Source organism: Mesoplodon mirus (genome assembly GCF_964341445.2).
Source record: "Mesoplodon mirus genome assembly, chromosome: 2".
NCBI lineage: Eukaryota > Metazoa > Chordata > Mammalia > Artiodactyla > Ziphiidae > Mesoplodon > Mesoplodon mirus.
The window spans coordinates 163,358,981-163,503,159 of record NC_138977.1 but is presented as its reverse complement, the minus strand read 5'-3'; positions in this window follow the sequence as shown (position 1 = coordinate 163,503,159).

The window sequence follows — 144,179 nt, the reverse complement described above, 5'->3', positions numbered from 1 at the left end:
GGTATGGGGTCTGACGGCAATGTCGGGGAATGACAAAGTGTTACTGGAGGGACTGTCTCTCAACCATCATGCTTCACTCTCAGTGTAGAAGCTGTTTCCAGAAATGGCTGCTGTCAATTTGTCGTGCTGTTAATTGATGTCAAAGCTGCGTCTGTTGGGTCTGGCGCTCAAGTGTTAAAGTGAAATTTCCAAACAAGTCCAGACACCCGGAAGCTGTCCTGCATTTACAAGGTGATTGAAAACAGATATTTTTAGGGAAAAAGAAAAGGATTACATTTTTGGCAGTACTTCATGTAGAGGCCAGTTTGACAGGTCTATGTGTAACTCATCTGGGGTAGGTTAGCAGGGTGAGGACGGGATTGGAGGGGAGACAGAGAATTGGTTAAGAGGGCTGCCAGCTAAGCTCCAGCAGTGACAGCTTCTCCTTGCATTTTCCCAGACTCTGAGTATCTGTTAACCACTTCAGGGCTTTTTTTTTTTTTTTCCACCAAAGAGTAGGATTCTAGAACTGGATGATACTGTCCTTTGTTTAGATTTGAGGAAACTGAGGCCTGAAGTGGAAAGATTACTCCTCTGATGTAAGAGGCAGACTTCAGATTATAACACAACTCAATGAACTGTGAGAATTGTTTGTAGAATTCAGGTTTTTATTTCCTTCTAATCATTTTTTTTTACTTTCTTTTTTGCTATCAATTAGTGTGTATTAAAAACAAAATTCAAACAAACTGGAGATTGGCAACTGCTGGTTTCATCGGGGAAGGAAAGGAAGAATGCTTATAGGACAAGATTCATGGCCCATTATTTCTTTTCCTCATTCCTGTGCAAATACTTTCATCTGAAATCCAAACACACAAATACACTTCTCTCTCCACTAGTAATTTGAAATATCAGTATAGCATATAAAATACTTTTTTACCAGAAGATACTTTTAATTCCCTTCTTACCCATAATGTAGAATTTAACTGAACATTATTTTTATCAATTAATGCTATAAGTAAATTCACTTGATATATGTTTATGTTTGTGCCATTCATGATAAGGGTGCAAATGCAAACTTATAACATACATGACAATGTAAACTATATTTTATACCTTGCAAAAATACTTGTGTGGTATACACAAATTACTAACTTACTCTATATATAAAGAAACAGATTTAGAGCTAGTGATACAGTTAGGGTGAATAGTTAAAAATGATTTTTTCGTGCCCCAGTCCAGGAGGATCCCACATGCCGTGGAGCGGCTAGGCCCATGAGCCATGGCCACTGAGCCTGTGCGTCTGGAGCCTGTGCTCCACAACGGGAGAGGCCACAAGAGTGAGAGGCCCGCGTACCACAAAAAAAAAAAAAAAATTATTTTAAGCATGCATTTCCCAAAATGACCAAATCTGCATATGGCAAACCAAAAATGCAAGTACCTTTAGAAGGGCTGAAACGTTTATCTCCAAAATAAAGTATGGCTTTGAATGGGAACATTACTTGGAAGAGATATCTAACTATCTATAATCATAGTGTTAATGGGATGTTAAACTTCTACAAGAAGATCAAAACACCCTCCTCCCTCCTGAGGACATTACTATTCCAAGTCATCAGAGAATAAAGTTCCAGTTTGGTTAGCAAATCTATGAAATATGTTAGGACCACTTTTGGTGACTGTGTGTTTTTTTCCTCCTTGAATTGTCTCTCTTGGTCTATGGTGTTTTGGAGATTTCTCAATATTTCATTGATGCCCCATGGAACTGGTGAACCAAGTCAAGCCCAAAGTTGCCTACTACATGGGGCACCCTGAAGGGGCAGCCCAGGTGAAAGAGTTTAGACCATTTGTGCACTGAGTAAGGAGCATTGTCCTTCACTCTGTCTTCAGAACACTGACATCTATACTCACAGTCAGAAGTAAAAATAAGCCAAGAAGAAGCTACTCTACCTGAATTAAGACATATCACTTAGATCTGTGGCCAAATTAGGGTTTTAACATTTTACTTGCAAAGTCTTAAAGATCCATGACTCTCAACTATGGTGTCACATTAATGCCACCTAGGAGAGTTTTCTTAAAACCTTAATGCTCAGGAACCCCAAAGATTCTGCTATTTGATTGGAAGTTAGCTGAGGTCTTAGGCTAGATGGAATCCACATTGAGACTCAGTGTGGATTAACCTAGAACAGAATGGCAGAAATCAAAATAAAGTCTAGTCATATTATAAAGTTTATTATAATATAATTTATACATTAATCTAGAGTGACACCTCCACAGTCTTCTTTGGGGACTTGCGGTACTGAAAGCTAATTTGGGGATTCAGAGATTGAAGGACCAGGATGCCATCTTTTCATCAGAGACAAGGTTAACATCAAACAATTTATAATGATCTCAGTTAGGAGGAGATATTCTTATCTCCTCTCCACACTCTTCCACAGGCCAAACCTCTTGAAACATTGGTGACATGGCTTCTGCCCTTCCTCCTGCTTCCTTAACCATGTCACAAAGTTGTGACTTATAGGATTAGCACAATTGGAAGAAAGAACTGCTGCTCCTCTGTAGTATAAGTCTTTCTTAGCCTCTTATGGATCGTTCTACTCATAGAACAAAGTGGTTATGCTTTATCTCTGGTTCCACGTCAAAAGTATACTAGTGTCAAGGTCAAGTTACATCTTTAAAAACATGTATGGATGTCTGCATCACACTGGCCTCAGCTAGGAGGTAGCAAATTCCCTTGGAGCAGCTGAGCAGGATATGGTCTGTTAGTCATTCTCTCCCTAAGGCAGAGCATCTTGGTTGTTTAGACCCTGCCACTAAAAATTTCAACCAGAGACTAGAAATGCAGATTCTTCTGGACCCACCCCAGGACCAGTGAATCAGAATGTTCATTTTCACAGAGTTCTCATGTGATACACATGCACATTAAAGTTTCTGAGAAGCACTCATGCAGGCCAGTGTATCTTTCTCCATCCTGACTGTATGATAAAATCGTATAAGTAAACTGAAGCTCAGGTTCCATCCAAGACCAATTAAACCAGAATCTGTTGGGTGGGACCTGATCATTAGTATTTTCAGAAACTCCTTACATGAATGTGAAGCAAGGATTGAATGGTTCTATGTTAAAGTCCAGGAGCAAAATATTTAAAAGTCTATTTTAGACACAGATCTAAGTTACAAATCCAAATTCGTATATACCAGCAATAAAATCAATATTTTGATTTTTATCTTAATGATTTCACTCTGTATATTTTAATTACTTCAGGACACATAGGAATGAAAACGAGTACTTTATTTTGTTCCTTTTAAATGTCAACAAACCATTAGGTTATATCTGAAATGTCATGTTGTATTACAGAAAAATCATAAGCCTGGACTCAGAGTCCAGTGTGGTGGACACACACTGAAATAAAAATATTCTTTAGTTCTTCTACCTGATAATAAGGGTCAATTAGAGTTATAAATAGGAAGAAACTAGAATTCTGTTGCCCCTCCCATAATTATTCCTCCAGGACTTCTGGAGCTTCTTCCACACTCACTGTTCCTTTCTTCATACCCTTGTCATGGTGTCCAAGAGTAGTCATTTACATCTTATCTAACCTCGAATAGAATATTTCTCTGTGTGGGGGTTAGATAGAGGAGTACCATCAAATGGATAGGCATTTTGAAACTTTAATTCTTTCTGGGTTGAGTAAGGAAATACACAATGGTGATAGATTTAGAATCATCAGTGAACAAGGGGGTAGAGCACAGGTTATAAAATCTTCCCAACCACTTCTAAAGTGCCTTAGACAACAGTCACCTATCCTCATGCAGAATAAAGACCACAATCTGACAGCCTCTAGGAAAAAACTGACCTGCATATATATTTTAAACATTTGTTTTAAATTAACTTCTGAAAGTTAGAAATTGTGATCGCATATAAATTTTGGACTTCTGACTTCTCATAGAAAATGGAAAGAACTGGAAATATATTTTCCTTTACAAAGCCTTAGTAGTTAGGAGACCTTAAGCAAGTCATACAGCTATTGGAAATCTCAGTGTCCCTGTTTATAAAATAGGGATAAAAGTATTTGCTTATTTCACATAGTTATTGTGAAAATTAAGTGGAACAATATATGAAACTTTCCATGCACATTTTCTGAATTATAGTAGGATCTCAAAAAATGAAGTTTTATATCAACATTATTATTATTCAATTATTTACAAAAATATATTGGTAAAAAATACAATAATTTTGATGTTAAATGCCAAGATTATCTCATCACTTATTGATAAGAACTGCACGTAATAGTTCTTAGATTTTATCTATTCTGGTCTAGTCTGAGTTACCTGTTTCTTTTAATTTTAGTTATCACTTTTTTGGGGGGGTGGTACGAGGGCCTCTCACTGTTGTGGCCTCTCCCGTTGTGGAGCACAGGCTCTGGACGTGTAGGCTCAGCGGCCATGACTCACGGGCTCAGCTGCTCCACGGCACATGGGATCTTCCTGGACCGGGGCACAAACCCGTGTCCCCTGCGTCGGCAGGCGGACTCTCAACCACTGTGCCACCAGTGAAGCCCCAGTTATCACTTTTTAACATGAACTTTTGATCGATTTTGTTCTCTTCAAAGTTGTACAGACTCAATTTGGATTATTCTGATATCAATGTGCTCTGAACAGTATACTTTCTATAGTGGTGGATGTGGAAAAACATATATTCCTTTTGAGCTTTAGACAAACTAAGTACTTTTTGAAGACACTACACACCACCACAATGGACATCACTAGTTCAACTAGTTCAAATTACCTAGTTGAATATGGGTAGCCTTGGTTAAAAAAAAGTGCTTTTTTTACAACTTTCTACCTGAGCTGGAAATTTTTTTTAACTGTTTTAAGCCCACTGTATGCAGTTTAGGACACATTGGTATGTATGACTACTTTTAATATGATGTTTAGGACATGACCAAAGAACAGTTTGGGATCTTAGAAACAAAAATACATTGATGGTCATCTTGTGTCTGACTCTGGGCTGGACAATGGGGTAGAGAGGACAAAAAATGTTTAAAAGCTTAATTTACTGCCTGAAAATCCCATCCCAGCTGTGTTTCTCTTGAGTGAGATCTTGACTTTTCTGACTAATTAAAATTGAGACAGCAATTTGACATATTCAGCTGCTAAAACTTCTTGGAGGAATAAATACTATCGACTGAGAGAAGTCAGCCATGATGTCTAAGCTTGTTTACATCAGACAGTGACTTAAATGAAACATAGCTGCAGGATTTAAAACACAGTAATGCTTAGCCTTTTCCAACATTTTCACATCTTTTATCCAATAAAATCCTTAAATCAACTCCCTAAGAAGTTAATTAGTTAACATAAATTAGGTTATGCTCTGCTAACCAACAACCTCCAAAAGTCAGTGGCTTAATGAAATACATAACTTCTTGAGGACACAACTTCTTACTCATTGAAATTCCAGGTGACTCATTGACTCAGACTCTTTCTGTATTATAACTCTATTATCTCAGCATGTGGACTCTATTCTGGACATAAAGAAGAGAGTCAGAACAACTTTTTCCATTAGAAATAGAATGCTACTGCAGATGAAAGGTGCTTTGTATGAAGCTTGGTAACATCCTTTTGTTGATCAGAGTTTAAGGAACTGGGTTATGTACTCAGATCCCACTTAACAACAGTGGGATTTGAGCACAATTTGGGTGTCATTTGCTCCAGTATTCTCTTTAGTAAATGGGAACAGCTATATTGCTTTGCATTCAATGAGATAATGCATTGAAAGCTCTTCGAACATTATATAATGCAACACAAAAATGCATTATTATTAGGTTACCAAGATATCCTCTATTAAGATAAGGTTGTTGTGATGGTCATTTTTATGTGTCAACATGGCTAGGCTATAGTCCCCAGTTATTCAATCAAACACTTATCTAGGTGTGCTGTGAAGACATTTTGTAGATGTGATTAAAATCTATAATCAGTAAACATTAAGTAAATATTATTCTTGATATTCTGTGTGCCTGATTCAATCAGTTGAAAGGCCTTAATAAGAAATTCCACCTATGGACTATAGTTTCAGCTAACACTAGATAATTCCCTAATGGCTTGCCCTATGGATTTCAGACTTGAACTGCCCCCAAACACAGAGGATTTGATTCTTTTTTGTTAAAATGGCTGATGACACAATGGTCTAACTAATTTGATTCTTATCTTTAAGGAGTTTCTAATGTAAGATGGTAACATAATGTCACCAAAACAACTACAAGATAAAGACAGCAATAATAAATGACACAAAAATGAGGAGTAGGGGAAAGGAATGTGACATTTTTGAATATTTATTATGTTCCACGAACTAGACTAAGGTTTTAGTGTCTTTATAGTTGATCCCATTTAACACACAGCCATCTCATGATCTGTGCAATTGACAATTTTGAGGAGGAAATCGAAGGCCAGAAACTTGATAGCATTTTCCCACATTTCACAAGAGAACAGGAACCAAGACTTAAATTCAAGTCTTTGTGACTCCAAAGAACATTTTTAACTGTATGTGGTAAAGATTCAGAGAACAGATGAGGAAAGGGGAAAGGAGAATAAGATGCTCATCAGATATTTGGGAAATTGGCTGCCTTCCACTTAAACTGGCATTCATTTGTCCATATCATTTCCCATATATAGGAAGACTCTCCATTCTCTCTGCCTACCTGAAACCTTCCAAAAAACCAACACAAGGAGCAAAAGTTTCATAAAAATTTTATGACCTTATAACTTAAATTTCATCTGTCAATTTTTTTTTTCTTCAGACTCCTGAGTCTCTTACATTCTGCATTATTTTTTCATGTGACCATTGTTAGAGATCTGGCACATCTGTGTATAGAAGAACCTTAGTAAATATGAACAAACTGAATGAAGCTTTATATTTTTAGCTTATGTTCTGAGCTCTGTGATTCTAGCCCTGACTCTGCTACTATGTCTCTCTGGGCAAGTGACAATATATACATAGGTCTTAAATTTTCATCTGTGAAGTAGGTGGTTTAATGGTCTTTAAAGCACTTTGCAAGTCTAATGTTCACTCATTATTTCAAGAAATATCTCTCTGTATCTCTCTGTTGGTCTTCTGGACCAATACTAATGATGTTGAATTTAAGATATAATATGAAAGATATTAATTGGAATTATATATGTAATTAATATGTTAGTGTTTATATTTAACAGTGTATTGCCTGGCATGTGGTAAGCTTTAATTAAAAAAAAATCCTTTCTTTCTCCCACCCTCCCTCCCTCCTTCTCTTTTTTTACACTATTCTGCAGCCACTGTCAATGTAAATTTGATCTGGCAGATCAGCCATTGTCCTAAATCCAGAGATGATGTGTTACCTGTCTAAAAGGCAACAGATGAGACTCTTTGCCAAGACCCTGTACTCTATATCACTGTTTCATCCTTCATCATCTCCTGGAGACAGATTAACAATCCTCAATGGTTTCACAGCATGAAAGCATTGCTATTATTTACATTTACTTTCTTCCCACCTGCTCCTGAAAAAAGGAAATGGTTTGTAGTCAAACAGAAGGATAACAAAAATTTGCATGTTCTATCAATCTTTCTGTCTCCTGAGATGGTGAGATTTGCAAGGACAGAAAGCAGTAGTAGAAGGAATACTAGATAAGAAGATAGAAGACTGGTTTCTAGGTTAAAGGACAAGTGCTTCATGAGTGGAAAATGCTATCTACACATCAGACATCCTTATTATTCTAGGTGGCTTGATTTTGTTTGTTTGTGTTTTTATTTGCCATAACTAGTGTAAATGTTTGAGATTGCCATTTCACCCCTAAGTTTACTCTCTTGAAAAATGATGGGTTTTAATTAAATACTATCACCAATCTGATATCCAGCCTAAAGATATCTGTTTGCTACAAAAAATATTACCTCTTAATTATGGACAACTTATTGTGTCCAGTACTAATAGATAATAGACATTACCTTTTGGCATTTGAGAGAAGAGAAAGTCCAACCAATTGGAAATAATTGTGATAAATAAGGTACTTAAAAGGTTTTTTTTTTGGTTGTTATTATTCCATGTTTGAACCTCATTTTGATGTCATGACTCAATCCTCTGTCTTTAATCTTTATATCGTTGCTTATTTCCCCAGGCAGAACCTATCCATGGTTCCAATGTGGCTATCATGCTTCCAGTCATCACATCCAAAAACAAAAACTGGACAGCATAGTCCCATCTGCATCCTCTCAAATGGGTCACTATTTTCAAGAGATAAAATATTTCTCAAAAGTGTTCTCAGCAACATTTCTCTTGTGTTTTTGCATGCCAAAGTCGTGTGACACTAGTCAATGACTTTGGTGGGGAAATATCAAGATTGTTCTAACCCAGTCAGGATTCACACATGATCGATATGGCTAGCAGACCAAACTCTCCTGAAGCCAAACCTTTCTGATATTTGAACACTGGGACTAGGTATAAGGAAAGGAGGTGTGCAGAGAAGGCAGTCAATGGTGTCAGCAGTACTGTCTCATGCCCACTTGTCTCCCAGTCCATCCTCCTACCCATCTTCTCCAGGTCATTGCCAGTCCATTGCTAAAAGCAAAGTTTTAATAGAGTCACAACACATCTGCTTGAACTATCCAAACATAGTTTTGAAAAAGAATAAATCGGCAGAGCAAATTCAACATATATGTGAACAGAGGCACACATCCAATGCATATAGATGTGTATAGATGCATGTATAAATTAAACATGTATAAACAATTTACTTATTCATTATAAATATTGAAATCATATACTTTTACATACTGGATGTGGTAAATGAACATCTCATATTATAGAAGAAATACTTTGAAAAGAACTGTTGAAATTATATAAATCTATTTACTTGTGTGAGGGTATATATATTTGTTTAATTGTGTATTAGAGTAAATATCTGTAATGTATATTAGAATATACACATGAACAAACACATGCATGTGTGTGTGGTTTTTGAGAGACAGAAAAAAATACTCTTTTATTTGCCATCAGCTTTAGTTAGCTTTTGTAGTGGGACAAGTTTTCTGCTTGCTCCTCATTGCAATTTCCAAACTATTTATTCTACTAGCTACATAAAAAAGCTTCTTTTAAGTATGTGTCATTAAATTTTATCACCCACTACTCCCTTCTTTATTGCTGTCATCAACTACTCACCAGTTAGTAACACTTGTACATTGATGTCTTTACCATCTGGCTTACAGTCTTTTTCTTTATCACTAACTCCTGTTAACATCATTGATGGTCTTCACGGCTACTGTGATGATAATATCCAATAGCTTGGACTGCCATGTTCATGACATTCCAGCTCCAATGACCTTGTCATTCCCTGCTCCCATTTCTGCTTCCCACTCCCATAGACTTACTCTAGATCTTGTCCCATCCATGACTGCTCAACATCTAAGATATCTATTTTAAGTGTCCCAATCTGTAACAACTTTTTTTTTCTGAGTAAGACCCACTCCTTCTAAATAAGCCTATTTTCTCCTCTCTCAGAAAATGATTTCACATATTTGCCTCTCTCCTAAAAATGTCAGCATTCTGTGCCTACATGCAAGTGTAACCAATGACGCTATCTAATATTGCATGAAACCAGACATTTAAGTATGATTTTATCTTCCCATCACTAAGATTCTGGCCTGCTTCATCTATACTTATATTCTCATTCTTCTATCCTGTTCAAATATATGGACTTTCCCTTCTCTCTAATGCCAACCATTCTACTCTCCTCTAGTCAATTTATTCACAGATAAAATGATCCATTATGTTCTTTCTATTCTGTATTATTTTCTATAATTTCCTTAAAAAATAAATTTTCATATTCCTCCACTATCCATTTATTGAATTGTCTCCCCTTGCTCAGCACTTCAGGTGGTCTGAGTCACTTGCCAGGTAGAGTAAGCCAGACCCTCATTCTTGAATCCCTGAGTCTTTGGGTGATTTACCTTGCCAGGCTATGTGTGTAACAATTGCCTATCCACTATTCTCTAAGCACGGAAGCACCTACTGATGCCACAGGTCCAGGGAGTGGGCTAGACTAGGTGAATCCAATTCACATTCCTTGCATTTCCATTCTGCAAAATACTGTGATTAATTTCTGCTTCTTCTATAAAATTTCCCCTCTACTGAGCCTTCACTGATGGTTCAGCACATGGGTTATTACTCTACATACTTAATTCTATATTTTATTCAATCATTCATTGTTGCTTTATAGGTGTGATTCCTGTCTCTTCCTCTGAATGGCAAGGAATTTTGTCTTTTTAAGCCCTAGATATTATCTTCACTGACCAAATATAAGCACTTGTATATGACTTCCATTTATAAAGTGAATTTTCAAGCAAAAATGTTATTAGTCTCCTATTAAGCCAACTGTCTTTGTCAGCAGCACTTGGATAAATGGTTCCAGTTGCATTGTTCAGTTTTTCTGTCATCTGTTAACTTGTGAATTTTTGAAATCTTTCTTTCTCCCCAGAGTACTTACAGGTCTCACTAGAACTCTTCTCCAGCTGGTGACACCCAGACAGTGGTTTATTTAAACATCTAATCACTGCTAGGGAGGTGGCAAAATTTTTACATTTCTAAAAGTTTCACCCTAGTGTTTTGCCACAGAGCTTTGTATTCTCATTATTATATACTTCCAGTTAAAAATTAAACCTAGGAGGTCCCTTCCACATAGCAAGAGTTCTGGGAGGGAATTCCATTGAGACTATCATGATAACAACAAAGGCAAGTTTCATATAAACTTTAAACCTTTTTTTCTATTTTAATGATGATGGTTGTATTTTCTTGCTTTTGGTATGCATGCAGGAGACACTTTTGTGATACTATTTATACATGCACTCTGAACTCTGGTAGAGCTGAGCTCAATCCTGGCTCTTCCATTTACTGGCTAACAGGACAGTTGGCCTCTCTGAGCATCATTTTTCTAATCTGAAAAGCTTAAAAGAAACCATAAACAAAACAAAAACACAACCTACAGAGTGGGGGAAAATATTTGCATACAATGCAAACGACAAGAGATTAATCTCCAAAATATACAAACAGCACATACAGCTCGATATCAAAAAAAAAAAAACAATCAAAAAATGGGCAGAAAGCCTAAATAGACATTTCTCCAAAGAAGACATACAGATGACCAAAAGACACATGAAAAGATGCTCAACATCATTAATTATTAGAGAAATGCAAATCAGAAGTACAATGAGGTATCATCTCATCAATCAGAATGGCCATCATCAACATGTCTACAGATAATAAATGCTGGAGAGGGTGTGGAGAAAAGGGAACTCTCCCACACTGTTGGTGGGAATGTAAATGGGTACAGCCACTATAGAGAACAATATGGAGGTTCCTTAAAACACTAAAATTAGAGCCACCATATGATCCCGCAACCCCACTCCTGGGCATATATCTGGAGAAAACCATAACTCAAAAAGATACATGCACTCCAATGTTCATTGTAGCACTATTTACAATAGCCAAGACATGGAAGCAACCTAAATGTCCATTGATAGATGAAAGGATAAAGAAGATGAATAGAATGTTATTCAGCCATAAAAAGGAATGAAGTAATACCATTTGCAGGAACATGGATGGACCTAGAGATAATCATACTAAGTGAAGTAAGTCAGACAGGGAAAGGCAAATATCATATGATATCACTTGTATATGGAATCTAAAAAAAATGATACAAATGAAATTATTTACAAAACAGAAACAGACTCACAGACATAGAAAACAAACATGGTTACTAAAGGGGAAAGGCTGAGGGAGGGATAAGTTAGGAGTTTGGGAGTGACATATCCATACTACTATATATAAAATAAACAACAAGGATCTACTGTATAGCACAGGGAACTATACTCAGTATTTTGAAATAACCTTTATGGGAAATTAATCTGAAAAAGAATATATATATATATATTATATATATGTATATATATAATATATATATATATATTATATACATATATATAATATATATATATGTGTGTATTATAACTGAATCACTTTGCTGTACACCTGAAACTAACACAACATGGTAAAGCAACTATACTTCACTAAAAATTAACAATATTAATATAATCTCACAGGATTGCCACATGTATTCAGTCAAATAACGCATGTGAAGTGCTCAGTACAGACTTAGAATAAAAACTGAATTAATACTGGCTGTTTTTATTATTGCCATTATCATTTAGAAAATCTACACTAAGAAAATCTCACTATACCTATTAAAATGTCTATACCCAAATATTATTTATCACTGTGTTAGTTATAAAATTACATAGTAAATAACAATACAAATGAGCAACATTAGAATGAATCATATATATGATGAGACACATTTCAGTATAAAAATGATGCTCATAGGGCTTCCCTAGTGGCGCAGTGGTTGAGAGTCCACCTGTCGGTGCAGGGGACATGGGTTCGTGCCCCGGTCCGGGAAGATCCCACATGCCACGGAGCAGCTGGGCCCGTCAGCCATGGCCGCTGAGCCTGTGCGTCTGGAGCCTGTGCTCTGCAACGGGAGAGGCCACAACAGTGAGAAGCCCACGTACTGCAAAAAAAAAAATTAAAAATAAATAAATAAATAAAAATGATGCTCATAAATACTTTGAAATAGAATTTAAATGTAGTTTTGCTTCAAAGTTAATTGAAACAGAAAATAAGATTTAATATGTAATATGAAGTTAGTGACATATAATTAAATTATCCACACATATAAACATGGCTGATACAAGTCATGATGATGTTTAGGGTAAAGACATATGGCCTGAAGGTTTTGTTGGCAGTGCTGGCAGAAGAGAAGCACCAGAGAGTGGCTTACCTGGACATTTTCATATCAGCACGATAGTGTAACATATTGAGAAGAAAGGAGAGAGGTAATGGAGCATAAAGATGGCAGCCTCAGCCTAATTTGGAAACTATGGATTCTACTTCCTTAACTCATTAAGGCAACTAGAGCAAACCAGTTTCCTTCAATGGATCTATTTCCACGTCTGTAACAAAAGACCACACTAAATTAAGGTAAAGAAATAAAAACGATAGGAACTAACATTTTCTGAGAACCTACTAAGTTCCATGCAAGTTTCATATTTTGCCTTTAATTCTCACAAAAGCCCATGCAAAATAGCTATTTTTATTCCTTTTTTATAAGACAAGAGACAGACTCAGAAAAAATAGGAATATTTCTAGGTTTGCACAGATAGTATTCTGCAGAGCTGGGATTTGCACATGATTTTATCAGGTCCTAAAAATCAAGTCTCTTCTTTTAGACCTTGGGACTTAATATGAGACTCTCAGCATGGGGAAGCAGGAACGAAGAGGTTATATTACTCAGCTAAAGGATATAGGTAAAGGGAACCAGCAAGTAAGCCAAGAAGGTATTACAGAACAACATGCTTTCTTACATAGCTTGTTTTTTCCTGTTTTCCCTTTGTGTTTCTCCTTGCTTCATTCTAACTTGCCCCTTAGGCCTGAGTCAACTTCCTCAAGCAAAAGTGTGAGCTCACTACCTTGCTCTAAAATGTCTCCACTACTAAGAGGATAGTGTAGGCTCCTCAGAATAGTGTTCAGTATCCTCTTGCTCTGGTCTGACTTCATACCCGTCCCAGCATTATCTCCCATGATACTTATATCAACCATCCACTCTAGTCTGGCTGGTCCTCCAACATTCCCCATTTGCACACTATGACCTATGACTGTATTTTCCCTTTCATAAGGCTTTTAATGTGGCATCTCCCCCATCTACCTCCCTGGGAACACATGCCCTTCTGTAAGCTTGAAAGGCTTAGGCTCTAATCAAAAGTTCTTGTTCTTCTCTGTTGAAAAAGGTACTGAGATCACTTTAAGACTGATGTGGCCATATCTGGGGGAGATAGAGAATCTTCAACTTAAAGTGGCTTGTAAGTTTGAATGCCAGAAAAGCTGTTGGAAGCATCACAGAAACACAGCAGGATGGAAAATGTGAGGATGAATTTTATGTTGCTGTTGAATACCTCAAATTGCAGTTGTTAGTTACAGCATATTGCTTATAATGGTGATACGTGAAAATATACAATTGCTGTTAATTAATTTCATAAATCTAGTAATTTATATGTAGGCTTTTTACTCTATAAACTATATTAGTGCATTTGTATTTATATAGTTTTATAGCTTATATACATGAATAATGATTTTAATTTTAACTTTATTTTAGTACTATGAAAACTCTTTTTCTCTAGGGAATATAATGAGTGATTATTTATATTTGAAGAGCTCTTTATATTTTAAAACATTTTCAGGTTTGTATGTTATTTGATTCTTGAAGCAGTGATTAAAATACTTAAGAAACTGAGGGTTAGAGAGGTTAAGTAATTTATCTCGAGATACAGAGCATCCAAGAAGACTCCAGATCAGGATACATGATGAACAGTTCTATTCCCTTCTCCATACATCATATTTCTTTTCATAAAACAAGTAGATGATTTAAAGTTCAAAGCTTTGGGTATTTTTCTATCCATTTCTAGAAGGTGGAAGGTGGGGAGTGGAGCACCTGTTCTTGCTGACTGAATTTTGAACTTATTTTTTATTCCAAATTATATAAAAAGGAGAGAATCCTTCACTGATTGCCTTTCCTCTGGTGAAAGTCCCTTCTGTGTTTAGCAGACATTTTTTTTTATAACTATGCCATTTAAAAAAATATATTTATTTATATATATATATTTATTTATTTTTTGGCTGTATTGGGTCTTTGTTGCTGCATGCAGGCTTTCTCTAGTTGTGGAGAGTGGGGGCTACTCTTCGTTGCAGTGCACAGTCTTCTCAATGTGGTGGCTTCTCTTTGTTGTGGAGTACAGGCTCTAATCTAAGCTTGTGGGCTTCAGTAGTTGTAGTACACAGCCTCAGTAGTTTTGGCGCATGTGTTTAGTTGCTCCACAGCATGTGGCATCTTCCCAGACCAGGGCTCGAACCCACATCCCCTGCATTGGCAGGCAGATTCTTAACCACTGTGCCACCAAGGAAGCCCTGCCATTTTGTTTTGATTTTCCTTTTAGTTATATTTGCATTCCTAAAAGCCAAATTCATCAGCAACTGCCAATAAAGTCACCATCATCATCACTCACAATATTAGTTTCACCAAGTGTAAAATATAAAGGATGGTTTGGCTGAGACATATTCATCGTATTTCTTTGGAAAATCATGAAACTTCCTCCGAGATATACTATTTGTCATAACTGTATTTTTAGCCAAGAATAGTGAATAACTGATAAAATGAAATATGGTAAGACATAATTGGCAAATGGAGAGCGTTTTGAAGTCACTCAAAGTAGCTTGGATTTCATTTCTGGTTATGGTTTATTTAACACTAGCTGCATGCTCAGAGTCATGCACAAAAGATTGATGGTATTTTACAGCAATTCCTAAGTGTAATATTATGTCTTAAAGAATTATGCCACTCTCTTTAAGGGTGCTGAGAAAGATGTCAGGAGGCATCAATAACAGTTCAAGTATTACTAACCATCTGCCTTTCATAAATCAAGTGGACAGAGGGTTTCCCCATACAACCCCTAAAGGAATTACATGATCCTGAAAGACATTTATTAAAGTATTTGTATAAGAATATAGTTTGTTATTGAAAGGTAATGAATTTTGGAGTAAGGTCCCAAATTCTAGATGTCCCAAGAAGAAGAATGAAATAAAAATAATACAAGGATCTACTCAGGGGATAATTTCCATAAGCTTGGTGTTGACATCACTGTTTCAGTTAGAGTTTCCTGAAGAATCATTTTTGTTCCTGCTAAGCGAGTCATAAATGTTCTGTCTACTGAGTGTTTTTCTAAATAGTCCTCCTGTGTCCTAAAAACATTTTTTAAGGCTCTCTCAGTACATATATTACCTCCAGGAAAGAATTTATTCATTGAGAATCTTCAGATCTTAGAAACTTGAAAAGAAATTGATGTTTGTAATAAGTGCCTTCTACACACTTTTCTCATTTCTCTCTTGCTTGTTTTCTTTCTGTTCTTTATATTCTCTTCAGGCAGTTGGATATTTTGAAGTTAGTATAGGTTTAAAGTCAGAAAATTTGACTGGAGTTTCAGATCTGGTATCTATTAGCTTTGAAGTGATGGACAAGTTACTTAGCATCCTGGTGCTTCAGTTTTTTCATCTATAAAATGGAAATAATATTTTCTAAGAGCAATGCCTAGGAAATGATGCAGAACAGATCCTCATTAAGAGTAACTTATTATTATCAAGTTTTTAATCTTCTAAATGAGAAACTCCTTTTTAAAATTGGAAAGAAATATACAAATTTGCATTTACTTAATTGTTCTGCATCTGATAAAAAAGGTAAAGTGATCTGAAATGCTTTGGTAAAATGGTTTTAATTATCTTTTCAGGGGAGACACTTTGTTTTATCATATTGGAGTCAGAGGATTTGGGTTAGAGTCCTGATGAAGAATGATTCTATCTGTGAGCAAACTATTTGGCACATTTGAGCTGCTGTTTCTATCTTTGAAAATTATAATAACTCTCATATATGTAGGTCACTGTGAAATTCCGTATAAGGTAGTGTATGCAATTGTATAGCTCTTAAAAATCGAAAAGGCTTACATTAATGTCAGTTGTTGATATCAATTATCACAATTAGTTGTTGATATCACAATTATGTTAATATCATATGAGAAACAAATGGATTGTCATCTCTCCCTCTTTTATCTGTTTCTGGAAAAAAAAAGTGAAGACATCATGCTTTTCTCCCATACCCTGAATTCAAAATGGTGCCTCCCCATAATGAGTTGCATTCAAAGCCTCAAAGCTATTGCTTAGAGGAAGAAAAGTCATCATACAGGAGTCACAAGTCTTTGACAGTCTGTCCATTAGCTGCTCTGACGAATACAGTTAAGAATTCATGGATCTTTCCTTTGAGTACTGAAGAGTTTACTGGGAAAAATAAGTCTAAACGTGTACACACAAGCACACACACACAACTTATAGCTACATGTTAGAGGAGCTCAGAGGAGGAGAAAACATCACTATATGGTAGAAAAAGTTTATGAATGAGGTGACATTTGAACTGTGTGCTAAATATCAACTGGGCTGTGTCATGTGGGAAATGAAGGAGAGACAAGCATCATTCGTAAGAAAACTATGATAAAAGTGTTAAAAGGAGGTGCTTGGGAGGAGAAGGGGAAATATACAGGATAAAGAGAAACTTTGTTTTGATTAGAATCTTGTATACTGATGGGAAATGGAGTAGGCCTAATAATCGGCCGGCCTAAGGAGTTGGACTTCATCCAGAAGATATGGTAGAGCTAACATAAATTTTAAAGCCAAGGTAAATGTTATCAGAACAGTGCTTTAAAAAGATGTCCTATTTTAGTCCAAGTTCTAGCATAAATTTTGGAGCTGTTGCTCATGTATGAATGTCTTTTTCTTACCTTAATCAGGCAGCACAAAGACCCTCCCACTCCTTTTCTTCCCCAGCATTCATCTACACACAAGATTCCTCTCCTTTCCCAGTTCCCACAAACCTTCCCACCCCTGTTCTTCAGCTTCTTTCTATCCCATTCACTAAGATGTCATTAGCCATCTCACAACATTTACAGATCTACTCAGTGCTCTGCAATGTCTTTTTGGTTCCTCTAGAGAGATTCCACTGCTTCCTCACTTCTGTTTGCCTGACTCTCTCCCTGAAGCTCCACTGTAGTCAGTGCCGTAATGTAGATGTACTGGTTTGTTTGCATGGTGGTTTCCCCAAATAAACATGAGCCTCTCGATGAAATGGCTCAATTTTTCCCTCCTTTTTTGTAAGTCCACTTGAATTCCCTTTATTACTAACAGACACAGTCTTTTAGTTATGAGGTATAAGACTGCTAACACTGAATTCCAGAAAGTGTAATTTGAAATTAGTATTTAGGTGCTCTATCACCTTAATGTCTAATGCATTCATACTATGGTAACTTTTAAATAGTCCTATGCTTTGTTTGTTTAATGTTATGTTCATTCATTTATTAAATATCTATTTATTGAGAGGAAGTCAGATTATGTGAAAAGTAGTTTGAAGTGAATATCAATAGAACTAAATTCTGGCCCTAGTTCTTCCTCCAAGTGGATTTATGACCTTAGACAATCATTTAAAATGTATAGGCCTGAGTTTCCTAGCTATGAACTGAGCCATTGGTTGCATGCTCCCTACCATTTCTTTCAGCTCTAGCTGATTGGTTTCAGCTCTAGCATGCTATAATGTGCATTGTGCAATGCAAATGAAGTGTTCTTGTGACCATTAGAAGAAAGAAAAACTGTTGAAGATTGGAGGAACCTAATAATTCCACCTTCCTACCCACCAGATTACAGACCAGCTGATGCACAGGAGCTGGGTAAACATTAAAATATATGATCCACTTGATTTCTAATAGATCACAATTAGAGGCCTGACCTTGAAGTCAGAAAAGGGATTCTTGTCACCTTTTCCATGAGTTGAGCCCTGGTATAGATGGATATTCAAGAGGATGGTAGGAAGCTTAAACACCACAGCAGAAGTAGATGGGGAAATATTCTCAGCTTGTGGGTAGGTCTCTTTAAAGAAAGACAAAGGGCAGAAACATACATTACCTTTAACTTTCATCAGTAATCAACAAACATCAGTAACCAACAAATATCCAGCTTCCACACATGCCAGCAACTCCTTCCACGCTTCAGGGAGTAGTGAGTGATGGGTAGCAAGAAGAGAGGAAAAATCTGTCCCAGCATTTCCTGGAGAGGTGGAAGGATTGAAGGGACTTTTTTATCTCTAGACAGAGAAGAACACCTCCCACCAACATCATCACCATCACCAACACACACACACATACACACACACAAACACACACATACACACAGTCCGTTCAACAGAATGCATGTGATAAGGTTGGTTTTAACAGAAATTATCAGAAGTTTGTTGTTCTTTAGGTCCTAGAATCAAAAGATGCCATTGAGATATGGGAGTTGCAGATATGCATTTGCCATTTGGAGCATTTATCTTTCTAGTTTCATATCCACCTTATAAAATATTTATTATTAAAAATTCTAGCAGGTTCAAAATATATTCATTACTTCAGTTTTGAAACATACATTTTCTGGTAGAAATTTTTACTGAACTTGATTAAAAGGCAGAAAAATAAGGTATTACAATAATAAGTCCTTCAATGCTCCTTCCCTGTCTCTAAACAAATAAATAAATGAAAAGAACAGGGGTATAGCCTCTCTTTATTCCTCCGGACACCATCTTTATGCATTTTTTCATGTGCTGCTCCTCTGACCTATAATGTTTTTCCTTAACTTGCCTGCCTATAAGTCCTCAAAGCTAAAGTAACCTTCTCAACCTCCTTACTTATTAAGAAACCCCAAGTTTCTCACAGGTTCAACTAGGATGTCTCCCCTCCCCTCTAAAATTATAGTCTCTCTCTCCCTATCCCTCTCCATTGTTGTGTCTCCTGTAATTCTCTGTTTAAGGACTTATCGTGTTGCATTCTAATTTTGGTTCATTTGTCTCTCAAGTCACTAGTCTGCACTTTGCTTAAGATCAGAGATATATACATAAGAGGTTTCCAATAAATCTTTGTCCAATGAGTAAATAATTGATGAATCTTTGTCCAATGAATAAATGATAGATGTTTTAAATATATCTGGGAAAACATATATCTGGAGAAAAACATGGCCCAAAAGGATACATGCACCCCAATATTCATTGCAGCACTGTTTATAATAGCCAAGACATGGCAGCAACCTAAATATCTATCAACAGAAGAATGGATAAATTAGGTGTGGTACATATATACAATGGAGTATTACTCAGCCATTAAAAAGAATGAAATAATGCCATTTTCAGCAACATGAATGGGCCTAGAGATAGTCATACTGAGTGAATTATGTCAGACAGAGAAAGAGAAATATCATATATCACTTATATGTGGAATCTAAAAAGAAGTGATACAAATGAACTTATTTACAAAACAGAAACAGACTCACAGATTTAGAGAATGAAGTTATGGTTACCAGGGGAGAAGTGTTGGGGAAAGAGGTAGTTAGGGAGTTTGGGATTGACATGTGTGCACTACTATATTTAAAATGGGTAACCAACAAGTACCTACTGTATAGCACAGGGAACTCTGCTCAATGTTATGTAGCAGCCTGGGTGGGAGGGGAGTTTGGGGAAGAGTGGATACCTGTGTATGTATGGCTAGGTTGCTTTGCTGTACACCTGACACTATTACAACATTGTTAATCGACTATACCCCAATATAAAATAAAAAGTTAAAAAAAAGATTGCTGCCAAATTTGGGGAGGCTTCTATTACATTTATTTCATCATAAATTCCAGGGCATTTCAAGGTGTCTTGTGTAATGACTAGTCTTTAAAAATCTTTAAATTGACTACATTCATTAACTAGCTTGTCATCTGTGTCTGCATCATGGTGGCATATTATGAATTATGTTATCATTACAATGTCAATATTTCATGAAAAACAGCCAGAAATTAAAAATATTTTCCCAATGTGTTCTCATAAAAAAAAAAAAAGGAAGTTTAAGAATGCAATTAACTCGTTTGGTTTTATGGACAATTTTCTAAACCCAAACGTATTAAGGTTGGAATTCTTGAGAAGAAAGAAACTGAGAAAGGGAAATGAATTCAAGTGGTTTATTTGTCTTATGATGCCAGAAATCATGGGAGGTGTAGAAAGTAAGATAGGAAAGGGAAGAAAGTCAATAAAAGTAGTGCTAATTAACTGCTTACCATTTTGCGTCACTGGGTCTCAATCTTGCTAGAGACCTCTGGAAAACTGCAAACAGCAAACTTCAGGACTCTCTCACCCAACAAGCAAGGCTGCTGATTTTTTTTTTAACATCCTTACTGGAGGATAATCACTTTTCAATCGTGTGTTATTTTCTGCTGTATAACAAAGTGAATCAAATATACATATACATATACATATACATATACATATATCCCCATATCCCCTCCCTCTTGTGTCTCCCTCCCACTCTCCCTATCCCACCCCTCTAGGTGGTCACAGAACACTGAGCTGATCTCCCTGTGCAATGCAACTATTTCCCACCAACTATCTATTTTACATCTGGTAGTGTATATATGTCCATGCCACTCTCTCACTTCATCCCAGCTTACCCTTCTCCCTCCCCGTGTCCTCAAGTCCATTCTCTATGTCTGCATCTTTATTCCTATCCTGCCCCTAGGTTCTTCAGAACCATTTTTTTTTTTAAGATTCCATATATATGTGTTGGTGGTGATGTTTTTAAGAACACAACTTCTGTTAATAATTAGTTCAATGCTGCTTCTACGTTGCTAATTCATTGGTACTTTCAGTCTGTTCCTGTTGAAGCCAAGTCTATTCCAGTGGCCAGATCAAGCCCTTGGGAAAAATTTCCAGGTACTCGTAATAGGAAGTCACCAAGTCAGTAATACACAGGAACATTGAGTGCAAAAGGAATGAGTATAATATCTGGACAATATCTTCAGGGATGGCCAACCCATATTCAGAAAATATACCAGTTCTTGTAAGGACAAGTTGCTGACCCTGTTCAGATGATAGAGTTCTTATGTAATTTGTCTCTAAGTGGCTGGTTTGTCTTCTTATTATATATTACCATAGCAAGAGTTCAGTTTCTAACTTTAATGTTAGATTTGACATCAGCGTGATAATCATAATAGACTTGATAATGGAAACTGATAATGTTTCACCCATGAATAACCGCCATTCCTACCATCATGGATGCTCACTATGGGCATATTGTGCAAATGCTGGGATGAACAATAAAAGAGTCTGGCCACCCTCAACTGGATGAGTTTATCCTGTTTATCTAGTTGTTCAGGGTTTCTGCTGAGATGGATACTCTTTCTGGTGGACAATGACCTGAGACAAAATGATCTACACCTTTTGGATCCATAGATCTAGTTCCAAACATCTTCCTGATGATTTTCTTATTTCATTATCCTCAGTGTCCAGTCTTTTCCAGGCTAAGTCATTTACCACTGCTCAGGCATCTCAGTGTGCATTCTAACCTGTGACAATTTTCCCACAAAATTGGTGAACATTTGCACTGCTAAAGACCTGCCCGCTAAGGAGGAATATCCACCATCACTATATTTCATGGATATCCATGGTTGGGATTGTACTGCAAAAATTGTCATAACAACATATGGTGTAGACCCATTTATGAACCAATTTCAGGTTATTCTTCTAAATGTCAGCTAGTCCCAGGGAACACCCAATAGGGTCACATATATGGGCTGAGTAGAAGATTGGTCATGAGAGTCTAGTGAGGTAAGGATATAGGCCACCCATTTGTACAAATTATTTGTACTCTCCTGCTCTGCTCTTGCCCAATTCCCACAGTACCACTTCCATAATATGATAAATTAATACTGTGATCTCCTGAAAATAATTAGCTTATAATGGACTCTCTGTATGGAATAAAGGATACTTTATATGAGCTGACATATGTGCATACCCATTGCATACTCACTATGCATGTCTCATGGTCTATTACAGATTTTCTACTAAAGTCCAGTGGCAGGTCAAAATTTGCTGTTCAAAAATGAATAGTGCTCTCATATATATATAAAAAAAAGCATGCCTTCAGAAGCTTGACAGAGCTGTCAACATGTTGTAGACCACCAAGGGTAACACATAAATACCTTTGCCTTCTCAAATGCACCCATTTAAACCACTTCCTGAGCTTACTGCAGAAGGCCCTATTGTTCTACTACACTTAAAACTGGCATCTTAATGAGTCATCTAAGAAATGATTCAGAGCTATATTGCTAAAATGGTACATGGTATCTTCAAAACTCAAAATGACCATCCAAGCACTGTCTCAGTTTCCTAGTGGTAGGAAATACAAGGTAAAATATCCTGATGTCTCAGTATTACCCAAGCTCTCAGACCTCTAAAAACTTCACAGATGTTAACTAAAATTTTTTGGGGTTTAATATTCTTCTGATACATAAGTGCCTTTGCAGCATTTCCAGAGTGCTTGCTATTTCATGATCTCCAGGTCAAATTAACATGATGGTATCAGTGTAGTGAAGAGGTATAAAAACTTCGACCTCCAAGCCAAATGCAGCCTGTCACCTGCTTTCATTTATAAAGTTTTATTGGAACTCTATCACACATTAATTTACATATTGTCTATCACTGCTCAGTGGCAGAGTTTAGGAGTTGTGGCAAAGACTACATGGTCTTCAAAGCCTAAAATATTTCTTACTTGCCTTTTTACAGTAAAAGTTTCCTGAACTCTGGTATAGTAGAATATTGTCATACATACAATGTGTCCAGATGGTCAAGGTCCCCTCGACATAAATTGAGACAGAGAGCAGGAGATTAACATAACCCTGAGACAAGACTGTAAAAGTATACTGCTTCTCTTGAGAGGCATGGACATATATACACTACCAAATGTAAGGTAGATAGATAGTGGGAAGCAGCCACAGAGCACAGGGAGATCAGCTCGGTGCTTTGTGACTGCCTGGAGGGGTGGGATGGGGAGGGTGGGAGGGAGGGAGATGCATGAGGGAAGGGATGTGGGAACAGATGCATATGTATGACTGATTCACTTTGTTATAAAGCAGAAACTAATAAAAAAATAAAATTAAAAAAATAAAATAAAAAATAAAGATGTTTTGAGTGCAACATCAAAAAAAAAAAAAGCATACTGCTGTCTTTCCAAGTGAATGTTAATGACATCTGATCCCCCTTCCTGATAAGTGTTGAAAAATATAGTTTTCCCAGATCAATAGCTATATACAAAGGGCAAGTCAGGAATGGTGATTTCTTCTAGAAAAGACACAACTCCAACACAGAAACTATTATTAGGTCTGCCACTTTGTTATATTTATGAAAGATTATCATCCTCTGTCAAAATACACCTTTTTTTTAACTCATACATACCATATCAGTGAATTAAGCAGGGGTGTAATGAGGCCCACTACCGCTATGTCCTTTAAGATTTTGAAGGTGGCATCAGCTGTACTACTTTATCTAGGATGCACTACTACTTTTGATTTCCTATAAATGAGGGATGCAGACAATTTTACAAGCTTCTACTTGGCTCTTTATAGCATAATAACTCTTCATCCACAGGTGAGGGAACACAACGATGGTTCTGCCATCTGCTAAATATATCCATGTGGATTATGCTCTATGAGGATGGGGAAATGACCCAGTCATTATGTAGTCAGAAACTGAGATGGGGCATATTTGGGTCAAGAGTCTAATTATTATGTGCCTTTTGTACATCCACACTGTGAAAGGGGGCTATCCTCAATCATATTTTACCAGTAGTAATTCAGATTCTGTATTCAATGGCCTTATCAACATTCAGATATCTTTTTTCTCAATAAAAACTTACTTTTATAGGCTGCTGTATGATGTTTTGGGAAGAAATAGCTATAGTATATTATTATTGTAGCATTAAAGGGTCCTTTCTTAAATAGATATGATCTTTCATTCAGTAGACTCTGGAGTTCAATAACTGGTTTGGGTTTGGAAACTGGTTAAGGGAGAGTGATTTTTCATTAGGGTAGTTGACATCAGGTTTCTTCATGACTGTTTTTTAATCTTTTTGTTTGTTTGTTTAATTATATAAATAAAATTTTAGTCTCATTGGCTGTTCTTTGAAATGCCATCACCAAGATCCCTGGTTGCCTTTCTGGAATTGCCCTCTTATTACCTCTAATAATTTGTATTCATTTTACCTCTAATAATTATGAGCCTCAGCTATTATGAAATCCTTTCATTCCTATCTGTTAAAGTCATTGTGGCATCTCTCCTTCATTTATATGTAGACCAATATTGTTTCTATGCAGGGACCAAATTCAAAAGTATACTAGCATCCTTTCATGGGTAGTAAATCCTAAATCACTGAAGAGTGTCCTCATATCAATAAACTCTCTTCCATCAGTCATGTATTGCACTGGACCCTCCAGATCTATCTTATGCATGTTCTACTGGTCCCTGATTGTGTGTACTACCATATGTCCTTTCATCTTTGGACCATGCTGACACTAAATATTGACTGAGAGCAAGGAAGAGAGGAGCAGATCTTAGAAGGGCAATATCCTGTTGGTTAGCATTAATCTTGGTTAGCATTAATCAAGGGTTCAAGCCCTTGCATTGACTTTGTGCAATGAGAGGTCATTCTTTTTTTAATAGAAGGCTACTCTTCAGCCTAGAAGATTTAAGGAAATCTTGAGACTCAAACACATCTGCCCAATATTCCCATCCTGGATTTCAGAGTTCTATTCTTGTCTTATTACAGGCAAAACTTTACTGTAGAAGACTTGCTAGAGCTATCAGTTCAGGTTTTATCCTAACTCTGAAACCCTTATACTCAAGTCCCAGGCCATTTAGCAAAGTCTATCCTCCAGGTGAAATGAATCATCTTTTTAAACATGTCCATTGAGTCTTACTTTCTTTTTCAATGTTCCCTGGTTTAATAGTTGCCTAAACTGAGACTAGTATTTTTTTCTTTCAGAGCTCTAGGACATTTGTTAACAACCAGAATTCTTAAATTTTCCTTTGTACCATAACCTTGTACATAATCTCACACCTGTATATATATATATATATATATGCCATCACAATCCACCATGGTTGACACTTCTATAAAACTGACTTATCATCCATTATGTTCTCATGTTGCCATTTGGTCATTTAGCAGCCTGCTCCCAGATCCATGTTCCTACTGTCTATAATTCTACTTTGGCTCCAATTATCATAGCTTATGTTTCCTTTGAAGTAGATCCTGATAAAAGTTTTTAAGTGCAATAGTCTGTTTTGAAAGGGGTCACAGGTTGCACCAGTAGGAAATGGGAAACTGAAGCAGAAAAGAGAAGGATCTCAATACAGTGTATGCTAATGAACAGTTATGGGGTCAACTGGGGCTCATTCCTACTGAAGGCCTCTGGGACCCTGCATGAAAAAGCTTCAGAGTTAGACACATGCTACCTGGCAAATATTGAGCAGAATGTAAAGAAAACAGGAAATATAATGTCAAATACTTCAGGGAGCATTCTGGAACTTAGAGTTAAATAAGGATAACTGAAATGTGAATCCATGAATAAAGGATTAAAATACCCACAAATGCTGTTACAGATATAAGATCTAAGGAAAAAATACATTTAAAATCCACTTTTAGATATCAAATAGTGCATGACATTTTAAAAAACCACCCCAAAATCATATAAAAATCCTTATGATAAAAAAAATGTTTCCTACTTTACACTTGCCCACTACTAATCTTACTGTCTAGGATCATCTGCTATTAATAATTTATGTATGTAGTCCTTATGGGAGTTATTACATAACTGTACATTGTCTTTAGAAATATTTTTTTAACATCTTTTTTGGAGTAGAGTTGCTTTACAATGTTGTGTTAGTTTCTACTGTATAACAAAGTGAATCAGCTATATGTAAACATATATCCCCATATACCCTCCCTCTTGTGTCTCCCTCCCACCCTCCCTATCCCACCCCTCTAGATATTCACAAAGCACAAAACTGATCTCCCTGTGCTATGCAGCTGCTTCCCAGAAGCTATATATTTTACATTTGGTTGTGTATATATGTCAATGCTACTCTCTCACTTCGTCCCAGCTTACCATTCGTCCTCCACATGTCCTCAAGTCCATGCTCTACGTCTGCATCTTTATTCCTGTCCTGCCCCTAGGTTCATCAGAATCTTTTTTTCTTTTTCTTTTTTTTTTTTAGATTCCATACATATGTATGAGCATGCAGTAATTGTTTTTCTCTTTTTCTTTTTTTTTTTTAGATTCCATACATATGTGTGAGCATGCAGTGTTTGTTTTTCTCTTTCTGACTTACTTCACTCTGTATGACAGACTCTAGGTCCATCCACCTCACTACAAATAAGTCAATTTCATTTCTTTTAACGGCTGAGTAATATTCCATTGTATATATGTGCCACATCTTCTTTATCCATTCATCTGTCGATGGACACTTAGGTTGCTTCCATGTCCTGGCTATTGTAAATAGTACTGCAATGAACATTATGGTACATGACTCTTTTTGAATTATGATTTTCTCAGGGTATAAGTCGAGTAGTGGTATTCCTGGATCATATGGTAGTGTTTTTTAGTTTTTTAAGGAACCACCATATTGTTTTCTATAGTGGCTGTATCACTCTACATTCCCACCAACAGTGCAAGAGAGTTCCCTTTCTCTACACCCTCTCAAACATTTATTGTTTGTGGATTTTTGATGATGGCCATTCTGACCTGTGTGAGGTAATACCTCATTGTAGTTTTGATTTGCATCTCTCTAATGATTATTGATGTTGAATATCCTTTAATGTGTTTGTTGGCAATCTGTATGTCTTCTTTGGAAAAATGTCTAGGTCTTCTGTCCATTTTTGGATTGGGTTGTTTGTTTTTTGATATTGAGCTGCAAGAGCTGCTTGTATATTTTGGAGATAATCCTTTGTCAGTTGTTTCATTTGCAAATATTTTCTCCCGTTCTGAGGGTTGTCTTTTCATCTTGTTTATGGTTTACTTTGCTGTGAAAAAGCTTTTATGTTTAATTAGGTCTCATTTGTTTATTTTTGTTTTTATTTCTATTTCTCTAGGAGGTGGGTCAAAAATGATCTTGCTATGATTTATGTCATAGCGTGTTCTGCTTATGTTTTCCTCTAAGGGTTTTATAGGGTCTGGCCTTACATGTGGTCTTTAATCCATTTTGAATTCATTTTTGTTCATGGCGTTAGGGAGTGTTCTAATTTCATTCTTTTACATGTAGCTGTCCAGTTTTCCCAGCACCACTTTTTGAAGGTGCAGTCTTTTCTACATTGCTTATTCTTGCCTCCTTTATCAAAGATAAGGTGACCATATATGTGTGGGTTTTTCTCTGAGCTTTCTATCCTGTTCCATTGATCTAAATGTCTGTTTTTGTGCCAGTACCATGCTGTCTTAATTACTGTAGTTTTGTAGTATAGTCTGAAGTCAGGGAGTCTGATTCCCCCAGCTCCATTTTTCTTTCTCAAGATTGCTTTGGCTATTCAGGACCCTTTATATTTCCATACAAATTGTGAAATTTTGTGTTCTAGTTCTGTAAAAAATGTCACTGGTATTTGATAGGGATTGCATTGAATCTGTAGATTGCTTTGGGTAGTATAATCATTTTCACAATGTTGTTTCTTCTAATCCAAGAACATGGTATATATTTCCATCTGTTTATATTGTCTTTAATTTCTTTCATCAGTGTCATAGTTTTCTGCATACCATTCGTTTGCCTCTTTAGGTAGGTTTATTCCTAGGTATTTTATTATTTTTGTTGCAATGTTAAATGGGAGTGTTTCCTTAATTCCTCTTTCAGATTTTTCATCACTAGTGTATAGGAATGCAAGAGATTTCTGTGCATTAATTTTGTATCCTGTTACTTGACCAAATTGATTGATTAGCTCTAGTAGTTTTCTGGTAGCATCTGCGGATTTCCTAAGTATTTTAATATGTCATCTGCAATCAGTGACAGATTTACTTATTCTTTTCTGATGTGGATTACTTTTATTTATTTATTTTTCTTGGATTAACATGGCTACAACTTACAAAACTATGTGGAATAATAGTGGCAAAAGTGGGCAACCTTGTCTTGTTCATGATCATAGAGGAAATGGTTTCAGTTTTTCACCATTGAGAACAATGTTGTCTGTGGATTTGTCATATATGGCCTTTATTATGTTGAGGTAGGTTACCTCTATGCCTACTTTCTGTAGAGTTTTTATCAAAAATTGGTGTTGAATATTGTCAAAAGCGTTTTCTGCATCTAATGAGATTACCATAGGGTTTTATCCTTCAATTTGTTAATATGGTGTATCACATTGATTGATTTGCATACATTGAAGAATCCTTGAATTCCTGGGATAAACCCCACTTGATCATAGTGTATGATCCTTTTAATGTGCTGTTGGATTCTGTTTGCCAGTATTTTTTTGAGGATTTTTGCATCTATGTTAATCAGTGATATTGGCCTGTAGTTTTCTAATTTTGTGACTTCTTTGTCTGGTGTTGGTATCAGGGTGATGGTGGCCTCTTAGAATGAGTTTGGGAGTGTTCCCCACTCTGCTATATTTTGGAGGAATTTGCAAAGGATAGGTGTTAGTGCTTCTCTATATGTTTTATAGAATTTCCTTGTGAAGCCATCTGGTCCTGGGCTGTTGTTTGTTGGAAGATTTTTAATCACAGTTTCAATTTCAGTACCTGTGATTTGTCTGTTTATATTTTCTATTTCTTCATGGTTCAGCCTCAGAAGGTTGTGCTTTTCTAAGAGTTTGTCCATTTCTTCCGGGTTGTCCATTTTATTGGCATATAGTTGCTTGTAGTAATCTCTCATGATCCTTTGTATTTATGCAGTGTCAGTTGTTACTTCTCCTTTCTCATTTCTAATTCTGTTGATTTGTGTCTTCTCCCTTTTTTTCATGATGAGTCTGGCTAATGGTTTATCAATTTTGTTTATCTTCTCAAAGGACCAACTTTTATTTTTATTGATTTTTGCTATTTTTCCTTTCATTTATTTTTCATTTATTTCTGATCTGAACTTTATGATTTCTTTCCTTCGGCTAACTTTTTGGGTTCTTTTGTTCTTCTTTCTCTAATTTCTTTAGGTGTAAGGTTAGTTTGTTTATTTGAGATGTTTCTTGTTTCTTGAGGTAGGATAGTATTTCTATAAACGTCCCTCTTAGAACTTCTTTTGCTGCATCCCATAGGTTTTGGGTCATCTTGTTTTCATTGTCATTTGTTTCTAGGTATTTTTTGTTCCTCTTTGATTTCTTCAGTGATTTCTTGTTTTTTTAGTGGTGTATTGTTTAGCCTCCATGTGTTTGTATATTTTAATTTTTTTCCTGTAATTGATATGTAGTCTCATAGCATTGTGGTTGGAAAATATAATTGATACAATTTCAATTTTCTTAAGTTTATCGAGGCTTGATTTGTGACTGAAGACATGATTTTTCCTGGAGAATATTCCATGAACACTTGAGAAGAAACTGTATTCTGTTGCTTTTGTATGGAATGTCCTATAAATATCAATTAAGTCCATCTTGTTTAATGTTTTATTTAAAGCTTGTATTTCCTTATTTATTTTTTCATTTGGAATGATCTATCCATTGGTGAAAATGAGGTGTTAAAGTCCCTTACTCTTATTGTGTTACTGTTACTTCACTGATTAAAATTAACCTTAAAAAAACTGAGCACCATGTTCATGCTATGTCTTTCCTAATTGCTGAGACTAGAATAGGGAATGAAGCACAAATTTTATGGTCTCGAAAGAGAAAGTTTTGTAAATATCAAGTATGATAAGTGGAGCAGAGTTTTAGAGAGGAAAAGTCCAATGGAACCCAGAGTTGGAGTCCTCATATCAGTCCTGGTAGACCAGGAGCTTTTCTGTGGTAGAGGTGTTTTGTGTTTGTTTGTTTGTTTTTTAAATATAAAGGAGAAGTGGAGTTTTTGAGGAGAATTATAGTGTCTTATGTTAAAAGAAAGAATATTTTACATAGAGATTTTTAATTTTGTCCTAGTGGTAAGATAGAGCATAATAAGTTCAAAAACATTACAAATAGTTTGTTTTATCTGGAGCAGGGACTGTCAAACATTTTCTATTAAGGGCCAGATAGTAAATATTTTAGGTTTTGTGAACTATCAATCTCTGTTACAACTACCAGAGTCATAGCAATGAGATAGGCATAGACAATATTCAGACAAATTGGCATGGTTAAGCCCTAATACAACTTTATTCACAAAGCAGTCAGTGGGCAGTATTATTCAGGGGTTGAAAACCCCCGTTCTAGACTGTAGAGGGCAAGGGGGGTTTGAGAAACTTGGGACCACTGAAACTATCAGGGGTCAAACTATGAATCATTCTGAATGGGAATGTTTTATTTCCTCCTTTGTCATTAATGAGTGTTCATTGAAGGCTACAAACAAGGTAAAAGATCATCAGATCTGTAATTTTATCTTCCTTTTTCTATTTACACAGTCTTGTAGATTAAGAAGGTGAAAAGGGGGCAGATAAACCAATTAGGCAGGCACTAAAGTAACTAAAGCAAGTAAGAATGAGCTGAACTAAGCAACAACAGTGAGGACTGAGAGATGAGGTTATTTAGAAGATGTTTAAGAAGTGACTGAGTATGAGTAGAAAGGAAGGCAATGAGAAAGATGAAAATCAAAATGATGCCAGGATTCTGGCTTGGGAAACCAGATGGTGTGAGATCATTCACTAAGAGCAGAGACATGGAGAGAGGCTGAGTTTGAAGGTGAAGATAACAAGTTTGGTTTTGAATATGTTGAGCTAGGAGTGCCCATGTTTCATTCAAATGGGAATCCCTAGTGTGTAAGTTTGTCAGATAAAATACAGGTCACCTAGGTAAATCTGAATTTTAAATAAACAATAAATAATTTTAATATAAATATGCACAAAATATTGGAACAATCTAAACCAATTACTATTTTTTTTAATCTGAAATTTCATTTAACTGGGTATCCTGGATTTTTATTTGCTAAATCTGGTAAACCCAAGAGTATAGTTGATGTAGTTTGTAATTAGGAGAGAGAGACATGGATATGAAATATAAATTTTGTAATGACCTACATATAGCTTGTAATATAAGCTCTGTTGATAACCAGCTTTCTGACCCTAGCCAAGTTAACTTCACCTCACATTTATATAATGTGGAGACTCTGTTAACTGATTTTCTTTAATCTTTTCTGTTTTAAGATAATATTTAACTATGAATACACTTTCTTGAATATATTTACTTATGATTTTTGTACCGTTATCTACTATGAACAAAATTTATTGTAATTTCACAGAGTTTGTTGCCATATTGAATTTTTAGGGAGGAACAAATTGTCCTTTGCACCAAAAGTGTCTCTCGCTTTTTTCATGCTTTTATAAAAATTAATAGCCAGCCATCCTGATATAGAAATGTTTATTTCTGTAGTACCACTTTCTCTTATTCATTCACTTTGGTCACAGCATGCTATATTTGGATCATAAATTTTTATTTATACTCAAGTCATGCTGAGGAGATATTGATCCACTTGGACATATTTGATACATTACAGTTCTGAATGCTACAGGTGCCTACCAAACAGCAAAATTATTTCTCCCTATTTTTATTCTCAAGGGAACTTCATATTTGAGAAACAATCACATATGGTTCATATATAGGTTTTAGGCTCCATTCTAAAAAGCTGGTTTACAGAAGGTAAGAAACTTCTCCATACACCATCCTAATGATGTTAAGGTCCATGACCTTCATGATTTTAAGAATGATCATAAAATAAATTTAATTATATTTTTATAATTTAATAATACTGATATCTATAACCAACTATATTGTAAAGTATTCAATATTGTTATCACAATCACTACAGATAGTGAAACAGAAGCTCAGGATGACTAAATGATTTCCCAAAGGTACTTCCCCCATGAATGAAGGAACTAACTGAATACAGGGTTTCCAGTCTCAAATCTTATTCTCTCCCCATTGTACTATTCTGTCCTTCTGATTTCATAGGCTTTCTTTACAAATAGTGAGTCATTTTCAAGGAAATTATACAAGGTTGTGATATAAAGAACATTAGGGAAATCTTAAACAGATTTAAAAAGAGAAGGCTCAAGTTTTCCATTCTACCAGTGGAGCTATATCTCGTGCACTTCAACTTATTAAGAGTCTCTCAAGTGTTCTTATCACAAAAACAAAACAAAACAATAACAACAACAAAGGGACAAATGGTCAAGCTGAAAGTTGTTGTATATGACTATTACCTTGATTGTGGTGATGGTATCACTGGTGTATATACATGCCCAAACTTATCAGATTGGACATGCTAAATATGTGCAGTTCTTTGTGTATTAATTAAAATTCAATACAGTTGTTATACAATAAAATAGACATAAAATAAAGAGAAAGGACAATTTTTTAGCTCTTAAGGAGTTAGAAATGGAAGACTTATAAGTTCAGGAGTTAGTATGATCTGAAGACATAAGTTTAGGAATGGATACAAAAAATATTGAATAGTATTTATAGTTAACTATCTTCTATAACACTGTGTCCTCTTACATTATTGATGAATCAGTATGCATCCAGAAGTGGGCAATCATGCTTTTAAGAGCTTTAGAAACTAGCTATAGAAACAACACTTGAAGAAGTTTTAGACATTTAAATTGGAGAAGATGATATTGGTAAGGCTGAATGACATATAGAGAGTGATTCATTCTTTGACATCCTAAAGACAGCACTAGGATCACAGATTAAAGGAAAGTAAAAGGATGAGAAAGCAGAGAGAAGGAAGAGGAGGAACAGAAGGGAAAATTCATATCTAGTAAGCACCTCCTGTGCACTAAGGAGTTTAATCATGTAATCACCATGCTTCTAGTAATTTACTCAGTGGTTCTGCGTTGAGAATTTGATAGGCATTCTACTTCATTCAGTATGAATTTACCTTCTAATCAATGTTGCATTAAAAAGTTCAAGAAACTGTGACTGTCCCAAAGAGTCAAAGACCCCAGTATAGACACCAAGCTACCAAATATATTTTTTGTTTCCCTATTTTACTAAACACTTTATATTTTGATGTCTGAAGATGAAGGATGAGGTAAACATTTGTTAGGTTTTACTGTCCAGCTTCTTTTTCCTTTTCTTCTGATACCAGTCTCTCCAATTTTCCTTGGTAATCCTTCTTTCCCTCAGTTGCAGCCTATGTGGGTTGGGTGGTTCAGATTTCTTGTTGTTGCATGAGTGACTGTAACTTTAAGCAATGGATTCCATTTGCACATCTCTATGCCTATGTCATCACATGGGTCATAAGAATGGTTTTTGTGTCTAGTTTTGGGCAATGAGTGTCAAATTGAGGGCATCTTTCCTTCTTCCTTCCTTCCCTCTATTTTTTTTCTTTCTTTCCTTCCTTCCTTCCTTTCTTCCTTCCTTTATTTTTCCTCTCCTCCTTCTCTTTTTTTATTATTTTTTTAATATATGGTTGGATAATTGGGGAAGAGGAAGGATAAGGGTACAAACTTGCAACTAGTAGATAAAGAAGTCCTAGAGATCTAATGCACAGTATAGTGGTTATAGACAACAGAACTTCATTATAAACATCAAACTTGCTAAAAGACTAAAACATAGTTATTCCCACCACACAAGAAACCTTGCTTACTGGATTCAGTGCTATGAAGACATGAGCCTAGAACTGCTAGAGATCTCATATGGTAGAGCTATGAGACAGAATTATGTAATTATACCAAACAATTATCTTAAAGAAAATCAGACCTTGAAGAGAGAAAAATATGATGTCAATGATTCAACTTCCTTTAAACTCTTAGATGAAAAAAGGGGGAAGACAGGCCCACCCTTGAATTTTATAGACAGCTAAAAACTTATTTTAAATGATGTTGGTTTGGGGATGCTTTCCATCATTTATAATTAATCGACATAAGGGAATGTCCTCTACTTTGACACTCTTCAAATATGTCATCCATTGTGTCACACCTTTTGTTTCCCAAACTCTGGAACCCAGCAACTCTAATATGTAAGTCATTGCAACTCTCTTCCATGCGCGGTTATAAATATATCTGCAGGCTCAGTTTTTTCAGATTCTACATATAAGTGATATCATACAGTACTCATCATTCTCTGACTTACCTCACTTAGCGTAATATCTTCAAGGTCTATCCATATTGTTACATGTGGCAGAATTTCCTCCTTTCTCATGGCTGAATTATAATCCAAATTTTTATCCATTCATCCCTTGATGGATATTTAGATTGTTTCCATATCTTATCTATTATGAATAACAATGAAGTTATTATTATTATTAACAGGAGTGCAGATATCTCTTCCATATCCTCTTTTCATTCCTTTGGATATATACCCAGAAATAGAATTGCTGGATCACACTGTAGTTCTAAAAACAGAGAGTAAATTGGTGGTTCCCAGAGGCTGGTAGGTAGGGGAAGAAGAAAGAGATGACAAAATCCAAACCCTCTCAAAGCTTAATGTTGAGGATCCCTGCCAGTGATTTTCTTTTATGTAGCAAAATTATTAGACAAAGGTAGAGAAGGAGAGACTTTTAGCAAATGCAAAAGCTCTAAAGCAGGAGAGAGCATAATGTCTAGGAGCAGCAGAAAGATGGTAAATGTGGCTATAATGCAGGTAGAAAGGAGGTTCTTATATGAAAAGTGACCAAAGAAAAGAATAAGGGCTGGGCTTGTTTATCATGGAATGAACTTTGTTCTTTATCTTAAATGAAATGACAAGTTGTATGGGCTGGATTGTGTCTGCTCAAAATTTATACGTTGAAGTTTCAACCCCTAGTACCTCAGAGTATAACTGTATTTGGAGATAAGGTCTTTAAAAAGGTGATAAAGTAAAATGAGCCCATTAGGATGGGGCTCTAATCCAATATGATCAGAGTCCTTATAAGAAGAGGAAGACACACCAGAAATGCCTTTGAATAAGAAGAGACAGAAACAGCAGAGGATGGCCATATGAGGACCAAGCAGGGGGAAGATATTTGTTTATAAGCCAAGGAGAGAGACCTGGAACAGATTCTTCTCTCATAGACCCCAGAGGAAACCAACTCTTCCTACACCTTGATCTTGGTCTTCCAGCCTCCACTACTGGGTGAAAATAAATTTCTGCTTGTTAAGCCAAATCTCTCTCTCTCCCTCCCTTTCTCTCTCATCTATTTCTGTAGGTAACAATCAGTGTAGACAGAACGCTGGTGCAAATCTGAGTTTTTTCTACTTACTTAGTGTGAGTTTTGCTACTTTGTTAGTGTGATATTTGTTTATATTGCTCCAGAAATGTCCTTCTATAAGCAGGAGTACAACATAATGCACAATGACTGACATGTAAGGCATGTAAGGAATATTCAACTTATCACTCATTGGATTAATTAATTAATTAATACCTTGACATTTAAAAATTAATCTACAGTGTTCTCTAATTATTGTATTAATTTTATTCATAGTAATATGTAACGATACTTGGCCCCCACTCCAAATGGCTGAGAAATACACCAGTGAAATGACCAGTCAAAAAAGAAAAAATAATTAGGGTAAGAGCATTAAATTAGCAATATTCTCAGAAATTATCTACACATCCTCAGGATTCCCATATATTCCGATTTTCCTGGAGACATTCTGATTTAAACTTACTATCCAGAAGTAATTATAAATAAACCCCTTTTTACTTTCAAGGGTGTCTGACTTTGCAAAATAAATTAGATGAGACACTAGACCTATTGCCTATTAAAGAAGAAATAAAGCCCTTCCCTAGTATTGTCACATGATGAGGGGCTCAGGAAATCATTATATGTCTCAATCCATTCTTGAACTCACACCCTAGAAAGTACACATCCTTATAATCCTCCCTCTCCTACCCATTATTCCACAGAGCCGTAAAAGCAAACACAGACTGATCATATTTTTACTTTTCCTTCTCTCTAAATAGAATTCCTGTGAATATTTGAAGACCACTATATATTCCCATTCAGTCTTTTAATTTTTGCACAAGATGTTCCTAATTACATTATTTTTGTCATAATTTGTCATTTCCAGATTTCTAATTATACTGAGCACACACCCCTGGATGAACCCTATATCACCAATTATACCTCAGAATCTCACGGTATCTTTTCTCTCTTTCATTATACATTTCACATTTTGTTTTTTCTTGTTTAATTTCTTTCTTCCTTTGTTTCTCTCCCATTCATGAACAAGGGTCAGCCAACTCCCTGTTTCTGCTCTTTCAGTCTGTCTTGTTCTTGAACTTTACCACTGCTATCATTTCATTTCTCTTGTCCTATCTCTCTGTCCCTTCCTCTGCTTACATTTTCAATCACTGTTTCTATCTTCTGATTCTTCTCTTTTCTCTTCCTCTTTCTCCTATATCACCAACTGGGTATCACTAAGCATGAGTCTGTTATTAATACAGTACCACACTTCTCCTTTGTCACTGAATTACTTCCAGTTGTGAGCAATATGAGTAGCAAGGTCAGGCTGTCAAAAACTGGAGTCCAAACTGTCAAATCTAAGGGTAATGGGACCTGTTTTTATCCATATTCTGCTTCCATTTCCCTGCAGATCACCTTGTGTTTTAAAGTCCTGTGTAGTAATATTACAGATTTTCTTGTTATCATCACACCTAGCACACAGCAGAGCTGATCCCTGAAAAAAAATGAGTAATGAGATTTTGGTGAGATTCAAGGTGTGAAATTAACCCAAATAGAAAAGGTTTCCATTCTGAAGAAGCTGGGAGGAATAATGAGAATTAAGTTGCAAAGACAGGATTTACCTGCCACATAGATGGTCATTGTTTCGAAGCTGAGTGGATAAATCTAGAGTTGGAGATATCAAAACACAGTAGTTTATGCACTTAAGGGATCCCTCATTAAATTTGTGGTTATTTTGAATAGACGTGTTGACTTTCTCATTAAAACATACAATTTAGAAGTATGTATGAACTTCCACAGGGGTGTGTTTACTAGATTTTATAAGAAGTATTTTATTTTGACATTGAATTAAAAGCAGCATTTATTTAAAAGAAATAGGTAGCACAGGCATTAATAAGGTATGGAAGCAGCATTTCTTTTCAGATATTAAGCAGATCTGAGTATGGAATTCAGTCTTACTACAGTGGACTAATTTGACTAAGACATAGAATTCTTGTTTAAAATACCAGTTCTTGGGTGCTGCCAATCCACTTCCTTTCCTTTTCTATTTATTTATCCTCCCCTTCCTCATCCTTTTCATTTCCATTTTTTAACATCTTTATTAGAGAATAATTCCTTTAAAATTTTGTGTTAGTTTCTGCTGTATAACAAAATGAAACAGCTATATGTATACATATATCTCCATATCCCTTCTCTCTTGTGCCTCCCTCCAACCCTACCCATCCCACCCCTCTAGATGTTCACAAAGCACCGAGCTGATCTCCCTGTGCTATGCAGCTGTTTCCCACTAGCTATCTATTTACATTTGGTGCTGTATATAAGTCAATGATACTCTCTCACTTTGCTCCACTTTCCCCTCCCCCTTCCCCATGTCTCAAGTCCATTCTCTAGGTCTGCATCTTTATTCCTGGCTTACCCTTAGGTTCATCAGAACCATTTTTTTTTTTTAGATTCCATATATATATATATTAGCATACAGTATTTTTTTCTCACTTACTTCACTCTGTATGATAGACTCTAGGTCCATCCACCTCATTGCAAATAACTCAATTTCATTTCTTTTTATGGCTGAGTGATATTGCATTGAATAAATGTGCCAAATCTTCCTTATCCTTACATCTGTTGATGGACACTTAAGTTCCTTCTGTGTCATGGCTATTGTAAATAGTCCTGCAATGAACCCTGTGGTACATGACTCTTTCAGAATTATGGATGTCTCAGGGTATATGCCCTGTAGTGGCATTGCTGGGTCCTATGGTAGTTCTACTTTTAGTTTTAAAGGAACCTCCATACTGTTCTCCACAGTGACTGCATCAATTTATCTTCTCACCGACAGTACAAGAGGGTTCCCTTTTCTCCACACACTCCCCAGCATTTATTGTTTGCAGATTTTTGGATGATGGTCATTCTGACCAGTGTGAGGTGATACCTCATTGTAGTTTTGATTTGCATTTCTCTAATGATTAGGGATGTTGAGCATCCTTTCATGTTTGTTGGCAATCTGTATGTCTCCTTTAGAGAAATGTCTATTTAGATCTTCTGCCCAATTTTGGATTGGGTTGTTTGTTGTTTGATATTGAGCAGCATGAGCTGCTTGTATATTTTGGAGATTAATCCTTTGTCAGTTGCTTCATTTGCAAATATTTTCTCCCATTCTGAGGGTAGTCTTTTTGTCTTGTTTATGGTTTCCTTTGCTGTTGAAAACATTTTAAGTTGCATTAGGTCCCATTTGTTTATTCTTTATTTTTATTTCCCTTTCTCTGGGAGTGAGGTCAAAAAGGAACTTGCTGATGTTTATGTCATAGAGGGTTCTGCCTATGCTTTCCTTTAAGAGTTTTATAGTGTCTGGCCTTACATTTAGGTATTTAATCCATTTTATGTTTACTATTGTGTATAGTGTTAGGAAGTGTTCTAATTTACTCTTTTAGATGTAGCTGTACAGTTTTCCTAGCACCACTTGTTGAAGAGGCTGTCTTTTCTGCATTGCTTATTCTTGCCTGCTTTATCAAAGATAAGGTGCCGATATGTGTGTGGGTTGTCCTCTGGACTTTCTATCCTGTTCCATTGATCTATTTTTCTGTTTTTGTGCCAATATCATACTGTCTTGATTAGTGTAGCTTTGTAGTTTACTCTGAGGTCAGGGAGCCTAATTCCTCCAGCTCTGTTTTCCTTTCTCAAGACTGCTTTGGCTATTCAGGGTCTTTTGTGTTTCCATACAAATTGTGAGATTTTTTGTTCCAGTTTTGTGAAAAATGCCATCGGTAGTTTGATAGGGATTGCATTGAATCTGTAGATTGCTTTCTGTAGTGTAGTCATTTTCAAAATGTTGATTCTTCCAATCCAAGAACATGGTATATCTCTCCATCTGTTTGTATCATATTTAATTTATTTCATCAGTGTCATATTGTTTTCTGCATACAGGTCTTTTGTATCCTTAGGCAGGATTATTCCTAGCTTTTTATTCTCTTTTTTGCAGTGGTAAATGGGAATGTTTCCTTAATTTCTCTTTCACATTTTTTTATTATTAGTGTATGGGAATGTAAGGGATTTCTGTGCATTGATTTTTTATCCAACAGCTTTACCAAATTCATTGATTAGCTCTAGTAGTTTTCTGGTAGCATCTTTAGGATTCTCTATGTATAGTATCATGTCATCTGCAAACAGTGACAGGTTTATTTCTTCTTTTCCGATTTTGATTCATTTTATTTCATTTTCTTCTTGGATTGCTGTGGCTAAAACTTCCTAAACTATGTTGAAAATACTTCTGAGAGTGGCAACTTTGTCTTGTTCCTGATCTTAGAGGAAATAGTTTCAAGTTTTCACCACTGAGAATGATGTTTGCTCTGAGTTTGTCATATATGGCCTGTATTATGTTGAAGTAGTTTCCCTCTATGCCTACTTTCTAGAGAGTTTTTGTCAAAATGGGTGTTGAATTTTGTCAAAAGCTTTTTCTGCATGTATTGAGATTATGGTATGGTTTTTATCCTTCAATTTGTTAATATGGTGCATCACATTGATTGATTTGCACACACTGAAAATCTTGCATTCCTGGGATAAACTCCAACTGATCATGGTGTATGATCCTTTTAGTGTGCTGTTGGATTCTGTTTGCCAGTATTTTGTTGACAATTTCTGCATCTATGTTAATCAGTGTTCACCTGTAGTTTTCATTTTTTTGACGTCTTTGTCTGGTTTTGGTATCAGAGTGATGGTGGCCTCATAGAATGAGTTTAGCAGTGTTCCCTACTCTGTTATATTTTGGAAGAGTTTGAGAAGGAGAGGTTTTACCTCTTCTCTATATGGTTGGTAGAAGCCATCTGGTCCTGGGCTTTTGTTTGCTGGAAGATTTTTAATCCCAGTTTCAATTTCAGTGCTCATGATTGGAATGTTAATATTTTCTATTTCTTCCTGGTTCAGTCTTGGAAAGTTGTGCTTTTCTAAGAATTTTTCCATGTCTTCCAGGTTGTCCATTTTATTGGCATATAGTTGCTTGTAGTAATCTCTCATGATCCTTTGTATTTCTGCGGTGTCAGTTGTTACTTCTTTTTCATTTCTAATTCTGTTGATTTGAGTCTTCTCCCTTTTTTTCGTGATGAGTCTGGCTAATGGTTTATCAATTTTGTTTATCTTCTCAAGGAACCAGTTTTTGGATTTATTGATCTTTGCTATTGTTTCTTTCATTTCTTTTTCAGTTATTACTGCTCTGAACTTTATGACTTCTTTCCTTCTGCTAACTTTGAGTGTTTTTTGTTCTTCTTTCTCTAATTGCTTTAGGTGTAAGTTTAGGTTGTTTATTTGATATGTTTCTTGTTTCTTGAGGTAGGATTGTATTGCTATGAACTTCCCTCTTAGAATTGTTTTGCTGCATCCTATAGGTTTAGGACCACTGTGTTTTCATTGTCATTTGTTTCTAGGTATTTTTTGATTTCCGCTTTGATTTCTTCAGTGATCTGTTGTTTATTTAGAAGCATATTGTTTAGCCTCCTTCTGTTTGTACTTTTTACAGTGTTTTTTTTTCCTGTAATTGATATCTAGTCTCATAGCATTGTGGTCAGAAAAGATACTTTATACAATTTCAGTTTTTGTAAATTTGTCAAGGCTTGATTTGTGACACAAGATATGATCTATCCTGGAGAATGTTCCATGAACATATGAGAAGAAAGCATATTCTGTTGTTTTTGAATGGAATGTCCTATAAATATCAATTAAGTCCATCTGCTCTAAAGTGTCATTTAAAGCTTGTGTTTCCTTATTTATTTTCATTTTGTATGATATGTCCATTGGTGAAAGTGGGGTGTTAAAGTCCCCTAATATTATTGTGTTGCGGTCAATTTCTCCTTTTATGGCTGTTAACATTTGCCTTCTGTATTGAGGTGCTCCTATGTTGGATGCATAAATATTTACAATTGTTATATCTTCTTCTTGGATTGATCTCTTGTTCATTATGTAGTGTGCTTCTTTGTCTCTTGTAATAGTCTTTATTTTGAAGTGTATTTTGTCTGTTATGAGTATTGCTACTCCAGCTTTCTTTTGATTTCCATTTGCATGGAATATCTTTTCCATCCCTTGATTTTCACTCTGTCTGTGTCCTTAGGTCTGAAGTGCATCTCTTGTAGACAGCATATATATGGGCCTTGTTTTTGTATCCATTCAGCCAGTCTATGTCTTTTGGTTGGAGCATTTAATTGATTTACATTTAAGGTAATTATCAATTACCATTTACAATTAAGGTAAATGTATGCTCCTATTACCATTTTCTTAATTATTTTTGGTTTTTTATTATAGGTATTTTCCTTCTCTTGTGTTTGCTGCCTAGGGAAGTTCCTTTAGCATTTGTTGTAAAGCTGGTTTGGTGGTGCACAATTCTCTTAACTTTTGTTTGTCCGTAAAGGTTTTAATTTCTTCATCGAATCTAAACAAGATCCTTGCTGGGTAGAGTAATCTTCATTGTAGGTTTTCCCCTTTCTCACTTTAAATATATCCTCATACTCCCTTCTGGCTTGCAGAGTTTCTGCTGAAAGATCAGCTGTTAACCTTATGGGGATTCCCTTGTATGTTATTTGTTGCTTTTCCCTTACTGCATTTAATATTTTTTCTTTGTATTTAATTTTTGATAGTTTGATTAATGTGTGTCTTGGTGTGTTTCTCCTTGGATTTATCCTGTATGGGACTCTCTGCCCTTCCTGGACTTGTTTGACTATTTCTTTTCCCATCGTAAGGAAGTTTTCAACTATAATCTCTTCAAATATTTTCTCAGACCCTTTATTTTCCTCTTCTACTGGGATACCTATAATTTGAATTTTGGTGCATTTAATGTTGCCCCAGGGGTCTCTGAGACTGTCCTCTATTCTTTTCATTTTTTTTTTCTTTATTCTGCTCTGCAATCGTTATTTCCACTCTTTTATCTTCCTGGTCTCTTTTCCATTCTTCTGCCTCAGTTATTCTGCTATTGTTTCCTTCTAGAGAATTTTTAATTTCTTTTATTGTGGTGTTCATCATTGTTTGTTTGCTCTTTAGTTATTTTAGGTCTTTATTAAATGCTTCTTGTATTTTCTCCATCCTGTTTCCAAGATTTTGTATCTTCTTTACTCTCATGACTCTGAACTCTTTTTTTTCAGGTAGACTGCCTATTTCTTCTTCATTTGTTTGGTCTTGTGGGTTTTTACCTTGTTCCTTCATCTGCTGCATATTCTCCGTTTTCTCATTTTGTTTAATTCCCTGTGTTTGGAGTCTCCTTTTCACAGGCTGCAGGTTCATAGTTCCCATTGTTTTTGGTGTCTGCCCCCAGTGGGTGAGGTTGATTCATTGGCTTTTGTAGGCTTACTGGTGGAGGGGACTTGTGCCTTTGTTGTGGTGGGTGGGGCTGTATCTTTTCTCTCTGGTGGACAGGGCTGCATCTGGTGGTGTGCTTTAGGGTGTCTATGAACTTAGTATGATTTTAGGTAGGCTCTCTGCTAATGGGTGGTGTGTTTCTTTCTTACTAGTTGTTTGTCAAGGGGTGTCAAGCACTTGGAGCTTGCTGGCCGTTGGGTAGATCTGGGTCTTAGAACTGAGATGGAGATCTTTGGGAGAGCTCTCACCAATTGATATTACATGTGACTGGGAAGTCTCTGGTGGTCCAATGTCCTGAACTTGTCTCTCCCACTTCAGAGGCTCAGGCTTGACACCAAGCCTGCACACCAAGACCCTCTCAGCCCCACAGCTCAGTACAAATGTGATAAAAGAGAATGAAAAAAATAAATTTTAAAAATAAATTATTAAAATAAAAAAAATTATAATAAAAATATTTAAAAAGCATTTTTAATAAAAAAAAGAAGAGAGCAACCGAACCAATAAACAGATCCACCAATGATAACTAGCACTAAAAACTATACTCAGATAAATTTAAAAATCAGAAAGAAATCAGTTGCAGACAGCAAACCTCAAGTCTACATTTGCTCCTAAATTCCACCACCTCAATTCTGGGATGATTAGTTGTCTGTTCAGGTAATCCACAGATGCAGGGTACATCAAGTTGATTTGGGGGATTTAATCCACTGTTCCTGAGCCTTCATGGAGAAATTTCCCTTTTTTTTTCCTTTGTTCACACAGCCCCTGGTGTTCAGCTTTGTTTTTTCCCCACCTCTGCATGAAGTTTGCCCTCAGGCATCTGTTCCTCACCCAGACAGAAGGGGCTTAAAGCAGCATATGTTTAAGGGGCTCTTGCTCATTCATTCCAGGAGAGGGAGGGGTACAGTAGTTATAAATGGAATGTGGGGCAAGCTGAAGTGGCAGAAGCTGGTGTGATGTTGCAACAGCCTGAGGCACATTTGTGCCTGGATCGTGGGACCCTGGCAGTGGTGGGCTGCACAGGTTCCTGAGGCAGTGGGGTTGTGGATAATGACCTGTGCTTGCACACAGTGCTCTTGGTGGCTGCAGCAGCAACATTAGCATTTCATGCTTGTCTCTGGTGTCCGAGCTGATAGCCATGGCTCACCCCTGTCTCTGGAGCTCATTTAGGTGGTGCTCTGACTTCTTTAGGCAGACAGGGAAGGAATCCCCTATTCTCACACACGTCAAAACAATGGTCTTTAGCCTCTTAGGCAGGTCCAGATATTTTCCTGTATCCCCTCCCTGTTAGCTGTGGTGCACTAGCCCCCTTCAGGCTGTGTTCACACAGCCAACCCCAGTCCTCTCCCTGGTATCTGACCTCCAAAGCCTGAACCTCAGCTCCCAGCCTCTACCCACCCCAGTGGGTAACAGACAAGCATCTCAGTCTGGTGAGTGCTGATTAGCACCAGTCCGTTGTGTGGAAATCTCTCCACTTTGCCCTCTGCACCCCTGTTGCTGCATTCTCCTCCATGGCCCCAAAGCTTCCCATCCACCCACCCCCTGTCTCCATCAGTGAAGGGGCTTCCTAGTGTGTGGAAACTTTTCCTCCTTCACAGCTCCCTGCCAGAGGTGCAAGTCCCATCCCTATTCTTTTGTCTCTGTTTTTTTTTTTTTTTCTTTTGCCCTATCCAAGTATGTGGGGATTTTCTTGCCTTTTGGAAAGTCTGAGGTCTTCTGCCAGTGTTCAGTATGTGTTCTGTAGGAGTTGTTCCACATGTAGATGTATATTTGATGTATTTGTGGAGAGGAAGCTGATCTCCACATCTCCTCCACCATCTTGAAGGTCCCCCTCTATGAAGAAGTATTACCTGTTTAGTGTTCCATATGTTACTGGCATTCTGCTAGGCATTTTCACACATTTTTTAAACTTTCAATCTTAAGATAATTTCAGTCTTATGAAAGAGTTGTGAAAACAGTACAAAAAATTCCCATACACCACTGGTTGTCAACTGGCAGAGACTTTATGCCTTCGTCTCTGAGGATGTTTGGTAATGTCTGGATAAATTTTTGGTTACCACAACTAAGACAGTGTTGCTACTGACATCTAGTGGGTAGAGGCCACGGATGCTGCTAAACATCCTAGGATGCACAGGGCAGCACGCCATAATGAAGTGTTATTCATCCCCAAATATCAACAGTTCTGAGCTTGGAAAACCCTACCATTTGTCTTTCATCCACATTCCTCAAATGCTAACTTCTTATATAGTCACAGTACACAGACTATATATTATAATTATGTGTATATATATATATATATATATATATATATATATATATATATATATATAAATTATATATAATATATTTTCTTCATGACCTGACACTTTTGAAAACCGTTGGCCAGACATTTGATGAAATTTATCTTGATTTTGTAGAATATATTTTTAAAATTAAGGTTATGCATTTTTGATAGAAATACTACAGAAAGGATGTGTCCATCTTAGTGAATCATTGAAAGAGGCAGACAATGTTGGTTTTTCCATTAGTGAGGATGTTAACTTTTATCACTTGACTAAGATGGTGTCTTCAGGTTTCTTCACTGTAATGCTACTATTTTTCCCTTTGTAATTAAGCACCCTGTGAAAGTTACTTTTAGATTATGTAAATATACCATATTTCATCATACATTTATCCATTCTTTGTAGTAGTCCTTAAAAATTCTTGACTGAAAAACAAAAGTTGGTTACTTTAGAGTTTGAACAATGCTGTTTTCCGTTTCCACCAATTAAAAAATATATATGTTTATCAGTTGGAATTCTCTTATAAAAAAGAGCTTTCTGTCATCTTCTATGTATTTGTTTATTCAATTATTCATTGATTTCAACATAGACCCAAAACATTCTATTATTTTTCCTAAGGTTATGTTTGCTTCTTCTCCTTTTTCTTCTTCTCCTCCTCCTCCTTCTTCTTCTTCTCATCATCATCATCATCGTTATTATTATCATTATTGTTATTACTGTTATTTTGCTCAATGTGTACCGTATTTGGCCATTGAGAAACATTTTAATTTGCTTTTTATGCATTCTTGAAATGCCTTCACCAAGTTTTGAGGACTTCCTTCCTTTATGGTACTATGAGACATTACAGGCTAATCTCGTACTTTCTCTGCCCTGACCCTGGAATCAGCCATTTCTCCAAGGAGTTCTAGTTTTTCATTTGAGAATGGTATTTAGAAACCAAGCTTTAGCAGTGTATGTGCTCAATGGTATTAGGTATCATTGCTTCTAGTTTCTTTCAGTACAAAGAATTAAGATATGCATACACACATTTATATTTCTAAATCTACTATCTATCTATCTATCTATTTATCTACCTATCTATCTATCATCTATCTTAAAACAGACATTTACTACACATACCTCCAATTTCAACACAACACCAAAAGATTCTACCCTTTCCTCTTTCCTTATTTGTAATTTTCTTCTAGACAGTGAGAAAGGTGGCTTTTATTATTTGCAATATATTTACTTATTAGCTCCATCATCAAATACAAATAACATAGTTTTAGCAATTCTAATACATATCACTATGAACACACACCTACTAATCAACATAAAGTATTTGTGTATAGTTTTCTTGATCTTTAGTCTTTGAGTATATAATAAAAAAGTTCCAAAGTTACCTTAATTATTTCCCTTTTCTCATTTAGTATTTTATGCTATTTATTTGTAATACAATTATGTCTATTTGCTTCCTATGACATTTTATTTTGGGCTTCCTCCACATTATTGCTAATTTTAGACATGTTTAATTATAAAAATATTAAAAGTTAGAATTATACCAAAAAAAAAAAAAACTGTATTCAGAGAAGTGTCACTCTCCACACCCTACCCTTCTACTCCAGTTCCATCCTTCCATCCATCTCATTCTGTTTTCATTCACCTCTGTAGGTAAGCAATCTTTGTGATTTCTGATTTATTCTTCTAGTGTTTCTTTTCACACAAATGTGCAGATACATGTATATTTTTATGCTCACTTTTTACATAAATGAGAACATAATATAGCTATACTTTTGCTCTAGACACATTGTTTTACTTAATTCTTGAAAGAATTCTTTTAAATGTTAGAAGTAAAGTTATTTGAGAGATCATAAAAATGATTTATGAAGAAATTCTTATAATTGTTTTTGGACAATCTCTTACCTCTAATAGGTCCACAGTCTCTGTTAAATTTAATTTAATGTTAAAGTTGTATTTTACCAAGATGTTCATTGAAATTACTTATCTACTTTCTAAAAATCTTTATAGTGTTTCTTACACACAAAATACAGACTTATTGGCTTGACATAAAAGACTCTATAAGTTCTGACTCATTTTATGGCCTCATTGCTTTCCACTCTAATTCATAATCTCAGTCCTCAAATATTCCTTGCAGACAGCCTAAACTAAAGTCACAGTGAACAACAATATAAAACAGTTTTCCAAACACATCAATTTCTTTCATGCCTAGTGAATTTTCACAGGCTTGTTCTTCACTGATTAGTGAGGGATCTGATTGGAAAAATCCTCTGAGCATTTAACACAGGTAAATGTCACCTCTTGTGTAACAAATGCACTCTTTCCCAAAGAACAAATGAGGTTTATTCTTCTTGATCCTATAATTGCAACTTTTACATATTTTTGTCATTTTGTATTTTAATTTTCTGCTTTTCTCTCTTATGAGTAATCATCTTTAAAGCAGAGTCCAAGTCATAGTCCTCTTATGAATATCTAAGAGATTAAATAGTATCTGGTATTTTTAGGTGGCCAGTGAATTATATATTGAATTCAATACAAATCAAAATAAGCACATTTTAGTGATAAAAGTCAATAATGGAGATTCTTAAATTTAGATGTGAAGTAACTTTTTATAAAACTGTCTATTTTCTATAAAAAAAAAGCTGTAGAAATTCATTCTTACTATAAAACTCATTCTATGTTTTAATTACCAAGAAAACTTAGGGTTTTATTTGTTTTCCAGCACAGATTTATTTTATAATATTAATTTAATTACATTTTTCTTTCAAATGGATGGCATTATTCTTTTAAGATTCTACTTTCAGATGATCTAGTGACAATTGTTTTTTTTTTATTTCTAAGCAGTATACATTCTGTTTCTTTCAGGTAGCAACTCCCAATAAACACTTGATAAGTACACATTTCTCTTACTAGTCTTTTTACTTTTTTATGGAATTGAAACCTTCCCCATGTGCAGGGTTTATATGTAACCCAAGTATATCCAATAAGATGATATCATACTCCTTCTTCCTATGATTGATTCAAGAATAAACATGTGATCCATCTAGAATAGATAAGAACCAATTCTGTGTAATGCTTTTGTTGAAATGCTAAGAAGGTAAAATTCACTCATGGTGAGGGGATTGCAGTGAAGACTGACTGTAAACCTTGCACTTCTCGCAGACATGTTTTCCCCATGAGAATGGAAACTTCATGGAGGAATGCAAAGCCAAGGATGGAAGAAGCAAGACAAAACCCTCATGTTATTAGTTGAGCACATGAAGCCAGCTCTACTACTGTACTTTTCAGTTATGAAGTCCCCATCTAGATGGAAAAAACAGAGAAAGGTGTTGATAAAGGCAAAAAGAGAAATCCAAGCAGCAAGATGCCTAGAGCAGGGGTTGTTTCTGTTTTTGTTTTTGTTTTTGTTTTTGTTTTTGTTTGTAAAGGGTCAGATAGTAAATATTTAAGTCTTTGTGAGTAATATGATCTGTGTAAACTACTCAGTTCTGTAGTTTTGGGAAAATAGCCATAGATAATACATAAATGTGTGAAGTGTGTTCCAGTAAAATTTTATTTATGGACATTAAAATTTGAATGCGAATAATGTCATATTATTTTCATGTGTTTCTAAATGTTATTCTTGTTTTGATCCTATCTAGACCCTTAAAAATTACAAAAATATTTTTAGTTCATAAGCCATCTAATTACTGGCAGCACTAATTATTTGGTCCGTGGGCCACATCTTGCCAAATCCTGTTCTAGAGTAGCATGAACCCTTACATGGGACATCAGGAGAGATAACATTTACAATTTCCTAGACCAGGTTTATGATTTTTGGAACTTCCTTTCAGGTAAGGATACTGGACAACTAGAACAGATATGATGATATGGATATGTAATATTAATCATAGTGTTTGTGTATTCATATGGAGAATCTATAGCACAAAGAAAAAGGATATCAACATGACTCAGTAATAACTAAATGGTTAAAGGGTTAAATTAAAAGAAAATTTTACATGTAAATGAGCCCCATGATAGATTAATCTCATTAGTGGCTCAACTTCTTCACTTTTGTCTATAGTCATACTCTTTGCCATATGGTTTTACCAACAGACAACTCCCAGACATGTGAACAGCTGAGCTAAGATCAGAGACATTACCTGTCTGACCATCCAGATGCTTGAGCAAATAAGCACTTATTTTTTGTTATGCTACAGATGTGTTGAGGCTTTTTCTTATGCAGCATTATTATTTCAAATGTCAGTTGTTAGGAAACCTTATGTAATGGAAAACAAAACTGGACTGGAATAAAAATGTCCCAAGTTTGTGAAACAATGTCCTTTCTTGTGGCCACAGAAGAGAGATGAGCCAAGAATATTGTGGGTATTTCACTACATCAAGTGAGGTTTTAGGTAAAGGCTGAACTGCACATGTACTGCCCTGATGTCTTAGTATGAAAATGCCACTTTATAGTAAAAATTTTTAAGAGAAAAAGAAATGCATGAAAATAAAATAAATAATAATTAGAGGAGGAACACCAAGTGATCTCAAGGGCTCCACATTGGACGAAGGCATCAAAAAATGTTTGTGTCACAGAGAAGAATGAAGTCTTAAGGAACATAATTTGAGCTTAGAATAAAATGGTAAAAGTGAGTCTAAATATCCCGGCATAGATTGATTGTACCTTCTATTGACTGTGATTAAAGTCCATGTCAGTAGTAAGTAACACAACTGCGAAGCTCATGGTTTTGCCTGTGCAACTTGATGGCAAAAAGTGATCTGGAAATATCCTGGGATTGAATCACTGCAAAAGTTTAATCTCTCAGTTATCTGTGCAAGAGATGATCAGAAGAAACTAGCAGCTACCTGCTTAGATTTTTCCCCTGACCCAGTAGTAAAATCTTCTGGGATTGTGAGGAGGATATGGGAGTAGAACAGTAATAATAGTAGTAATGATAATAACATCCACATTTATTTAATTCTTCATGTTCCTGGCACAGTGAGTGCTAAGAAATGTAACTGCATCATATCAGTACACCATCATAACACATTAAGTATTGTCGTTCTTATTAGTTTATAGGTAATGAAACTGAACTTTATGAGGTCAAGTCATTTACCTAAGCTCACACAGCTAGTAAGTGAATGGGGAAGAGCCTTTAATAAAGTTTGAGTTTGAGATTTATTACTGGCAGAGAAGAGGAAATGATTAACAATTTTAAGTGATCAGAGAATCTGTACAAGAAAGATGCTTGTTCTGGGTCTTTAAGAATGTATGGTCTTTATATAACGTATAACATATATCTATACGTTAGTCTTTCACCATTAATTATGATGTTACTGTAGATTTTTCATAGATGTTCTTTATCAAGTCAGAAATGTTTTTTCTAGTATTTCTAGTATTTTGAGTGTTTTCATAAAAAAATAATTTGGATATTGTCAAGTATTTTTTTCAGGACTATTGAGATGATCATGTCCTTTATGAAATGTTGTATTACATGAACTGATTTTAGAGTGTTAAAGCAACCTTGCATTTCTGGGATAAATCTCATTTGGCTATAATATACAATTTGTTTTATATGTTTATGGATTTGGGTTACCTAATATAACGCTGAGAATTGTCCACCAATATTAATACATAATATTGTGTTGTAGTTATATTTTTTTGTTGTGTCTTTATCTGGTTTTGATTAATCACTGTCCCCAATAAACTTACTCAAATATCTTCAGAGGTCAAGCAGCTAACAAACAAATCTAAAAAAAATTACACTTAAAAATTGTAGGGAGTAGTGTAAACCAAAGGAGACCTCAGAGGGCAAACCTTCCCTAAAGGCATTTCAATTCAAATAAAAATTACAAAACTAACTAAATGCAAAGAGAGCAGTACAAATTAAACAACAATATAGATGAAACAACAAAACACATAAAACATTGTTTTTGCCTTTGGGGGCCCAGAGTCAAATTGCAGGTCAATAGTGTTTACAATTCTTGACTTGCTATATGGTATTTATGTGTATTTATGTGATGGTACTGAGGTGAGGAACGTATTTGAGGTGTTACTGGTAAGTATAGGAGTTCCCCCTAACCACAGTTTCACTTTCTGTGGTTTTACTTACTTGCAGTCAGCTGCTGTCAGAAGATATTACTCGGAAAATTCCAGAAATAAGCAATTCATAAGTTTTAAACAGCAGGCTGTTCTGAGTAGCGTGATGAAATCTAGCACTGCCCTGCTCTGTCCCACCTGGGATCCCAGCCAATGACATCATTGACTCCTGACATATATTGAAGAGGATCAAGCATAGTATGAAATGTCCTGATTTATGTTTTGAAGAAGTTTTGGAAATACATAGTAGTGATGGCTGCGTAACATCATGAATGCAATCAAAGACACTGAATTGTACACTTAAAAATGATTAAAATTGGAAATTTTATGCTATATATGTTTTACTAAAATTTTTAAAATATAGAAAAAAAACAATCTTTGTAGTTATAATGGAGAAACAAATTTGAAAGAGGAGGAAAATAATCAAGGAATGCATTTAAGATGGAGAAGGGTTCTCATTAAATCCTCACAAGCACTTCAATGTGTTAGGAATTGTTTCCATATGTAGAAACTGAGACTCAGAGACATTCTGAGACAAAAGTTGAAAGATACTCTAAATCAGAGCGGGAAGAGAAGTTTTCTTTCTTAGCACTAAACTAAGAAATGCATTTGTTCCCAAACTCATGTCCCTCTACTTCCTCATTGTTCAATTTTGATGTTTAAGTAATCTTTGCTTTTCATTTTGAAGCCTTAGATATAAATTGTCTTTTTTCAACTATGCATGAAAATTCCCATCACCAGAAATATTAACAGTGCTTTTATTGTAACACTGCAATTATGCCATATATAGCAGCAATTACAGTACATGCATTAAAAGAGACATCATATTGTCTGAAATTTTTGGAAGAAAAGACAATTAAGATATTTTCCAATTTAGGTAGTAGTTATTCCACTATTTATCAAATTGACTATTAAATGGATATTTTGATTTCTTAGATTAAAAAAACACTGCAGGGGATGAATACTAAAGGAGGATTTTCAAAAAAAATGTAAATTAAGAAAAAGGTCTAATTTGTGGGATTCATATCAGTTTCATTATTCTTTTTGCAAACTCTTTCTGGTAAGTAAAAAGAAATCTTTGATACTTAATTCCTTATAATAGAAGATCTGTAAAGATAAGTATAATCAGAGGAAAAGTGTATCAGAAATGAAGTACCTTTGACAATGCTCTAATCACATTAGGCAATTGAATGCATTTGTCCAGAGATAATGAATTCCAATGACTAAGACTTAGCCATTTTGATATTATAAAAGAAGTCCACAAACTCCCAGATCAGTTAAAATGGAATTGTCTTGAATTTACAATAATAATTTCTAAAATTGGACCATAAAAGTAGAAGCAAGGCAATGCAGTATTAGAATAATTTTGATGAGCTTATATCTTTATAGTGTGAAAATATGTCTGGTATATATCTCTGAATGTCCTGTAGAAGTTTTAACACTTGCATAGATCAAAATAATAATCAGTCTTATGAAATTATTTTATTTCATGTAGAAAACTACCTTTGCTAGTTTAATTTTGGAATGTTCTTTCAACACATCTTTCTGTTCATGGTCATCTATGTGTAATTCACTCCACAAACATTTATTGTGAGTGTAGCCAATAGTATGTGTTGTGCTTCAGAAAGATGAATAAGACATTTTAGCATAGTGAGGAAAGGGCATAATAAATTTGAAGTTCTAAAACCTTGGTTGTACTAATTCTATGACCTTAGAAATGTCTTATACTTTTATTCAATATAAATTTCTTAATCTGTGAAAATGGACAAGTTGTCTCACGTGGCTATTATGAGAATTAAGTAGGATAATCCACAAAAAATGCTTATCACACAGATCCTGTATCATGATATATGTGCTCTATAAGGTATCCCATTTCCTCTGTCTTGGCTGCAATAAGTTCACACTAGTGAAAATAATTGAAATTTTTAAAAATTGGTAAGCTTTCTGATATGGACCACATTTCATGTATATTGCATGCATTGATCATTTACTAATCTATCCAACAAAGATTTATTGAAACTTTTCTATATGATAGACCTATACAAATGCATATGTGATACTGAGAAAATAGCACCAAACAAGAAAACATCCTCAATTTCATGGAGCTCACATTCTAGTGTGAAAGACAATGACTTAATGAACTGATAAATAATATTAGCACACATTTTTATGGTTCTTGCCACTTGCCGGGGACTGATCTAGACATTTAATGCACACTTACTCATTTAATCCTATAAACTACGTTTTGAAGAAGACACTCTTATTTTCATTCCCAATTTACATTTGAGGAAATTGAGTCAGAAATGTATTAAATAAGTTACAGAATCAGTATGTGGCAGAGCTGGGATCAAATCTAGGCAGATTGTTTTTCAAACACTGTCTTTTACTGTTGTTTCTTTAGACACATAGGAATTTAGCTTGAGTGTTTAGCTGCACAGAGAGGTAGGAAAGGAGACAGCTGCTCATTCATGGCAAGCAATTGGATGCTATTCAAAGTATAATGGGAGGCTCTTAGAAGGTTTTAATCAAGAGAGTGATGAAAACAGTTTAGGTTGTATAAATTCAATCTAATGGTTATGTAGGAGGAAAGATTCAGGGAGAACTATGAAAAAGAGTTACAATTTGGTTTTAGAAGTTCTCCTGGAAAAACAATGAGAGCTTGGACATATTAATGATGTTGGAGAGAGTGAGAATGTGTTGATGTGAGATCCATATGGATGTTTAGCCTATAGATCTTGCTAATGGGTTCAAGGTAAAGGGAAGAGAGCCGCCAAGAATGAATGCTGCGTTTTTGTCTTGAGCAACTGCAGAGGTGTTGCTGTGATTTGTGGTAGAAAAGTGAGTGGAGTGGTATAGGGAACAAGAGTTTTGTTTTGGATTTGGTAAGTTTGACATATATACCTAAAATCCTCTTAGATACACAAATCTGGAGCTTAGTGAAAAGTTCATGGTAGTGATAGAAATTGGAATCTAACATTATAGAGCGGTCTTTAAGTATATAAGATCAAGTAAATTCTTATAGTGAGAAAGTATGAGAAAATGTAGATAGAAAAAAAGAAAATTTAGGAGCAAACTTGCTCAGTGTCACATGTAATGGGGATATGATCTACATTTTAGACTATGCTTTTAAATATATATATATATATATATATATATATATATATATATATATATATATATATATATATATATATCCTTCATATAAACTCCACAAATAGTACTAGTATTAGTACTTTAATCAGGGCATATACAAAGCATTTGCAGATGTTAAAGAGGGAATTAACACTAATTTCTTTCCCTAAACTAATACAAAAGGCGTAATATTTTCCTTGGAACTGATAAATACTAACGAGTTCCTCAGAGTGACAGAAATGGCAGGGAGAAGTGGCAAGCATTCTAGACAGAGAAATCAGTAGAAATATAATGAGCAAAGCCACCATGGGAAGAAGTGTTTTGAATTAAGGAATGTGTGTGTGTGCGTGCACACACACACGCACATCTTCTCCCTGGGGAATGCTCATTAACTGCAGTATGTAAAGCATAGGAGCAGAAAGGCAGTTACTTGAAAAGACATGAAAGAAAAATGAAATCAGATTTTATATTTTTATTTTTTATCACACATATGAGTTTGCACTTTAATCTGTTGGCACAATAGGGAAACTGAAGGCTTAACAACCAGAGTAGCATTTTAGAGTTATCTGTGAGGAACACAATTTTAACTCCTAGAGTAAATAAGTTATTTTTGTTAGTTCAGCATCTTTACTTTGAGGGAAAGCCTTGCTCCACAGTTAAATGTTTCTGATGGAACTATTGATCATCACACCTACCCTTACTTTGTCCTGAAGGATGAATAATGGATTCAGATTGAGATGTTTATAGTACACCAACCCACTTGGCCCTCTGATCACATGGGCAGCAATTCATGTTCTTTTCTTATCTATTACATAGCTAGGAACATGATGAAGCTCTCTTTTCACTGGAGCTCTAAGTTGGGACTACAAGAAGATAAAACTACCGTGGTTGGATCCCAAGTTGTCTGAAAGAAGCCTGCAGAGACAGAATTCTTAGGCATAATTCTGGATCTAGTCATTCCTGGGACATTTTTCTCACCTAGACATCACAGGTAAATGAATGGGTAAATCCCTTTTATCCTTGAGTATATTTGGATCCTGTCTACTAGACTGCAGTGGGAAAACCTGGGAACATTAGCTGGTTATGTAAATAATCCTGGTAAGAAGCCAGGAAGCTATAATTATGGTAATAAAAATAATAATGCCAAAGGGACAAATTTAAGGCATTTTGGGGGTAACTAGTGCTCTATTTAACATAAAGACTATGAGGAAGTTTAGAAAAATGGAAACATCTTGTTTAAAAACAATGTTTTTTTGACCATTCATATGTGACCATGCCACACCTCTGGGAAGACAGAGAAGGTGAAGACAGATGAGGAAAGGGTTTGTTTAAAAGTTTAAAAGTGAGTATTTCTGGGTCCTTGTAGAATTTGAAGTATATGTAGAGGAAGGTATGGGTGTAAGCCATAAAAAGGCAGAAACAATGACTTTGGAGCTCAAAACAATGTCTGAGCTGGAGTGTAGATTTGGGAAACATTAACATAGTCATAATATGTGAGCCATGAGAGTTAACAAAAGTTTTAGAGAGAGAAAAGAGGAATAGTGCAGGGAAAGAGTAAACACTATTGCATGTTCTTTGAAAATGGCGTTTAGATTTACTCTTTGGTGTCCCCCTGACACCAAAGATTATGTATAAATGAATGACTGTGCGAGGCACAGTGCTAAGTATGGTGTCTCTGCAGTTCCCTTTAATCATCCTAACATGCTCTGACATGTGTTTCCATTTCTATCTTCATTTTATTAGGAAAATGATAAGCTCACTTGCAGTTTTAATTTGCTAAAATTATAGAGTTTAATGATTCTGTATCAATTTCTGTAGGTGTGCACATGTGTGTGTATGTTTAATTAAAATAATCAAAAAGATGCTTATACCAAAAAATTTTAAATATGTTTCTACATCTCTTTTAAAATTATGCAATTATCTTAAGGTTATTTTGTTTATACAGAATCAACTGCATAAAGAAAGACCTGTGGAAGCATGTTGGCTGCCCTGATGTCAAGTCAAAATCCATCAGGCAATGACCAGCATTAATATTTACTATATAGCCATCATGATTTTACTGGCTGGGCCAGTTTTTATTTGGTGCTGTTAGAGTGGAGTCAAATTCACTTTTCAAACACTATTCAAAACATTAGCCAAAACAATTTTTGTTAAAAATATGAAGATTTAGTAGATGTACAGAGATAATTAATTTTAAATTTTTTAATACCATCAGTGACTATAAATATTTAAGTTATTGTGAAAGAAATGGATTCAATAAAAAAAAACTGCATTTGGCAGTAAATAAATGTTGGGGAGTTCTAGTTTATTGTTCTTATATGCTTCTGTTTAGATATTTTTATATGTACTAGAGAATACAACCATCCATGATTTAAAAATAAGTCAATAAATGAACCCCAGCATCATCTAATTTATTCTGAAATATTACTTTAATGTACTCTGTTTAAGGTGTAAGCGTTAAAAAATATCCTATTTTATTTATTTTTCTAGTCTAGGAAGGCTCACTTTAGGATCAACTAATCATATTAATTAAGTGATACAACGTAACAAAGCAAATGCACTTGAAGCTGTAAATAACCAAGTAGATAATGATTAACTATTTAATGATAGTTAAGTATTTTGCAAATATATGATGCAATTTAAAAGTGAAGCCAAAATGATATGCTAAGAAAGAGGGGGAAATGAATGTTTGCTTTTTCTCTATTGGGCATATCATACTCTATTGGGAAAGCAGGCATTAACTCACTTATCCTTCTAAGACTCTTTTCAGAAAACATCATCAGGAATTAAAGATTCATTATTTTATTTCACTCCTTATTAATATCAGTAGAGGCAAAGTGTGCTGTGGGCTTAGGTTTGACTCAGGAGAGAAAAGGACTTATTGTCAAGGATTTGACTCCCATTGGCTGTGTTACCTTAACTAATTTGTTGCATTTTCATGGCCTCCAGTTTCTTCAAGTATAAATTTGGCATATTAAGCCTTTATTCCCCCTTTCCCTAATATTTTAAATGCAGAAACCAAAAAAAGATACGCCTGGTCATCATTTATACATGCCTAAAGCTTTCACATTTTTACTCTTTGTGCATTTAGAGGAAGCTACACAGAAATTTCTAGGAGGGAGTCTGGCTGGTCCCTGGGGCAAGGGCTCATCAAATGACCACTTCCTAGAGCAAATCCACATTCTGAAAATGTGATCTCCTGCTTTGCAGGTCTAAACATTTGCTACTCTGGTGTTGTATATTCCGTCAGGAAATACTCATGTTCAGAAGAGATTGATGAATAAACAGACATGAAAAAACTTTAATCTATAAAAAATGTTGGCCTTTCAGAGATAGCTATTATCTAGGATTCTCCACTGTGGTATGTCCTAGAAGCCACAAAAATAATCAGAGGGTAGCTTATTGATTACAGAATTAGTGATGGTCTCCAGGGATAGTTCATCCTGATGAACTGTTGCAACCACACCCCTCTCAGGTTGCAGGAGGCTTGGGTCTAGCCAATTTGATGTAAAACAATGTACTAAAGACATGTATGCACATTCCTGTTCTCTGCCTCTGGCTTTTATAATCTCTAAGCTTTCTTCTTTCATTCAGATCATTTCCTCAGAAAATGCCTTTCTGTTATCGTGTTAGTCAGGCTTATTAAAATCATGTGTTCTCCAAAGTCATCTCTGCTTCAGCAATCTTGTGAATTAATTCTACATGGATGATTCACATTATCATTAATTTAGGAAGTAAAAGCTAATTTTAGTTCAAATTATGGAGACATACCACTTTTAAGCAAATAAGCATTCATAACAAAAATGTGTTTACTATTTTTATTATTCCTCCAATCATTTACTCTACTTACTCTAGTCCACGTTAGGTATTATACGGAATTTTCTTCTTTAGTTTGTAGAGATTTTAAACTGAAGCTTAGAGAATTGAATACTTTTATCAAGGTTAGACAGCTAGTAAACCAGGAAGCTGTCAAAGATGAAATTTGAGTACAGGTTGAACAGAGTCCAAAATTTTAGCCATTATGGTATTCTAGAAAATAAAATCTCAATATCATTTGGTAATATATCTGAGAGTCCTTTATGGGTTGATATGTAAAATGGTCATTTCATATGTCCATGACAAAAATAATACCATATCATCTGGGTTGATGTGCAATCACACACATAGTATATTATTTGCTCCAAATGCCTTTATCAAAAGGTGTGCTTGATTCTTTTGTTTCTTTGTTTAAATGATTTGTTGACTATTTGGAGGAACAGTACAGTTAGCGGGCAGAGTAGAGTTTTGGAGTAAGATAAACTTGTCACATGGCCCTATCACTTACTCGCTGTATGAACTTTGTTAAATTACGTAACCCACTTCAACATCGCTAAAATGGAAAGTTTACTATTCTAACACATATGACTTCACTGTTAGGCCCTAGAGTCCAAAAAAAGATAAAAAATAAAGTAAAATAAAAGTTGTAGCTTTCATGGAGAGAATACTTTAATGAAGACAATATGTAATAATTAAATAAAATTGTATTGTTGCAAGAAACAAGAACAAGTAGTGCTGTGCTGGTAAACTGGCTCTATGGACAGAAAAATACAACTTATAATGTCTGTTGTACCCTGTGGTATATATACTCCTACCATGGCTAATTTCAAACTACCAAGTTGCCCACAAATTTCCTGAATGTTTTGTAATCTGTCCTTATGATCCAGTAGAAGCAGATTCCTACCCACACTGAGGGTCTGGTAAGGAGGGTTTTCCTACCAAGACACTTCTATAAACATCTCATGTAAATTGCCTAGTATAGTTTTTGTTTTTTTGTTTTATTTTTTAACAGCACAAATTTCTGTAAACACCAGTGCCTTTTTATTCCACGGGTCTTCTTAAGATAGCATCTGCCTCTGTTTAATAAATTTAAGATCTATGTGAGGGTTAAAGGCTGGAAATTTTTTCTATCTATCTGTATTGAGAGTGTTTTACAGACCTTGGTTTAAATGACACGATAAAGCATTTGTATTTGTGCTTGAGTCAGAATATATAAGAAATAGAAGGCAAAAGGATTTTTAAAAGTGCCAGGAGCAAAAAATAATATACATGCTGTGATCAGTAGATGGGATAAAATGGTCATCTACAGGGCATTAATTTTCTCTAAACATTCATGGTCCTCTCTGGAGAGTAAATAAAATCAACATTTTTCCAACCCTTTGTGTTGAAACTTTCATTTGTCTTTTGCCATCCTAACTTTGTTTTTCCATTCCTCTTTTCTAGTATCCTTTTCAAATTCATTATAATGTCATTCTTACTCCATATTTTCCCTGGCTTTCCATCAAACTCTTGTTTTTCATTTTTTTCTCCTTTATCTTAAATCATTACTATTCCTTTTTTCTTCATTTTCTTTCTTCTATTAATTTAATTGCAGAATGTAATTCTCTAGCTTCTGCTTTAACTTTAATTTGGAGGCAGTATCTGAGCTTGATGAATGCTGACAACTGTGTATGTCCATGTAACAACCACCTCAATTAAGGTAAAGACATATTTATCACCCCAAGAAAGTTCCCTCACATTCCTTTTCAGGTGACCCTGTGTCCCAAGGCAATTATGGTCCTGATGTCTATCTCCATAAATAGGTTTAACCTACTCTTGAATTACATACAAATGTAATCATGTAGGGCTTCCCTGGTGGCTCAGTGGTTGAGAGTCTGCCTGCCGATGCAGGGGACACGGGTTCATGCCCCAGTCCGGGAAGATCCCACATGCCGTGGAGCGGCTAGGCCTGTGAGCCATGGCCGCTGAGCCTGCGTGTCCAGAGCCTGTGTTCTGCAATGGGAGAGGCCACAACAGTGAGAGGCCCATGTACCGCAAGAAAAAAAAAATGTAATCATGTAGTATATATTCCATTTTATTCTATAATTGCTAAGTAAGACATCATTATATGAATATATTATAACTTATGCATTCTCTTGTTGATATACATTTGCATTGTTTTCAGTTTGGACCACTTATGCATAATGCTTCCATGAACATCCTTGTTTAAGTCTTTTTGGTAGGGGCATAAATAGCTTGGGATGAAAATGATGGATTAGAGACCAGATGTCATAAGAAACTACCAAACCATTTTCCAAAATGGTTATGTCATCTTAACTCTTATCAGCAATGTATGTTCCAGTTACTCTGTATCCTTATCACATTTACTGTTTTTTGTATTTTTAATTTTAGCCCTTCCAGTGGATACCCAGTGATATGTTATTGCAGTTTTAAATTGCAATTCCCTGAAGGCTGTACAAGCTGTAGAGGTACAACCTGTGCCAAGTCTGTCACAGCCCACTCCTTGTGCTGTGTGTATCCACTACAGCTTTATAAACATTTGGGGAGAAGTTCCTTCAGTGTTTCCTGTTGGCCTTGCTTTCTGAGAAGAGACTTAGACTCGGAAGGTTGGCCGGACACATTATAGCCCTTTACATTTTCTTCAATTGATTTTGGCCTTCAAATGATATTCATCAACTTATTCCACTGCCATTATAAATTCTGCTTGCCTTAAGTTCTCTACTTTGATAATTCCAGTGATTATTCAGTAGTGTCATACAAACTGTCATTCCTGAAGGTGACTAAGTACTTCATTATAATACTTGTCTCAGTCCAGGCTTACTGCACATGTCCATTCACAGATGATAGCCCCTATTCTTACCTTTTGGACCCTGAGCATAAGGAATCCAAAGTATACATTGGAAGCTGTAGCTTCTAGTTGAATGGAATACTTGATTTTCCTCTCTCCACCCTTTTTAAAGTCCAACTCCAGGTAAACATGTAATAGAATTCTGTCCACTGCAGGCATGTACTTAATGAACTGACCCATCTTGGACTTCTTCTCCTTTATCAGTTCTCCTATGTAACCCTGTACAGCTGTGAGTAAAGAGAAGGATGCTGGTAAAACCATGTTGGGTAGTAGGGGTGCCTATTGAACATGACAGCATGTTGATGAAGCTTGCTTGTGTCCTCTGGCCATTTTTGAGCTCCATCCTTATATACCATTTCCATCCTATTATTGATAGCTGCTGAGCCACATCACATTTTGACCTGGTGAGTGTGATAGGACAAAACTGATGTGAAGTTCTGAATGCATAATCACTTCGTATTCTATAATCATATTTTCCATCTCTACCAGGACCCACTAGCATGCCAGGGACTGTTTATCAAAAGGTATGCCTTTCTTCAAAGCATAGAGCATAGTTTTGCTCCAGATATGTAGGAATCTCCATTGTGATTCTCCCACAGAGACTTACCATAAATTCCACAGTATATCTTACTTTTGTCTAACTTAGCTCCCTAATGCAATGTTTTTGAGATTCTTCTATGTTGTTGCATGTATCAAGAGTTGTTCCTATCTATTGATGAATAATATTTAATTGTATGAATAAACAAAAATTTGTTTATCTATTTTTCTATAGATGAACAATTGTGTTGTTTTTAATTTGTGACTGTTATAAATAAGGCAGCTGTAAAATACTCTTGTATAAATATATTTTTTGATCTTAGGTTTTATTTTCTTTTGTGTAAATACCTAATGTGATATTTCTGATCATAGGACAAACCTTTGGAAAATTTTCTAAGAAATTGTCAAATAGATTCCCAGAGTGGTTGTAACATTTTAACTCTGACCAGCAATGCATTAGTATACCAGGTTTTTTTACCTCCTTATTAACATTTGCTATTATTGATCTTTTTAAATTTCAGCCATTCAGATGAGTATGTAGAGTTCTTTTATAGTAGCTTTAAATTGATATTGATATTTAAAACCTTCACATGTGTTACTCTTTTGAGAAGTGCCTGTTTCAAATATTTTGCCTTTTCTCCCATCAGTTTATTGTAGTCATAAAGTATAGTTGAGGATGGGCCCCCAGACACCAAATTTGGTTTGGATTTTCAGACCAATGGTGCTACACATGCACTAGGAGGGTATGAAAAGATTTATGACAAAAGGAGGCTCTCTAGCAAGGTCATGGCAGGGTCCAAAATGGCTTGAGAGGGCAAGACAGGGAGGCCAGCTTGGGGTTTTTGTGGTGGTGGGAGGGTAAGACTGAAGTGATGGCTTCCTTGCACAATATTAACTACCTCCAAGTACCAAGGCAGCAGTACTTGGGCTTTCTCATCAGCATGTCTATTTGCGGAGTAGCAGCCAAGGAAGAGAGTGGAAGAGGGTTTAAAACTTTCAGCAGTCAAACATCAAAAACGTGGTCAGACATTTTGTTAAAATTAGTTATATTTTTAATGATGATTTTAGGGAAGATATATGTAATGTGAACATTTTCCAAGTCTGGTTTGTCTATTATTTTTAAATTTCAAAAAAAAAAGAAATTTATAATTTTGATGAAGTTTAACACAACATTATTTTTGTTACTTTTACATTTAGTGCTCTTTGTGATCTGCCCCCAAATCCTTGCCCATTGCAATATCATAAAGATATTTTCCTACCTTTTCTTCTAGAAGATTTTGACTATGGTTTTAGGTCAGGCTAATAATCCATTTTGAATTATTATTTTCTGAATCATATTGGGTAGGATTTGAGTTTTCTGTTATTGTTTTTCCATGCAGATATGCTCTTGTTCAGAAGTAAAATAAATAAATAAATAACCAAAGAAAAGTGAATAAAAGAAAGTAAGAGTGATTGCATAAACACCTTGGACTATAATTTGGATCTTACTTTTGTCCTCATTAAGAGGATGTAGCCCTCTCAATTTTTAAGGTTTAAAATCTGGAGCCAGTCATTTAGCCTTGACAAATATGGTAAATATGGGGGCAAAATCTTGCCCATAGGACTCCAGATTTTTCCATACTCTTGCAGTGTTACTTCAGCCATGATTACTAGAATGGTGCCTCAGTTTTCTGATTCATACTTAGATTCCTGAATGGCACAGTTGTCCTTCTCTGAGGCTATACCCTCTACATTAGGATTCTGCCAAAATTTTATCTGAATTGCAAAGCAGAAGCCTATAAGCAACATTCGATTTTCAGATTCATGTTAATTGGCTCAGCCAGGTTTTAGAATTTTATTTAGTTCCAACATTTAAATATCTGAAATTGATATAAATTTAAATAAATATCCCCAAAATATCTTGAAAAATGTCTGAGATTTTGCAATATTGGCCCACTTCCCACAAAGGCACAATTGGCTGAGGCTGAGTTCTAGCTGACCCCATCACAAAGGGGATGCATGTTTCTTCCACGGCATCACTGTCCTTACCACTCCCTTTGCATCAACTTCCTTGCATCACTCATCTGCCCTATCTGCCTAGTCTATGTGGCATTAATTTATTGATCCTTCCTTCAAGAGCATACCTGGCTTCTGGCTTTCACACACACAGACCACCTGGAACCATACTACTGCCACTCTCTGAATTTGAGTACTATTTGCAGTATGCACATGTCTGCTGCTCTATCCCACCTAGTGGATTGGGAATTACTTTGATAAAATATGATCTTCAATATGCCAGGTTCACTGCACCAACTAAGCTTCCTGACACCCTTTAAGTTGCTCATTGTGTTTCTCATCCAGGTCATCAACTCCTCTGAAATCTTTTCTTGTCCTTGATAACCCTCTTTTATTAACACCCTCACTGGCTAGTGTAAAGTCTCACTACATTCTGAGGGTCTTCCTCTAATCTCTTCTTAACCACACTATCAGGAGTTTACTCTGCTGTCTACTTTACAGAAAAAATGTCTCACTGATACACAGACAAATTTATAAAGGTGAGCCAGGCTTTGCAATTACCACTTCACTCATTCCAAGTTTTATTAAATTATTTGACTGGCAGACAGGTAATCCCTTACTCTGATTATCTCCCCAAACTATACCCCTTTTAAAATCTGGACCCTCAAAATGGCAGATGCTCAAATGCAGAGAAATCATTCATTTGTCAAAGGTATTGGGATAGCTGTTCTTCCCTGTTAATATCCTAAATATAGACTGGAAGTTTCAACAAATATTAACCAGTATAAATAAAGTACTATTTAAGGGGCTTCCCTGGTGGCGCAGTGGTTGAGAGTCCGCCTGTCGATGCAGGGGACATGGGTTCGTGCCCCGGTCTGGGAGTATCCCACATGCTGCAGAGCGGCTGGGCCCGTGAGCCATGGCCGCTGAGCCTTCATGCCTGGAGCCTGTGCTCTGCAACGGGAGAGGCCACAACAGTGAGAGGCCCGCATACCGCAAAAAAAAAAAAAAAGTACTATTTAAGCCAAATTTATATTGATATCTTATCCAACCCTCAAAAAAGCTCACATTAATACTTTCTGACATCTTTCCTAACACTTATTTTAGTAAATTACATTTTCTCTAGCTTCCCAATTAATGATGAACTCAGATATCACAGAGTAGGTCCTCAGTAAATACTTGTCCAGTAAGTTAATGACTGTCAACAGTATTACCATGTAATCATGCTATATTCAATATCAAGGAGGCTGAATCAATAACCACTTGAAGATTCTGTGTCTTTTCTTCAGATCTGACACATCTATTTCCCAGTTCCTGGAAGTATTGGCTGCCAATAACACAGATGCATTTCTGACAACTCCTATCACATATTCCACCACCTCAAAGTTCCTGGACAAATACAGTTGCTGATCGACCTCTTACGTGTGTAGTTGAGGTGCTGGGTTGGAGATGGTTTATCATTCATGAAGCTAGAACATACGCCCTAAATCAATAATTATATGTTTCTTTTATAGGAAGAATATGTGATCTGCTCAGTAACTAAAAGTGGAAGTAGGAGTGACCTCACTCACCATCACTCACTATCACCTAATCAGATAAGGTACACTCCCCATAATACCAGATTTAGGCTCTGTGGGTTTTAGAGATCTTGGTTCTTATAGGTGAAATGTTTACACCTGGTAACACTGTAGAAACTCCATTGAACTTTAAGCTATGGCCATCACTTGATTACTTCAGACTTCTCATGCCAAGAGACTAATATGCAAGGAAAGGTATCATTATACTACCAGGGCTAATGGACCCCAATTATGAAGATGTTGACTTTCTCCTACATCATGAGAAAGGAAAGAATATGTTTGGCACTCAAGTAATAAATTGGAGTGTCTGGTGGTGTTCTCATGTTCAGTTTTAATGATAAATGAACAAATATATCAGCCAAGCTATGAGACAGGCGTGATAGCCAAGAATTCATACCCCTCAAGGATGAAGGTCTGGGTTGCCCCACCGGGCAAGTCACCTAGAGCAACAGAGGTTCTCACTGAGTTGGCAGAATATGTGGCAGAGGAAATAAAGGGTGGCATATCAGTTACAGCCTTGAGATCAACATCAGCATCAAGAGCTGTGGTTTGTCCTGCTATCCCTACTCTTATAATTTACCAGGAAAGAATAGCAATCAAAATCCTGGAGAAGCTATTTACATACGAGGTGAATTTACCATAAGAAGCAAATGAATAGGAGTGCTACAATGCCTATGTATGCTTAGTTTCTAGAAAAACAAACAAACTTTTTTTGGGGGGGGAGTATGCGGGCCTCTCACTGCTGTGGCCTCTCCTGTTGCGCAGCACAGGCTCCGGACGCGCAGGCTCAGCAGCCATGGCTCACGGGCCCAGCCTCTCCGTGGCATGTGGGATCCTCCCGGACCGGGGCACGAACCCATGTCCCCTGCATCGGCAGGCAGACTCTCAACCACTGCGCCACCAGGGAAGCCCAAAGAAACATTTTTGAGGGGTTGGGGACTAAGGGCTGAAATCATCGTGGTAATATCTGAGTTTTGTTTAATATTGTGTAGAAAGCAAAGGAGCAACATAATAATCCTCTTACAGATCTACAGGTTTCTTGGTGTCCTGAAGTTCCAAATTGAACTCTTATTGAAAAATAACTAAATAATGAGTCTTGCCTAGCCTACAAAATGAGCATGAATCTTGGCATTTGCCAAAAGAGCTCTTCCTTAATTTCCTCATCAATAAAATGATAAACTGGATTTAGAAAATTTCTAAGAATCTTACCAGTGCTAGATTTCTTTAATTCTAATAAAATCACCAAGAGCTGGAAGTTGCTCTAAAATGTGAAGAAAAAAAGTAGATTATGCATGTCTCTGTATGCCTCATCAAAACCCTTAAGACCTGCAATTATTGCAGGTAGGTTATTTTCTATATTCTTACCACCTTCCCTTCAGCCACTGTCATTTGTAAATCAGTCACTGTCTACTTTTCTCAAATGTAATTTTGGATAAATTAAAGTCATAAACAATCAATCCTATATTATGAGTGAAGAATGTCAACACATTTTCTCCCTCTGGATCCCTAACATCTGTGAAACGGAGTGTGATGAATTTTGCCATCAAAATAACAGATAGTTGGCAATGAATGGCATTACTATCATGTCATTTAAAGAAGAAATGGTCCATTTTTTAAAATTGGAAGAAGATAATGGTGACCCCTTGGTGCTCACCACATGGGTATCATTTTCTGTTCAAACTGCCATTTATTTCAAACCTTTGCTCCCAAAGTAAGTCAGGAACATGAGAAAAGTTAAAATTGAGCATAATCCCCCACATAGTAGGAATACACTGGATTGGGTAGGGAGAAATCTGACTTCAGATGTCTCTCCTTCTCTGGTAGAATCTACCCAGGTACTGTGGAAATATCATCCAATAGAAAGTTGGTCATCCCAACCCTGCCGAGACAAAGTCTCCAAACTTAGGTTTTCCCTCCTTATAACACCAATTGTTGTCTGCAGTTTTTCGGTCTCTGAATATCTTTGACCTCACATGTTTGGCTTCATCTACACTAGCACAATGTACTTGGTGGCAGAATTGCCATTTCTACTTCCAACCATGACCTTCTCAGGCATGTTTTTAAGCTCCAATACCTCTGGGCCATTGCCACCCCCTAAATATTATTACTTCCTTGCTCAGTCTCCACCTCCAGTTATTTTGAAGGTTGTACCTCAGGACTATACCCTTAGCTGCACTATCTAGATGGAGTTATGTATGAAGCACACTGTCATTTCCTTCAATTTGTTGAAGACCTTGACTGCTCTCTCCATAATCTTTCTCCCCACCACTATTCTTATGATAATTCAGGCTTGTCAATATACAAATAGGTAACTCATACATCACCAGGCTCCTCAATTTCTTTACCTCTTCCAAAAACCTTTTTCTTCATGCTTCTTCAGCCTCCTACTTCTACCATCTCACATGGATCCATCTCATATCTGGATCTTACACCATGAATAAGGGCACTACTCTAGCACCATAATTTACAGCTCCCACTCTACCATCCCACTTCACCTGTATCAGAATGCCCATCATAGCAATTTTTCACCTCTTCAAATACATACACTCTAATCCTTTCTTTTCTGTGAATCAATTCCTCCTCTTTTCACTTCCCTCTGTAACCAGTATATATTCTATTGTAATTAGCCCTTTACAAATATCCTCTATTTCTTTCCCCTCTCCTTCTTTTATAAATTAAAGGAGCTAACTTTCCTCATCCGAGACTTCTTTCCAGATCAAACTTTACTATTCTTTAGATTACCTTTAGATGGCACATTTTTAAGGCTTTTTGCTAAGTATGATCATGGATACATTTTTTAACCTATATGAGCTTGAGTTCCTTGCATTGATATACTGACATTCATACTATTCTTTGATATTTCAATGAAAATTAAAGAAATTAAGTGAGAAAGAAATGGCATGCAAATAGACACGTTAGTTCCTGACAAATTTTAAGTATAAAAAGTGTTAGGGTAATTAAAGTATTAGGTTTCTATGTTTGTGTGACTGTGTTTCCAGACTTTGTTTTTCTTTCCTTTTGTTTTGACTTCTCATTATTTTTCTTTGGCTCTGAAATAATGTCTTGAGTCATATTGCAGAGTGTGATGTTTAATTATGTTTGTCAACTTGGCTAGGCTATGGTGCCCAGTTTTTTGGTCAAGCAACAGTCTAAATGTTGCTATGAAGACTTTTTTTAATGAGTCTAACATTTAATTCAATAGACTGAGTAAAGCAGATTATCCTTCAAAATTTGGAAAGGCCTCTTCCAATCAGGCCTTAAAAAAAAAAAGACTGAGACTTCCTAAAGAAGAATTTCTGTCTCAGTAAGACTGAAACATAGACACCCTGCTTGAGCTTTTAATCTTCTGGCCTGCTCTATGAATTGGGGTTTACCCACCACACAATTAAATGAGTCAATATCTTAAAATCTCTCTCTCTCTTTCTACCTCTATCCTAATTTCTATCTTTACATTCTATGTTCTGTGGAGAACCTGGATTAATTCACAAAGGCAAAAATTACAACAAGACCTGAAGTCAGTGAGAGCTGAGCCTGTCTTGTCTGGTTACTAGCCCTGGTATAAGAAGCATAGCCTATTCCAAGTTTGTTCTGATGGGGGAGCAGAGGTTTCTGTTAATCCCAGAATGGCAGTGAGACAGAATACATTATGTGAACTGAACTACGAAAATCTTCGAAACAACATGGATAAGAAAAAAAAAAAAAAAAGAATGGACTAACAAAGAAGTAAGTACTAAGATGAATAATTCAGCAAAAAAATAAGAAGAGATATGATGATTACAAAATATTATAGTAGTGGAGATGTCTAGAATTATTAACAAAAATATCTCTGGACAGGTGAGACTTGATGTGACCATATTTATATATTCCATCTGGACAGGTGAGACTTGATGTGACCATATTTGTATATTCCATCAGGCTTTCAATCAGCCTTTATTTAAGACCACACCAAACTTTCCAAAAGTCTAATTAGTTTCAAAGTTAACGACAGTGCCATAAATTATATTTTGCAATTAATTGTCACATCTAGTCTATTGGTTTCCTATAATAGCTCATTAAAAGTTTCATTGCACTACTTGATCTGTTAATTTCAGGGTCAAGTTTATATGTATATTTTATAAGAAAAATTTTATTTCTGTTGCAGCAAGAAAATAATAAAAATTTAATTAAAGTCTCAGGAGGTTTTAGATAACTTTTAGACATGATATTATACTATTTTAAGCAATAACAAGGCAAATGATTTCAGGTTCTAAATTTAGGGAACTGCAAAGACAAGTAATAGCATACACACACACACACACACACACACAAAGTAGAAGAAGATAATTTTCTCAGAGGGAAAGCTGAGCAGTATTTAAAATGAAGAAGCATTCTCAACTGTCCTTGAATTAAGATATTTTTCTACAGGCGATACAGCCAGGTTTGGAAATAAATGTTGTTTATAGGAAATAGCAAAACAAAATGTTAAAGTATTAAATATACATAAATACTGAAGAATTTTACTTCTGAATGTATTTACATGTTATCGTATTGTAACTGAACATTTATACTGAAATTTTTCCTCTCAAACTTCATTAACAAAAATTGCTGCTCTGCCTATTTTATAGAACTGTGGTGAGGATAAAATGAGATTATAGAAGTGAAGTCATTATGTAAGTTGTAAATTTTGGTTGATGGCAGTGAAACAAAAGAGGGAAAAGAAAATATTGACATGTAAATAGATCTCAATAAACTTTTTTTTTTTTTTTTTTTTTTGTGGTACACAGGCCTCTCACTGTTGTGGCCTCTCCCATTGCGGAGCACAGGCTCCGGATGCACAGGATTCGTCCGTGCAGGCTCAGCGGCCATGGCCCATGGGCCCAGCCGCTCCGCGGCATGTGACACCTTCCCGGACCGGGGCATGAAGCTGTGTCCCCTTCATCGGCAGGCGGACTCTCAACCACTGCGCCACGAGGGAGGCCCCAAAAAAACAGTTTAAAGAAGACACTAGCTGTAAATTTACAGGATAAAAGTGGCAAAATGCACTTGAACACATCCAGTGTGGGAGAGTATACATGGAACGTGTTACTCATATTCACTGCTGACCAGTCTAAATTCGTACATCCAGTCTAGAGTACACATGATAACAGCAAGTCTTTTACCTTGATCCAGCAACTCTAACTCTTAGTACCTACATATGGATACAGTTACATCTCTGCAGAAGATGTCATATGCAAAGGTATTCATTTTGGTATGTTGAAACATAAAAACCGGAAACAGTGTATGATTCTGTCATTGGAGAAAGAACTAAATAAACTGTCTTCTACCAAGAGTATATATGTATGGAATAAAGCAACACTTAAAATGATGAGGTAGGTCTACATACACAGACATGAATAAATCTCTAAAAATTCTTTCTAGAAAAAAAAAATGATAAAGGTGCCCAGTGATAAATACAGACCATATAATTTATATAAAAATTATAATAACAATACTGCCTCAATCAGTTCTGGCTGCTGTAACAAATTATCATAAACCAGATGGCTTAAACAACAAATACTTATTTCTCACACTTCTGGACGCTGGAAGTCCAAGATTAAGATTTGCATCTGATTCATCCTGGTTCATAGACGGCAGTCTTCTCATGGTGTCCTCACATGGCAGAAGGGGCAAGAGAGCCCTTTGGGGTCTCTTTTATACAGGCACTAATCCTATTAGGTCAGGAGGGCCCCACTCTCAGGACCTAATCACCTCCTAATGCTATCACGTTGGGGAGTTAAGATTTCAACATATGAATTTTAAGGGGAGAGAATAAACATTTAGTCCATAACAAATACCATGTACTTCGGGTGTGTGTGTGTGAATGTGTGTTTGTCTGCAATAACAATGTACAGCGATTACTAACAGTGGTTATCTCTAGGTTTAGGGGTTGCATTTTGTATGTGCATCCTTGTGCCTGTGAAGGAAGTCAAGATCAAGGTGATTGTGTCAAGTTGGGTCCTTTGGAAGTAGACTCTGAAACTGAATTTGGGTTCCAAAGTGTATAGGAAGCCTCAACTAACACAGCAAGGTGCTCTGTAGTGAGGTCCGCACCACTGAATGGTCCTGTGTTGGGCCATATGCCTGGGGTCATGCTTAGTCACTGGACATAGGTGATAGAAAGTGTGGGACCTCAGCTGAAGCAGCTCTTAATACAGAATTTAGCCTTAATGTTTTTTGTTTGTTTGTTTCTTTGTTTGTTTTGTGGTACACGGGCCTCTCAGTGTTGCAACCTCTCCCGTTGTGAAGCACAGGCTCCAGACGCACAGGCTCAGCAGCCATGGCTCACGGGTCTAGCCGCTCCGCAGCATGTGGGATCTTCCCGGACCGGGGCACAAACCCGTATCCCCTGCCTCGGCAGGCAGACTCTCAATCACTGCACCACCAGGGAAGCCCTAATGTTTGTATTTTTTAAAGGGGAATATTTTCGTGTGCTTAAAGCAGTAAGCAAATACAATAACATTTTCAAAACCAACATATGCAGAATGATATGTATGTGTACATGTATAACCTTATAAAAATTGCAAGCCATTTTGATAGCAATAGCTATCTTTTTATTGTATACTTTAGTGCTTTTAAAACAATATTCAACATATATGCATTAATATTATTAACAGGAAAACAATGTTTTCTGGATTCCTTCTCTGATTCTATGAAAAACATCTGGACAAAGTGAGCAGTAATCTTAGATGAGTATAAGGGGTACAGTGTGGAGGTCCTGGTGAACGGGAAGCCTCTGACAAATTTCAATCTGGAGAGGCCTTAGCAAGCAGGTGGTCAATACAAAGTGAGTGTGTGGCAGCCACCAAGCCTCAGAATGGTACTTAGGGACAGAACTCAATATTGAAAGGGAAAACATGTATCTAATTAGAGCCAGCGATTTCCTAGCCCCATGGTCACTGTGATAAAGTGAAGTAGACAAAGAGTTTGGTCCTAGGAACAAAGCAGAAGGAAAAGCTGATGCTCACCTAACTGTAGTGAGGCTCAGTGCTTTATTCCATTGTCCTCTCATCCTTCACTCTGTGTCACCCAAAGGACAAACTTGTAAAGTTAAAGATCAGATAGACTCTAGCATAACAGATTAAAAGAAAACATTTCTACATGGAAGAAAAAAAATATTTTTATATTTTAGGAGGCCCACATTTTCATTGACCTTATCTTTAAATGGCTCAGTCTACTCTTTCCTTTTGACCTAGACCTTCAAAACCCTGGTAACTGAAATCTGTGCAAAACAGTGCTGAGACAAGTTAAGACTGCCTGTACTCAATTCTTGAATTGGAATATAGTATTTTAAGATGTATTTTTCAAAATTGATTCATAGATTCTATGAAATCCCTATCAAAACTAAATCAGTCTCTTTTGAAGGAATAGACAAGCTAATTCTCAAATTTACATGGAAGTGCAAAGGGCTGAGCATAGCCAAAACAATCTCAACAAAGAAGAAAAAATGTTGGTGGACATTTACTTCCTGATTTTAACACTTACTATGAAATCTTACTAAGACCATGTGGTATCACCTTAAGGACAACTAATAGATCAATGAAGTAACACAGGGAGTTTTGGTCAACCCATACATATGCAGTCCACTGATTTTGACCAAGCTACCAAGTTATTTCAATGAGAAAGAGAAAACTATTGTTAAGTAATAGTTTTTAAATCTGCTTCTAGAAACACTGGTTTGAGAGTAACCCTTGATTCCCTTGTTGGGTTTTTGTAACTTTGGATACCAGTTGAGCTTTTGTCAATGCTCATCATACTGGTTTTAGTGTCTCTTGTGGTCTCCATCTAGAAATATGTGGGTCCCATGGAATTTCAATAATGAAGTTTTCTTCCTGGGTACCAGTAAGGGAAGATAACTGGAAAGACAAGTCTAGGTGGATTCTTTAAACTGTCAGAATTGCCTTAGGGATTCTGGGTGGGCTAGGAACCTCAGAACCTTGCCCCCAGGCAAGGAGACTTAGTACATTATAGGACTGTACAGATCTGGAAGTGGCACTTGCAACCTCAGGAGTTCCCTGGGTAAAATTTGAAACTGGCCCCATACACAGGAGAAACTGAAGAAAGAGGCAGACAACTCCAGTCTGGTCGGTGGCAATTTTAACAAAGAAGGGAACTTACATACGAGGCTTGTCTTAGGTGGCAGCAAGATGAGGAGGTCTCCACATGGCCCGAGAGAATCATAAAATTTATATAGAGGCCTTAAGTGGTTTCAATCACATATTCAATCCTGGTAGTCTCACCAAAACCTTACTCATCCCTCTTCCAAGATTGCATCCTTGAAAAGTCTCTGGCAATGGGAACTGTGAGCGGGATGTACATTCCAAGGATGAGGAGGGGATGGGGATCCTTTTATTGCCCAAGTCCAGCTTTTGGGTGACAGCCATCACATCCCCTCAATGACCTCCTCCAAAAAGCGGGTGCATTGTTTATTCTTTCTTAGACACAATACAGAAATCTGTATTTATAGATAATGATACAACAGACTTCACAGAGTTTTTGAAAGGCTTAAATACAAATCACATCTTTAAAATGCTAGAGGGTTGATTGGCATGTAACATGGTTGATACATTATAACACTGCCTTTTACCCTCTGTCCTCCCAGCTGTACACAAAAGAAAATAACAGAATGTTGAGGGGAATTCGTGCCATTCAGTTCTATTCCAGAAATATTCTTGGTAAACATGTGCATGTATTGTTTTCTTTGTAAAAGATACCTTTCTTTGGCTTTAAATTGTACTTGATAATTTTCATGTATCATCTGTTATGCAATCTACACCCACTCCCTTCCCTCCCACAAAAATAGATAAATGAAGAGGCAAATGCTAAAAACTACTTTGGTAAAAGCTAGGAAAGGCTATTAAATGACATATTATATAGGAGTATGACCCAGGGACTTTCATAAAATAATTTAGCATCCAGAACTTCCTGATGATGAGTGGTATAATAAAACCCCTGAAACTACCATGTTGACTTTAGGAAAGGCTAGAGAATAAAAAGAGAAAACATTCACATTTGTTTTCAGAACCTTTCACCTTGACTGTTTTTCCTTTCAAAATGAGCTTGGGCTTGATTTAGAAATGAACCACAAAGTCAGGTTAAGAAGAACATAATTTTGAATGCCATGTTATGGATTGTGCCAGCAACAGCACTTTTGTGGGCAAAGAACTTTTAGGTGCATAACTATAAAAAGATAAGCCCTGGTGCTAATCTAATGTCCTCCCCTCCTTGACAGATGCACTTTCATGAACCAAAGGTATTTACCTTCCTTTATTCTTTTTTTTTTTTTTTTTTTTTTTGCAGTACACGGGCCTCTCACTGTTGTGGCCTCTCCCGTTGCGGAGCACAGGCTCCGGACGTGCAGGCTCAGCGGCCATGGCTCACGGGCCCAGCCACTCCACGGCATGTGGGATCTTCCCAGACCAGGGCACGAACCCGTGTCCCCTGCATCGGCAGGTGGACTCTTAACTACTGTGCCACCAGGAAAGCCCTACCTTCCTTTATTCTTTAAGCACAGGAACAACAGAATAAAAATTCATGTCAAGTAACTCTCACTCTCAACCCATTTGGATAGGCTGTGGTTTGATGGAAGAGGTCAGCTGCTTTGTTTGAAGGTAACCCTGACCTTCTAGAAGGAATGGACATTGCTACACACACAGCACTAAGCACAAGTCATAGGTTAATGCAGGTTAAATTCTTTTCAATTATTGAGTACCAATTTTATTGCAGGTATTTTTTTCTTCATAGCTACTGCTTAGAGGTAAGTAATATAATCTGGAGTTTACAGATGAAGAAACAAACCCATAAAAGATAATTACCCAACACACTGCTGGCTTTCAGGTGACCTTATATGATTGTGTTTCTACATCTACTTATCTTTGAGGCTGGCTTGTAGTTGTGTATTCGTGATCTCTTTACTAACTTTTGATATCAGGGATATCCTAATTTAGAAAAATGAATTGGAAAATGACTTTTTGTGCTCTAAAACAATTTACATAGCATGAACCTACACATATCTCATTATATATTTCTAGAAATTGTGTAACATCTAACTTATTTAACTACCTATAGTCAAAACCTTTTTGAGAAGAACTGTTTGAATATCGATAACTGATTATTTTTTTCCAAAACTTTGTCCTCTTCAGGGTTTTCACTACATGTTTATGAAGAAATTTATATTTTCCCTTAAAGTTATCAGTATGCCACTGGTATATTTTTAAATCCAATAGCAGAAACAGTAGTGCTTTTCTTTTTTTCTTTTTTCTTTTTGGTGTTTTCATAAATATATCCCTAAGAAATGCTGGGAAAGTGAATCACCTACTGATGGTTAGTTTTTCATGATTTGCTTTCCTTTATGTGAGCTCGAGTTAGGGATACAGGTAATGACCCAATAAGTATGTTATAAGTAAGAGACAAAAGGAGAATGATATTGTTATTTCATATTGACAGGAAAATCAAAACCAAAACATCCAGGACAAAATAATAAGGAGTTGTAGACTTTCTTTTACAACTCTATAACCAAAAGTGTACATTATGTTCTTAACAAGGATGTTTAAAGAGACAATTTCAAAATCAGGTGAATAGAATAGTGGATGGAGTTAATTGTCATGGAGATATTTGTGTTACCCCAACAGTCATGTGGAATCATCATCTCAAATGTTATTGCTATGATGAACCAAGGTGATATGACAGAGAAAAGAGCCAGGTCCTACTTCAGAAGGCTTAAGAGAAGGTTTTTCAGAGGAGGTGAGATTAACATGAAGAAAAAAAGATGAGAGTCAACTATGTGAGGTCCAAAGGAAGAGCATTTCAAGCATATGAAACAACACACACAAGTCATTAGGTGACTCTCTTTCATTAGGTGAAAGAGAGTTTGACACATCCTAGGACTCTGCCCAGGTGTCCCAAGCTTTGGGAATGATGGAGACAGCAAGATGAGATGAAGCTGGTGTGATGGGCATAGTCAAAACTACAAAGACTTTATTTAGCAAGCTAAGTAATTTGTATTTTAACTTCGGTACAGTGAGAGATCACACATGATAAAGAAAGAACATGTAAACAGGAGAAATCGACATCATTTCTAAATGCTGATGTGGACCTTCAGGGGCCGCAACTAAAAAAAAAAAAAGCGTGTTCCAACTGGAGTCTACACTTTTGAAATCCATCTTGTAACGTAAAGTAGAACACTATGCACTGTCCGTTTTGAAAGCAGCTGACTTTCTCCTTAGCTGTTCAACACATTCCTTTTTAGGAGTTGAATTTAACATAATGGCAGAATATGCTTTGGGATTTGTATGAGAATGTCATGAATAGACATGGTTTGTAGAGTGAGATGACAACTTATTGTTTTTTAGCGTTGATCAGAAATAACACTATGTTTATGTGATTTTTGCACTGCTGAAAAGTTTAAATGTAAGTCATCCTTTAATTCTTAAATTCTACCCTGGAGAGGTGGAGTTCATTAATACTTGAGAAGTAGAGTTGAAGCAATAGAAAAAAAATACATAGAAATTTCTTATACACTCTGTCTACTGTCATCTTCCCAAGCTTACAATATTTGTTTGGCCTTAAAAAAATGAAATGGTGTGATAAAAGCAAACTGTTGTTTAGATTTTCAGTGGCCTTTTGGATTGAAAATTTTGTATTTTGTATTGATAAGAGGGGAATTGTTAATCTTAGATGTCTTTAAACAACTTGGTATGCAAGTTAAATACACTAATAGGAAAATAGATATTTTATCAATGATTACAAGAAATAATGCTAGCTCCAAAAGTGTTCCATTATAATCTGTATTTACCTACTTGAAAGCATCTCATTAGAGTGAGTTGTCATTTCCCACTCTATATGAGTTTTCTCTTGCCGCTGTAACAAAGTACCACACATTTAGTGGCTTAAAACAACAAAAATTTATTATTTTATGATTCTGGAAGTCAGAATTCTGAAATCAGTTTTACCTGTATAAAGGTAAAGTGTCGCCAAGGCTGGATTCTCAGGGGAGGACCTGTTTACATGCCTTTTTAACCTTCTAGTGGCTGCAAGCATGCCTTGGCTTGTGGTTCTTTCCTCCATCTTCAAAATCATCACTTTCATCTCTGCTTCCATCATCACCTTACCTTCTTTTCTGATGCTGACTCTTCCTCTGTCCCTCTTTTAAAGACAGTTATGATTTTATCACATCAACTCAGATCACCCAGGATGATCTCCTCATCTACAAAGTCCCTTTCCATATAAGGTAACATTCCCAGGTTCCAATGATTAGGACATGGACATATTTGGGGTGTGGGGACAATTATCCAGTCTACCTACCATACCCTGTAAGTCAAATTCATTCTTAGTTTTATATTCTAGTTCACATAGCCAGTTGTCTATGAACCTCCCCCATTTGCTCATTTCCAGAATTTTTAGTGATCTTTCCTTCAAACAAGCCTGAGAACACCAAAATCATAGAACTTAACATGACACAATTTTCTTTCTCTCCATGAAATATTTGCGATCACCTAGGTCTTATTAGGATACTTACCTCAATTCCTGAAAAAAAGTAAATACTGAATACACATGACCAATGGCTGAGATAAAATGAAGCAATGTCTTCCTTAGTCTTCTGTTTGTGTGTTACTTCAAAAGACCCATGTTCCCAGAGTTTGTTGAGAGTATAAGCAGGCATTTTGTAATCTTTAAAATTATAAAATTACTATATATTTTTTTTCATAAAAAGCAGGCCACACATCTAAATGACCTAGATTTCCTCAAGAACTTTCAAGCAGTCCATGATAACTTAAGAAAGGGTCAGCTACCATCTGGAGGCTGGATAAAAGACTGAGCTGGTGCCACAGTGTTGATTGTGTTTGATAAGGACAGTGAGACAGTGAGGGAAATAAAAGTGTGTATTTGGCCTCTTCTTTTATCTCTGACACTTTGTAAAGCTGCCCTCATTCAAATTTAGTGACCTTGAGATTTTGAGTAGAAAAAAATACACTTTATTATTTTAATCTATTTGATAAACACTTACTATTGCTTTAATAAAATCACAGTGTAGGTGTCCCTATTTTTTTTCTCATACTTTCCAGAATGTCTCATGTACTTCTCCCAACTTTCCCAGTCCAACAATATTCATCTCCATTATTTCCTCATTTATTTCCTTCAGCCAATCTAGATGACTCTCTTTCCTCCATGTCAGGATGGACTCTGATTATATTTGGGTGACAAATATTGAAATTAGTCTAATACATTAACTGCTTGGTAGGGGTTTAGGTACCACAAGTTTTGCTGGTGAGAAGCTGAGCTCATGTTGAATGAAGCTGGGACAGCTGATGTGGCCAGGAGAAAGATGAGGTGATGTTCTACAACCTGTGGAAGCTTGGTAGGCTCTGCAAGGAGATGTAGAAGGCCAGAGAAAGAGAAGCATTGGATTCCTCAACACTGAGTTATGTAGACAAATAAGAAAAGAAGCACACTTTTTTCTAATATGCCAAGTGAGAGAGTCTACCAGCAACATGGATCAGAATTCAGGGTAATTACCTGATCAATTCTCATTTTGACCCTGTATCAGTGTTCTCTTATTGTTTTTCTGTCAGTGAACCTGTGATAACCTAGTTTACAGTCAAAGCCACTGAGACTCAGTGGATTTTAAGTAACTTACCTAAAAACACACAGTTAGTAGGCTGCAGAGTTAGGATTCAAAATCACCAATTTGGCAAATCCAGTTCATACTGTATCTAGAATCACAGAGTTGCAAAGACAGGAACACGGCTCTCACTTTTGTCATGTACCATGTGGAAACTGCTAACAGCACAGCTAACCTGGAGGCATTGCAACTCTATCCAATGACAGAAGCAGTGCTCATGAAGGCAGGCTGCCTTCACAAGGGTTAAAATGGTCAAGAAAGGTATGTTTGGTTTGGGGATAAATATGTGTTTGTGTCTGTGTGTGTGTGGGAGTGTGTATGTGTGTATAGTGAGTGTGTGTGTAGTGGAAAAACATCTGAGTAATTTGAGATTCAGGTAGACTTGTGTTCTGATCTCAGCTCGGACAGTTACAACATAGTGATCTTTTGAAAGATATTTAACCTTTCTAAACCCTAGTCTCTTCATTCATAAAATGGGGAAAAGGATAATTATAGTGCAAGTTAAATTAACTCTGACTCCAATCTGCCTAGTACAGACTCAATATAAATGCTCAATAAACATTATTGTTTATACTATTATTTTGTTGGTATTATTATTATTACCATATACTACCTTTTCAAACTACAAATCAGAGCTTTGTAAAGTTCTTCGAGAACACACATCTTCTCTGCATTACTGCAGTAACTTTGCAGCATTGGGTCAGTAGATCTTGGCTATGAATTTTGTATCCTAAAGTCAAGCCTTATGATCAACAATGGAATATTTGGCAAACAAAGTCTTATAACATCAGAACTGAACTTTGAAAATATGGAAGAAATAGAGACAAAAGAGGTATAAATCATCAGAAATTTGTGTGAGAAATAGTTGAGAGAACTGGAGATATTTAAACCTGGAGAAGAAAACTGGCTTCAGAAAGTCATCCTAACAAAGAAGTATTTGACTTTTTTGATAGAGTCTCTACAGAGAAGATCTATAACCAATAGATGATTGTTACCGAGAGAGAGTTTGAAGTTAAAGAGCTACTGAAAGTTGGAATGGACTGTCTTGTGAGGTAATGAACTCCCTATCATTAGACTTCAGTGAAGCATCAATACTGAGATCAAGGACACAGTGTGGGTGACTTCCTAAGGGGTTTCAAATATTTCCTTTTGATTTCCTCTTCTTTCTTCACTATGTACATACTACCACTTGCTTGAGAGATCTCATTTTTTCTCTTGGCCACATGAAATATAAAGGACCAGGGATTTTACAGAAACATTGGTGCCAACTCTTTTCCAGGCACAGTCACCAGGATGATGGCCCAGGTTGGAATTTGAGCCAAAAGACTTTGCTATTGTGAGTGTGCATTTTCTTAGAGTATCCATTCTCTGTTGCCTTTGCAAATGAAGAAAGGTGACAGTAGGAGGTGGACAGAGTTTTCAACTCATTTTTCTGAATGCATTAACGAAAACTATTTAGACTAACTTATCTTTATAGTCTTGCCCATCTCTTAGAGTCTCAAATTCTGCCCAAACTTTTAAAGTGAGACTTTCTACAATATATGCATTAATACATATATTTATTTATCTATCTTTATATTAATAAACCAGTTCTCAAGATATCCTTGAGTGATATGAAACCTACCATTAGCTCCTAGTGTCTTCAGTACATTTTATTACTTTGCTGAACTTTCAAAAGAGAAGGCGAGTGCCCCTCAATATCTGGGTCAATCTTGGTGCATATAACCATCACAGTTAGGTCATGCTCTGAGCTAACAGCCTATGTGCAGTCTTTATGAAATTAGAGACTTAGGTGTGGATTCTTTTTCTCTGCTCCATTTTAAGCTCAGCCTCTCCTGCAAATGCATACTTCAATTGCATAGCCTCCTGTAAATAGTAGATTTTATCTATGTAGAACTCACACTTGATGATCTGTGACTACTGTGCTTTGCCACTCATAAAATACCCATCTTAATTAGTGAATTAGCAGACCATCAGTTTGATGCCAAAGATGTGAAACCTTGAGAATGCTCATTGCAGCTAATGAAAATATGTTTAGAAATCCCTTCTCTAAATGAGTCACTAGCAAGAAATTGGATTATTATTGTAGACTGTATTTGGTTCTGAAAAAAATCAATCTTCCCTTCAGCCCTGTCATCTAGCAGCTCGTCAGCTATTTAAAGCATCACATAAGCTGCCTGCCTTTACCAATTCTTAGAAAATGGGGCATTTTCACAGTTTATCAAGTGACATTAGGGCCATTATTATACAGATTGATGCTTTTTTAAATATGATCATTCTGTTCACTTTTAATCAGCATTGGTTAAAAATACCTGCCTTTCTTGAAGGGTACAGATTCCAGGGGAGATGTAGCTAAAAATATTAGGCATCATACATTATTTCAAACATCTGTAAGTGTTTGTATTGCACATTATAAAAACCTTGATATAAAATGCCACAATTGAATGGGAAAGTATTAAAAATGTCAATGCTCATATTTCTGAAGACCAATTTGCCATTTTTTGGTGGTTATTTTTTTTTGAAGGTTGTAATGAGCCTGGTTCATTTTGCTTCCTACCATTTATCTTTTCAGTAGCAATGGAAAATTTCTCCCTTAGGCACAGCATGCTATTCTTGTCTTAGACGATTAGGCAGAAATGAAAATCATAAAGGTGAGAGATTTTCCCACAAAAAATATGATGCTCAGTACAGTAGCTTGCACAATTTAGGCTTAGGAATTCCAACTGAACTCAAGGATGGCAATTTTGTGATGTAGCAGAAACAAATAACAAAGCTTCCATTTCTTACTGCTCTGAGAGGTGTGTGGGAAGGCAAAGTTCAGACTTTGCCTCAGCCTTTCTCTGAATGTTCAATAAGCTGTCAAACGATAGTTTAACTCGAGAGTGTAAAGTGCCAATCTCAAAGGCATTGAGGCTAGAAAAACAGGAATGGAATAATTGTAGGCTATTACATTTAAACTGGAAGAAAAACTGTTTTTCAGTAATTATTCTTTGTTGAGGATTAGCATTTTTCTAGCAGATATGTCTGGAACAAAGAAAGCTCATGACTGTTATGCTTCCAGAAGTGAAGGTATTACTTGTGCTTTTGAGAAAGAAAATGTAAAGAATATGCATTGTGGAGCAGGCAAAACTGAGTTACTCATGCCTCTGCCACTCTCTACTAATGTGAGTGTACACAGGCTATTTAAATCCCTTCAGACTATTTCCTCACCTGCAGTGGAGTTATAGATTAGTTTGGACCCTATGAAACTGTTTGATTGTTTTTTTTGTTTTGTTTTGTTTTGTTTTGTTTTGTTTTGCAGTATGCGGGCCTCTCACTGTTGTGGCCTCTACCGTTGTGGAGCACAGGCTCCGGATGCGCAGGCTCAGTGGCCATGGCTCACAGGCCCAGCCGCTCTGCAGCATGTGGGATCTTCCCGAACCGGGGCACGAACCCGCGTCCCCTGCATCGGCAGGCGGACTCTCAAACACTGTGCCACCAGGGAAGCCCTGTTTGACCATTTTTGACCAACCAAAATGGCAAATAGTTAGTTCACAGTGTTGCTGTGATAATCAATGAACAAAACAAAAGAAAACAAAACAAAACACACTCCCCCACAGTCTCACAAAGAGGTACAACAATCATTTCCCTTTCCTCTTAGATAATCAATCCTCAAAGCCTTCCAGATGCTGCCCTGGCAACAATTCCTTGCCAAGAATAAGAAAGAATCTCATAGGGGCTTCCCTGGTGGTGCAGTGGTTGAGAGTCCGCCTGCCGATGCAGGGAACACGGGTTCATGCCCCGGTCTGGTAAGACCCCACATGCCGCGGAGCAACTAGGCCCATGAGCCATGGCCACTGAGCCTGTGCATCCGGAGCCTGTGCTCCACAACAGGAGAGGCCACAACAGTGAGAGGTCCGCGTACAGAAAAAAAAAAAAAAAAAAAAATCTCATAATGATAAGTGTGATTGCTCTTATTAATCAATAACTGTGGATAAAACCTTGCATGCTGTATTTCATTTACTTAATTCTTAAGTATGTGATAGGTCTTATAATTGTTATTGTGAATTATGAATTCACAAACTGAGGTCATATATTAAGGTCTCAGGAGGGGTAAACTGGAGAATCCATGGCATAACCAACAAACTTCCTGAGCGGTCAGGAGCCCGCTTTCAATGTTATAGGTAGAGTTTCCTTGCTTTAGTCTCCTTTACAAGCCCTTCACATTTAATAATAATGCATAGTCACAAGATGTTTAGAATGTTTTAGGCATGTAATTTGTAATTTGGCTTCTGTAATTTCTGTAATCTGTAATTTGGCTTCCAGCCTTTTAACCTTTTAGCTATATGACCTCTAATATTAGACAATTCAATTTTCTTTAACTGATTTTTAGCTAGTATTTGTTCATTCCATAGTTAGCAGCCACTGTTCCAGGCCTTTGCTCACGTGACCACCTTTAATACCCATAACAATCCTGGTGGATGATGTTATGACTTTCATTCTACAGAAGTGGAAACTTAAACACAGGGAGTCTACATCACTTACTCAAAATCATAAAACTAGAGAGCAGAGCCAGGATTTGAACCTGACAGTCTAATTTTAAGCCTCACACTCTTAACAATTATGCTAGATTTAATCTATAATCTCTATATCCTCAATGTTAAAATGGTATTTAATGAGGATAAACATAAAAAACCCTGGGACACGGTATGTTCAATAATTTTTTATTAATATTAATATTTATTATACTTTATTAGCCACTTTTTTACAAAACCTACAACAATGATCCTTGTTGTGGAAGTGTTATTGATCTGATTTCAGATGAAAAACTGAACCTTACTAAATTAGGTTGGTTTGTCCAAAATGACACATCAAAACATCCTGGAACCTCCAACTTCTGACTTTTAATCCATTGCTTTTCTCGATATTCACTCCTTCATTATATTTCACTGTAAATGTTTATAACTAATTTATAATTTTATCTATTACCAATTCAGTTTTACATTATAACTATTTAATTAATTTTTAGTTTCTTATACATCAAATGTCATTGCTATATTCAGTTAATAACTTTATAGTTATAGCCTAAGGTATATATAATTATATTTATAGTTAAAGGTAGTACTTTTATGAAATGTATTAATAATTTTCTGACATCAACACTCAAGTTCTTTTTTATTTTGAAAAATTGAATGTATATTATATAAACTAGATGGGAGAAAAATATTTTTTTTTTGGTAATTAGAACAAGGAAGGGGAGACAACTGAGCACAGAAAACTTGGGTTTCTTCCCTAGAATAGGAATGTTTTTCTTTGTTCTTGGAATGGCTTTAACATGATGATTTCTCTGTATTTGCTGATTACCTACATGCAGTAAAATAGCTAAAAGCATAGTCTCCCTCCCTGAAACTCAGCTTCCATAATGTGCACATTGAGCAAGTCTAGTGGGTACACTGATGCACCACCCAGAAACTTCCTTCAAGAATGAGACACTCATTTAACCAGCTTCTGGGTGTATTGCGGCTCACAGCTATAGCTGAACTGATTTCCAAAAATTATCCTCAGCCAAAGAGAGCCACTTTACCTGATGTCACACCTCTTCCTGCAGGCAGCCCACTCCAAAAACTGGTCAGTGAAAGGGTATAAAAGATTAACCCTGTGTCTGAAGATGGGGAAACTCTGAAGGGCTACACCAACTCTTGAGTTCTTGGTTGGTTCTAGAATTAGCTGAGGCCTCTGTTTATCTCTGAGAAGGAATAGGGTCTAGGGTATAAATTTTCCCTCTTCTCAATACTATGCCTTTCATTCCCCCACAGACCTGGATCCAGAGAATACCTCCCAGTAAAATCCCTGCACACAGATCTCTATGTCAGAGTATGTTTCCTGGAGAACTTGACTGAAAACACCCAGGTTTTGGAGAATGGAGACCTGCTTTGTTTCTTGCATTAAAGTGATCTGGCACTAAAACATTTCAATAATTCCTAGATTTGGTTGGGGTTACACTGACTGTGATTAGGGCCCTCTGATTCTGACCATTGTCTATTACACCACGACCTTTCAATACCTTCAGCCTTGTTAGGTGGCATCACTGATCCATGACAACAAAACACAGTTCTTTTCAATTATTTTTGGCAATGTGTCTCTGTTCCTTATCTTTGAATCTGGTGTCAGAGCTTCATTCCATTAGTTGAATCTCCATCTTTGACCTCTGTCATATATGGTACCATTTCCAGTGTTCTTAGCATTTGAATCTTGCATGCTGTACTTGATTTCTGGTTGTGTACACATTTCCAGGGACAAATAACTTATGTAGTTTTAGGTGAATTCTGTTCACTTTGTTTCCCCTTGAAATTAAAAGTTCAACACTTATGCCCAGTTAGAGATGAATTCAGTCACCTTTTGACTGTGTATATCCTCATACATCAGATACACTCTACTCTTTTGAACTCATTCATCACTCCCAAAATTTTGTTGCATGGAACTAGAATCTGGTCACTTTTTTTTTTATTGGAATAATTGCTTTACAATATTGTGTTAATTTCTGCTGTACAATGAAGTGAATCAGCTATATGTATACATATATCCCCTCCCTCTTGGATCTCCCTCTCCCCCACATCCCACCTGTCTAGGTTATCACAGAACACTGAGCTGAGTTTCCTGTGCTATACAACTGGGTCCACTAGCTATCTATTTTACACATGGTAGCATATATATGTCAAACATAATCTCCCAGTTCATTCCACCCTCCCCTCCCCCACCACATCTACACTTCCTTCGTTTGCATCTGCATCTCTATTCCTGCCTATCTTTAAAACGGGATCTAGAAAGGCAATTTTATTTTTTAAAGATGTTTCTCAAAGAAAAAAAGACTTTAAAAAAGTCTTTTAGTAAAATTACCTTTCTAAACTCCCTTTTAAAGATTCACATATTTTTACATGTTAAAGGATCTCAAAATTTCTGCAATCAAGAAACCCTTTATGTTTATCTTCACCTATTTCCCACATCTGGGTTGACCACAGGATGTTTTCTGTTTCTCTGTTTTGTACAGTATCTGGCAACCTTTCACATATTTATAGTTTTACTTGGAACAAGTTTGGGGGAACACAAATCTAGTTTAACCTCTGATTCAGTTTAGGATTCCTTTCTATATCTGAGGATGATTTTCTAACATGGGAGAGATTTATTACATTTGTATTTCACTTGACTTTTGATTTTCATTTCAGATATTTATTTATTTATTATATTTTTTAACATCTTTATTAGAGTATAATTGCTTTACAATGGTGTGTTAGTTTCTGCTTTATAACAAAGTGAATCAGTTATACATACACATATGTTCCCATAACTCTTCCCTCTTGTGTCTCCCTCCCTCCCACCTTCCTTATCCCACCCCTCTAGGTGGTCACAAACCACCTAGCTGATCTCCCTGTTCTATGCGACTGCTTCCCAGTAGCTATCTATTTTACATTTGGTAGTGTATATATGTCTGTGCCACTCTCTCACTTTGTCACAGCTTACCATTCCCCCTACCCAAATCCTCAACTCCATGCTCTAGTAGGTCTGTGTCTTTATTCCTGTCTTAACCCTAGGTACTTCATGACCTTTTTTTTTTCCTTAGATTCCATATATATGTGTTAGCAGACGGTATTTGTTTTTCTCTTTCTGACTTACTTCACTCTGTATGACAGACTCTAGGTCCATCCACCTCACTACAAATAACTCAATGTCATTTCTTTTTATGGCTGAGTAATATTCCATTGTATATATGTGCCACATCTTCTTTATTCATTCATCTGTTGATGGACACTTAGGTTGCTTCCATATCCTGGCTATTGTAAATAGATCTGCAATGAACATTTTGGTACATGACTCTTTTTGAATTATGGTATTCTCAGAGTATATGCCCAGTAGTGATGGGCATAAGACCTAAATAGACATTTCTCCAAAGAAAATATACAGATTGCCAGCAAACATATGAAAGAATGCTCAACATCATTAATCATTAGGGAAATGCAAATCAAAACTATAATGAGATATCATCTCACACCGGTCAGAATGGTCATCATCAAAATATCTAGAAACAATAAATGCTGGAGAGGGTGTGGAGAAAAGGGGACACTCTTGCACTCTTGGTGGGAATGTAAATTGATACAGCCACTATGGAGAACAGTATGGAGGTTCCTTAAAAATCTACAAATAGAACTACCATTTCAGATATTTAAGTTAACTTTATTTGCATATAGGTAGAGGGCATAAAAATGAATAAAAAGACAGTTATCATACTTCATATCTTCCCTGTGCTCCAGGAGAGAACAGCCCTAATTGAAGGGAATTTAATGAATAGGGACCAGGTTGGCCCTCTAACCTTGTCATGAATGTCTCCAGGGAATAAAAAGCATGCCTTTCATAAAGCAGACAATTTCACTGTTAACCTATTCTAATTATTATAAATTATCTCCATTATAATTTCTATATACCTATCCCAGATTGGCCCTCTGGTGCAACATCATAAATTATATTATTATTATTATTATTTTTAAATAATGTCCCATCCCCCTCAGGCAATTGAAGACAACGAACTTACCCTATTTGAGACTTCTTGTCTCCAGACTAAACATAAATTATTTTAACATTTCACAGTTGTCATGTTTTACAGAATCCTTTTAAAATGTCTTCCTCACATGAGCATATGTTAGTTTACCACTAGAATTCATATCCCCAACTTTTAGCTACTTCTAGATACCATATTTCTGTAACAACATCCAGCCATTTGAACAGTCACTTGAAGGTGCACCAAATGAAACAGAATATTGCTTCCTTGTTGTTTCAGAGGAATGAGTGAATTCTATGTTTTCTTCAAGGTTTTTCTTTAAATAAAGGACTAGATGAGAAAATAGATTGGACTCCTATTTTTAGTCTTGACTGTGATTAAAAGACCTCCTGTGCTGTGATAGTCACATTCTTTGTGATTTACACAACCAGCTGGCATATGTGTCATTTAAGAAATGGGAACAGAAGATTGGGGATTACTAAATAATATTAGATCCTCCCTGGGAAATGAAAAGACAACACCTATTTTACTTTACTTTCCCAACTTACAGAATTACCATAGTTTTTGCCAATATTTTATATTTTAAACTTCAAACAAATTAGCCATAGGCACAAAGCCACTTCACACAGATTTTCTTATTTAAACAAAATGTCATTGAGAGGAAATCACACTACTGAAAATCACTACTTTCTTAATGACTGAATGTGTTTAAGGTCCTGTATTGGGAGCAGATATATTTGATAATAAAAAGCATTGAATATGATTTATCAGTGTACATAAATGAATTGTACCAAATCATGTTTTCTACAAATGTCAAACTAGGGGAACAAGAAGACAAATCAGAGAATAATTGAGAAGCATTAGACTAGTTAACAAAGCAAGATAATGAGATTCTGTTTAATTATATTATCAATTTTCCTTTTAAGTCAGTGTTTATCTCCCTTTTCTTAAAGAGAAACTTAAATGTAGGTTGTGGTGTTTAAATCTAATTTGTTAACCTATGTCTAATCTAGCCTGTAACTACTTTACTTGCTAACTGTGTGTTGGACAGCTCTTGTTGACTCCATTTAATTTTGTTTGGGAAGAAGGAGGAAATGACAGAGAAAAAGAATGGATGCTTTTATGATTACCTCTATGTATCTCATCCAAGCTGATATCATCACTTTGACCTACCCATTATCTGATTGAGTGAGGGTGAGGAGAAAATGTGCAATTCTATTTCTTCCTTAAGTATAAACATGAGGTTTGGTGGAAAGCTTAGGTTGGTTAAATCTGTTATCTCTGTTGGATATACACAAATGCATTTGACACCTCAAGAATCTCAAGAACTTATTCAGATTCCTCAAAAGTTGAAAATCATAGTCAAATTAGACATGAGAATTCTGGCATTTAGGAGAGTTGAAGAGATAAACAGCAAATCTATGGGATAATCTTAGCTGCTCCTTTTCAAATGAAAAACAAATTCTAAACAATTAAAGAAATATACATATATAATGAGGGAAAATGTAAAAGGAAAATAGTAGTCATAATTTATAAATATTTTATAGACTTCTAACATTTAGAATGAAAAAAAAGAACTCTAGAAAATGAAGACAGATCCTCACTCATAAGCGTACTTTGAAACATTTTCAAACATTGTCAAGGACTTTTTTCCTCCATTGGAAACATAAATAATTACATATTTCCAAGAGTAAAAGGTAGATATGATGTATAATAGTTATTGACATCTCCTGCCTCTTCACCATACTCTTAATTTGGAATCACCAAAGCATTAAAAAACTTAGTTTTGATTGGTTTTACTTATTGTGAGTTTCAGCTTCCCCCTATGTTAAGAATTCAACAACAAAATGAACAAAAGAAAAACCTGGCAAACCAAAATCCAAATGAGACCAAAAAAGCCAAAAAAAAAAAAAAAAGACAGATCACAAAGGCCTCCCAATGCCTTCACATATTGTCATATACTTTGTGTCCAGCAATAAAGCTAGTTGGGGTTGGAATTATTAATTTAACTTATTTAATTAACATTTATATAAAGAGTCTGCACTGGGCCAGTTACTGATTCAACTCCTTTACATATATTGACTCATATTTATTCCTTAAAATAACCTCAGGGATCAGATAATATTATTCTCATTTTTGAAGGAAGTTGATGCACAGAGAAGTCAAGTATCTGACTCAAGTTTGCACAGCTTGTAGGTATTGAAGTTAGCCTTCACCTTGGCTGTCAGACTCTGGACCCTCTTCTTTTTCACACTTTTGTGCTGCATGATTTCTCATAAAATATTGCTCAAGTATAGGCAATCATTCTTCTACTTCTTCTCTTACTGTTTAATAGTAAACTTTAATTTAAGTAAAATAAAATTTATAATTTTCCATCTAGAACCTGGTACATAGAAGTAGTCAATAAATGTGAAGTATATTTCTTGTTTCCTATATTTCCTTTTTATAATTTTAAAAATGTCCTTGCATAAACCCAGGAAAACCTACTCTCAGTTAATAACTCAGGTTATTTAAATACTTATAGGGTCCTGATAAATATCATGAAAAAAACTTCATTATCTGTATATTTTGTAGATTAAAGTTTGTGGTAGAATATAGAAAATGTGTGAGTGTGATTTCAACAAGTGCAGTGTCACTTTATCTTTTAATAATCCCCATGTTTCCAGAGGTCTTGTCTTGGTAGGAGACAATTATGGGACATGAGGAAAGAAATATATATATATATATATATATATATATATATATATATATATATATATATATAATATATATGAATAAAATATAAATATAGATAAAGAATATATATGCATATATATTAAAATAGTATTAACATAAATGAGAAAAATCCTTTCTTGTTGATGTTTTACTGAAGACATGGTAGGATCTAGAGTCTTTCCCATTAAAACGTAAAAACTACAGACTAGAGTCTGCCTCACCAGAATAGAGCAGATACAAGGAATGAAGAATATTTGGGGAGGAGAATAGTATAAGAGGTAAGAGAGAAGAGATTCTGAACACCCAACTAAGAGGGGCTCCATATGAATTGCAAGGCTTGCACCATATGCTAAACTCTGGGTATGATAGTGACCTTCTAATTCTAAGAGTGTTTTGAGAATGACTTGAGACTTCACAAACTTTCCACATGGTGTGAGAGAACTAAGGGATAGGTTTTCTTAAAGATAGCTTTAAGTACTGGGTTAAGGGGAAAATAGGTGCTTTTCAAAGGGCAGTTGCCATTATGTTTACCAAAATTTTACTGTAAAAGTCAAAACAATTCTTTTAAAAATAAAGAAGCTCAAATGCTCATGTAGCTCATTTATTCTCAACTATATAAATCCAGGAGCTCTAAGGTTTCCCATGGAGAATACTCAAGAGGCTAAGCTACCCTCTGGCCCCTGTTCACTCCCTTCCATAGATCTATAACAAATGTGCTTCTAAAGTCCTGGTTTACTTTAAAATTGAATGTCACCGGGAAGCACCACATTTTTAGTCTTCTTACTTGTACCCACTGACCTGAGATTGAATGACTAATGGTAGATTCACTTTGAAAGTGGTGGGTTTCCACTTGCAAGTTTGACATTTGGTACCCCCAGTGAAGATAATTAATCGAATCTCTTAATGCTGTAATTGAAATGTTAAAACATAATTGCCTATGTGATTATTCTTAGTCATTTTATTATCATTAGAGGAGGATAAAGCAGTATAATTCAATATCAAATATTATTCGATGACTGAGCTGCACTTACTGTTAGTGCATCTGTTTTATAATAACTCAGGAGTTTTCATTTTGGCTGAGGACAAAGAACATGCTGATTCTGGGCACAGGAAGCATTTTAGAAGGCAGGAGTGTTGTCCCTGGTACCTATTATTTACCAGGCTTATGTCCCTCTCACTTACTCTCAACAATAGTTTCTACAATTGTTGGTCTTTACCCTGGAATACCTCCTGCAGCAGCATATGGGTGAGAGCAAATTGTTCCTTCTACAAAATTGTAAGTAGAGGTGATGAAGTCTTCAATCTTCTTTGTTTCATTTGTATATCCCTTTTCAGTCCTGGAGCACCTCTGTGGGTGCTCCTTTCTTCCTTGTAGTCTGTGAACCTTCCACTGCTCTGACACTTTGCTGTTCACCATTGACTTATTTCAGAATTTTCTATATTGGTTTATTTTATTTTAATTAATTTAATTTAAATTTAATTAAATAATCTCAATGAGATTAACTATATGATATAACCTAAAGAGTTAACACAACATTATTCGGTTAATAACTAACTGAAAATATTTTAAAAACAGGGAATTGACCTTATACTTCAGCAAATGACTAATTTCAGTGTCTTCTTAGCATTTCTGTCATTTAATCCTTTCTGATGGTACCCCAATCTTACCACAAGTCCTTCAGTTAAAAATCTTCAAAATCTTCTAGAGTTTTTTCTTTTTTTTCTATTAACTTATTTAATAAGTCTTAATTCTAGGTTTACTATTCTAGCAATTGTTTGAAAGCCTAGATGTTTTTCACATTTAGTGACTAAAAGACTGTATACATAACAATTGATCAAAGATCAGTAAAATTGTCTGAAAAATATAACTAAACTTTCCTTACTTTGCCTAATTATGACATAGATATCTAACATAATATAAACAAGTATAACATTTTAGATTATTTTTAAATTTCAACATTAGAAAAATACAAGTTGAAAAGTTGAAATACTTACTTTGTATTTTTTTCCTAAACAGTTTATTCCTCCTTTGATTTGGAACTAAAAGTGTGACATATTTTCTTTTGCATCAAGATGTCAATGTCAGTTCTTGTATGTTTTGTTGAGATGTTCAGTACAAAATTTAGCCTTGAATTATTTATCTGGGAATGACATATATCTACTGATTTGTGTAATGGAAAAATGCTGTTCACATATAATATAAGTGTTTCTGAATATAGAGACTGTGTAAAGTGATATTTGATCAATAGTTTATTTACTAGTTGGGGTAACACTTTCAGATATATTTAAAGTTTGTGGCACCCCAAGTAGTCATAATTTTTGTTTCTAACCATCTTACACTGCAGTTTAACAGTTTTTTTTAGAACTCAGTCTTTGATCATCACTACCCAAGAAAATCAAATGGCAATATTAGTTCATTGTCATGAAACTGAAATTCAGAGAACATTTTTGGAAATCAATGTTCAGCTTCACAATTTTGAGTATATACTCAGGCTACTACTTTGACATTTGGAAATGATTTAAGCACACAAAACTGTGTCAGGAGATTTTTTTCTCTGGTGAATTTCTAAAGAACTCATTTTTCACTAGAAAAGAATAAAAAGTGCACTTATTTACTTCTTTCCAAATTCCCTTCACAAAGTTTGTATGGTTATAATGTCAAACAATAAATGCTTGATTGGTGATTTGATTTTCATTGGCGAGCCAAAGTTAGAACTTTTCTGGGTTTGATATGAGCAGATTAATTTCTTTCAACAGATCAAAACTTGCCCCAGCACCTTCCCTTACTTAGTTGCTCAGCTATAAGGTATATGACAGATGAAATGTATATCCAATTCATCAAGCAAACCTTTAACCATCAAGGGCTAAAACCATGGGACCATTTCTAGTTCACAGTATTCATTGTTGTGTGCCTGACAGGGACCATATAAAACTCTTCACCACAGGTGATTATTGGTAAATGATGCAATGTTAGATTTAAATAGGGGCTCTTTTCAAATTTGTCAAAATTGGTTTGTTTATTTAGTACAAAGGTATCATCAATCATCAGATTCCGAACCAATTCAGACTTGTCTATCTTCAAATTTGCAACACCCAGAAAGAAGGCAGTTTTAGGATATATACTTATTGTGGACCTCATATATACATTTCTTGGTCATATATACATTGACCGTAATAAAATAGCTAATGTTCTGTGGATTTTCCTTTTTCTTCAGCATGCTGAAAAATTGCATTTCTGAATGCTTTTTTACATTTACAAATGCTTGTTTCAGTCTAGGACATTTAATTTCTGCTGTACTCAGAAGAAACTTTTATAAGCTTATCTTTGGTAAATAATTTTAAAACTCAAGTCATTTTTGCACCTAACACATTTCACATCAGCGTTGTTGAATCTACTGTCATTCAAAAATAAGACCAGTTTAAGTTTAGTTTTTTATTTAGGTTTTAAAATTGGTTTTGATGCAACTACTGCATGTACCAGTCATAGTACTTAGTATGTTTTGCTTATTAAGTGACACTTTGATTTGTATGTGCTGACATAGAGCCTTTTGTTTGCATATTAAGTATGTAGAAATTATTTTCATTTGCAGAGGAGAAATACATTTTTCCATATTTTTCTTGAAACATGAGGTTTTATTCGTCCATCTTTAATGTTCCCTCTTCAGATAAGGACACAGGTAAAAAAGTATTTCATTTTCCTCTTGAATGTTCTATAAAAACAGAAGTAGTATAATGATGAATTGCAACAGACATAGTGCTCAGTGTTTGAAATACAAAGGGGAACAGTGGGGATTGTGACTGGGATTGGAAGGGAGAAAATGAATGTTGGTTCCAGGAGACTGCTGCCACTTCACAGGTAACCTGAACTTTTAAAGAAAGATAGTAGGCCCGATTCTTACATACGATCTCTAATTTGTGAGGTTTGAAAATTAATCATTTTAACTTTGTGCTTGTGAAACTAAACACCTGTTTTGTAATTAGATTGTGACTTCCATTATGAATAATTATGGGACACATCAAAGTTTTCATTTGACTCTCAAATTTTGCTGTTGAATACAATTATCCAATGACTCATTACATGAAACATTATTTGAAGGAATATGTAAACGTTTGGATAAAAAGAAATGATGGTTACATTTTTTCAGATCAAACTAATTTTTCATGTAGTATTTCAATTTAAGATGTATGGACTATGCTTATTGTAAATTGTGAATAAAGATTAGACAAACAAAATCTGTAAATGACTTATTTCAGGGATAGAGGTTACTTTGATTGGCCTTCACTCCTGAAGATGATTTTGCAGACCATCATTTTCAAAACATTCTTGTCTGTGATTAGAACTGAGGCTGCTGAAACGGTTTCATGAGAAACACATTCCAGACTCAATAATTTTATAATATACTCCAGAATCTGCTGTGGGATTTTATAGAGTTGTCCCATGGTTTTCTTTTCTATTATCAAATGCTTGGTGTGTACAAACAACATGCATGACACAGTGCTCATTCTGTGGGGATATAGAGGTTGGAGTTGTAATATAATAGAGAGCAGAGATGTACACATACATAATACACAATAAAGCAGATTGTTAATTTTATAATATGAAACATGTGTGATGCTTAGAAGGGTTAGTACCAAGAGAAGAGAGGGTGGGGACAAAGAAATACTGATAATATATATAGTCTTTGTAAGCTCTCAATTTCTTTATCTGGAAGCCAGATCTTTGATTTGATTGATTTAACTAATATTTGTCAAAAATGTATTTAAAATGGTTCTTCTTAATTTACAATAAAATAATGTTTAATGTTGTCCTCTCTTAAGCTCATAGCTTCTTCTGGCAGAGACCTATTTAATCTTAACATTTTCACCTAAAATGCCATTACCAACATGGAAATATCCTTCCCAACCAAGATAGATTTAATCAAGCTCTCTTCATTCTCAAAGCAATTTGTACATGTCTTTATTCATAGTAAAATACTGCAATTGAACCTTTATGCACATGTCTTCTTCAACAGAATATAAGATATATGTGGGTCAGCATATTCTTGGGAATTTTATCCCCAGTGCCAAGCATAGTTAATGTCCGTGGGATGAATAAGTGAACAAATGAATTGGCAAAAGCAGCGAGATTCAAAGATGTGTTCTCCATTACTATTTTTTTTACTTCACTTCCTGTTGGGATAAATTAGCTGGTGATAGACTAATGAGGTGTTCTTTAAATAAAATAGCTATCACAGATACTTCTAGATTTGCATGCCAAATGTCTTGACCGTCATATACAGAAATCTACAAAATGATGGAAATGATTGTCCTTTTATGTCAAATATGTCTATGTTATATGTATTCAATTTATATTTGTTTTCTAAAAGATGGTTATTAGAGATTTATATATATATATATATATATATATAAATACTGTGTAAAATTATGTGGAGCAGAACTTCAATAAAAATGGTGGTGTAAGGACCTCCAAAAACTGTCTTCTCTGTAAAATGAGAGAGAATACGGGTGTAAAGTTATAAGAATCATCTTCTCAGAACACAGGAAATTAACTAAAGGCTTGCAGTTATTCAGGAAATATGTATTCAAGACAAACGGCTGAATCTCAGTAAAAACAGTGTGCTTGTGACACCTTAATTTTCCCAGTCCCTTTCCTCTCTTCTCAGCTCCAGGATAGTTTTAAAAATCAAGAAACTGCAATCACTGTGAAAATCACCAGTCTGAAGCCAAAAAAGGGGGAAAAATTGTTACAGCTCCTTCACAGTCCCATTCCCATAGAACTGACATTATTAAACTGATCTGGTAGTTCCCTGGAAGTCCCCACTTGCAAGGCTGTCTTTATTTAACATTACTGAGAATTTACCAAATACAAATAACCTTTTTCAAAGGGGCATTTGTCTAACATAATCAGAGACAATTGTTGAACATCACAGCTGCCTGCACAATAGACTAGAGTTGGGACTGATAGGTTAATCAAGAAGTTTAAGAGGAATATCTTGGAAAGGAGAAATTTATAGAGGACTTTGAAAAGCTCTGTTACAATCCTGAGATTTGAAAAGGGCACTTGCGTGTATAGGAATATGGGTATGAGGCTGTATTCATGCTCAGAAAAGATGAAAGAAAACAATAAGTTCTCAGCTTTGCCTAATTTTGAGGCTGTGCAACAGAAAGTTATAGCTAAGGTGGAATTATTAAATCTATGACTTAGTATTAAATTATTGCCCTAACATGCATACTGAACTCCTTGTGAAAGACTGGGAAATGTATTGGTTGCAAACATTTAAGGCAATCTCCGTCATATCATAAGCTGACCATTAAACTAAATGGGTAGATACTACAGTGGTCACAAACAAAAAAAAATACATACTTCATAGAAATATTTCAGAAAAGTCACTAAACAAACTAAAAACAACTACAAACAACAATAATGGCAAATCCTAGGAATAGTGGAGTATCTGATTTCCAGAATTTCCAGATTATATTATTTAAAATGCCTAGATTTCAACACAAAACCTATGAGGAATACAAAGAAGCAACAGTGTATGGAGCAGGTATTTTATTCTTTTTGATGTGATGGTAAATGGGATTGTTTCCTTAATTTATCTTTCTGATCTTTTGTTGTTATTGTATAGAAATGCAGGAGATTTCTGTGTATTAATTTTGTATCCTGCAACTTTACTGAATCTGTTGATGAGCTCTAGTAGTTTTCTGGTAGCATCTTTAAGATTTCCTATGTATAGTATCATGTCATCTGCAAACAGTGATAGCTTTATTTCTTTTGCAATTTGGATTGCTTTTATTTCTTTTTCTTCCCTTATTGTTGTGGCTAGGACTTCCAGAACTATGTTGAAAAAAGTAGTGACAATGGATAACTTTGTCTTGGTCCTGATCTTAGAGGGAAGGACCATACACAAAGGGAACATGTCAACAGAAACCATATCTTGGAAAGCTCTAATATTAGACTTACTAGAAAAATACTTCCAGATATTTTAAATACAGCCAAAAACCTAAGGAAAACTATGTCTATAGAACTAAAGAAAAGTATAAAAACAATGTCTTACAGAATGAAGAATAGTAACAAAAAAGGTATACAATTTTAAAAAGAACTACATAGAAATTCTGTAGCTGAAAAGTACATTAATTGAAAAGAAAAAAAATTCCCTGGAGAGTTTCAACATATTTGAGCAAGCAGAAAAAGATGAACTTTCCTGAATAAAGGTTAATTGAGATTATCCAGTCTGAGGAAGAGAAATAAATAAATAAATAATGAACAGAGCTTCAGATATTTGTGAGACATATTCAAGAGTATCAATATACACTTGCATATGAATTCTCAGCATAATGGCAGTCCAAGAAAGAAAATAGAGAATGAAAGGGACAGTAAGAATATTTGAAAAAAAATGGCCAAAAAATGGCCTAATATGAAGGAAATAAGTTTACACATCCAAGAAGCATAACGAGCCCCAAGTTGGATAAGCTCAAAGAGATTCACACCTGAGCACATTATAATCAGTAAAAAAGCCAAAGGCAACATATGAGAGAGAGAGAGAGAGAGAGAGAGAGAGAGAGAGAGAGAGAGAGAGAGAAAGATGAGGCATGAAGAAATCCTCTATAATGTTAAGACTGACTTTTTATCACAAGACGTGGGGGCCAGAAGGTATGGGAGAACACATTCAAACTGCTGAAATATAAAATAGACTATCAACCAATAATTTCCACTGTAACAAAGCTATCCTTTAAAAATTAAGAGGACATCAAGGCATTCCAGATAAACAAAAACTGGAAGAATTTATCACTAGTAGACTGCTGCCCTACAAGAAATACTGAAGTGAGTCCTGCAGGCTGAAATGAAATAATACTAGAGAGTAACTTCAATTCAGGGGAAGAAATAAAATATGTCATTAATCTTAACTATATAGATAAATATAAAAGGTAGTATATATTTTTTTATATCTCTTTTTCCCCTATCTGTATTTAAAGATACCTGCATAAGGCAACAGTTATAAATCTGAGTTGATGGGCAGACAATGCAAAAAGACATAATTTGTATGACAATAATAGTATAGAAAAAGAAAGGATGTATACGTTGATATATGATGTTTGTGTTTCTCTTTCTGACTTACTTCACCCTTTATGACAGTCTCTAGGTCCATCCACGTCTCTACAAATGACCCAACTTTGTTCCTTTTTTATGACTGAATAATATTCCATTGTATATATGTACCACATCTTCTTTATCCATTTCTCTGTTGATGGACATTTAGGATGTTTCTTTATCCTGGCTATTGTAAATAGTGTTACAATGAATACAAAGCAGAAATAGACCCACAGATGTAGAGAACAAATGTACAGATACCAAGGGGGAAAGGTGGGGTGGGATGAATTGGGAGATTGGGATTGACATATATACATTATTGATACTATTTTTAAAATAGACAACTAATGAGAACCTACTGCATAGCACAGGGAACTCTACTCAATGCTCTGTGGTGATCTAAATGGGAAGGATATCCAAAAAAGAGGAGATATATGTATATGTATAGCTGATTCACTTTGCTGTACAGTAGAAAATAACACAACACTGTAAAGCAACTGTACTCCAATAAAATTTTTTTAAAACAAGGAAGGATAGAGATAGACAAGGACAAATTTTTAAATATTATTATAATTAAGTTGATTTTAATCCAAAATAGTGTTATAAATTAAGATAATAAAATATAACCCCCAGGGAAACCACTGAGAAAATAAAAATATATGTGTATATATATTTTCATTTTATATATATATATATGAAATAAAAATACAAGACAATTAAAATGTGATACTATAAAATATCTATTCAACATAAGACAATAATGAAGAAACAAACTGTAGTAAGAGAAACAAAATCATATAGCATGTTGGAAACAAATGGAAAAATGGCAGACATCCTAACATGTAGGAGTTACATTAAATTAAAATTAAGTAAATGCTCCAATTATCTAGTTAAAATTTAGAACTTGCAAGAATAGAAAAAAATATATAAAACTATACACTATCTACAAAAGCTATACTTTATATTCAATGATACAAATAGGTTGAAATAAAAATGTGAAAAAATATAAATCAACTGAATAATAAAGAGAACTTAGGTGGCTGTACTAATATCAGATAAACTATACTTTAAGCCAAAAATTATTACTAAAGACAGAGAATGATACAGTTGACCCTTGAACAACACGAGTTTGAATAGTGAGAGTCCACTTATACACACATTTTTTTTCAATAAATGCATTGGAAACATTTTTGAAGATTTGTTACAATTTGAAAAAAAAAAAAAAAACCTCAGAGGTGAACCATGCAACCCAGAAATATTTTAAAAATAAGATAAAGTTAAGTAGGTCATAAGCACACAGAATATATTTAGACACTAGTCTACTTTATAATTTACTACCATCAAATATACACAAATCTATTATAAAAAGTTAAATTTTATAAAAATTTACACACTCAAACACTATAGACACTACTTCGTATCATTTGCAGTTGAGAGAAATGTAAACAAATGTAAAGATGCTGTAGTAAATTATAACTGCATAAAATTAACCGTAGTACATACTGTACTACAGTAATAACTCTATAGTCAATTTCTGTTGCTATTGCAGTGAGCTGGAGAGTTGCAAGTATCCACTTAAAATGCTGTGTGATGCTAATCATCTCTGTATGAGCAGTTTGTCTCTCCAGTAAATTGCGTATCACAGTAAAAAGTGATCTCTCTTTGTTCTCACATACGTTTTGTGTTTCACACAATATACGGTAAACTTTGAATAACACCATGGGGCCCATGTGAAGTGTTGCTATCGATGTTGGAATTTTTCCCTAGAAGCAGAGAAAACTCATGACATTACAAAAAAAAAAAAAAAAAAAACAATTGAATTGCTTGATATGTACAGTAGATTGAGGTCTGCAGCTGCTGTTGCCCACCATTTAAAGTTAAATGAATCCAACATAGAGACCATTGGAAAAAAGAAAAGGAAAATTTGTGAAGTTGTCATTGCAGCTACACCAGCTGGCATGAAAACCTTGCACTTTTTGTGAAATACTTTTTTATCTCTTATTGGAAATACAACTTTTATGTGGGTGCAGGATTGTTATAAAAAGACAAATCTATAGACTCTAATATGGTTTGAAAAAAAGCAAAGTCATTATATAACAACCTAAAGCAAAAAGAAGATGTAGGATCTAAAGTTGGAGAATTGAATGTCAGAAAAGGATGGTTTGATAATTTTAGAAAGAAGTTTGGCTTTAAAAATGTCACAATAATAGGAGAAGCAGATTCTGCCTGCCAAGAGGCAGCAAATTCCCAGATGCCATTAAGTAATTATTGAGGAGAAAATATATCTGCCCAAACAACTTTTTAATGCAGATGAAAGTGCATTATTTTGTGAAAAAAAATGCCACCAAGGAAATGTATTAGTAAGGAAGAGAGGTGAGCACCAGGATTTAAGGCAGGCAGGGATAGGCTAACTCTACCGTTTTGTGCAGATGAATTTGGGTTTATGATCAGTACTTCCCTTATCCATAAAGCTGATAACCCCCAGCCTTGAAGGAAGAAATAAACACCAGCTGCCAGTCTTTTGTTTGTACAACAGGAAGAACTAGACAAGGAAGACTTGTTCTCTGGATTGGTTCCATTGATACTTTGTCCCTGAAGTCAGGAAGTACCTTGCCAATAAGGGACTACCTTTTAAAGTTCTTTTAATATTGGACAATGTCCTTGGCTACCCACAGCCTCACGAGTTCAACAGTGAAGCTGTCAAAGTGGTCTTCTTGATCCCAAACACAACATCTCTAATTCAGCCTCCAGATCATGGGATCATAAGAACATTTAAGTTTTATTATACACAGTACTCTATGGAAAGAATTGTCAATGGTATGGAAGAGAACCCTGATAGAGAGAACATCATGAAGATCTAGAAGGATTACACCATTGAAGATACAATTGTTGATATAGAAAAAGCCATGAAAGCTATTAGGCTAGAAACAAATCCGTGCTAGAGAAAACTATGTCCAGATGTTGTGCATGACTTCACAGGATTTTTGGCCAAGCCAATCAAGGAAAACATGAAAGAGGTTGTAAATATGGTAAAGAAAGTTGTGGGTAAAAGATTTCAAGATATAGATTTTGAAGAAATTCAAGAGCTAATAGGCACCACACTAGAGAAGTTAACAGAAGACAACTTGAGGGAGATGAGTGCTTCTGGACCAGTGCCAGATGTTAAAGAATAAGTTGTAGATGAAGCAGTGCTAGAAAACAAATTAAAATCAGACAATCTGGCAGACGGGTTCTTATTATTCAGGATAGCATTTGACTTCTTTTACGACCTGAACCCTTCTATGATACAGGCACTGAAACTAAATCAAATGGTGGAAGAATAATTGGTACTATATAGAAACATTTTCAGATAAATGAAAATGCAAAAAACAAAAACAGTCAGACAGAAATTACACTGTATGTCCATAAAATTTCATCAAGTGTGCCTGCTTCTCCTGCATCCCCTTCCACCTCCTCCATTTCTTCTGCCTCTGCCACTCCTGAGGGAACAAGTCTAACCACTCATCTTCCTCCTCCTCTTTAGTCTACTCAACATGAAGACAAGGATGAATGATGGTGATCAACTTCCACTTAATGAATAGTAAGTAATCATTATGATGTACGGTAAATAAACTTATCTGTTGTGTATGTGTGTGTCTTCATGTGAAAATCTAATAACTGTACAACAAAACTGTATGAGTCGTCTTTTGTTATCATAATTATCATTGCCTAAGTATTCATTGTGTAGGACATCGTGTGAAGAATTGTACTGAAGTGGATAATCTATCCTTTCATTGGTATAAGGTGAATGATACTTAATAGAAAATTAATGTGTTAGTTTTCTTACTGTCTTATAACTTTACTTGCAAAGAATTACATTATTGAACAGTATTTTGCTCTCTCTCATAATTGGAGAAACTGCATATCAGCTTATCAGCTTATATTAAAGGTAATTTTTTTAATGTAACAATGTTTCCAATACTCTATTATGAACATGACTGTAATACTGTATGATCATGAACAAGACAAGGTTGTCTAGTGTCTGCACTTTTATTCAGCACTGTATTGGACAATCTAGCTTTAGTTCATATGCAAGAAAAATAAATAAAAGACATACAGATAGCAAGAGAAGAAGCAAAACTATCTCTATTTGAAGATGTCATTAGCTTATAAATAGAAATTACTGAAGAATACACCAAAAAGTCCACTAGTGCTCAAGTCCACAAGTTCAGCAAGTTTGCAGAATTCAAGGCCAATACATAAAGATCAATTGTATTTCTCTACACTAACAATGAGCAGCATGGGAATGAATTCAGATGCTATTTAAAATAGCATCAAAATTAATAAAATATTTAATAGCCAGGACATGGAAGCAACTTAAGTCTCCATCAGCAGATGAATGGATAAAGAAGATGTGGCACATATATACAATGGAATATTACTCAGCCATGAAAAGGAACAAAACTGAGTTATTTGTAATGAGGTGGATGGACTTAGAGACTGTCATACAGAGTGAATTAAACCAGAAAGAGAAAAAGAAATACCAGAGGCTAACACATATATATGGAATCTAAGAAAAAAAAAAGTCATGAAGAACCTAGGGGCAAGACAGGAATAAAGACACAGACCTGCTAGAGAATGGACTTGAGGTTATGGGGAGGGAGATGGATAAGCTGTGACAAAGTGAGAGAGTGGCATGGACATATATACACTACCAAATGTAAAATAGATAGCTAGTGGGAAGCAGCCACATAGCACTGGGAGATCAGCTCAGTGTTTTGTGACCACCTAGAAAGGTGGGATAGGGAAGGTGGGAGGGAGGGAGACGCAAGAGGGAAGAGATATGGGAACATATGTATATATATAACTGATTCACTTTGTTATAAAGCAGAAACTAACACACCATTACAAAGCAATTATACTCTAATAAAGATGTTCAAATAATAGTAATTTTAAAAATAATAAAATATTGAGAAAGAAATTTAATAAGATTTGGACACTGAAAGTCACAAAAAATTTTTGAGAGAAATTAAAGATGTAAATAAATGGAGAAACATTCCATACTCTTGGATTGGAAGACTCAGTATTGTTAAGATAGTAATATTCACCAAATAGATCTACAAATTCAACAAAATCCCTATTAAAATCCCATATGCATTTTAGTTGTAGAAGTTGACAAGCTGATCATAAAACTGATGTGAAACGCAAGGGACCAGAGTACTCAAAACATGCTTAAAGAAGAACAAAGTTGGAGAACTCACACTTCTTGATTTCAAAACTTACTACAAAGGTACAGTAATTAAGACCATGTGGTACTGGCATAAGGATAAAGATAGAGATCAATGGACTTGAATTAAGAGTCTGTAAATAAACCCAAATATCTATGGTCAAGTAATTCTTGTTCAGGGTGCCAAGAAAATGCAATGTGGAAAGAATAGGATTTTCAGCAAATATTCATATGCAAAATAATATAATTCTACCTCTATAACACATCATATACAAAAAACAACTCGAATCAAAGATCTAAATGTAAGAATGTAAGAGCTCAAATTAAATATATATATATATATATTTTTGGAAGAAAATATAGGGGTAAATCTTGTGAACTTGGATTAGGAAATTTCTAAACATATAAAACAAAGTGGCAAAAGAAAAATTTGTATAAGTTGAACTTCACCAAAGCAAGAAAACTTTTGTTTGAAAAATGAAACTCACAGAATGGGAGAAAACACTTGGAAATCGTATACCTGAAAAGGAATTTATATCCAGAACATATTTTTTTTAATATTCTTACAGTTCGATAATAAATAAACTATTCCATTAAATGATGGATTTGGGTAGACATTTCACAAAGAAGATATGCAAAAGGCCAAGAAGTACATGAAGATATGCTAGTCACCATTAGTCACTAAAAAATGTGAATCAAAACCACAAAGAGATATAATTTCATACCCACTAGGATGGCTATAATCCAAAAGTCAGACAATAACAAGTCTTGGTGGAGATGTGGATAAATTGGAACCCTCATACACTGTGGATTAGACTATGAAATAGTGAAGCAACTTGGAAAACATTTTCACAGTTCTTCAAAATGTTAAATATAAAATTGCAACATGACTTGCCATTTCCACTCCTAGGTATGTACCCAAGAGGAATGAAAATGTATATCTACACACAAACACACATTAATGTCCATAGCAGCATTACTCATGATAGATAAAATGTGGAAACTTGAGTTATTTGATTAGCTCCAAATGCTTATCAACTTTTTAACAGATAGGCAACATATAGCATATCTACACAATTGAATATTATTTGGCCATAGAAAGGAGTGAAATACTGATTCATGGTACAACATGGATGAACCTTGAAAACATTAAATTAGAGAAGCCAAAGACATAAATCCACATATTGTGATTCCATTCACATGAAGTGTCCAGAATAGACAAATCTATAGATACAGATTGTACATTAGTGGTCAACACAAGGTGTAGGGAGAGAGGATTTGAGCCTGACTGCTGATGATGTGGGGTGTCTTTTGAGGTTATAAAAATGTTCTGTAATCATATAGTGGTAGTGGTTGAAAAACTTTGTGAATATAATAAAACCAGTGAATTGTACGCTTAAAAGGATGAATATTACAACTTAAAAAAAGTAAAATATATTTGAATTTTTAAAATGCTTGGAGCCTACAATGCTGAATAACTCATGTCCAAAATCTAGGTTTTCTGAAAGCATGTACACAAAATATGAAAAGATGCAGATACCTTGCATCATGGGTAAAATGCTGATATTGGGCTAAATGTGGTGTTAGCTGGCATTTGGTCTTCACAGTAATGAATATTTGTTGCTATCTGTGTTCCAGGATGATTCTTAAGTAGTATTATCAGCACGTTTTCATCTAAATCCTCATACAATTCTGTGAGGGTTTATGAAAGCTATGAAGTTATAAATGGACAAACAAAAGCTTTAGTGATTAAAACATTAGTCCAAACTTATTAAGGTGTAGCCAGATTTGGATTGAGATATGTCTGACTCCAAAGTCAATAGTATTCCACTGAGGTATAACTTTTTATTAATTAATAGATAAATTAATTGATTGATAAGTTATATCATCTACTCAATAAGTATTTTTCTTAGTTTCTACCATGGGTTTTTTTTTCTCTGTTGAGGCTGACATGAATTTTATTTTATTTATTTTTTTATACAGCATGTTCTTATTAGTTATCCATTTTATACATATTAGTGTATATATGTCAATCCCAAATAACCATGGGTTAATTTTAACAACAGTAAAATATCAGGAAATAATCAATGCTTTCATGGAGATAGCATTTATGTGGGGATGGGTAAACAACAAGGAAGCAAATTAATTATGGTGAAAACTTTGAGAAAATAAATATATAGATAGATAGGAAAATTATAGATAGATAGATAGATAGATAGATACATAGATAGATAGATAAAGGGAACATGATAATGGGAGATTGAGTAGTCAGAGGAGAAAGTGATCTGTAAGCTAAAACTTGAATAATGAAATAAACCAGCTCTACAAAAGCATAGAGGAAGAGAATCTCATGCATTGGGAACAGCTACTACAGAAGAATTTAGGCAAGAATGTGCTTGGACAGGAAGAAAGAAAATATTCCTAGAATATAATGATACAGGTGGAATGGCAGGATTTAAAGTCTGAGAGCCAGGCAGGGACCAAAATATAGAAGGCTTTGTAGACCTGAATAATGGTTTGGGAGAGGAAAGAAATGACAGTCATGATGGTATTGATGACAGTGATCTTGATGATGATGATGTTGATGACGATGATAACTCTACCAAAAAGAAACAAGATCAATGTATACACCTGATATGTGCCAACATTTTGCTAATGTTTGATATACATTGTTCTCACTTATCATCCTTAAAAAAAATGGTGAAATGAAAATCATCTCCATTTTACACAAGAGAAACCAAGGCTCAGAAATGTTAGCTAACTGTCTCAAGAAAACACGGCTAAATGAATGCTAGAGAAAGTGTTCAACCTATGTGATTCCTTTACCACAATTGATAGCCCCAGCTGCCTTCCAAGAGAAAATTCTGTGGCAGAACACTATGTACCTTTATTATTCAGCAATGTTTTTTAGTTGAATGAATTAGACAGAAGTTTATTTTGCCCACCAAATGTTTCTTCCGTGTGTTCTACTCTCACTGTCGATGGTAATTATTCTTAAAAGGTATAAAGTTCATTATTTATATCTCTGGGACTCCAAGGATCCCAGTGTCATTATTTCACAAAGAAAACTCACCTTTAGAGTTATCATTCTGGGTTGCCACCTTTGAGGATATTTTCAGTGTGTACCTTATGTTTTAGGGACAAAATATTCCAATCTCACTGCAAAAACCATCTTGCATGACTCATAGGCTGTGTCAGGTTTAGGCTGTCAGTTATTAATCAAGTTGTTCTAAATAGGTACGCAAGATCTTGTTATTCTGACACACAGTTACAGAAAAGAGCTGGCAGCCTCATGAGTATAAAATGAAATGTCAAAGAGTCCGGGGATACGTCATTGTCCAAGAAAAGCCATCAGCAACTGCCTAGGAAAACATCAGATTTACATTTACTCTACCAAGTATTAAACAGTATTGACAAGTGAAATGTTTTTTGTGTTCTTACCTCTGGGAGAATTTTAAGAAAGACAAATGATTCCTTTTCTGTGACTGCTTTTAAGAGGTTCAAATATGGGTCAGAGTGGTGAGAAAAAGCTGCAGAGATGATGTGAAAGAAGATTCTACCCCTTCACAGAAACATGTCCCATCTGAGAGTGGTTGTGAAGGTGTGAGAACAAGAGAAATACTTATTTTTCCTGTCCTCACATAAAGCTTGAGCCCTGCTAATTATTGCTGGGAAACTGAGGCTAAGTAGCAGGGAGTTTGCCCAAAGCATCATTGCTAGATAGCAGCAGAACCAGGATTTTAACGTAGGAAGCCTGCCCCTCGAACAGGCAGAAACATTATCCATGTGAGAAATAAACCATACGTATCTCTTCAGGTGTTGGGTGTGTGGGGGGGAGATTATCCTAGTCATACTAATTGGCCAGATTGACTGCACAATCAAATGCCTTCCCAAGACCCTGAAGCATAATTGTGAACATCTCTATATGTTATATGTCATCTATCTATCTACCTACCTATCTATCTATCCTCTTCTACTCAGAGTGTTTTGAAATATTTTAACATTTATCCCATGGTACAAAAATTATTAGTAGACATATTTATCTGCACACCTCACCCTCATCTCCAACTAGAATACTACCTCAGGAAATGCAGAATTCTATTTTACATCTTCCATCTCTAGTAAAAAGCCTGACAAGTAGTAAATAAGTGAATGAGTAAATAAATTAGTAACTCAAGCAGGAAGTAATCCAGCAAACAATACTTCAGATGCTTTTGCCAACCTTTGCAATAGAGTTATGGCTTGGACACTTGTTTCAATTTCTCGTGATAAAATTATTCAATCTTTCACTTGCTCCAGATGAAGAGGCCAATTTAACATCATTCATCTTCCAGGTAAGTTCTGAAGTATATTTTGGGTTTTGTGATGTATGGTAAAATTTTCAGCATAGTAAGATAGAGAAGTAACTGCCTCTTTCCCAGAGTTTCAAAATAGCGTATTATAGGGTTGAAAAGGATAGATGGGGTGTATACAGTCTTGTTTGTCCTACAATGAACTAGTCTCTATATTTATTTATTTATTTTGGAAATACTGCAGTTTATCTCTGTGTGTGTCCACATATCAGCCAAGCAACCAGGCAAGGGTTTTCAGGAGGATCTTTGCTGGAGGCAGCCAATATGGTGGTGGATTAGCCTTTAACTGATTGTCTGATGGGCCAGAATGTGTGAGAGAGACACACTAAATAAGGAGTTCAAGTCTCAGTGTTGAAATAAAATCATTTTGTGCCTGGGCAAAGGATTAAGAAAACAGGGTCTGTGTTTCTTCTGTTAACAAGAGTTCTAGTTCCATTGTTATCCCTGGATGGCCTCTAGCTTCCCAGTGACATCTGGTCAATTAGCTTACTGCAGCCCTACTGAGTTCCTAATAGGTTATCGAATGGAAGGTTAGCAGAGAAGAGTGGTAATTATATTAGATAAACATATGAAGCCAAGGTCTGTACCTATCAATCATATATTCTGAAGTATACTCATAGCTCCTAAAATTCAGATCCAGTTAACATATATTGAGTATCAACTCTATTTCAGGCACCAGTTTCAGCTGTCTAGATAATTTATTTAATCTTTACCTGAAACACAAATACTATTGTTTCTATTTTACAGATGCAGAAGTTGGGATTCAGAGAATTAAGTGGCCAAAACAGTATAATTCAGTTTTCAGGACATTTATTCTATTGGTCTTTCTATTAGGCCAAAGGTGATTAGTACCAGTTAATAGCTATGATTTCTGTACTGATAATCATGCCATTTTAAAGTCTATTATAATCATATATCAAAGGTGAATTTTTGACCATGGGTCAATAGATGAGCAGCATATATCTGTATGTGAAAGAGAAGTAAGAATAAGGAGTTTAATTACGATCCTGGTTATCATATCTCATAAATAGCCCTCAGATTCTTTCAGAACTCTTTTTATGTATTTTCAGCACCCTGGTTCAAGCCACAGCTATCCCTTATTGAGCCTACTTCACTAGCTTTCTAATGAGGTTGCCCATTTCTGCTTTCCTGACTACTCCAATTCACTTTCTCTTCTGAAAATGGCATTCCAATCATTTCATTGTCAAATGAATTAATGAATGAATCAATTAATATTTAATATGCCCTCCCCCCAAATCCTTTCTTAACTTTCTAACCTTACCAGAAGCCATTCTCCTGTGCCCTTTCATTGGCATCTCAAAGAAGAAGATGTCCAAAACAGGACTCTTAACAAATGTTCCAATCATTTAATGCTCCATAATAAACCATATCAAAAGTCAATGGCTTAGGGCTTCTCTGGTGGCGCAGTGGTTGAGAGTCTGCCTGCCGATGCAGGGGACACAGGTTCGTGCCCTGGTCCGGGAAGATCCCACATGCCATGGAGCATCTGGGCCTGTGAGCCATGGCCGCTGAGCCTGCGAATCCGGAGCCTGTGCTCTGCAACGGGAGAGGCCACAGCAGTGAGAGGCCCGCATACCACAAAAAAAAAAAAAAAAAAAAAAAAAAGTCAATGGCTTAAAACAATCACAACATTTATTTTGCTCACAAATATGCATTTGGAGAGGGCTTGCCAGGTTCAGCTTGTCTCTGCTCCACTGCATATCTGCTGAGTGAGCACAAAGTCATCTGACGTTTACTCACTCACATGTGGAGTGGTTGATGGTTGTAAACTGAGACATTAGCTCTAACTGTCAGGCAAAACACCTATAAGTGACTTCTCCATGAGGACTGAGCTTCCTCACAACATGGTAGCTGGGTTCTAAGGGTGAATGTCTCAAGAAAAAGAGTACTAACGACAAGCTATACTCCTATTCATGTTCTAGCCTTTAAACTCAGATATTCTACCTGCTGAGACAAACATAAATCCATGCATAATTTCAAAGGAAGGAAAAACAGACTTCAGTTTTTGAAGGGAGAGAATTCTATCATTCTAGAAGAACATGTAGAACTAGAAGTATCACTGTGACCCTTTCAGTGGACAGACATAAGTTGTATATGTGTATGTATCTATCTCTATCACTATTTCCCTATATATATATACATAGATAAATATTTGTGTGTGTGGACATGTCATAAATGAGATTTATATATGAGTGTGTATATATATATATATATATATATATATATATGATATACCTGTATAATAGATGCCTATATAGATCTTGGAGATGCTTGCACATTCACACATACACATAGACACAAACACACAAGAACACATAGATGTGTGAAGAGGGAGAGATTTACAAATACATTGATATCTATTATCTCTATTATTGAGATCCTTAAATTCATGTATTGACACTAATATTTCCAATCTGATGTTTCCTATCCAGCATCACAGGGTTCACTCTAATTTTTCTTTCCATATTTGTAACTACATTCTCTTACAGTAAAGCTCCCCCTTTCCCTAATATACTAATTTATTTAATCAATTTTCCTCTAGGCAACTAATCTCTTATTGCCATTGCTACTGACTTGCCTGCATGGACTCTTGATTTAACCTGCTAGCTTCTTCCCCTCCCTCAAGGCTTCCCATTTGCAGATAGACTCCTTACCTCATTAATCTACATGCCATTGGCACCCTCAAGCTCTGAATTCCCATACCACCTTCCTTGGCTACAGTTTTGTTCTTTCTTCTTGGGCTCTTACTCCTGAGTTGTTGTGTCCGTACAGGTAGATGCCCTTCTCACTCTGTTGGGCTCTGACCGTCCATACCAAGCTTTTAACTCCCTACCTTCTCACCCAACATGGACACACTCCTTATCCTACTTATACCCCAATGTCCAACAATGGCACTCCTCCACATAGACACTCACATTACCCTGCTTGAGTTCTGAAACCCTAAACTGAGCCACACACAGATATGGCTGCCTTCCTCACTCAATTGGCTTGATTCCCCATGACAGCCCATCTCATATAGATACCATCTTCAGCTTGAGTTTGGACACCCCATACAAAGCGGTTCTTCCAGGTGGATGACTACCATGTTTGACATTACCTAATGGTTTTAGGACTAAATTGTTTAGGAAGTTGAAGGGAAAGGTTTATCAGTTGAGTCCTCTGGAAAGCAGATGCTGAAATTAAGTTAAGAGTGTAAAGGATTTATTGTGGAGTAGCACCTAAGTAAGACAGAAGCAAACTTGTTCCCAGACCATCTGGCAGGGAAAGTCAGATGGGGCCAACTGTGAAATTGTGAGGTATATATATCAGAGCCTCTGCCAGACCAGTGGAGAGTTCTGGAGCAAAGATTGCCCTTCAAATGAATACTCATTGGTCTTGACCCATCTCTGACGAGCTTGCTCCATCATTAAAAGTGTGGCCTAAACTCAAACTCTATGGCACAACTGAAGAGTTATAACTGACAAGTTCCAGAAAACCATAATCAACATAGCCTTTCAACAAGTTCTGTCTTGAAGAGTGTGAGAGGTACATTTCTGCATCTGCCACAGACAGGGTATGAGGAGAGAAAGGGAAGGGATTTCTATTAACTTTAGATATGTGTTAAATATCAATATTAACACATAGAACTCAATCTTGCAACCCATAAAAATTCAGAATTGAGATTATTGATTCTCATATATCATTATCTGTCAACATCACCCTGGGTGTTTGACAAAAATATATATGCACACCATAAATCTAGAACTGGAACCCCTCAGAATGGGTCCCAGGAACCTGCATTTTTAACAAGTAAATCAAGTCATTGAAAACATTTTAAACTCTGCCTGCAGATCCCTCATGCACTCAATGATTTTTTTTTTTTTTGTAAGTTCATTTTTATCACCATAGTCTGTTGACTGATCTGGTACTTCAGTCCAGCCCATAACTATGGAAACTGTAACTATTGTTTTGCTGAGGGCAACATCTTGTCCTTTTACTGTAAATCTATTTTGCTCAGGGACACGCTTTTATAGGTCAAAATCCTTGCTGTGTTATTGAGAAATGTAGGTTGGATTGTAAAGAGCAATTGTTTCCTGCAAAGTCACAAATTTGGGCCCAGAATGATGGATATTCTCAGGTTATGCGTGCTATAGCATACATTGAAACATAAAATTATCTCAGGAAGATATTTTTATGAATCTGACCTGCCTTGCCAACATGAAGTATTAGGCATTAGGAGCATGTAAAAGAGAAACTATGGGTAAAAAGAAAAAAATATTTCCGATTATTTGCTCAAATGACACTTCAACCAGCCTATTTTAGCCTTCTTTTTGTCTCCTGGTTTTCTTTGACTTGCTAACCCCTTGTCTCTGAATCTTGACTCTGCATCTCTTCTTAAGTTTTTCCTTCTTAATCTTTGACCTCGACTATATTTTTTAACATGAGGTGGTTACCTCCCCTGTCTATATACATAAATACACAAAATTGTTAAATAGTGACTACACTGTCTCCTAGAGCCCCAGAAGGCATTATAACAGAAAACTTTTCCTTCCTTAGGTATGTTACCAGAGGTCTTCTCTCATAAGATCTTTTTATCCCAAATTTTTATTGTTATGTAAAGAAATATCCCAAATGAAATGACATAGTAATTACAATTGCTCATTTTTCTCATGTATTTGCAATTTAGGAAGGGCTTGGAAACAAAAGTTCACCTCTGTTCCTTGCACCATCAGCTTGGACAATCCAAGACTAAGGACTACTCACAAGGCTGGAGGCTGCAATCATATAAAGACCCACTCACCCCCATGTCTAGTTGTTGATGCAGCAGTTAAAATGGAACCGTTGGCCAGAACATCTCTGCATGTTGTTTCCTCACAGCATGGTAGCTGTGTTCTATGAATCATTTTCCCAAAAGACAGGATATGGTAGCTAGCTGTTTCTTAAGGCCTGGGCCTGGAAACTGGCCATTTTCATTGCCAATTATCTATTGATCAAGTCAGAGAGACCAGACTCAAAGGAAGGGGGCATAAAATATACATCTCAGTGAGAAGAATGTCAAAGAGTTTGGGGGTCATTTTTTTAATACTATCATATGAAACTCTTCATCATTAAGACTTGTCATTGTGAGATTCCCAGCCCTGCTCATAAGATGAATCATCTTCAAGTTGTAGTGATGAGTAATAATAGGTAACACTTGAGAAATATGAGACTTCGTAAGGCAAAGGAAAATACAGAGGAGGTGTACTTGACTGTGTCCTACAATGTTGTTATTCTAGAAATAATATCCAGCAGAGGAAGAACTTCCTATTAGGATTTCTCTGGCAATAGAGGGAAAAAAAAGGTTCTTACTCATTAAAGTTTGTAAGGCTTTTCAAAGCACTAGCATGAACAATGGCCTACAAGTTTCTAACAATATCCACCAAAGAAATTGGTATGGCCATTATTATTTATATTATACTAAGGGTAAATTTTGATTTTGTGATATTAGAGGATATGCTCAGTATTGCACAGCTAGAAAGTAGACAGACTGAAGTTTAAATCAATTTTTCCTCAAATCTCATGACAAGGCAAGTTTTGTTAATAAAGAAATTTTGAATTTCAAATTAGGACAGAAGATCTGAACTTGAATTGGTAAATTGAAGCAGGTATATTATGAGGTGATTCCAGTTAAATAGAAAGTATAGGAAGCTTATGGCAAGAAGAAAGGAGCTAAGAAACTTGGTCTCACTGGGGAGGTTAATTTCGATAAGGGAAGGCAGTTGTTCAATGCACGGTATCCAAAGAGCTTGCCAAGATCACACGTAATTTGGTTGGCAAAGACTTTTACTAGCATGGCTCATTCTATTTGGTGGGTTCCAGTAGCAGGGTTAGTGTGGTTGACAAGTCATGTTCCAAGATTGGCATGCATTAGGATGGGAATGCCAAGGAATATGTCCATTCACCAAAGGACATCTTTGAGGATATGGGATTAAGATTCAGTTTCATAAGTGTGAGAAAGACACAATTTACGAAGATAAAATGTCCAATTCAGGTTAATTGAACTTCACAGTATTTTTCTGAGTCTCCAAGGGTGTTTCTTGTCCCTCCCCCCAATATGGGAGTAAGGGATTAAGAGAGCCAAACGATTATGTATAAGCTGTAGGATATATTGTACAACACATGTACTGACAAAGCAAAATACTTTATTGGAAAGGGATCCCGAGGTAGAAAGCAGCAGGGTAAGGGAACCCAGGAGAACTGCTCTGACATGTGTCTCGCAGTCTCAGGTTTTATAATAATGGGGTTAGTTTCCGGGTTGTCTCTGGCCAATCATCTTGCTTGTGCCCATATTTGGTCTGAGTCAAGGTCCTTTCTAGTGACACATGCATCTCTCAGCCAAGATGGATTCCAGTGTGAAGGATCCTGGGAGGTTGGCAGGACATTTTATGGGGTGGTGGGTTTCCTCCCTACTTTTGGCTCCTCCCAAATTATCCTGGTTCAGTGGCAGCACCATGCTCCTTATTGGGACTTCTTGTTGAGAGACAACTCATGCAAGTGGTTATCAGCATGCCTGGCTAAGGCAGGCAGTTTTGGTTAATCATCCCTTAACAGAGATCAGAAGTCTCAAATCAGTTTCTCTGGTTGAAATGAAGATATTAGTAGGGTCATTCTCCCTCCCAAGGCTTTAAGAGGTAATCTGTTGCTTTGTCTTTTCCAGATTCTAGAACTGCATGTTTTGTGTTCTTTGGTTCTTGGGCCCTTCCTCCATCTTGTTTCAGTGATCACAATGCCTTTTTCTTCTCTTGTAATAGAATTGTAACCAAAGCTGTTGCCCCATAATCATACCCCTGTCCCTCCCTCAAATAGAAATCAATTACTCTTATCTAAATTTTAAGAGGATGTGGTAAAGAGAAAGAAAAATAACAAGAACTGTTTAGAAACAACTAGGCCCAAGATGGGGATGATTTGACTTCCAGTAGACCTTGAACCTCAGTGTATACGTATTGTAATGCATTAACATGCTAAATGACAAACCCACCTATGCCATGACAGTTGACAATTGCCAAGACAATAGGAAAAGCCAGTACAAGAACTAAAAAGGAAAGTTGCATCAGTTCCGAGTCCAAACCACACCTGTTCTTGGATAACTCATGAATATTCCTCCCACACTTTCCAAATCCCTCCCTTTTACTTTGACCTGAATGTACATTTGGTGTCTCCACCCAAATTGGTTTAAGAAGTAGATTTGCAAACTAGTTTACTGCTCCTCCATTCTTTGGTCACTGAATTAAGCTTGTGCTGTTCCAGTCTCAGCATTTGTTTCTTTATTGGATATACAAATCCAATTGGAAAAGGAAACTCCCTGGCAGAGACAAGGGGTCTCGGACTGGTCTAGGACACCAGCACAGGTCTAGTAGGCCAATTCCATAACAAAATCTTCTATTTCCTTCTTTTAAAGAAAATTGCAATTAGAATCAAAGCCTCTGGATGATCCATGATAACTTCCCCTTCTCAAGATTCTTCACTTAATCACATCTGCAAATATTCTTTTACCATATAATATTCACAGGTTCCCAAGATTAGGACTCAGACATTTTGGAGGCCATTATTCAGGTTACCAAAGCCATAGTTTCCTGCATTTTAGATAAAGTCATATGGAAGTGGAGCCTGGATTAAAATTCAGATCTTCCCATTGCTTACATTTTTTTTCCCTTACCCACACCTACTCTATTACATTAGTTCTAGGAAATGTACCACTATTCCTAGACATAGGAAACCCTGCTACCTTCAGGATTCTAGAGTGCACAGATCTCCCCAAGAACACAAGATACCAATGATGAATAAAAGCAAATTTAATGACAGAAAATAAAGCAAGGATGGATATACGTCTTCCATCATCAATTATACTATAGTGAGAGACAAGTATTTTAAATTCTCTGAGATTCAATTTTCTCATTTTCAAAATGGGAAAATCATATATGCCCAATAGCATTAGGTTATTGGAAATATAAGAAGGAAAGCTATTTGAATAAGTGAAGCACTATGATCAGGTTCAATATTTGGGTTTTATGAATTTCTATCCAAACAGTACTGAGGGATGTGGAAGCTTCATTTTTCTTATATAGACTGCATCAGCCCTTGGTTCTTCATCTTTGGGGGATTGTATGAAATACTTGACTTACATTTTAACTTTTATCTGAAGCTGCAGGTGTAACTGAGAAATCTTATTAGTAGAGAGCAAGAAATAAATTTCACTTTCTGAAGATCCTGGCAAAAATAACAGGGTCTTTTAACTATTGGAAAAAAAAAAACTGAATTAAAATGTCCCTTAGAAAGAAAACTGATTTTTAATGGAACAGCTGGACTATTACATTGACCACTTTCCAATCTGATTTTATCTTCCTGTCTTTTTGATTCATCCATATTGATATATTGCTCCTTATATGAGCATAATGTAATCCTGCAAGACAAAGGAAAATTTCAGTGGTCAAATACATTGTGAATAATTGCTACTCAACTGACATAAATCTGTTTGCAACTCCAGGATCATAAAGCAATAAAGTTGGAATTGACCCCAGGAATTGCTGAGGAGTGTGCGGTAAAATGGAAAGATTACTGCTCTGAGAGCCCAGAGAAACATTTTCTAATCCAATCTGAAAATCCTGTTCTCTTCCATTTATGCTTTATGTCTGTCATATATTTCACAGATTTTTATTCCCAATATGATCACTGCAATTAGATGCTTAATTATCTACTCTTTGGACATTGGTCATCAGATCTTAACCAGAAAACTCTCTGTCAGCAGTGTGTTCTATGTGCTTCCGGTCAGTTTACTTTGTTAAGATTCTGATTAGTAAACAACCAAAACAAAAAACAAACAAACAAAAAACATGTTATTCCCTTATTTAAAAATCTTCACTGGTTCCACATTAACTATCATTTGACTCAACCAATTTCTTATGTCTTATCTGTCTTCCCCATCCACTCACATCAACAACCTTCAGTTTTATTCATCCTATAATCCTTATAAGTCTCTGAAACTAAATTTGTTGACTTTCTTCTTTTATTTGATTTTTTTTTTCTGCACTATGCCTGTCCAAATCCTACCAGTCAAAGAATATAGAGTAAAAGTGATATGTTATTTCTGGGTCAAGAAAATTAATAAGTGTATATACTTTTATTCTCTCTTTCTCTTCAGCTTGCTTGAAACACAGACATTCTTTAGTCTAATAAAAAAATCTCTAAAATACAATAAACAAAATTGTACAGCCAATTTACACTTATTGATGAAATTACTTTGGGAGAAAATATATGGCAGTTTCTACTAAAGTTGAAAAAACTCATGCTCTTTTACTCATCAATTCCATTTATGTTTGCCACTATTAGAAACAGCTCAGTGTTATTAGTAATAGCAACTCTGGAAACAACTTAAATATACATCAAAAGTAGAATGCTTAAATAATAGTGACATGGGCTTCCCTGGTGGCGCAGTGGTTGAGAGTCCACCTGCCAATGCAGGGGACACAGGTTCATGTCCTGGTTTGAGAAGATCCAACATGCTGCAGAGCGGCTAGGCCCATGAGCCATGGCCAATGAGCCTGCTCCTCCGGAGCCTGTGCTCTGCAACAGGAGAGGCCACAACAGTGAGTGGCCTGCATACCACACACACACACACACACAAAATAATAATAATAATAATAATAATAATAATAATAATAGTGACATAGTCATGTATTGAAGCAGTACCCAACCACAAAAATGAAACAAATGAAAAAAAAAAAAAACTACAAGAAAACAAAATTACTTAGATGAAGCTAACATACATAAACTTGAACAAAACCAACCAGAAATGTGTCTGAGATTTACATAAACTTTAAAAACAGTGAAAGGTGATCAATGGAAGTAGGAGTCAAGATAGTAAGTACTGAAGTGACTGAAAGAGAACATGAAAGGGGCTTCTGTGTTACTGGTAACAACCATTTTTAAGTTAGTTATACAATTATGTTTATCTAATGAAAAATTATTAACCTCAAGTTTATTAGTTGCATATTTTTTCAAATTATATTATAATTCAATATTATATTAGCTTGAGCTGCCATAACAAAATACCACAGACTAAATGGTTTAAGCAACAGAAATAAATTTCTCAGAGTTCTGGAGATTGGGAAGTCCAAGATCAAGGCATCAGCAAGACAAGTTTCATTGAGGCTTCTTCTCTTGTCATGTCTTGTAGCAGCTGCCATCTTGCTGTGTGCCCACATGACCTCTTTTTGTGTTTGGGGTGAAATGGGAGTAGAGAGGGAGGAAGCAAGCTTTCTGGTGTTTTTCATATAAGGATGCTATCTTATCATGGCAACCACAACTTCATAGAAGATTCACCATCATGACTGCATGTAAGCCTACTTATCCCACAAATGGCCCATATCCAATACAATAACATTGGGTATTAGGGCTTCAACAGATGAATTTTGAAGGGACATAAAAGATATTTCAGTCCATAGAAGATACCATGTTATATAAAAACAAACACAAAATAAAAACTGAACAGGAGAGATCTTCAAGATGGCAGAGGAGTAAGATGTGGAGATCACCTTCCTCTGCACAAATACATCAAAAATACATCTACATGTGGAACAACTCCTATAGAACACCTAGTGAAAGCTGGCAGAAGACCTCAGACTTCTCGAAAGGCAAGAAAATCCCCACCTTCTTGGGTAGGGCAAAAGAAAAATAAACGAAAATACATAGACAAAATAATAGGGATGGGACCTGCATGTCTAGGATGGAGCTGTGAAGGAGGAAAACTTTCCACAAACTAGGGAGCCCCTTCACTGTTGGGGATGGGGGTTGGAGAGGGGGAAGCTATAGAGCCATGGAGGAGAGTGTAGTAACAGGGGTACAGAGGGCAAAGGCGAGATATTCCTGCAGAGGATTTGTGCTGACCAGCACTCACCAGCCTGAGACACTTGTCTGCTCATCTGCCAAAGCAGGTGGGGGCTGAGAGCTGAGGATCAGCCTTGGGGGATCAGATCCCAGGGAGAGGACTGGTGTTGGCTGCATGAAGACAGCCTGAAGGGGGCTAGTGAATCACAGCTAACCAGGAGGGAGCCCCCAAAAAGTCTGGACCTGCCCAGAGAGGCAAGAGACACTCATTTTGGGGTGTGTGAGGAGAGGGGATTCCTGCTCTGTGTGCACACAGAAGGCAGAGCACTGCCTAAGCAAGCTCCAGAGATGGGCGTGAGCCACGGCTATCAGCTCAGATCTCAGAGATGGGCATGAAATGCTAAAGCTGTCACCACTGCCACCAAGAATCCTGTGTGCAAGTGCAGGTCACTACCCACACCCCCTTGGGAGCCAGAACAGCACGTCACTGCCAGGTTCCCATGATCCAGGGACAACTTCCTTGGGAGAACACACAGCATGCCTCAGGCTGTTGCAGTATCACACTGGCCTCTGCTTCAGCAGGTTCGCCCTGCATTATAATTATGACTACCACACCCCTCCTCTCCCCGGCCTGAAAGAACAAGGGAGCTCTAATCACTTGTTTTTTAACTCCCTCTGTCTGGGAGGAGAACAGACTCCTGAGGGTAGTCTACAGGCCAAAACCAAAACTGAACACCAGGAGCTGTGTGAACAAACAAGAGAAAGGGAAATTTCTCTGGGCAGCCTCAGAAGCTGCACAAACAACTTGATAAACCCTGCATCTGTGGAATACCTAATAAAACAACTAATGTTCTCAAAATTGAGGCAGTGGACTTTGGGAGCAACTGTAGACTTGAGGTTTGCTTTCTGCATATTATTTGTTTTAGCTTTTATGTTTATCTAAGCTTAGTTTTTAGTTCTTGTTATCATTGGTGGACTTGTTTATTCATTTGGTTTCTCTCTTCATTTATTTTAATTTTTTTATTACATTTTTTCCTTTTTTCTGTTTTTATGAGTGTGTATGTGTATGTTTCTTTGTGTGATTCTGTCCATTTAGGTTAGCTTTTATAATTTCTCCTAGGGTTCTGTCTGTTCCTTTTTGTTTGGTTGTTTTGCTTGTTTCTTTGTTTTCTCTTTAAGAGTGTATGTGTTTGTTTCTTTGTATGATGTAGTCTGTTTAGCTTTTCTTTCACCATTTGGTTTGAGGTTCTCTCTGTTCGTATTTTTTTTCTTCTTTTTTTTTCAGAGCTGGGTGGCATAGCAGGGTCTTGGTGCTCCAACTGGGTGTTGGGCCTGAGCCTCTGAGGTGGGAGAGCCGAGGCCAAGACATTGAACCACCAGAGACCTCCTGGTCCCACATAATATCAATCAGCAAGAACTCTCTGAGAGATCTCCATCTCAACACTAAGACCCAACTCCATCCAATGGCCAGCAAAGTCCAGTGCTGGATGTCCCATGCCAAACAAAACAGGAACAAAACCCCAACAATTAGCAGAAGGCTGCCTAAAGTCATACTAAGTTCAGAGACACCACAAAACACACCACCGGATGCAGCCCTGCCCACAAGAACACATGTACCAGTTCCCTCTACCAGGAAGCCTACACAAGTAACTGAACCAGCATCACCCACTGGGGGCAGACACCAAAAAAAAATGAGAACTACGAACCTGAAGCTTGTGCAAATGACCCCAAATACAGTAAGTTAAACAAAATGAGAAGACAGCAGATGCTTCATATGCAGCAGATGAAGGAGCAAGGTAAAAACCAATGAGACAAAACAAATGAGCAGGAAATACACAGTCTACCTGAAAAGGAATTTGGGTAATGATACTAAAGATAATCCAAATTCTCAGAAAATGAATGGAGAAAATACAAGAAACGTTTCACAAGAAATTAGAAGAACTAAAGAGGAAACAAACAATGATGAACAACACAATAAATTAAATTAAAAATACTCTAGAAGGAATCAATAGCAGAATAATTGAGGCTGAATAATGGATAAGTGACCTGGAAGATAAAATAGTGGAAATTAATGCCACAGAGCAGAATAAACAAAAAAGAATGAAAAGGATAGTCTCAGAGACCTCTCGGACAATATTAAATGCAACAACATTCTCATTATAGGTGTCCCAGAAAGAGAAGAGAAAGAGAAAGGGTCTGAGAAAATATTTGAAGAGATTATACTCAAAATTTCACTAACATAGGCAAGGAAAGAATCAGTCAAGTGCAGGAAGTGCAGAGAGTCACGTACAGGATAAATCCAAGGAGAAACATGCCAAGATGAATATTAATCAAACTATCAAAAATTAAATATAGAGATAAAATATTAGAAGCAGCAAGGGAAAAGCAACAAATAATATCAAGGGAATCCCCATAAGGTTAACAGATGATATTTCAGCAGAAACTCTGCTAGCGAGAAGGGAGTGTGAGGGCATATTTAAAGTGATGAAAGGGAAAAGCCTACAACCAAGATTACTCTACCCAGCAAGGATCTTGTTTAGATTCAATGAAGAAATTAAAAGCTTTACAGACAAACAAAAGTTAAGAGAATTGCACACCACAAAACCAGCTTTACAACAAATGCTAAAGGAACTTATCTAGGGAGGAAACACAAGAGAAGGAAAACACCTATAATAAAAAACCCAAAACAATTAAGAAAATGGTAATAGGAACATACACATCAATAATTACCTTAAATGAAAATGGACTGAATGCTCCAACCAAAAGACATAGACTGGCTGAATGGATACAAAAACAAGGCCCATATATATGCTGTCTACAAGAGACCCACTTCAGACCTAGGGACACAGACAGACTGAACGTGAGGGGATGGAAAAAGTATTCCATGCAAATGGAAGTCAAAAGAAAGCTGGAGAAACAATTCTCATATCAGACAAGATAGACTTTAAAATAAAGACTATTACAAGAAACAAAAAGGACACTACATAATGATCAAGGGGTCAATCCAAGAAGAAGATACAACAATTGTAAATATTTATGCATCCAACATGGGAGCACCTCTACACAGAAGGCAAATGTTAACAGCCATAAAAGGGGAAATTGACAGTAACACAATGATAGTAGGGGACTTCAACACCCCACTTTCACCAATGGACAGATCATCAAAAATTAAAATAAATAAGGAAACACAAACTTTAAATGACATTTTAGGGCAGATGGACTTAATTGATATTTATAGGACATTCCATTCAAAAACAACAGAATATACTTTCTTCTCAAGTGTTCATGGAATATTCTCCAGGATAGATCATATCTTGGGTCATAAATAAAGCTTTGGTAAATTTAAGAAAATTGAAATCATATCAAGTATGTTTTCAGACCACAATGCTATGAGACTAGATATCAATTACAGGAAAAAAAATGTAAAAGATACAAACACATGGAGGCTAAACAATATGCTATTAAATAACCAAGAGATCATAGAAGAAATCAAAAAGTACCTAGAAACAAATGACAATGAAAACATGATGATCCAAATCCTATGGAATGCAGCAAAAGCAGTTCTCAGATGGAAGTTTATAGTAATACAGTCCTACGTCAAGAATCAAGAAAAATCTCAAATAAATAACCTAACCTTAAAACTAAAGCAATTAGAGAAAGAAGAAGAACAACAACAAAAAACAAAATTAGCAGAAGGAAATAAATCATAAAGATCATATCAGCAATAAATGAAAAATAAATGAAGGAAACAATAACAAAAATCAATAGAACTAAATGCTGGTTCTTTGAGAAGATAAACAAAATTGATAAACCATTAGCCAGACTCAACAGGAAAAAGAGGGATAAGACACAAATCAACAGAATTAGAAATGAAAATGAAGAAGTAACAACTGACACTGCAGAAATATAAAGGATCATGAGAGATTACTACAAGCAGCTATATACTAATAAAATGGACAACCTGGAAGAAATGGACAAATTCTTAGAAAAGCACAACCTTCCAAGACTGGACAAGGAAGAAATAGAAAATATGAACAGACCAATCACAATAATGAAATTGCAACTGTGATTAAAAATCTTCCAACAAACAAAAGCTCAGTACCAGAGGGCTTCACAGGTGAATTGTCTCAAACATTTAGAGAAGAGCTAACACCTATCCTCCTCATACTCTTCCAAAATATAGCAGAGGGAGGAACACTCCCAAACTCATTCTACAAGGCCACCATCACCCTGATAACTAAATCAGACAAAGATGTCATAAAAAAAGAAAACTACAAGGTCAAAATCACTGATGAACATAGATGCAAAAATCTTCAACAAAATACTTGCAAACAGAATCCAGCAGCACATTAAAATTATCATACAACATGAACAAGTGGGCTTTATCCCAGGCATGCAAGGATTCTTCAATATCAAGAATGCAAATCAATCAATAAATGTGATACACCATATTAACAAATTGATGATAGAAACCATATGATAATCTCAATAGATGCAGCAAAAGCTTTCAATCAAATTCCACACCGATTTATGATAAAAAAAAAACTCTCCAGAAAATGGGCACAGAGGGAACCTACTGCAACGTAACAAAGGTCATATATGACAAACCCATAGCCAACATCATTCTCAATGGTGAAAAACCAAAAACATTTCCTCTAAGATAAGGAACAAGACAAGGATGTCCACCCTCACCACTATTATTCAACATAATTTTGGAAGTTTTAGCCATGGCAATCAGAGAAGAAAAAGATATAAAAGGAATCCAAATCAGAAAAAAAGAAATCTGTCACTGTTTGCAGATGACAGGATACTATACATAGAGAATCCTAAAGATGCTACCAGAAAACTAATAGAGCTAATCAATGAATTTGGTAAAGTAGCAGGATACAAAATTAATGCACAGAAAACTCTTGCATTCATATACACTAATGATGAATCTGAAAGAAAAATTAAGGAAACACTCCCATTTAATACTGAAACAATAAGAATAAAATACCTAGGAATAAACCTACCTAAGGAGACAAAAGACCTGTATGCAGAAAAATATAAGACACAGATGAAAGAAATTAAACATGATACTAACAGATGAAGAGATATACCATGTTCTTGGATTTGAAGAATCAACATTGTGAAAATGACTATACTATCCAAAGCAATCTACAGATTCAGTGAAATCCCTATCTAACTATATATGGCACTTTTCACAGAACTAGAACAAAAAATGTCACAATTTACAGGGAAACACAAAAGACCCCAAATAGCCAAAGCCATCTTGAGAAAGAAAAACAGAGCTGGTGCTATAAGATCCCTGATTTCAGACTATACTACAAAGCTACAGTAATCAAGACAGTATGGCACTGGCACAAAAACCGAAATATAGATCAATGGAACAGGATAGAAAGCCCAGAGATAAACCAATGCACATATGGTCACCTTATCTTTGATAAAGGTGGCAAGAGTATGCAATGGAGAAAAGAGAGCATCTTCAATAAGTGGTGCTGGGAAAACTGTACAGCTACATGTAAAAATGAAATTAGAACACTTCCTAACACCATACACAAAAATAAACTCAAAATGGATTAAAGACCTAAATGTAAGGCCAGTCACTATAAAACTCTTAGAGGTAAACATAGGCAGAACACCGTATAGCATAAATCACAGCAAGATCCTTTTTGACCCACCTCCTAGAGAAATTAAAATAAAAACAAAAATAAACATATAGGGCCTAATGAAAGTTAAAACGTTTTGAACAGCAAATGAAACCATAAACCAGACAAAAGACAACCCTGAGAATGGGAGAAATATTTGCAAACAAAGCAAATGATAAAGGATTAATCTCCAAAAAATACAAGCAGCTCATGCAGCTCAATATCAGAAAAACAAACAGCCCAATGCAAAAATGGGCAGAATACCTAAATAGACATTTCTCTTCAGAAGATATACAGATTGCCATAAACACATGAAAGGATACTCAACATCACTTATCATTAGAGAAATGCAAATCAAAACCACAATGAGGTATTACCCCACACCAGTCAGAATGGCCATGATAATATCTACAAACAATAAATCTTGGCAGGGGTGTGGACAAAAGGGAACACTCTTGAACGTTGGTGGGAATGTATATTAATACAGCCACTGTGGAGAACAGTATGGAGGTTCCTTAAAAAACTAAAAATTGAACTACCATATGACCCAGCAATCCCACTTCTGGGCATATATCCTGAGAAAACCATAATGCAAAGAGAGTCATGTTCCACAATATTCATTGCAACACTATTTACAATAGCCAGGACTTGGAAGCAATCTAAGTATCCACTGACAGATGAATGGATGAAGAAGATGTGGCACATATATACAATGGAATATTACTCAGCCATTAAAAGAAGCAATATTGAACTATTTGTATTGACGTGGTTGGGCCTAGTGTCTGTCATACAGAATGAAGGAAGTCAGAAAGAGAAAAACAAATACAGTATGTTAACTTTTATGCATGAAATCTAAAAAAAAAAAAATGGTTCTGATGAACCTAGGGGCAGGACAGGAATAAGGACGCAGACGTAGAGAATGTACTTGAGGACACAGAAATGGGGCAAGGTAAGCTGGTACCAAGTGAGAAGGTAGTATTGACATATACACTACCAAATGTAAAATAGATAGCTAGTGGGAAGCAGCCATATAGCACAGGGAGATCAGCTCGATGCTTTGTGACCACCTAGAGTTTAAATAGGGAAGGTGGCAGGGAGGTGCAAGAGGGAGGGCATTTGGGGATACATGTATGCATATAGCTGATTCACTTTGTTATACAGCAGAATCTAACACAACATTGTACAGCAGTTATATTCCAATAAAGATGTTTAAAAAATAAAAACAGAACAAAACAAAGCAAAACTATAAACTTTAGTCCCATAAACTCTCCTCCTCACCACCCCCAAAATACCCAGTTGTTTAATCCTTAGAACACACAAAAAAATGACAACTTTATATTACTCCAATACTTCTCCTCTTCATACCCTATGTTCAAGCTTTTGATGTCAAGATTAATATTTCTGCTCATGCCATATGCCTACAGGGAGAGTATCCACATATTGTCTTTGTTGTAGGTTCTAGAACCCACCCATCCTAATATAAGATTTTAACAAGCCATGTCACCCACTTCCTAACCAACCTTATCTCACAGTTTTGCTAGTAAACAAGCTGCCTTCTGGAACTATAATTCTACCCTGAGTTTCTGACAACTTGAGGAGATGACTTAATTCTGCATAAGTCTTGCCAATTCACTCACCTAAGACCATGCTTTTATATCCTCCAGCCACAGACTGGAGCTACAAACGAAAGCTTGGTCACTGCTGTACAATCAAATCAGTAACCAGCCAATGCAAAAAAGCTTGCCTTCCACCTCCCAGTCCCCACAATCCACCTTTTGGATAATCTCCTCCAAATTTCAGCCTCCATTCATGTCTGTTTCCCTAGGCCTGGTATTTATTTTTCCAGTTCCCTTTTGGCCATTGTTACTAGGGCCAAACTTGCCAGGCATTCAAGGTCATATACATTATGACTCATTTTTAATATTTCCCACTCAATTTCTCCTTTTTCTGCACCTCTCAACTCTTTTGCTGTGCATTTCTTGGAACTTTTCAAAGGATAGTTAGAACCTCCCTAGGATATTTATCATTTAAATTAAAGAGGAGAAAGGGAGATTAGTAAGATCAAAACAAAGATAAGAAAATACTAATTTTCAAAGACAAAAGAGTTTAAATGAAAGAAGTACAAGGGTGGAAAGCAAGAATACTCAAATTTGGACAAGTTATTTTACTGCCCAGGGCCAGGTCAGGAAATGGCAAAAGGCATAACCAGATGATTTACAGGAGCTCCTCTGACATGTAATATTCACTGAGTCTATGAGCTGAGATGTAAAGGAGTATGGGTGTAAGATCTTGTATGACCCCAGATTAGAAGAGTTTTAGTAGCCAGACTTGGATGTGAAAAGAAGTAGAGGCTGTAACATTTATTTCAGTTATCTTCAGATTAATCAAACTGCTATTATCCAACTAATTGTTAAGCAAATAATTTAGATACTTTGAGAATGAAAGGTGTTATTTAACAATGAAATTGTTTTATTAAGCTCTATTTAATGGCGTCTTAAAGACAAAAGTTATCATTAAAGAATTCCTTTTATTCTCTGGAACGGTAATGGATTATATTATACTAACTTTCTGAATGTCATGGGCATAATAAAATATATTAAAGAGATTGTTTAGTAACAATTATTTCTCAATAAAAATAATAGATAAAAGGTAAACTTATAATGATGCTTACAAATAATCAAAATTCTAAAAGATGAAAGAAGGAAAGACATGTTCCTTATTTTTATTTACTCTTCCCTTTCATCTCTTACTTTTATTTCTCCTCTTCCTCCTACTTCTTTTCTTTCATAAATCAACTTTATCTTACTAGTGCTAAAATAGACCAAACATTGGAAAATGAAAGAAATGTTCTGTGTTAATTCTGTCTCATATTTTGGTGCTAACAATCTTACATTTGGTGCAGAAATCAGTAAAAGATTAGTAAAACAAAATGCATTATCATCATCATCTTTATCATCATTATCCCTGATGCTGGCAAGGGTGATGTAAAATAAACGGGGTAAGAAAATTGGTACAACTTTTATGAAAAGCCTCTTTATGATATATATTAATAGAATAATAAAAGCTTAGTGCAGTTAGACCCAGCAACTATATTTCTGAAACTCTATCTGAAAGAAATAATCCTAAATATAAAAATATCATTACATTAAAAAAATTAACATAGTTATCTATAATACCAATCAACTTGAAACAATTAAATGACCAACAAAATTGGAATGCTTAAACAAATTATAGTATATATACTCAATGGAATTTTATACAAGATTTAAACTGAATGCCCATGAAGAGGATGTCATAAATTATATGCATTTCCCTTATTAAGGGAAACAGCCGGATAACGACTATATATAAAGTTTAATTATAATCATGTTTAAATGGTTCATAAAAATGACTCTAAATAAATATATTTCCATTGCAGAATTTAGACTCTGGGAGAGTTCTTCCCCTTCCCATATATTTCTGTTTTACAAATTATATTTCATGACTCTGAATTGATTTTTATAATGAAATAAAAATAAGCATAGTTTTGGAGGAAGTCATTTTGGAAATTTTGGAAGCCAATGACTTTTAGTTAACCCACATTTATATATCATGCTATGAACAAACAGCGAATGTGCCAGGCACTCTGCTAAATATGTAGGGAAAGCAAAAATGTTGGAAACAGCCTCCCTGTCCTCAACGACTCAATGTCAAGAGTGGGACTCAAGCGTGGACCTGATTAAATATAAAGTGATTTCATTTCTGAAGGGGTCCACAAGATAAATGTAAACTAAGTTATTTGAGGTCACAAGGAAAGAAAATGGTAGTTCTAAGAAGCAGACTGAGGAATGGAGATAGCTGTGAAATTTGAGACAGCATTTGTATGAGGGGTACCGGTTCCAATGTGTGACTTGGGAAAGTCAGTTCTGGAGGGAAGTATTTCACAGGTGAAGTCCCAGGAAAGGTGTTGGGGCTACATTCAGGAAAAACAGGATGGATTCACTTATGGGAAGCATTCTCAGGAAGTACTAGTCTCGATGACAGCTGGAGAAGGTGTGCCACAGTAGGAAAAGTTTGGGTATGGGTTAAGAACACAAATAGGCTACCTTAAGAGGAAGTAGAACATTTAATTGGAGGAGGAAAGGTGATGAGAGATAGCTTCCTTTGTAATACACACTATGGATGCTTTTCTCTAAGGTACCTGCATACTTTGGCTACTTAGAGTCTTCTCCCACTGGGAAAGGCTGAGAAGAAAGGCATGTGGATGGGGAGAAAAGAGTTATAGATGGGACTCATTTCTGGCCAGTCAGATGTATGCAAATATATTGTGTGGAATTTGCATTAAAGCTGTGTTAACAGGAAGATGATTTACCTGAGAAGAGGTCCCTTTTTTCTTTCCCCCTACCTCTTGCTACATGGAATGGAGACATGGTAGCAGGGGTTCTAACATGAATTTTGTACTGTGAAGTAACTTTGAGTGTGGAAACCTGAGAATAAAGAAAAGAAAAGGACGGGCTTCCCTGGTGGTGCAGTGGTTGGGAGTCTGCCTGTCGATGCAGGGGATGCGGGTTCGTGCCCCGGTCTGGGAAGATCCCACATGCCGTGGAGTGGCTGGTCCCGTGGGCCATGGCTGCTGGGCCTGCGCGTCCAGAGCCTGTGCTCTGCAACGAAAAAGAAAAAGAAAGGATGAAAGCTACCATATCAGCCTTAAGCGTCCCATCTCTCAGATTTATTTTATGGAAGAGAAAGGGTGTCTTCCAGAAGCTACTGCTATTTCAATGTTCCATTCTGTTATATGGAGATAAAGTAAATCCTAAGTAACAAAAGCTAATATGTATTTACTGAGCTAAGGTTTGTTTTTGGCAGGGCAATAAGATATACTTACTTATATAAAATACATAGTTATAGAGTGAATAACTATATATTATATATATTTATATTTTTTATTTTACTCTTCATAATATTAATTCTTACAAGAACACAGTGATGTATATATTAATTCTGCCATTATATAGAGTAAAACTATAGAGAAAAAGAAAGGCTGAACAATGTACTCAAGATCAAATAGTATATGAGTATTATGAATAAAAAGCAAGTCTCTGTCTCAGTGTTAACAAAACTATGGTCTTTACACAACATATGTGCAATTTCTAATTTGCACACATGCTATGCATTCTGTATTTTCTATTTCAGATCTTTTTGATGATTATTGGTAAGATTCAAGCCAACTGTCTTTTTCCTTTGTAATTGGCTTTTTAGTTTATTTTAATTAAATAATAATCATGATAATATTCATAATAATAAAAGCATAAGCAATCTCACCTTCTAATGATGCATTTTTACTCAAGTTTGGCAGAAACAGTTCATATGGCTACTTCTAATTTCAAAAGGGGCAGGAAAGAACAAGTCTTTCAGGTGTCTGGGAAGAGAGGAAAGCCTGAAGAATTTACATACAGTCCTGAGGACTAAGCAAGACTTTTGATATACTAGCAAGTCAGCTTCATAAACAGTTATACCAATTTATGCTCCAAAAAACAATTTTAGTGAATGCCTCTTCTTTACTCTTGTCCAGTAATTCTGTGATTTCCAACCCAATAGGCAAATCATGATGTCTCACTGTTATTTTTGATTAATTTTCATGTCTTTGATGATTATTAAGTTGGAATATTATCTTTGAAAGACATTTGTGTTTTGCTTTCAGAAATGTAATTTTTCATGTTCTTTAGGTATTTTTTACCTTCTTCTCTCTATAACATGGCTGTTGAGAATGCAGACCCTGAAGTCAGACCACCTAAATTTGAATCCTTATGTGGACCCTGTACAATATTTGGTAAGTTTCTTAAATACACTAAACCTCCTATATAAATATGTAATATGAATATATTATACATAAACATATTGTAGTATTTATTTTATGTATTATATATAGTATTGTATATGATATATAAATATGTAATATATCATACAGTATTACATATACTTAATCAATTTATAATTTTATATTATACATAACATTTAATTACTCATGTTTATATTTTATATTTATATATATAAAATTTTTCTGTTTAATTCAATTTTATATGTATATAAAATTGCGATTTCACATCCAGGGATGTCTATGTATTCAAGTGCTCTCACATAATGGTAATTTTTTGTCATTTTATTCACATAATTACTGTACAGCCTTTCTAAAGTTTGATTCTAAGTATATTAATATGTTTATGATGTTTTGATAAGGTATTTTTCTATTTTGTTTTCTATTTTTATTGTCAGCATATAAGAAAGCAAATATTTATATGCCATGATTCTTTCACCTGAACATCTGAGTGAACACTTGTTATTCTTAATTTTTTGAAAGTTAATTATCTTTGTTTTCCTAGGCAAGCATCATAACATCTATAAGATAGTAAATTATAATTTTGCCTCTACATTTGTACTACTTTACTCTACTTTTCTTTTCCTAAATTAATTTCAAGGATAATATAACTACTTGCAATGTCATTTTAAGTCTTCTATAGCTTTGTTTCACCATATCCTTGTATTTTGAAAACTTTTTCTCTGACACCCGTCCTTTATGTCTATCTGTGTCCGTCTTAAATAGTCATTGTTTTAACTTATAAATAAATGCATTATTTGATTTCCTTAAAAGCACAACGTTTATTTTTTCCAATGTTATATCTGTTTTCTATACTAAGATCAAAATAAATTTATTCGAATCTATTTGAAGATAGTTGCAGGAGGAAGAACCTCTCCCTCTACTGGTCTCTCTGCCTCTATCTCCTGCAGACAAAAGGCAGAACAGGTATTTCTGGTTCTTCTATTCTGACCACCCTTCCCCCACTTTCCAGGTCTCCGTTAAAAGAGTCAGGAATATCAGGGTTTGGCTTGCTCAGAGATCAAGAGAGTAGTTCAGCCCTCCACATGCTATAGGTAAAACAAAACAAAACAAAACAAAAATCTTTTTCTAACTTCCACATCATAACTATGAGGAAAGATGTGGTCCTTGAAGTCTACATCCTCCTGACAAGACTACCACGCATTGAAGCCTCACCTCCACTTTCTAACTTGGAATCACCTTGGCTTATCTCCTTTTGCTCTTACCCAGATCAAGTCAGTCTCCAAAAACAGCCCAAGATGCCCTGATATTCCCTTAACCCAAGCATCAGATGGCTTATTGGTGAGTGGGGCAAATAACTTTGTCAACACTTCACTTTTCTCTCCTCTGATTTATTTCCATTCCCATCACTCATCACCTACTGGCAAGTCATATATATATGATTTATTTGTTGGTCCCTCTTCAGTAGACCAGGCGCCCCATTAGGAGAGAGATATTTGTCTATTTGGGTCATCACTGTATCCTCATGATCTAGAAAAGTACCAGCTGCATAGTAGAAATATAATAAATATCTGCCAGTTGTTGAATAAATCAATTAATGAATCCATTTCTCATTCATCTCCTTTAACTTTTCATATTGTTTATAGTGTGTTCCAGTTTGTATCTTATTTTCCATTTACACTTTAATGAAGTCATGTTTATTTTGAATAGTTATGAAAATATACTGTAAGTATTTTTCTTTGGGTTCCCTTCATGTTTATCTGGATGGCCTATGAACCTTGTTTTAGATCTAAGGGAATTTGCAGGGTGAATCTTTTCTTAACTTAGACCTTCCATGATCTGGCAAGACATGAGAGGGAGACCACACAATGGTCAGGTCCAGCAGGGAATTGGACTTCGCTCAGTAGAGTCTATTTCAATTTATCATCATTGTTGTTGTCAAGACAGTGTCAACACACGAGGTCATGAGTCTACTTGTGGATTTCTGTTCATCTTAGTTTTTTTACAGGAACATATATTCTGTCTTCTGCATTGTTCCTATGCATATTACAGCTCATAGACGTGTCCAACCTTATTGGGAGTTTCTCATCCAATTCAGTGTCCTTCCAATAAATGAAAAGCTTGTTGAAAGAAGCTTTAGACTTTCTACTTAGTGTCTCCATGAATGAATTTCCAGACTGAAAATAAGAGAGGTGCAGTTTCATGATTTCAGTCATTCAGGAGGGTTTTGCTTACCTGGTCCATTAATTTAGTTTCAGGGAAGAGTTTTCAAATTATATATCTGTTCTTCCTTTCTCAGGCTTTTAACCTGAGATTCTACTTTCCACTGTCCCAGGTCTTAGGTAGCACAATGGAATGGGAGAATCCAAACCCCAGCACACTCAGGAACACTGAAGAATGTCATTTATCAGTCTTTGCAATGATGTTGCTTTTTGTGAGTAACTTTGACTCTTTTAGCTGATCATAAAAATAATAAATTAAAATGAAGAGATTCCAAAAATCATTCTCTTTTGTTTAATTTTATCCATAACCAGACACATATACAGTAAGTCTGCTACATATGAACGAGTTCTGTTCTGAGAACATGTCATAAGTCCAATTTATTCATAAGTCTAACAAAGTTAGCCTAGGTACCCAACTAATACAGTTGGCTATACAGTACTGTACTGTAATAAGTTTATAATACTTTTCACACAAATAATACATAAAAAACAAACACAAAAAATAAACATTTTTAATCTTACAGTACAGTACCTTGAAAAGTACAGTAGTACCAGGTACATCACTGCTGCTTTTACACTTGCTTCTGGACATCCTGGTCCTGAAATAAAGACACTGTACTACTGTACTCTATACAGTACTGTATGGTAAAGTACACAAAAGTACAACCACTTGTAGAGGATACACGCAAGTGACAATGTACACCAGACATGTGAACTAACTTACGTGATTGAACATGTGAACACATGTTCGCATCTTTGAAAGTTCACAATTTGAAAGTTCATATGTAGGAGAGTTACTGTATTTTAAATGTACAATGAATTAGCTTGTTATATGAAGAATTTACTCCAATGGAGAATGCCAACTCTAAGAATACATTTTTACATTTTATTTTCTTTTACTTTGCCTAAACACACAAGGACTTGATCTGTGTGTGTGTGTGTGTGTGTGTGTGCCTGTGTGTTTGTTTATATGTATTATCTTCTCATCTGATATCACAGATTCTAGTCCATGACTTTTTTGAAAGTTCTAAAAGAAATAATGTACCAGATCTCTGCAGATAATCATATTCATTCAAGTTACTACCTTGGTGATTTGATTTTTTAAAGTGTATTGCTGAAACAATATAAATTCACTGATTTGCATGACAAATAAATTACCAGTTTGAAGTGTTGAATGCCTAAAGAAATTTAATCACGGTGTTTCAGATAAATTATAGTTACAGTGTGCTTTCTGTTTATAAAGTAACTTATAATTTCTGTTCAGTTCAAGAAATTTGCTGAGTATTTACCTTGCGCCCAACACTTCGTTTTCTGTGGGAGACAATGAGGAAGAAGAGACAGTCCTTTGCCCTAAGAAACACACAATCTGTTGTATTCAGAGGGGTAAATGAATTTTATGGCTTCTTCTTCACTAAGGTGTATGTGTCAAGGGTCACAGGAAAGATTCTGCAGCAAACATCTTCAGATCATGAGATTTCATCAGGTCCTGAGATTTCTTCAGGTCTATGGTTTCTTCTGTTGGCTTGAAATTTTTTGTACCTACTGTATTTCCCAGATTTTGGTCTGTCTACTTCATACATCAGTTTTCCTCATTTCCTAATCAAGGTATAGTCTATATTTCTGAGCACTGAGGTTGGCAGTAGAGATGAATGGTGAGTAACACAGACAGAAATTCAATCTTCCTGGAATTAGAGTCTCATCATGGAATGACATGGCCAGAGTATATGATTTCTTTACCTAGAGTGATGGCGGTGGTGACAGTTCATTTTTCTGGCACTTGTATGCCAAAGCTCATCTTAGGAAAAAGAGATATTATGCTATTTAAATAATCAATAACTAGTTAAATTCTAAACTAGAGCCTTGGGCAATGATAGTATAAATGCAGAAAATCCAAAAGTAGTATCAGCATAATTTCATGACTGATAGGGTGTGGAGTATGAAGGAGATGGAGAGATGTACACTATCTGGAGGAGTTTTGTCTTAATTTCCTTGGTAACTGTGGGTCCTATTACCTAAAGTAGGGAATAAAGGAAACAAAGTGAGGATGGGGTATGATTTAGGGAGAGTATAAGCCATTTTAAATATGTTAAATTTGAGTTATTAGAGGGTCATTTAAATAGTTCTATTAAAGACAGAGTTATATTTAGAAAAGTCTAAAATAAATCTCAAAGAGAAAATCAAAGTCGTAGATGAATTAGTAGACTTCATCTGCATTTAGTTACCAATTCTGCCAAAGAGTGGTTTAAGAAAAGTATGTGAAGTGTAAACCATTATCATGAGTCCTGTTATTTCAAATGAGGACTAAAATGGAATGAAGTTTGTGTCCCTTACAAAATTTGTGAGTTGAAACCTAATCTTCTACGTGATGGCTTTTGAAGATGTGCCTTCAGGAGATGATTAGCTCATGAAGGTAGAATCTCATGAATGGGATTAGTGTCCTTATAAAAGACACCCCAATATTTACAAATAAATCAACAGACACAGAATTAATCTCCAAAATATATAAACAGCTCATGCAACTCAATATTTAAAAAAAACAATCAAAAAAATAGGCAGAAGACCTAAATAGACATTTCTCCAAAGAAGACATACTGATGGCCAAGAAGCACATGAAAAGTTGCTCAACATCACTACTTATTAGAGAAATGCAATTCAAAACTACAATGAGGTATCACCTCACACCAGTTAGAATGGGCATCATCAGAAAATCTACAAACAACAAATGCTGGAGTGGGTGTGGAGAAAAGGGAACACTCTTACACTTTTGGTGGGAATGTAAATTGATACAGCCACTATGGAGAACAGGATGGATGTTCCTTAAAAACTAAAATAGAATTACCATATGACTCAGCAATTCCACTTATGGGCATATACCCTGAGAAAACCATAATTCAAAAAGACACATGCACCTCAATGTTCATTCAGCACTATTTACAATAGCTAGGTAATGGAAGCAACCTAAATGCCCATCGACAGATGGATGGATAAAGAAGATGTGGTACAATGGAATATTACTCAGCCTTAAAAAGGAACAAAATTGGATCATTTGTAGAGATGTGGATGGATCTAGAGGCTGTCATACAGAATGAAGTAAGTCAGAAAGAGAAAAACAAATCTCGTATGTTAACACATATATGTGGAACCTAGAAAAATGGTACAGATGAACCACTTTTCAGTGAAGAAATAGAGACACAGATGTAGAGAACAAACGTATGGACATCAAGGAGGGAAAGTGGTGGGGGGGTTTGGTGGGGTGGGATGAATAGGGAGATTGGGATTGACATATATACACTAATATGTATAAAATAGATAACTAATAAGAACCTGCTGTATAAAAAATAAATAAAATTAAATTAACAAAAAAAAAAAAAGAGAGAGAGACACAGAGAGCTTCCTCAGCCTTTCTGCCATGTGAGACTACATCAAGGAAATAGCCATCTATGAACCATGAAGTAAGTCCTCACCAGACACCAAATTTGCCAGTGTTTCAATCTTGGACTTCCTAGAATCTAGAACTGTGAGAAATACATCTTTATTGCTTAAGCCACTTAGTTTATGGTATTTTTATTATAACATCCTGAATGGACAAAGACAAAAACACTAATGTCCAAAATAATTGACTTGACTGCAGTCATGTAGTAAATTAGCACTACAGCTCAGATCCATTATTATTATTTTTTACTATATTATTGCTAATTCTGAAAGAGCACCTGAAAGAGGATGATGATGATGATGCTAGACAGACAGATAGATAGCTCCATCATATTCCTTGAAAAATTACTATGTGACAGACTATAATAAATTTTTATATGTATTATCTTATATTCACAACACTGCTAGAGGTAAGTCAAATTTTTACATACATTTTACGGAAGAGAACACTGAAATCCAGAGAAGCTAAGAAATGGGTCAGTCAGGATGCTAACCCTGATTTATCTAACAATAAAGGCATTCTTCTTCTGACACCTACACCATACTCTTCTGCCTTTCATCTGTCCATCTACTCATCCATTCATCTACACAACATATAGACTAACCAAAAAAACAATATTATTAAATGCATTTTCTCTATGGGTAATTGTCCTTAAATAACCCATGGCATAACATAGAAAACTGAAAAATTAGAAATTATTTTATAGTTTGCTATTAAGCTGTTTCCAGGAAATTACTAGAATATTCAGGATGGAATGCAGACCAGTATTACTACTACTGTTATTAACAATGAAATGTTTCTTTTGTAATTAATAATCACATAAAAAAAGAAAAAATAATAATCACATAGATATTTCAGTTCAACAAAACGTCAATAAGGAACTTATCACTTACATTATCAATGATTCTCTTCCATTAACAAATTTGTACCAGGACGTGATAAAACATTCATGTCCTCTTGGAAGGAATTTTTAAAGAAAGATGTAATATTTAGGTGATTATTTTTTGATTTATTATTGTGTAAAAATATAATAGACTTGCTCCCTCTTGTGATGATTACTGTGACTATCCTACTCATTGGAATAGTCCATTTTAGCCCTGGGTTCTTGGATGCAGAAATTCTCTGTCTCACTGGGAGCCTTCTACTTCAGGGCTATGATAGTCAATATTTCACTAATCATTCATTTGTTCTATCCCCTTTTTTTCTGATATTTTATTCTTAGAAGCATTCTCAACTATTGGCATCAGTTCTAAATGGTGAGGCACAATTAGACATTTAGTGCTTCTAAAGATTCTAGGACAGTAAGGTCAAGGACAAAAGTACTATATTCCTCTTGATATCCCCTAGTACCATATGTAGAAACTTGTACTACAAAGGAAACCCCATCTCTGAGCTGTCACTCCTGAAGGAATAGCAGTGAAGCCCAAGGTAAGGGATAAGCAACATCCTCCAGTGAGAAGGGCCTTGGCAAATTGCCAGGGGCTATTAGCTTCAAGTCTGGAGTCTGGCCAGTATTAAATTCAAGCTGGGAGGCAAACTAAGATCAGAATCCAAAAGGAAAGGGCTGCAAGAGAGAACCAGTAAGCACAAAGTATAGCTTCGGGGAAATTTGATCTACATTACCATGCTAGAGCTCAGACTCTTTTGAAAATTTAGATACTTATCCCCAAGGGAGTTCTCCACTTAGTTTTAAGGACATAGTACTTTAAGCCAGCTACCTGACTGTAAGTTATTTGTTTCTATATCTACGGTGTGATACTGTTTTAATGATTTTCATACTGTAATCAAGAGACTACAACATATTCATCAAAATAAGATGTGCTCTGTTATAAGATTCCCTAAGAGACAAACAGAGTGCTTGGTTATGCTGTACAATTTGTAGCATTTATTGAACACCTACTCTCTTCCAAGTACTCTCCATACTTGATTTCATGCAATTCTTACTGCAGAATCTAGATACTAGATATTATTAGACTCATTTTTACCCATACGGAATCCAAGGCCTAGAGGCAGCTTAAGCCACTTACAATGGTCCAGAAATAATAAATGGTGAAGCCAATATTCAAAGTAGGTCTTGCTGTTTATCACTTTTATGCATTACAAAACTGTTTTCATGGTTCAAATTTCTTTTACAATACCTCTCACAAAGCCAGGTGAGACAGAGTACTGGTCCCCAAAAATAACAAAATCAGGCAAATAAAAAAAATTACACTTCTTGGTGTACTAGAAATCATATTACCTTCTTTGATCCCTCACCTGATTTATAATATTTGGCTAGAGATTACTTTTGGTGAAGTTCTGAAGTTAAAATTAAAATTAAAATAGAATCAGTCCCCCAAAGTTAACAATTTCTCATTGTAAGAAATATTTCAAAGCATGCTGTATACCCTATGAGGATACTACAAAGTTTTGAGTAATGATAGCCTATTTAACCTTGTACTCTTACTGCTGCTGATAATAATAACTAATGTCTATTATTAATTTACAGTGTTTAAAATGTTTTTATTTTTTGGCTTCTCAAAATCAAGTAAACTCTCAAGGGTCTACTTTGAAGATGAGTCATTTGAACATCTAAATTAGAATAATACATCATCTCTTGGGCCTCCCTCGTGGCGCAGTGGTTGAGAGTCCGCCTGCCGATGCAGGGGACACGGGTTCGTGCCCCGGTCTGGGAAGATCCCACATGCCGCGGAGCGGCTGGGCCCGTGAGCCATGGCCGCTGAGCCTGTGCATCCGGAGCCTGTGCTCCGCAATGGGAGAGGCCACAACAGTGAGAGGCCCACGTACCGCAAAAAAAAAAAAAAAAAAAAAAAGAATAATACATCATCTCAAATGAATCAAATACATAAATATAAAAATAAGTACATAATGATTTCATATTAAGGGAAATGACACATCTTAAAACCCTTTGTAAACTCTAAAGTTCTACACCAGTGTAGAAACAGTTATTAATCTTATAATAAGTCAAATGTTTTTTTAGGGAAAATATTCACTCAACAATGTCTGGATAGGTGGCAGCTTACCCTCTAGGGATATGGAATCTCAGTGTCCTTTGAAACAGCTCCAGCCTTTTCAAACATCTCCCAAGTAGTGAGAGAAAGTACTTCCCCATGTTAGGTCCAAATCTATTTCGGTACATGTTATGGTTTTAGCAAACCAATAAATACTACCCATTGTTTCTGGAGTTTGGAAATATTGAGCACTAGAAAAAAGAATGGCGATAAAGCTGCTAGTTTTGTGATTGATAAGGAGAATTAGAAAATGCTTCTTGACCCATTGCCACAACAAAATCCTCTAATATGTTCTCCTCTGCTAAATAGAACCTTGCCCAAAAAGCTACAGTTTTTCAGGCATGTTTACCTCATGGATCAGTAGAGAAACATGTGTCACTTGAGGATCAGCCACTCAGAAAGAGAACAAGGAAGGGATGGAGATACAAATACTCTCTCTCCATCCATACCAAGATAAATCACTTACAGGAAAGGTAACAAGGGAAGCCTTTGAAAGAAGAGAAAGCCTATTGTACCTACTAGAGAGTGGATGATTTATGGAAATCATCCATATGGAAACAGGAGGAAGAAAAGGTAAGAGCTTCTTTGTAACTTAATTTCCCAGGTTTAGCTCCTTAGACTGTTAATCTTATCAATTGATTCTATGGCTGACCAGACATGTGGCTGTCCCCATAAGGAAACTAGAACAATCTTTTTTTAGGGCAGTCTTTCGTCTTCATTCATGAGTCTTTTCTCTCATTTCCAAGCATTGTTCCTTTTTTTTTTTTTTTTTTTTTGAGAACAACTGGTGGACAGTTTATCCTTTCCCCCTTCACCAAGGCTAGATAGGACAGAATAGTAATTTGAATTAATCCTAAAACTCTATTGTACCCAAGGCCCAAAATTCATCTCTCATTCTTTGATGCACAGCTACTCTGTACAACATATAATACTTCAGTGGTTAAACAATAACTTCATATGGCAGTTTAAATGTACTCATTAAGTACAATATTCTCAACACAAAATACTCCCAATTTGCATGTGAACATCTTCCCACTATCAAATCCTCACAGAAGACATAAAGCTTGAATATTCCATGTCGTTTCTCTTTTAGGTTAAATTAACAATACCATGCTTTATCCATTCTTTGTTCTGATACAGTCTGACTAAGAATCTCAGAATGGGTGTAGCTGCCTCTCAATGTCCAAAAGTGAATTGATTCAACATCAGCTGTCTCCTGTAGCTCACTTTTAAGAGTTCAGATGTTAATAGGACAATATAGATCTCCTCATCCCCAGTCCTACATTTTCTACAAGCAAAGACAGAATGCTATCCATTCCCAGCACTGTTTCATGTATTCATTTATTTGCTTATTTCACAAATATTTATTTAGAGCCTACTCTGTGACAGATACTATGCCAGAAGTTAGGGACACAGCAATGAGCAAAACAGACAGAAATTCCTTCACTCATGGAACTTACCTTTAATTGGGAAAGGCAGAAAACTTTAAGATATATAAGCAAAATATATGTGGATTTGCCAAGAGGACAAAAGGTACAAAACTGGGGAAAAGTCAGAAAATATATTGGGGCTGCGGTGACATTTAAAATAAATTAGCCAGGGCATGACTCATGCCTCCATATATAAAGGAAAGACAATGTATAATTGGAGATAGATACCAAATGGATTTTCATGGATGCCTGGGAGAGGAGAGAAATAACAGTGGACAATGGAGATAAAGAGGAAATATATAGAAATGAAATAAAATCAAGAGTCTTTCCTGGACTATAAAGATAGCATGTCAAGAACTAAAAACTATCTGCATCTACTCTAAAAAAGGATTCTTAAGCTCTATGAGCAGTTATTCCAAGTACAATTAAGTCTCAAAAGCCAGTAGTTGGTGCAAAGTAAAACCATGATGAGGGTAACAATCATGAAGCCCATTGTCAATGTTCGAGAGATTGCAAAGATGGAAACATTTTGCTTTCTGTCTCACCATGATACCAGTTAGTCAGTCTGTGCTAAGCATCTGGAAACTAAAATGTGTGAACTTAAATGCTGTTCAGGAAAGTCTCCTATTGAGAGGATTGTTAATTACAAACCATGCCTACTCTCAGAGAATAACACTAGGGATATTCCCTGTTTTCTTGCAAAGGTGGTTGGCAGCTCCAACCACCACATTGTCTAACTCTCCTTTCACATTTCAAGCTTCCAAAGTTTATTTCCCATCTGAGTCCTGGACTTCTGGTGCCTTGACTCAGCTCTGAATGTGGGCTTCTTAAGGCTGAAACTCCTTCTAATAAGCAACCACTTTTTGCCTCATCCCACTGTGCCTCCTGGTCCGGTCTTTGCCATGGAATCTCCCAGGAGTATGAGAAACTGTCTGCTAGGGACAATTCTGTTCTTGTCACCATATTTGTTTCTGTTGGAGTATCTCTCCCTACAGGATCCCTTCAGGATCCAAAACAAAAGCTGCAGGGGATGGTTATGAAGCCTGAGTCTTTAGGCACCTAAATGAGCCTATTAGTTTTGGTCATTTTTTAGCCTACCCCAGAGAGGATCACTACTTTCTTGTAAACTCCCCAAGACCCTGTCTTCCTTCAGTTTTTGAGCATTTCAAACTTCAAGTAACATTTTTGCTATATCTTTTGCAGCAGAATAGGTTAGGACCCTCATGTCCTACTTCCATCTAGGTTTCTTTATTCCCCATGCTCTTTTAAGGAAGGTTTGATAGTTTAGTCCAGTTTAACCATTTTTCTTTTTTTTTTCTTTTTCTATTGCTTCCTTTTCTTCTCTATTATGCTAACACACTTTATTGGATCTCAGCAGCATCTTTCCTTTATTCCTTTCTTTGGAGGCACAGAGAGTTATCTTTGTATCATCCATTGTAAGTTGTCCTTGTAATGAGAGGTACAAAGCAAATGATTTGTGGGCTGACAAAAAGCATCATCCAAAACTATCCAATCCTCTTTCACCCTCCTAAATAGAATAACCCCACCCTGACAGCATTCTCCTTTCAGATTAACATTGAAAAAAGACTTGTTCTTGATTTACTATTGTTTTGTGCCAGTCCCTTGGGGTGGTGCTTGATCCCTGTGCCTTCCTTATAGTGTTCATCCCTTTCCTGCTCATTCAAGGCAATGGGGTAACTGTATACCTAACTACTACAGCTGAGTGGCTTATAAAATGCTCGAAATGGCTTTGTGTAGCCAGTATCCTTCTTGATCTTTCCTTCTTAAATCGGTACAAATTGTCCGTCATCACTTCATACAGCTGTTCTGATCTATTATGGATGTTTTTCCTTTTATTGTGACACATCTGTTAAAGGCCTTATATATGTCCTATATCTGGTTTCCCTCTGGGGGTCTCTGCACTCTGCTCTCTGGAATGAAACATTTTTGTTATGTATGATTGGGGGGTGGAAACATCATCCTCTCTGATCTAGTAACTACAAAGATGCCTGTCTCTTTCCTCAACTCCCTTCAAGGGCATTCAGCCCAAGTGAATCCTCTTTCTCTTTTCATATTTGTCCAGTCTAGACTCTATGATCCAAATTTTTCCTCACGAAACTGCCCCTCTTCCTGCCCAAGCATCTTGCTTTCTCTAAAGCATCTGTCATTCTCCACTGATCCCACTGTGATAGAAAGACAGAAACATAATGTTTAAGACAATTCATTTCTGAGAAAATTCAATTCCTACAGATGGAGTGAATGTTATAGAAACAGGCCTTTTTTGGTTTGTTTGTTTTTTTCTTAATTTTTGAGAAGTCATTTGTTTCATGGAGTTCCTCTCTATCTTTACCTATAAAGACCTATCCCTTTTTATTTATTCATTAGTATAATCTACTGCCCTTTTCTTCATGCAGCTGTGTCTTTATCTAAAGCCATTATTCAGAGTATGCATCCTGACTCTATGAATGCAAAGGCTCTTGAGCTTATGTTGAACTTAATTGCAATGATAATGTTAAGTCACTGCCTGAGGCTCTTGCAAAAAAACTCAAGCTGGAAGCAAAAATCATCTCATCTACTAAAGCCCAAAACATTCATTGAGGAGTCTTAATTGGGCCCAAATTTTTCCCCTGTTACCTGCTCCCTGACTCAAACCCTACTATGTAAGTCAGATCAATGTTCACTACCATGGCCTATATGATAAGGCCCCTGGATGTGCTTATTAAGAGCCCAGGGGGCATCAGGCCCTCATCTTTTAAAACATAGCTTCATATCTGTAACTAACAGAAACTATGGGGAGCTGTGATCCACATTCAAAAAGACTTTAGTGATCTGAACTTACTAAAGCTTAGATTTGAAAGCATCTCATCCTGGCTAAGCCAAAAACCTGTCTGTCTGAATTTTATGTACATAATTGTGTCCCTAATTTCTAAGATTCTGAGTCCTTACACCCTTTTATAATAGCATCCTATGTTCTTCTACTCAAAGTAGGACCCATTTGTGAGGAATCAGAAAGAGAACTAACGTGTTATCCTTATTGCTAATAAGCTGACAGGAACACAGTCTTAGATCTACTGCCAACAGACTTTGAATTCTCCCTCTATCTGTTACTTAAACTCACCCACCGAGTCTCTGGGAGTGCTGGAAAATTCAGAACCTTACATGCTTCAGAGACTGCCTTAAAAAAGAGCCTGTATTCTTGGCTCTAATTCTATGTGTGTCCTTGGCTGGGTCACGGTGCCCAGATATTTGGTCCAACATTATTCTGATGTTTCTGTGAGGGTATTTTTGGATGAGACTTCCAACAAAATCAAGGGTTTTGAGTAAAACAGATTACTCTCCATAATGTGAGTGGACCTCATCCAATCAGTTAAAGACTTTAATAGAACAAAAAGGTTCACCTCCTCTAAGCAAACAGGACTTATTTTGCCAGCAGACTGCCTTCAACTTCATCTGCAACATGGGATCTTCCCAGTTAGCCAGCAGACTGCTTTTGAACTAATACTGCAACTTTTCCATGAGTCTCCAGCATATCAGCCTCCCCCATCAGATTTTGGACTCACCAAGCCTCCACAAGCACATGAGCCAATTCCTTAAAAAAAATCTCTTCTCTGTATAACCACATCCCAGTGGTTCCCTTTCTCTGGAGAACACTGAATATTACAGGAGCCCTAGAAGGGAATGACACTGTACATTTTCTTTTTTCTTTTTTCTTTTTTTTTAAACTCATCATCTCACAGCTTGATGAATCTTTCTACCTCCCTCACCAATCAGGGAATGGGACAGAGAAATAGGTCAGTGGTGGTTTTCCCATGTTTTTCTCCCAGATTAGGGGGAATATGGAAGCATGAGAAGAGGGGAATGAGCCTCTTCCCAACTCCTAGAGGGACACAGATCCAATTTCATCTTTC